Raw genomic sequence first — 144,179 nt, forward strand, 5'->3', positions numbered from 1 at the left:
ACTGAAGCTGAGGTCTTGCCTCCTGGCTCTGGAATTCAAAGGATTTGTCTCTCTGAATGTGGAGATTCCCCTTTGTCCGCATGGTTAGTGGCCATTGATAGACTTATCCCTCTTGAATCTATTTAATCCTCTTTTAAAGCTGTTTATTCCTGCCGCTATCACTATATCCTCTGGCACCAAATGCCACATTTTAATAATTCTCTGTGTAAAGTAATATTTCCTTTTGTCCATCCTGAACCTACTAACCACCAGTTTCATAGGATGCCCTCAAGCTCTATTATTTTGGGTGAGGGAGAAAGATGTCTATTTGTCAACTCTCCCCACCTCATGCATAATTTTATAAACTGCTATCATCCCCCACACACCATAGCAATCTGTTTTCCAAACTGAAAATCCCAGACTCTTCAGACTTTCCTCTTAGGGAGGGTACCCAACTTCAAATCATCTTGGTTGCTCTCCTTTGTACTTTTTTTTTTTGTGCTATGCTATATCCTTTTAGAGCCTCTTGTGGCGCACAGTGGTAAGCGGCTGAAAGGCTGTCTGAAGCTGTCTGCCCATGAGGATGGGAGTTCGATCCCATTGACTCAGCCTTCCATCCTTCCGAGGTCGGTAAAATGAGTACCCAGCTTGCTGCTGGGGAGTAAAATGGTAATGACTGGGGAAGGCACTGGCAAACCACCCCGTATTGAGTCTGCCATGAAAACACTAGAGGGCATCACCCCAAGGGTCAGACATGACCCGATGCTTGCACAGGGGATACCTTTACCTATACCTTGATATCCTTTTGGGGTTACAGTGACCAGAATTGTACACAATACTCCAAATGACAACACACCATAGGGTCATTTGTCTATGGACCAGACAAACTGGAGCACATCTGTTCCCCTTTCTTTCGACTAAAACTTCCCCATACCAGTTAGCCAAAGGCCAATAAATGTATTGTTTAAATTATGTCAAGAAGAATAGATCCTAGTGAAGGACTCCACCAGCAAATATTAAGTTGAAAAACTACCACTGATAACAACCACTGATGAAAATATCTTCGAAAATGGTTTGAATCTGGAGGCCATTATGGTTGTTCTATTAAAAGAAGAGATAAGACATTTCTATTTATATTTATTGTTAAATTGTTTAAATGTTTATTATAGCCTAGGGTAGGTTCTTTCTTCTGTTATTATACCTGCTGGTGATCTGACACTGGAACTTGAGTGTGGAAGCCCAGGGTATCTTCCTCTTTTACTGTCAGTGAAGAAGGGGTTACAAAACTTTGAAGGAAGTAGCAAAAGGACCTTCAATCACACTGTCTCTGGAACTGCTGGAGGAGTCCTCTCCGCTGTCTTCTTCTTCCTCCTCCTGGCCATCATGCCACTTCTCCATTTTCTCTTCACCAGGGCCATCCCATCAGGTTCTCGTGCCCCTTTCCCCATCTTCCTCTCCCTAACCAACTGTGTCTTCCTCCTTCTTTCCACACTCTTCCAATCACTGGCCACCCTTCATCTGGCTCTCTCCCTCTCTCTTACACGCCACCACCCCCTTTGTGTCTTTCCCTCTTTTATTCCTTTCCTGGTCTCAAACTCCTCTCCCCTCCTTTCCACCAGGCTTACTTCAACCTCACCCTCTTTACCTGCACCTTTCTTCCACTTGCTCACCTGCCTCAGCTTCCTGGCCTCCAGCCAGGGCAGCCACTCTTGCCTGTGAGCCATTGACATCTTCCACCCCAGCCTTGCTGCACCAGCCTCACTCTGCCCTGCTCCCACTGCTGCTTAGAGGTGTCAGGCCTTCCTGGGTAAATCTGTTGCAAGCCTCCAAGGACTGTTGCCACAGGGCCATGGGTTTTGCCTTGAGGCCACAGCCCTTTGCCTAACTGGCTGGCCACTTGCTCCAGTTCCCTTCTCCAATGCCCACTCTCACTGTGGCTGATGAGGGCCTCTGTGTCTCAGCATGACTGCCCCATAGCATGGCAGCCGACAAGTTCAATGGGCACCCAGTCTCTGTCCTATCCATAGGGCCTTCTTCAGGGACTGCCAGGAGCTGCCAAGAAATCTGATTTCCCAGCCTGGCTGTCCAGGAGTGGCTCCAGAGCCTTATGTGAGACTGGAATGGCCATTATGAGGGATGGCCCCCCAGGCCATTGACCCAAAGGGACTTTTCCTAGTGGCCTTAATGGCAAATTTACCCCTGACCACAAAGTCACAGATCTTCAAAGCAGGTGGTAGACAGATGAAGAGATCAAAATTTTGACTCACATGTGTTAATGGCAGTTAAACAGTACATTTGTCTATTGAACAAGTTAGTCATGAAGTGTACTACATCCCTGTTTAGGGACTCACCTGAAACCTGGCCAGCAGCAGTACAGTTCCAGGAGGCTAAAGCAGGCATGAGGCCATTTTTTGTTGCCTTCTCCTATACTACTGGCAGCTGAGAACGAGCAGACATTCTTGCCTCACTGTAGCTGCCTAAGTTACAGATCATTTGGAGATAATTGATTCTCTATAAGAAAAAACAAACAAATCTTGCCTAGTCTGATGAAGGGAAACATAACTAAAAACATTATAGCAGGAGACTGGCTTTCTAGGTTTCCTCCTTTCACAAGACCAAAAGTACATTACTTTACAGTTCTAGATAGTTGAAATAAAACTATCTGCAAGTCCTGAATCTTCTTTCAGGAGTCCAGAGTTATTGGTATTGGGTTTGTCCCTAAGATAGTATCTGACACTAGACTTGACCCTACAATGAGGGCTTAACTACAAATGGCCTGGCAATTCTTGATATATAACTACAATTTCAGTCTTTCAGTAACTGTCCATCTATCATCGCATTTTTCAGAATCTGAAGACAAAGAAAAATAATAACAGTCCAATAAATGAAACTCCAAAACAATGATCAAAAGCAACAGTACAGCACAATTTTGGCCTATGAAGTGAGAGGAAAAATGATAGAATTCTTAAAAGAACTTTATGGCTCTCCGGGAGTTTTGAATGAAGAGTAAAAGCAGAGCATCTTTGTTATTTTATAGGTTTTATCTTTTTAAAGAGAATCAAAGCTTCACATACTAAAATTGCAATCCATCAATCTGTACCATAAAAGCTAATGTCAAACACTGCTGCTGTTCCTACAACAAGTTCACAGCAGACTCAGTTCCTCTAAGATCCAGTTCTCTAGATTTTTATTCCTCCTTTGGCAGGGTGGGGAGACAAGCAGAGACTCACCTGTGTTTAGTTCATAATTTCTCCACATTTGATAGATGTAATTCCATTTGTGAGCTGTCTTCTTTGTAATGCTGGTATCAATTTCCTGTCTGAAATGTTTGTGCATTTCCACTGTTTCCAGTACAGGACGATGGATGAATTGTATCCTTTCTCCAACTTGACTTTTCTAATGTGGCATATGCAGATAAATGATGGGATTATAGCTGGCTACAAGGTCTTTGTCACCACTTCCTGGTCCTCCTTAATGAGAAATGCTACATTCAAACTTGGATTTGGTACTAATACAATGGTTTCTGTGAACACCATTTTATGTGGAATCCTTCATACTATTGTCTTTCTCGTCACTTTCTATCTCACAGTTCAGTGACATCTCTTTTGTGCTTGGACTGAGACTACTTTTTTCCATCTGGTCTTGTAGGATAAGCTGAGATGAGGCAGTAGCTCTCCAGAAGATGGCCTGCATGAGCATGCAGGACTCCTAATGGACTTGTGGGCTAGCTAGAATTTTGTACAATATGCACATCCTCTGCAATTTCCACATTTGCTATGATCTGTTCATATACATATAGCCACTTGCCTTGAGGAGAGGTCTTGAGTAATGGACCTAGCATTGGCATATCACTCCTGCACACATGAGTTTTGCTTGCACCACTCCCTATAGCCTCACCCCTTTTGTTGAGCTCACCTGAAGGCATTGGACAGGGACAGCTGGGTGAAACAGAGAGTGGATTGCTTCCATTTTGTCCATGTTGGATTTGGGGAAAGTTTACTGGGTTGAGCATGCTATCTTTTGCCTGTGTTTTCTTCTCTCCCTCACATTCTTTCTGGTCCCCCATCCAGGTGCAATTGCCCTGTCTCAGTTCTAGCTGAGCCACAAGCACTTCAGTACCATGTGTGCTCCTGGAAGCTATATAGTATGTGTCCTAGTATCTGTCATGTACCAGTAATACATGTATTTGTAGTGAACCAGCGGAGTATTTCTTTGCTACCGCAATTATACATATTGCTATAAATCTGCTTAACATCATGACCTCAATGAATCAGGAAGCCACTCATATAACTAGTATACCCCAAAGCATAGTAAGCATGGATGCAAGCCAAGCATTCTCTACACTTTGCAGACCCCTTAAAAATTCATGATTGCAGCATATGACAAAAGGCAAATCCTTTCTTCTATGTGCATTTTTCCAGCTGTCCAGAGGAGAGGTTTCAAACATCTTATTCATGGAAGCCTTTTTTTGTTTCTCCTATTATGAGCAAGACTCATGACAGATATTGCTATTGGCTGTTTTACAAACAGAGCACATCATAAATGAGGATGTAATCCAAGGGTTCACATAAAATCTCTGAGAGAAATGACAGTCACTGAAATCTGGAGCCACCTACTAGTCACAGTTTGACATGCCTATAAGTAACAAGGAAAAAGTGAAGGGATCATTTTTTACAAAATAAGATATTCTGACATTAATAAAATCAAATGGGGGGGGGAATCTGCATTCAAAAAAATGACAAAAGCACTGACTTGATGTTCCTATGAGATGTTGCTGAATATTTCTGTAAGAAAGGGAATTATCTGTTTAAAATATTAATTGAGGTTTTGGAAATATCAGAGATATTTCTAATATTCTTACTGAAATTAGTATGGATATTAATGAAAAAAGAAAATAATGACCTTCATAACCTCTAGAGAAAAATGAATGGAAAGGACACCTATTGCAAAGAAAGTTGATGAGGTCCATAAATGAAAAACAAATCAGAAATTAATAGCTTGACAATAATATCCTGCCAACTCTTACCTTACAGCAAACAATTTCCTTGGAATGACAGACTAATGGAAATTACAAAGAATGGTGTTACTGTAAACCACAGCAAGCAGATCACATAACTTGTTCATTGTGTAGAAAGCCTTTAAATATTAGGATGTTTCTAAAATAAATGTAATTTTTAATGATTATCATTAATACTACTTTTAATAATTGTGATTTGATTCTTTGTTGATTTCATACCCTTTCTCTTCCACCTAACAATCTAGATTTTAAACACTCATAGAATCATAGAATAATGGAGTTGGAAGGGACCTCCTGGGTCTTCTAGTCCAACCCCCTGCACTATGCAGGACACTCACATCGCAATTGCTCATCCACTATAACTTGCCACTCCCTTGAGCCTTCACAGAATCAGCCTCTCCATCAGATGGCTATCCAGCCTCTGTTTAAAAATCTCCAAAGATGGAGAACCCACCACCTCGCAAGGAAACCTGTTCCACTGAGAAACTGCTCTGACTGTCAGGAACGTCTTCCAGAGTTCTTTTGAATTAATTTCATCCCATTGGTTCTGGTCCGTCACTCCGGGGCAAGAGAGAACGACTCTGCTCCATCCTCGATATGGCAGCCTTTTAAATACCTGATTGTTATCAAATCCCCTCTCAGTCATCTCCTCTCCAGGCTAAACAGACCAAGCTCCCCCAACCTTTCTTCATATGTGTTGCTCTCCAAACCCCTCACCATCTTTGTTGCCCTCCTCTGGACATGCTCCAGTTTGTCTACATCCCTCTTCAACTGGGGTGCCCAAAACTGAACACAGTACTCCAAGTGAGGCCAAACCAGAGCACAGTAAAGCAGTACCATCACCTCCTGTGATCTGGACACGATAAGCCATTTGATACAGCCCAAAATCCCATTCGCAAAGTATAGTAAACATAGAGTCACAAGGTTGGAAGGCCCACTCAAAATGAATGAATTAATTTATTTTTATTTATAATTTAATTTATATCCTGTCTCTCTTGACTAAGTTGTCTTGAGGTACCTCAGGGCTCGGTGCTCGGATCTGTACTTTTTAACATATTTATTAATGATCTAGATGAGGGGGTGGAGGGACAACTCATCAAGTTTGCAGATGACACCAAATTGGGAGGACTGGCTAATACTCCAGAAGATAGAGACAGAGTTCAATGAGATATGAACACAATGGAAAAATGGGCAAATGAGAACAAGATGCAATTTAATAAAGATAAGTGTAAAGTTCTGCATCTGGGTCAGAAAAATAAAAAGCATGCCTACTGGATGGGGGATACACTGCTAGGTAACACTATGTGTGAACGAGACCTTGGGGTACTTGTGGATTGTAAACTAAACATGAGCAGGCAGCATGATGCAGCGGTAAAAAAGGCGAATGCCATTTTGGGCTGTATCAACAGGGGCATCACATCAAAATCACAAGATGTCATATTCCCATTGTATACGGCACTGGTCAGACCACACCTGGAGTACTGTGTGCAGTTCTGGAGGCCTCACTTCAAGAAGGACGTAGATAAAATTGAAAGGGTACAGAGGAGGGCGACGAAGATGATCTGGGGCCAAGGGACCAAGCTGTATGAAGATAGGTTGAGGGACTTGGGAATGTTCAGCCTGGAGAAAAGGAGGTTGAGAGGGGACATGATAACCCTCTTTAAGTATTTGAAAGGTTGCCACTTGGAGGAGGGCAGGATGCTGTTCCCGTTGGCTGCAGAGGAAAGGACACGCAGTAATGGGTTTAAACTGCAAGTACAACGATATAGGCTAGATCTCAGGAAAAAAAATTTCACAGTCAGAGTAGTTCAGCAGTGGAATAGGCTGCCTAAGGAGGTGGTGAGCTCCCCCTCACTGGCAGTCTTCAAGCAAAGGCTGGATACACACTTTTCTTGGATGCTTTAGGATGCTTAGAGCTGATCCTGCGTTGAGCAGGGGGTTGGACTAGATGGCCTGTATGGCCCCTTCCAACTCTATGATTCTATGATTCTACAACAGTAAAAAACACACCACATAAAATTCTATGAAAACATTGAACATACAATAAGGTTATCAAAACCATGAATTCACAGATGGCAGTAAAAACCTACAGTTACCTAATCCAATCAGCAGTTATAAACGTCCGATGCATCTACTTAAATTAAACTCCTTCAGGCTCAGATCTATCATGCCAGATGTACTGCATCCAACATTGGGCGTGACCCCAGTTCGTAACTCCGGGCACTCCCCTGGCCTCAACCAAATGCCTCGTGGAAGAGCCCCATCTTACAGGTCCTGCGGAACCTTGACAGCTCCGTCAGAGCCTTTAGCTCTTCTGGGAGCTCATTCCACCAGACTGAGGCCAGTCGAATATTCACCAGCAGTTTCATACCCACAGAGTGAAGAGCCCTGTGGGGGGCATAAGCAGATAAGAAGTCCATCAAATAGGCAGGACCCAGGCCTTAGTGATGAGTTGGCATAGGACAGTACTTGACCACATGTTTTATTTTCATTAAATCTCTCTCAGTCACCAACTTCTTATTGTGAAAGGATCTTAGGGTAGCATTTAGGTAGTACCTAGTTGTGATTTTGGAGAGCTCTTGTTAGAGTAAGATTCATAGGATTATATATTCATACTTCAAGGGAATATACGGTGCATAGATTGTCCTATCCAATGACTAATTTACTCGCCCTAACTTACTTGGATAATACCATTAAATTCATTAATCATGCCTGTGTAATTACAAAGTCTGGTGAGCCCTACATTTGTAGAATCAGTTGTAACTCTAGTTTCTCCCACCAACCTCAGCTGAGGGAAGAAATTATGGGAGCTGGGTTTATTAATGGAGGGACGAATGACAAAAAAAGTATCAGTGCCTCCAGCCCATTGGTCTCTACTTCCTAATAGAAAGGATAGACAGAAGGCAAAAATGGAGGAAAGGTAATTGATAGAGTCACAAGGTTGGAAGGCCCACCTATTTCAATCCTCTGTCAATGCAGGGAATTCAAAGAGAAGCCTTTCTGACAAATGGCTATTGTCTCTGAATGTCTTTGTTGATATAAAGCTTTGCCCCCTCAGTAACTTGTTACACTGTTGATGTTCAGCAGAAATCTACCATCTTGTAACTTAAACACATCACATCTCCTCCAGAGAAGTAGAATAATTCTTTACCATCTTCTATGTAATAGACATAAATGTATTCAGCTATGCGTGCATAGATACAAATCTAGACAAACAAGGCAAATGAAGTAGAACAACAACAACACACACAAAAAGCCATTGTGAGAGCCCAGTTTTTAAAACTGTAAACAGAAAACCAGCCATAAATCACTAATCAGGACACCATCATAAATTTGCAGGCTTGCTAGGATATTGGTACTTATGGATCTGATGATCAGTGGCAAAGGAGTTCCAGTTAGTTCAAAACAAAAGAAATCCCCCATATTTTGTTGAATAAAGAAAATAAGGTAGAATTAACATTTTACAATATAGGAGAATGGGACAGTAGCTTAATATGATGCACTAGTAAGTTACAAGGAAATGTATTTAAAAAAAAAACATGTATAGCAAGTAGAGAAAAATTGTTTCAGAAGTTCAAGTAATTTGCTGGTGCCAGTAGGTATAATGTCAAGGAACAAGAGATCCTTTTTATAAGTTGGTTGCCTGTCATCTCTGCTAAGTTCAAGTCAGTTATGGAAATAAAAATGTTTGGTTGGTGTTCTGCCGGAACAGAAACGGAAGACTATTGTGAAAAAATTAAGAATTAAAGTTCATTGTCTCTTCTTTCACTCCTGCTGAGCTAGCAATATTACAGGTTCTTTCTTAGCACATACAGGTGATATTGTGGGTTTTTTAGTAGAAATGGAAGGTTAAGGAAAGAAGATGCATCAGGTACAAACAATGAAGAGAAATAGGGTTGTGAAATGAATTTCAGTGCTAGTAAGAGTAAATGTTATATAGGAAGACATGGTTAGTTGGTTAAGTTGCATGTTCTGAGGGGAAGATTACCTTGGTTTTCTGTGTCATGGTCTGGGATAATATATATTCTGGTCTTGATAAGAGTGTTGGACTAAGACGTAGGAGGCAGAGGTTCAAACCACCACTCAACCAAGAAGCTCGGTGGGAGAAGTTGGGCAGTCACTGTCTCTACCTCAAAACTACCTCAAAAGTTTTTATGACAATAAACTTAGGAAAGGTGTCAACCATGCATGCTGCTCTGAATTACTTAGGGAAAGGGTCAGATAACTATGGGTGTCAGTAAACTAGAAAATGTGGTCCATTAGATAGGGGGTTGTTGCTGGATTTGGGTGTACCTGTGCAATATCTAGGCTATTTCTGAACAGTGGGGTAAAACACAAGTGGTTTCCTACTAGCAAACGCAGGGTGTTAAATCTCGCATTTGCAGCCCTCCTCATGGGGAGTCCCCCCCTGCATTTTCCCTTTGCCCCATTAAGGCTTTTTGCCGTCTTGCATACTGCAAGGGAAAACAAACCAAACTTTTCCCTCCCCTCCATCCACTCCCTCCGCTCCCACAATCACAGTAAGCAACCAATCACAGCACAGCAGTTCTCTGGTGGACTGCCCCCAAATTAATTTTTAAAAATTAATTTAAAAAAAGACACTTCTACGTTGCTATGTGGTAATGCCATAACATAATCTTTAGTAAAATCAACACTGCCCCATTGCTATGGAGATACGCCAGAACGATACAGCATTCCAGCCCGCTTTTTGGAATTTTAGTGTTTTTTGCAGTTTATTTTGTCTGGATGGATTTCTGAGATGCTGAACATTGTCCCTGGAGGACAAGAAGACATTTTGTGCTAATGGTTGGCTTTAAATCAAGCAGCTCAGACCCCTGTATGATTGGGAGGAGGCAGCTCTATTACTCACTCACCCTTCCCATCTCATTTCCCACCACCAGAAAAATGCAAATGGAGCTGTTTTTACCTCCCTCAGTACTTAGAAGGCTGGACAGGTAACTGAAGCCCAAAAAGACATTTAGTGCTAATGGTTGGCTTTAAATCAAGCTGCTCAGATCCCTGTATGATCAGGAGGAGGCATGCAGATCACCCATCCATCCCCTTTCCCAGCTCATTTCCCACCACCAGAAAACAGAAATGGGGCTGTGTTTTGCCTGATTGATCCCAAAAAGACCATGGACACTTTAAATAAGATTTTTATTTTGGATAATGTAGGTTTGCGGTCCTGCTGCAACATAGACTGCGCCATTAAAAAAATTATTCAAAGCAGGAAATAGAGGGGGGAGGGGGGAGGGGGAGTGGGACAATGCTGCAGAGACTATTGTTTGTTATCCCTTTGTCAAGCGTTGAGAGAACTCACAACTAGCTTCTTAATAATCAGAAAGCTTTATTGAGAAGTACTACACGCATCAAGACTGGCGAAGTCAAATCTGACCTGAGTACAGATTTGCTTCTTCTTATCAATACAATTCTCCCGCTCAAAACTTGAAAGTTCCCAAGGGAGGGGAGAAGGAGAGAAGAGGCACAGGCAATTAAAACAGTGATACATTCTCATGGCCTTGACTGGGTGATAACGAAACCGGGCCCAGCCGAGAGGCCTCAACAAGTGATAAGAGCTACAACAACATATATTTCACTTTTACTAGTTAGCACGATTATAGGACCTGAAGCAACCAGGCGCCAAGCAATATAACTGTCATGGAGGAACTCAGGCTAATTTATGACAGAGATTCTACAATCCTGACACCCTTCCATATAGTCTTATCCATGGTTGCTCACTGGTTGCTTACCAGTGGTTCACATGATTTATAGTTGCAAATCCAGTTTCCTGGATTCCTGAAATCGCAATTTTAAGATAGGCAAATTGCGACCTGGCTACTAGACAGCCTCAGGATGTTGGCAACATCATGTGGATGGGGCTTTATATGCCACCAACATACAAAGGCTGTCCAGGAACATTTTCTTCATGCGGAAATGGCCCTAAAGTGCAGAAAGTGGCACCTAAAACATCTTCCCTATGAAGAAAGTTTAAACAGATTGTGGCTCTTTAGCTTACCTAGGTTTAAAGAAATAAACATTCACATTCATTCAATATTGTCAGAACTGAATGCAAAGATATAAGTATGCATGTAAATAATGATGGAAATATAGTTTATTTTGCAGTTAAAACACATTTAAAATGCACATTTTGAACTGTATATTTGGCTTAGAGACCACACACATACTTTCTATTTACAGTTAAACGTTATCATTCAGAATTGTGACAGCATTCATAGATGAACATTTCAGTTAATGCCCCAAGACTAATATTATACATGAAACTAAGCAAGCAGCCAAGTACCCTGTCTGAAGATGAGTAGAGTTCTACCATGGGAAGCCCAGGACCAGTAATCAGCCCACAACCTCCTTTGCAGTACATGATTTTCAAGGCAGGGGCAGGGGAAGCATAAAGCATCCTTTGTAAGGAAAGAAAAGTTCTGAGCAAGGTGTGAAAGCCTATTCAAATTCAGTCTAGTTGCTGCAGCCTGGCGAATCCTGAAGGATACTAATTTAATGCATAACAGGCTCCAGTTTCACTGGAACAGAAAGTGCAATCAATTAGTGGTGAAATATGCAGTTTCATGGGGGACTATTCAAAGACCTAATGGAAATGGAGAGGAGGAGAAGGGACCAAACAAGACTTTCAGAAAAGTGAGTTAAGCCTTGCAGGGAAAAGATAAGGGAAACAAATTACAGAATGAGAAATTGCTGGCTGCAAGCACTAAAGGAGAAAGCCTTTAGCAATTATGTAAGGGGAGATGTGGGGGGGGGGGGTGACAAATCCTCTGCTCACGTACAGGTCTATGGAAAAGAACTCTATCAGTGTAAACGCAAACTGAATTTTGCCCTGCATCAATAGATTGTCCAACACTGAAGGAAAATTCTCCTTCAGGATCTCTTGTAGGAATTGGTGTTAATTCCTTTTGTTAATTAAAAACTTGATAGAGGAAAAACCCTGGAATATATGTGGCAAAAGGAATAGAAAAGATACAGGTTGTTAACCATTATTTTCAGATTGTCTGTGGTTCAAGATATTAAGAAGGCTGATTCCCACCCTGAGATATTGTTGTAGCTGAAGAAATGGAACATTTCAGATATTGGTATGACCCAATAAGAAACTCTTCTGAAATTCTTTTAAAAGATATTATGTGCAAAAAAAAATATCATTTTTCTTGAGTAAACTAGGCAATAAGCTGGGTCTATGACACATTCACACTATACATTTGTGTGTGTATCCAAGCAGAATAATCACTCTCGGTAGTCAGAAAAACCGTGCACTTTGCCAGATGTCATAATCTGAGTCTGCGTTTTCCCCTTTCAGGGCCTGCAGTGCATTGATGATGGAATTTTTCCACTGGGATAGCCTAACATACACACTTGTTACCTAAAATGAGAAGCAACCCAGCAATTTCAAAGAATGGGTGCTGTTCAAACACAAAATAAGAAAAAAAATGGTTGGGGAATCATACAGTTTGCTACTCCCCAAAGCACCAGTATCATATTGTTTATTGTTGTCGATAGCTACAGCAACACTCAACAAATGTTAAATGCAAGAGCTTTCTAAGAACAGGTATTTTACGCCTGGTTGTTCTGTACTTGCAGTACCATTCATGCTCAAGCAAGAAAACTAGCCAATGAATTTACGTCGTAATTGAATTAATCTATGAATTGACAAGGATTATATTGAAGGTAATAGTGTATATCAGTTACATTAGAGCTACATATAGAGTTACATTAGAGCTACCACTCTTATCTATATATGAAGCTTACTTGTTTTCATTTGTGACAAATGGCACAGATTTCTGCTTTCTTATGTTCACTGTTCAAAATGCAATGAAGTTAACATATTTACATCTCTATTAGTATGGCCACCAGAGTAGCATGTGATGCATATGGAACTAGAAGGCTGGATGTAATTGAGGAGGATAATGTCTTTGAACAAAGGCATTACCAGTTGGGAAAAGATTTCAAATGAAAAGAAAATTTGTCCGTGTTCCAGAAGAACAGTTCAATTTTTTTCTTAAAAAGGTGAGGTGCTGTCACATGAAGCTACCTTATATGGCATCAAACCGTTAGTCCATCAAAGTCAGTGTGGTCTACTGAGACTTGCAGCAGCTCTCCAAGGTTTCAGGCAGAAGTCTTTCATATCACCTACTGTTAGATCTTTTAACTAGAGATAGTGGAAATCTGAGACCTTTTGGAAGCCAAGCCGATAAACATCGGAGGACAAACATCTGGAGGACAATTTGGTGATCCAAGGAAGTCAGCATGGATTTGTCTCCAACAAGTCCTGCCAGACCAACCTGGTTTCCTTTTTTGACCAAGTAACAGGTTTGCTGGATCGGGGAAATTCGGTTGATGTCATTTACTTGGATTTTAGTAAAGCTTTTGACAAGGTTCCCCATGATGTTCTGATGGATAAGTTGACGGACTGCAATCTGGATTTTCAGATAGTAAAGTGGATAGGGAATTGGTTAGAGTAGCAATCCCCAACCTGTGGGCTGCAGACCACATGTGGTCCTTCAACTAATTGGAGGTGGGCCCCGAAGGACGCCTTCTCCTCCCCCCCCCGGCCCTTTACTTCATCCCCCCCAGCCCTTTACAACACACTTCATTGTTGTGGTGTGTCTGTATCTTATTTTGAAGGGATGTTTAAACATTACCATAGCGATCAGAGAGCGTTAGGGCAGTGGCTGAGAGTAGAGGAGTAAACTACCCCCCCACCGGGCCTCAGTAAAAGGCGTTGAGTGGTCCCCGGTGAGTGGTCCCTGGCGTTGAGTGGTCCCCGGTGATAAAAAGGTTGGGGACCACTGGGTTAGAGAACCGCACTCAAAGAGTTGTTGTCAATGGTGTTTCATCAGACTGGAGAGAGGTGAGTAGCGGGGTACCTCAGGGCTCGGTGCTTGGCCCTGTACTTTTTAACATATTTATTAATGATCTAGATGAGGGGGTGGAGGGACTACTCATCAAGTTTGCAGATGACACCAAATTGGGAGGACTGGCAAATACTCCGGAAGATAGAGACAGAGTTCAACGAGATCTGAACACAAGGGGAAAATGGGCAAATGAGAACAAGATGCAATTTAATAAAGATAAGTGTAAAGTTCTGCATCTGGGTCAGAAAAATGAAAAGCATGCCTACTGGATGGGGGATACGCTTCTAGGTAACACTGTATGTGAACGAGACCTTGGGGTACTTGTGGATTGTAAACTAAACATGAGCAGGCAGTGTGATGCAGCAGTAAAAAAGGCGAATGCCATTTTGGGCTGTATCAACAGGGGCATCACAAGAAAAAAATCACAAGATTTCATAGTCCCATTGTATACGGCACTGGTCAGACCACACCTGGAGTACTGTGTGCAGTTCTGGAGGCCTCACTTCAAGAAGGATGTAGATAAAATTTAAAGGTTACAGAGGAGAGTGACGAGGATGATTGGGGGCAAAGGGACCAAGCCCTATGAAGATAGGTTGAGGGACTTGGGAATGTTCAGCCTGGAGAAAAGGAGGTTGAGAGGGGACATGATAGCCCTCTTTAAGTATTTGAAAGGTTGTCACTTGGAGGAGGGCAGGATGCTGTTTCCGTTGGCTGCAGAGGAGAGGACACGCAGTAATGGGTTTAAACTTCAAGTACAACGATATAGGCTAGATATCAGGAAAAAAAAATTCAGTCAGAGTAGTTCAGCACTGGAATAGGCTGCCTAAGGAGGTGGTGAGCTCCCCCTCACTGGCAGTCGTCAAGCAAAGGTTGGATACACACTTTTCTTGGATGCTTTAGGATGCTTAGGGTTGATCCTGCCTTGAGCAGGGGGTTGGACTAGATGGCCTGTATGGCCCCTTCCAACTCTATGATTCTATGATTCTATGATACTCGACCTCCAAACCACAGCCTCTCCCCCAAAATGAGTAGAGCAGCTGTTGAAATCCTACAGCTTGAACACACCTGAAACTGCCTTCTCCTAAATTAGACATTTGGTTTATCAAAGGCAATATCACTTGCTCAGACTGACAGCGGTTCTCAGTCAAAGAAAGGTCTTCCAAATCAGCTCCTGCCCAGTCCTTCTAAGTTGGGATACCCAGCTTTTCCATGGCAAGCCAATGCTCTTCCAGTGATTTACACAGTCCCTAAGATTAGGAACACATGTAGTGGGTAACTGAGTGGCTATGAAAAGCCTGGGAACAAATCAGGTAAAGGGAGCCTGCTATGTATCCAGCTAATTTTGGTTCTAAACTTTAAGGCCATATGTGGCCTGGGTCCTGCCTATCTGTGGGACCACTTATCTATCTATGCCACCCATAGGGCACTTTGCTCTGCTCTGATGAATTTCCTGATGGTCCCAGACCCGCCCCCCCCCCCCAGATGTCTGCCTGGCCTTGACCAGGGCCAGGGCCTTTTCAGCCCTGGTCCCCACCCTGGTAGAATGAGCTCCCAAAACAGCTGAGGGCCCAGATGGAGCTATCAATGTTCCACAGGGCCTGCAAGATGGAGCTTTTCTGCTAGGCATTTGGTTGAGGCTGGGGGAGATACCAGGGCTCGATCTGTGGGTCCCACCCTACGTCAAGCTTAGATGCATGGCAAGTATATCTGATAGCCTGTATATAACATTATATGCCACTCTGTTGGCAGGATATGGGCACTGGGGGGGTTATTGGAAGATTTTGATCTGCCATATTGTTGCTGTTATACTGTTTTACTGTTAATATTAGGGGGAACATGTTGATTTTATTTTTTTTTTTTAGGGCTGTTGAGCCCATTTTATTCTGTAAGCCGCACCAAGCCAACATGTTGGGAGGGGTGGGATAATAAAATAAATAAATAATGAAAGTGAATGTAATACAGTGTGGTGTTAGAAAAAATAGTTTAGGATGAGGAAATTCAGGTTAAAATTATCAGATGGTCATGAAATTCATATGCCAATCATACTCTTTTAACATGACCATCATGATAGGATTGTTGCCAGACTAAAATGTAAAATAAAGAACCATGCATGATTTTGGAGAAAGGGTGGGATAAAAATGTAGCAAGTATTGGAATTTTGGCCGACACATGCAGCAAAATAGGGTGACAGAATCCTGATGTAATACAAAGGACTGTGCAGTTAAAAAGAGATACCTTTTTTAAAAACTCCCTGCAATTATTAAACCACTAGGATGAAAAATGTCCCCACTTAGGACACTCCCTGTTGTTTTACTAGCCCCTTTCATAAGTTAAACACACGTACAATCTGTGTGCAGTGTACATTTTTCTTCTTTATACAAGTGTTGAGTATTTCTTATGCTTATGCAAAATAAAATCTGTGATGAGGCAACCAGTCATGGGAGGAGGTATAGAAGCCTCAAAATAAGTAAGTAAGTAAGTAAGTAAGTAAGTAAGTAAGTAAGTAAGTAAGTAAGTAAGTAAGTAAGTAAGTAAACAAGTAAACAAGTAAACAAGTAAACAAGTAAACAAACAAACAAACAAACAAATAAATAAATAAATAAATAAAGTGACATTTGATGGATTGCACAACTAAACATGGGATTTAAACACCCACATTTATTCAGGGGCTAGTCCCTGTTTTCATTTGCAATGTGAATGCATATTGTTTCTCCCTTGCAAACAGATGTACACACATACAGGCAAGATATATGTGCATTCACTTTAACATGTGAAGAGGACTAGTTTTATTCTTTTAAGAAGAAGTATGTGAAAATTAATACTTAAAATATGATCCTTCACCTGTAATGTGAATCTCTGCCACTTGTGAGTTCTACAGCATTCCACTCCTGCCTTGGTTGAATAGTTCACCTGTGGGTTCAGCACACAAAAGTATTGAGAGGGAACACTATTTTTACTGTATCACCCCAGGTCATTGATATTTGGCTGTTAATGTTGAGACTTTGAATTTCGACTTGTTTGCTGAAGTAAAGTAACCTTTCAACTGAATGCCTTATGTCTCTTACCTTTGAATAAGCTCCAACTGAACAGTATTTACTCTGAATTTAAAGCAGAAAATTTGCTCCATTATTTCTTATTATCAGAATGGACTTATGCACTCGTAATTATAGCTAGAAGGTCATCCAACAGAATAAGTCATTACTCTTTTTTTTCCCAGTTACTCAGATAAATGCAAAATAAATTGAAAAGCACATTCCAAAGCGAGCTGGCCGTTCTTTTGACCCATAAAAAGTAATATTTTGTCTGCCATGGAACTTGGTCAGCAAAAAACATTCTCTATCCAGTGTATTTGAACAAAGGTATATGTAAGCTTTGATTTCATGTTTGGCAAATGTTCCATGGGGAAGATCTCGATGACCTCTTCCGCATGAGGAATTTGCTATGACTCGGCACTTGTCTGGTCATGGGGCTAATTCCTGCTTCCTGACAGAATCGGGCATATTGTTGTTGTTGTTGTTGTTGTTAGATTTATTTCCTGCCATTCCTCGTAGGCTCGTGGCGAGTAACAGTAGTCTTCATCCCCATTAAAATACCCATTAAAAGACTTTAAAACAATCCCATCATGGTGGAAAAAACTCTCATTATTCCCACCCCCCTGCTATCAGTGCAGCAGGGACGATGGGGAGGAGATATAACCTGCTAGACCCAAGGGGGGTGATGCTGGCTCTCATTCGCTGGCTCCAGCCTCAAGAGCTCTGTCTTGCAGGCCCTGTGGAAAGCTGGTAAATCCCACAGGGCCCGCAGCTCACCTGGGAGCTCATTCCACCAGGTAGGGGCCAGGACCGAAAAGGCCCTGGCCGAGGCCAGGCACACTTCCCTAGGGCCGGGAATGACCAGGAGGTTCTCCTGCACGGGGTGTAAAACCCTGCAGGGAGCACAGGGCGACAGGCGGTCCCTCAGGTATGTGGGTCCCAGCCCGCGTTAAGGCCTTAAAGGTCAAAAACAGAACCTTGAACCTGATCCGGGCAGCAATTGGCAACCAGTGCAGCTGCCTCAGCACAGGCTGGATGTGGGCCCTCCAAGGTGTGCCGGTGAGGACCCTCGCAGTTGCATTTTGCACTAGTTGAAGTTTCCAGATCAAGGGCAAGGGTAGGCCGGCATAGAGCGAGTTACAGAAATCCATTTTGGAGGTGACTGTTGCATGGATCACTGTGGCCAAGTGGTCAGGGGACAGGTAGGGTACTAGTAGTCGAGCCTCGTGAAGATGGAAAAATGCTTGGCCTGCTAATCTCTTGACCTGCGCCTCCATAGTCAGAGAGGCATCAATGGTTAGGTTCAGAAGAACCAACACGGCTGACCCCCTTCTATCCAACTGGCGACAGAGATCATCCAGAAGGGTGACCAGCACCGTCTCCACCCCATGTCCAGGACGGAAGCCCGACTGATATGGATCGAGTGCTGAAGTTTCCTCCAAGAATGCCAGGAGCTGGTCAACCACAGCCCTCTCCACCACCTTGCCCAGTAACGCCAAATACAACACTGGGTGGTAGTTAGCAGGTCCTGCTGGTCCAGCGTTGATAATTTTAGGAGAGGGTGACCCACTGCCTCTTTCAACCACTCAGGGAACTCCCCCAAACTCAGGGAGGAGTTGATGATGTCTCTGAGTTGGCCTCCTATCCCCTGGCCACATCCCTTGAGGACCCAAGAAAGACAGGGGTCGAGGGGGCAAGTGGTCGCCCTAACCGATCCCAACAACTTGTCTACTTCAGAAAGGGAGAGCAGCCTGAAGCCATCAAACCTCACTACCAAAGGTGGCAAACAAGTTCATTTACTGTATTAATTGTGGCGGGAAGGTCACAGCAGAGTGACAAGACTTTATCCACAAAATAGCTCGCTAATGCCTCACAGCAGAGTTTCAATTGGCTAGTATTTTGGTGCCCCTCAGGGGTGGTAAGAGATCTAACTACCCTGAATAATTGGGCCAGGCGAGAGCTTGCAGACGCGATTTCCGTGACAAAAAACTCTTGTTTAGCCATTCTCGTTTAGCCTCATAAGCGTGCGATAAGATGTTCTCGTAGCTTCGTCATGAGTCTTCTGCCACACTCGCTCCAGTCGTCTCACTTCCCTTTTCTTCTCCCGGAGTCCCCCCATGTACCAGGGGGCCCGTTTGAATCGAGGGCAGAGACGACGTGATTCTGGCCATCAGTTGCCCCACAGCAAGAGAATGCAGAAAAATCAGAGTTCCCTTTTTTGGCCCAGAGTATAATGAGCATATGTCTGGCCTGGGCCACCAGGAAGCAGAAAATCTGGGCCATCACCATTCAGGGCATTGCTCCTCCCCTCCTCCCCAAGCGTCACTTATTTCATCTATCCTCGGAATCTTAAAAAACAAAACAAAAAAGCCCAATTATATTACAATGCAATTCCAAAGTAACAAAATAGTAAACCCCCCACACATTTGGTTTTCTTGATTTTAATGAGAGCAGAGACAGTCTGTGGTGGGGGAGGGGGGAATTGCATGATAAAACAGCCCAAATTTAATCCCTTTGTGTGTGTTGTGACAGTTTTCTGCTACAATGCAATCCTAATAATTTTTAAATATATATATTTTGGACTTGGAAGGGGGCACTCAAATGGTGCTGGAAGTTGTTTGGGAAGTTCTCACCATATGACAGTGATTGATGATTTAAACGAACAGCAAAAATCCAAGGGAGGCAGAAAATGAACAGCAAAACTCAAGGGCAGACAGAAAATGAACAGCAAAAATCCAGGGCAGGCAGAAAGAAAGCAGACCAAAGGCTTCTGGCTCCCCATGCAATAATGGGAAGACTTGGGGCAGCTAGCCCTAGATCAAAAATCAGGCAGCAGTGTGGCATAACATCCTCTGTGTGGAAAAGGTCTATGTGGAACAAGTTATTTTTGATGCAGCATATCTATAATACAGCTGCAGTGTCTCGGCAGTGATGTGAGTGAGCACAGCTTTGCAGATAACAAATTGTTTCTGGGAATCAGCAGCTAGAACTGTAAATAACATGAGTCAGTTGTGCCATCATCCTAAGATGCTTGTTCCACTCTTTATGGAGCAATTTACAAATGTTTGAACATGTCCACAGCAATGGATAATTGCACTGAAAGCTCAAGAACTCTTTGGTGACATCCACACATCATTGGGCATTGTACTATACCTGCACAATAGCAATCAGTCAGAACTGGATTGGCTTGTCCTAAACAGAAAAGACTGTGATATGGTGGACATAGTGTTGAACATGCATCTGAGGGTCCTAGTTCAAATCCTAACTCCAGCATTGAAGTTCAGTGGATGATCTATGTCCAGAAATTGTCATATAGCCTAACCTAGCACGTTGGATTGCTGAGGAGGGAAGAATGTTGGAAGGTGCTTCAGATCCATGTTAAGAAGGAGAGTGCTGTATAAGTGACTAAATAAAGAAACAGAATGACCCACTTGTAGTACTGTTATAGTGCAATACGATAATGATGTGTGGATACAGCTTTCGATAAGAGATCAGATTTATGCATGTTGGCACCCACTAGGATTATCAGGCTCCAGGTTGGATTTGGAGATCTCCCAGTATTCCCACTGAACTTCAGACTACAGAGTTCATTTCTTCTGGAGAAAATTGTTTTCTTAGTGGGTGATGGCATTACCACCCACCAGGCCTAGGCTCCATGCTCAAATCTCCAAGAATTTTCTCATCCAGAATTGGCAATCATATCATCCGTCAATATAGTCCATCAGTCATGTATAGCACCACAAACACACAGGACACCAGCTTTACAATGGTCTTGATATTTGCAGTTCATTTAGGATTGTAAATAAAAGCTTTCAAGTACCTAGTAGCTCAGAATCAGTGGTTGGTGGTCTGCAGTTGACTTGGTGGCTCCTAAGTGTTTTAGGTGCAGCTTGATTCAGATAAAGGGATTGGCCTATTCAAACTGATGAATCACAAACATTCAAAGGTCAACAAACATTATTGCATTGCATTCTGTGCATCAACAAGGCAGGCATTCATTTTGGGGGCAATTTTCTGTTCAGGCAAAAAGTACAACTAGCCTTTTCCTTTTCCTTTATTGTAGATTTCAAGTCACTATTCTGACAAGGTAGTAAGTCTGAAGGGGGAAAGGCATTAAAAATATATCACTCCGTGAAACAAAATTATTTTATTTTCAGCTACATGCAATACTTTGAAGGTGAACTCTATTTCACTTTTTGATTATTTCTCACCTCCTCCCCCCATTTTTAAAAGATTTCTGCACAAAGGGACAAAGAAAAAAGAATTTATTTGCTTGAGATGTAGCAAGGGAAAGTAAAAAACACAGTATTTTTGACAGAATGGTTATTGTTCTATAACAAAAGAAATGTTCTGATCTCTAGAAAAATAACACAGCACACAGATCAGCCTAAAACACAATCTGAGATAATGATTTTAAACAGGTTTTGGGGAATGTGTGTGTGTGTGGGGGGGGAAGTAAGCTTAATGAGCTTACTTCCAATACATAGGGCCTTTTCGCACGGGGATCTTTGTTGCAAATTGTTTGCGGAATGAAAAATCGCCATTTAAAATAGTGGAATTCGTCGTTTTGCACACCTGGCTTTGTAGTGGAATCAGTTGCGTTTTTTAGCGTTTCCCACAGGCTTCCGGTCTCGGCAGAAATCGCTAGAAAGGAAGCGCTATTGCCAAGCTCGTCCCGCCCCTGGCCGTCAAGCAGCCAATGGGCAGCCGTTAGCATGCTCCCAAACAGCCCCTTTCCCTTTAAGAAAGGTTTAAAAAAAAAAAAACAGACCCATAGCAACGAATCTGTGTAGATTCTTTGCTACGGAGAGACCCATCCAGCTGCCTAATGTGAGCTGTCGTTTGATTGTATGATCGTTTGCACGCTGCCTCGAGTGATAAAAAAAAATTCCCCCCCCCCCCTTCTCACGGGCTCGATTTTCGGCTGAATTTATGTGTAAAAAATAAAGGGACTTTATTTCAGCAAACGGGCTTTTAAGTGGTTTGTGCTTAGTGACTAAAGGTGAAGGAATGAAGCCAGGGAAGCCTCTAAACAGAAAGAGGCTCGCCGGTGCGTTTATCCCCGCTCGCTCCGAGAAAAAAAAATGGCGATCGCTTCGCCGGAAGTTTGGAGAAGAGAGCCAGGGGGAGGGGCTTTGAAGAACCAGCAACAATGGTAACGCACAGGTCTTTAGCGCTAGTGTTGCAGATTGGTTGCAGGAGTGTATCGCTATCCGGAGGGTGAATCCACTTTTCTGGATTCCCCTGAAAGCGCTAAAACGAAGCGCTTATTGCTGATCGGTTTCAGGAGTGTTGCAGATTGTCTACGACGTCGTGGGTAATGCCAAATTAGTAGCGTTTTCAATTAGCAACCATTGTGCTATTTTTAAGCCGTGGGAAATGGCCCTTATTGCCATCAACAAACAACATGTCCAATTTGGGAGACGTTCCTAGTGGGCTGGTCTCATGTATTTACAATGAATATCTGCATTCCCTAGTCCAAGAGCCAAAATATACAAGACATCTGCAGATCTATCATTTGGAATACTTAAACATGCTTTCCATTTAAAATGAAAACTTGTGCATGGACCAGGAATATTGTCACTGTCTTAACACACCCATCATTCACTTACCCCATAGCATCTCTCTTCAACGCTTTTCTCACAGCTGGCCTGAATTAGGGTTTGCAACTGCTTTGAAAAAAATAATGTCAGGCCTCTTTAGTAAGAGGATTAATGCCCCCTTTATCATTTAAATCTTACTTCAACTCCCATTTTATATCTGGTTGGAGTATCAAACCAATATATCTATACTATGGTCAAAGCCAATTGTATCCAGTCTCACTGCCTTTCCTGTAGTTAGCTTTACTTTCCTGTAAAGCTAACTCCACTTGAAATTCTGGGCCACTTATGCCTTTGAGTTCATAGGACCTTTCTGACAAATACTATTCTATGTTTACCAGGCCAAGATTGAAAAAAGTCACTTCAGTTCCCCTGACTCTCCAGCCATTTGCATGTTCACTATTTACAGTTTCCAACTGTAAATATTCTTTATTTAGATCTTCCTGCACTGTCCAGACTCGCAGGACCCATGCTAGTCTGTCTGTCTGTGCATGCCCCAAAATACAAACAGTTGCTGGTAAGGGCTGGCTAAAGCCCATAGCCCAGGAAGGACACACGCACACCACTCCACCCCAAACACAATCAGCAAGCCTCTACCATTGTCTCTAGATAGCTATTCATCTCTAGATTATAATGATCAGCTCTGGAAGCAAAAATGGCTACCTTGGAGGCTGAGATCTGAGGCATTGTACGATTTTGAAGTCCCACCTCCAAACCTCCAGGAATATTTCCAACACAGGGGTAGCCATCCTCCAGGTGGGGCCTGGAGGGCCCCTGGAATTATAGCTCATCTGCAGACTGTAAAGATCAGCTTCCCAGGCAGAAAGGGCTGCTTTGGACTTTGGGCAGGGTTGTTGTGCTGAAGAAACATTTAAAGCCTACCACACAGGTTGTTGTAGAGTTGAAAAACTTGAGGCCTAGAAGAAGAAGAAGAAGAAGAAGAAGAAGAAGAAGAAGAGTTGGTTCTTATATGCTGCTTTTCCCTACCCAAAGAAGGCTCAAAGCGGCTTACAGTCGCCTTCCCATTCCTCTCCCCAGAACAGACGCCCTGTGGGGTGGGTGAGGCTGAGAGAGCGCTGATATCACTGCCCGGTCAGAACAGTTTTATCAGTGCCATGGCGAGCCCAAGGTCACCCACTGATCAGGTTTATTGTGTAGATGAAGCAGGAGACAAAAAAAACTCCACAACAGCATTTTTCTCTGCACAACAACCCTCTGCAGTAGACCTCAAATCTGCAGAGAGTCATGAAGAAGAAATACACATGGCTTGGCTATTTCTTCCTTCCAGCAGCGAGGCCAGCCAGAGCAGTATTTTAAGTGAGAAGGGGCTTTTCTGTGGCCTCCCTGTCAGCCAACTGCTTGCAGAAGGGGAAAGGTTTTCCCCCCCCAAAAGTAAAGCACAAGTACGTCCACAGATTCCTCTGCATTGCTCTCAGAAGAAACACCTCTCTCCCCTCAGTCAGGGGCTGCCAGAGGCTCCTTATCAGCAGGCCTGAAGCGAGGGGGGAGTGAGAGCACTCACCAGCCTCGTGCCAGCTCTGTCAATGGTTTAAGGCAAAGTGAAGGAAGTTGTTGGATGTGACATTTAGGACAGCCCTGGGGCGAAAAGGGCTAGCACAGCCTGTCCAGCCTCTGTTCTCCTCCCCAGCAACCCTACTGACCTCCTCTCCCAGCAGTGGTCAGGGGCAGATTGGCAGCAATTGCACCCCCCTCACCCAGGAGGCCCACATACTTCTGTTTCCATCAGCAGCCAGGGGCAAACTGGCTGCAATGTCGCCAAATTGCTCCTGGCTGGGCTGGGTGGGGGGAAGCTGTCCAGACTTTGGGCCAATCAGGATGTGCTGCATGTGTCCCAATTGGCCCAAAGTCCAGATAGGCCCTACACACCCAATGCCCACCTACCCCTTGCCCTTTTATTTATATAGCACAAGCTGTTACAGATATCTAGGCAAATGTGATCTGCAGCTATCTAAATATGCAGATCATGCCTGCTGTGATAGAAAGGAGATTTATCTTCAAGGTTGGGAAACCTCCCACGTTTGCAGGAAAATCTTAAAGCCAACAAAATTATATTGGATGCTTTAAATTCCCCCCACCCCCCAACAAACACAAAAAAACAAAGTTGTTTGCACTTGTGCAGATTATTTGTGTAAGCAGTTGATGTGGTAGCTCCCAGGAACCCTGTCAACTGGCAGGACCCTGCCACCAACACAAAAGCTGCTAAGGTCAAGGTAAGGAGGGGAGAAGAAGAGAAAAAGTAATGAAGGGAATATTGTAAAAGTAGAGAAGTGAGGAGAAAGAAGTGGGTAATTGATGGAAAGGGGGTTGGAGAAACAGGGAGAGGTAAGATTGTCTTGAAATGGGAGGGGACATTGATGGAGAAGGGATCGGGAAAGGTATGGAAGGAAGAAGACTGGCAGATCAGGGGAGGGGGAGGCAGATGAAGTGAAAGATTATTAGGGGAGAGGATAAGGAAGTAAATGCAGGGGTGGATGGGATGCACCCTCCTCTCAAATTTCTTGCAGTTCTCCACTTGTAAAGTTCTATTTCTGTCATGTTTACTTTGTGTTTGTGACAGCTAATTATTATTTATTATTTAGAACAGCTCAGGCATCTCCCACATGCACTCATAAAGCCTAGAATAGCAGTCCTCCACATAAAGAAGAGGGATCAGTAGGGAAGGGATTGGTAGTATGGGGCTATTGTGTATAAAATGATGCACACAGGAGGATGAAGGAATGATGGGGGGACAGATTTTCCTCTCCCAACTCTTTTGTGTCAAGCCTTATATCAGTATTTATCTCTCTTTCACACATACACATCATGAAATATTTTTTCTAAAGAGATGGATGCTAGAGGTGCCAATTAAAGGCAGAGATTTTTATCCTTGCTTGGTACAGCTGTGCATTGATGAAATCATACTGGGATAAAGAGCAAGGCAGAATCAGAAATGATTGCCCGGTTCAGTTACTAGTGCAATCCTTTTCAGCTATTTATTCAAAAATTCAGTGCAGAATAACTGCAAAAGAATTGATAGACAATTTGTTGATAGCTACTAGAACAAAGATCACAGAGACACTGGGTAAAATTCAGAATCTGCTTTCTGTGTAGTTCTGTGCATTATTGCATTATTGAAACATACATGTACAAGAAATTGATGGAATGAGCTGAAGGCGTAATCATTGTGATTTATTCAACACCAATTGTTTGTTGCTCTTTGCATACTTGTCCATGAATGTGAGGTCCAGGGAGCAGTTGTATATGAAACCATATGAAAACCCAACTCATAACAGTTAGGAACTTCAAAGGTTGAATATCTGTATAATCATTAAAATTATATTCCTTTAATTGTGGACAATTTATAAAAACAATGTTATGAATTAAAAACATACATCCAGCCCATAGCAAATCAGTATGCTATGCACTATGCGAACCAATAGACTGACATGTTTCAGCCCTTATAGGCCCTTCTTCAAAGGTTTGGTTTTACACACACCCATTCTTATGTTACGTGTGGCAGAATCCCGTTCTGTAGACTGGCATACTGTCTCCAATGACCAGTAGCACCCCTCAATTGTCTAGGCTTCTGCTTCTTCCATTGTTAAAATCTGCCAAGACCCAGAAGGGTCAAACTCCATTTTCTCCCCTGTTCCAAGCCACAGATTCAACATGACAGCTGTAGCCTGAGTCATGTCTTGCCTTCCTCTCCACCCCCCACCCCATTGCATTGTTGACTGAGTGGCCAGCAGAGTCATGTTTGCCTAGAAGCTTCTAGGAAGGTTCCTTTGCCTCACACTTCTGACTCACTCTAAGCCAATCTGCCAGGAGAAATCACTTCCCCCCTCGATAGCTAGACCCATTGACATGATAGCTCCTTTTGTGTAGACCTATTAACGCCCAACACTGGACCTGGCTAACCATGGAAAATTCCATCATGCTACTACCATGCCCCTATCTCACCACCATCACAAGCTCAGCAAAAACTTATAAAAACAATGGCTTTGCCAAGCCAAAGTGTGCTTCTGATTTGAGACCCATTTGGAACACCCTTCACACTGCTGGCTGGTCATGTCAGGACTGGTAACTATACCTACTGCAACCCTTTTTCCACTTTGAATTCCTATCCGATTGACTGTTAGTATGCCAGATATCTGTTTGTCTATTTATTTTATTATTTTCTTTCCGATAAAGATTGTTATTGTACTATAAATACTTGTTGTCTGCCTTGAGTTCTAAAGGGTGTAAGTAAAGGTAAAGGTAAAGGTATCCCCTGTGCAAGCACCGGGTCATGTCTGACCCTTGGGGTGACGCCCCCTAGCGTTTTCATGGCAGACTCAATACGGGGTGGTTTGCCAGTGCCTTCCCCAGTCATTACCGTTTACCCCCCAGCAAGCTGGGTACTCATTTTACCGACCTCGGAAGGATGGAAGGCTGAGTCGACCTTGAGCCGGCTGCTGGGATTGAACTCCCAACCTCATAGGCAAAGCTTTCAGGCGGCTGCCTTACCACTCTGCGCCACAAGAGGCTCTCTAAAGGGTGTAATCACCTCATAAACATTAGCAAACGATCCAAATGCTACATTACCAAACCTCTCACAAAGTAATTCCCCACTGCTAAATATACATGTGTCTTGGGCATGTGTGTGTTTCTGGTAACACTTAACACATATAAAATATGTATAGCAGTCAATAAAAGTTCCAAGGTAAGACTTGTAAAGTATCAGAGTCACTTAATGAAAGAAGATGTCTCATTAGCTCTCTTCCAAAGGCTGCCCAAAGGCTGCCCATTTTCAAAGGTGTGTTTCCTTATTAGTGCATGTATTGCAATGAATGAAGTTGCATATGGACTTTTAAAATACATTTCATTTATGAGTGGATTAATTTAAAAGCTATTTCAACTACCTCTGTTAAAAACATTAAGGAAAGAGGTACTGAACATTTTTAATTCAGTGCACATGTTCAACCTGTACTCTCATGCTAGGGTAACATCTCACAGACATAATCTATATTTCATCTTATCTTCACAAGGGCAAGAAATGGGAAAACAAGTGAGATTCAGTACTAGGTCTTCTCATATGGACAAAGGTGGCTGTTCAGAACAGGAAACAATCCTGCTATATTTAAGGGATGAAAATCTCCTTTTCAGACTTTTGATTATGATTATGATTATTAATAAGCTGCCTCTCTACCATATGGAAAGCAAGGCAACTTACCATGTGAACACAGCAAAATATTAAGAACCACAATCAAATCTAAAATCTCAACTTAAGACAGGCAAATTGCCTCCCAAAAATCAAAAGTGAGAAGATTGGGCACACCTCCCTGGGGCTGCTGTGGGATGGGCCTTCTCTTCTGTTCCCACCAAACAAACTTCTTTGGTTGGTGAGACAGTCAGAAGGACCTCCCCTGTGATTTTAATTCCTGGGCAGGAAAATGTTGAATAGAGAAGACATCACATCGGATACCCCAGTCCCAAGCCATGTATGAATTTCAAAGAAAAAATATTTTGAATTAGGCTCAGGAAAATACTGGTAGCCAATGTAATTTCTGTGGTATCTTAAGTTATATGATCCCAGTAGTCTTATCATCCAGCAGTCTAACCTCCAGTTTTGTGTTTAGCATCTTCTGACTGTAAAACTGAGACTAAATGTTCCAGCCTTAAAGGGGAACTTCCCAGAATACCACACTGTATTCTATTTCTTGGTATTAAAACTTTTCACTCCTGGATATATCTCCATTTGGGAAGAGGAAAATGATACTAGATGCTCAAGAAAGAGAAGAATACGATGAAGGAGACTATTGAGGATCTAATGGAACTTATGGATACATTTGAACTATCTTGCAGCTGTTAAATATGGGTTTTCCCTACTGATCATTCTGTTAAAAAACAACACTATTAATGCCCCCCCCGTGCAACTATTAATTTCAAATGGTGTATAAATTCACACATAAGTGCAACTGACTCATGGTGACCCCAACAAGCTGCTTTCAAGGCAAGTAGGAAGCAGGCATGGTTTTTCATTATGTTCCTCTGCAGAGCCTTTTTTAGTGTTTTCCATCCAAGTATTGATCCTGCTTAGCTCCCATGACAGGATCAGGCTATAGCAGACTGCCTTCCTTCCTCCATTCATAAGTAGTGGATTGTTGTTAATAAGTAGTGGATTGTTGTTAATGTTCTATATAACATCAGCCATTGAATAAGACTTTTAAGTGGAAATGATCCGTATAGCATTAATAGAATAATAAAATAAAAAATAAAACAATTCCAATCCTACTGTCTTTACACTTCAGACTGTTGTTTGCTTTGTGCATTGAGCACAATAGCCTTGGAGAATCTCAGTTCTTTCTCTAATCTAAGGAAGCTCACCATGATAACAGCCAAGAACCGAATTCTGTGGAAATGGAAATAGCCACTTCTTCAAAGTTCATTTACCATTAAAATCTATTTATAGTAAAACCAAAATTGCCCAGTGTGGTAACACATGTAGGTAGTCATTATGGTTTTTCCCTTCACTTCCCACTGTTGCATTTCATACCTGTTCTTCTTTATGGTTTCTGAAAGAAAATTAATGGGCTGTTTATTCAGTTTTGCAGAGCTTCAGGTAACAAAATGCATGACAGCTATTTAACCAATCCTTGGGTAGCCAGCCAGTAAGGGTGGCATTAATGATTTTGGAGAAAGTTAACTAAGTACATCTATCACTTTGTCATGTATGGTAAAAGAAAGCATCAATCAAAGGATAAGAAGGTTGCACTTTTTAGCTTCTCTTTGCAGGTAGTGGTGAAATCTGTTACAAAAATCAATAGAACCAGAGTGGTGAGTTGCCTTTTTGTTGATTAAATACAACAGAATGTAGTGAGAAGAGGGGCTCAGAATAAACCACCTGTAGTTTTGAAGGAGGTTTACTGGACAGAACAGGCATAATATGCAGGACTGTTATGAAGAGTTATGGTAGATGTCACAACATATCATGAAGAGGAAAGAATAATGATGGAAGAATTTAAGTATAAAAAATACCAGGAAGTTCTAAAATCTAAATCTAAATATGCTAATTACTGTTAAGCTTTATGTCAAATAATCTTAAACCACAAATGTATGTGTTATTTTTCTACGCCACAACTGCAGCGAGGATAGTAATTGCCAGGAGATGGAAGACCAAATAAATCCCTACGCTGGGAATGTGGCAAGAAAAGATGGTAGAAATGGCCAAAATGGCTAGGCTGACGACCTTAGTGAACGGATATGGAGAAGGAAAATTCTTTGAATAATGGAAGTGGTTCCTAGATTACTAAGCCAAGTAATAATGTACAAAGAATGACAATTAAGATATAAGACTTTGACAATCAGAGATACACATATTAAGCATGTTTGTGTAAGTCAATTTATAATATACTATGTAAAACTTAGTTACTTTGATCAGAGTCAGGGTTAGAAGGAAGAGTGGTTGTAAACAAGAACTTTTATTGTAGCTTATTTAGATTCAGGTGAAATAGTAAGCAATTTATATTGAAAATAGAGATGAGATAAGTAATTTTATGTTGAATGTAATACATGAGGAGGACCGTTGTGAATATTGGTTTGGACTTGTTTTCACAATTCATACAAATAAATACTTTACAAAGGAAAATAAATAAATAAATAAATAAATAATATGCTAATTACATATTTCCTCCAACCCCCCCCCCCCCATATGCTATTAGTGCACACTACAGATCTGGCATATTCCAATACCCCTTCTCAGGAGCTAGTATGCAAAGTCCTTCAGGTTCATCTTCTTCTGTAAAGTCTTCTACAATTCTTTTTAGAAAACCCATTTGCATCCTGCTGTTCTCTTGCCTGGAGGTGGGTCTGGGAATGTCAATGCTTGGTCCTCAATCAGAGCAGCACCTGGAAAGAAGGTAAGAGCATCTGGGCTTAACTAGGCTAAATTCAAGGCTGATCTACATTAATAAAGCTTCTTTTGAGGGGCGGTTACTTTCTAACAGACTGCCTAGCATTGCTACCAGTATTTTGTGGCAATTTCATCTGCATTTGTACATAAAACAGTATTAGGGGTGCTTAGCCTTCTCTTCCTCCCCAACATGCTTCTCAAGTGACTTAGCATTGATACTACTCAGCACCAGCGTTATCCCCTCCCCAACCATCCTGATCTCTAAAGTCCATGATGGTCTGATTCATAAACAACTCATCAATTTTAGTTCCTTTAAGATGCTTGTCCATTGCTCAGCTAAAACTGTAGCCATATTCCTGCCAAGTTAGTTATGGCCTATCAAGTTCCCAAACAAAAACTAATTATGCTCTATCTTAAAGGTAAAGGTAAAGGTATCCCCTGTGCAAGCACCGAGTCATGTCTGACCCTTGGGGTGACGCCCTCTAGCGTTTTCATGGCAGACTCAATACGGGGTGGTTTGCCAGTGCCTTCCCCAGTCATGACCGTTTACCCCCCAGCAAGCTGGGTACTCATTTTACCGACCTCGGAAGGATGGAAGGCTGAGTCAACCTTGAGCCGGCTGCTGGGATTGAACTCCCAACCTCATGGGCAGAGCTTCAGACTGCTGCCTTACCACTCTGCGCCACAAGAGGCTCTTTCATCTATCTTACAATAATGTAAAAAGGGTGAAAAAGACTCCTGTCATTGTGAATAGACAGAAAGCTCCAAATTCCTGTTCAGTCTCTTAACAATGAGCCAACTGCACATTATTGGGTGGTGAGGTTACAGAAACCCTCCATAGTGACACCAAAGAAAGTTAAATAGCTATCCAAGCCTTGCTGCACATCAACTTCCCCACACAAGGCAGGAAACAACACAATACTTCCTCCAGCAGGAGTCTCAACTCCATTCAGAAGGGGACTGTCATAAAACCACATCACACCTTCATACCTGTGAACTAGCTTGCTTTAGATGATGTTTATGCAGTTATGCATCCACAGTTTCTCCACGTGATTTTAAATTGTGATGCTTGGAACATCTAAATTCACAACAATTTTTATCCATAAAGCCCTAAGATGTCTCATTTATCATTTCCTAACTCAGCCTTCACAATCAATTAAATCCTTCCCAGCCTCCTTCCATTTCTCCCCTTCCTAGTAGACGTTCAGCTGATGGTGAGACACCTATGATATATCCAATTAGTGCTTTTGCACCAAGTTCTTCAAGAACTGCCAGTGAGACTTGAACTGATTCTAATTTACTGGAAACTAAATGGTCGAGAAAGGAAAAAGTCCAGCAATTTAGCACTGTGAAAGTTTATCTATGATTTTTAAAGCATTTTGGAAAAAGCAAAATGACTCTGAAACAGTGCTTTAAAAATCCCATTTGCTGTACATTTCAGATTAGTGCATAGAGAATTGCTTGTTATAAACCCACCATAGAGAGATTGTTTACATATATCCTGAATGCAGGCAACAGTCAATGCTTTATGAAGACCAAATCACCAAGAAGTAGCTTGATTGGTATATTGGAGCATATTGATATTTTTTTAAGCATAGGACAATGGAAAACTTCATCACAATCTGGTCACACTGAACACCTGCCCTTTGGCATTATTCTTAAAACCATTTACATTCTTCTTTTAATAAAATTGTACCATTTCAGGAATCTGTGAAAATCTCTATCAAGGGATGAGCAGGTACTATCTTGATCTTGTCATTGTACCATATGGTGGTGAAATGTTACTCATATATGATTTAATAGACTTCAGCATCTCAAATTGTCAAGAACAAAATGGTAGGAGAAAGCTAATCAATTGGGAGTGAAAGGAAACTCTAGAAAATGTACTGCTAGATCACCACATACATGCTAGACTTTCTGTCCAAGTGAACAAACATTTGTTTTATACACTGTTTATTTTTATTTGTTATTTTTCATAGGGACTCAAGACAGATTACACATAGTGAGCCAGTATAATCACAGTGACCAAAGTCTTAGGATATTAGAAATCTGGAACCACCAAAAATAACTGAAGCATAGCATCAATTTTCACATGAGAATAGAATACAGAATATATTAAGTGGTACAGAAATTACATAATAGGATCCTACTTACAGTAAGCTATACACAGTCTTTAATCATTTATCCAAACAAGCTTGTAAAACCATTGTGTACACTACAACCCTATTAGCAACATAGAAAAACCCTATTGAACAGTTCAGTTTTGCATAATTTGCAGAAAGCCAGGAGAATGGGAGAATTTCTGATCTCCTTGGGAAGGCCATTCCTCAAGGTGGGAGCTAGAACAGAGAAAACATGTGTCCAGGCACTTGTTGTTTTTGCCAATTTACAGATTGTCACATGCAGAAGCACCTGCTGATTTGAACAAAGTTGTTGTAGTGGGGCATAGGGACAGTGGTTGTCCATTAAGAGCTTTGTATGTGATAGCCAGTTCCTTAAGCTGAGCCTGGTAACAGATGGAGAGTCTACAAAATGGGAATAATAAGCATGCTCTACCTAGTTCTTGTTAATTGCCAAGCCATGGCATTCTGGACCAGTTGGAGTTTCTAAGTTTTTTGAAGGGAGATCAATGTACAGTGCATTAAGTACTCGCTTCTCTATTTATTTATATTTTTGATTAATAGGCCACCCCTCTCCAGATGCTCTTAGGGCAGCTTACAACAATGGATTAAAAAACAGTACAAATTAAAATTTAAATTGCATTAAAATCCTATCAATAATCGCCACTCCAAATTGTCCCTATTGTGACTGGAAATTGAAGTTGTTTACGAATTGTTAGCCAAGCATGGATCCAGTGGCCAGGTCAGCCATATCAAGGTAAGTGGCCATCTTACGAGTTAGGCTAAGTGGGTAGAAAACTTTTTTTTCTGCTGTATAAATTTGCTTCTGTAGTAATAAAATATAACCCCAAAGCTTTCATCTAAATCAGCAAGGATCAGTTGAACTCCATCAAAAGTGGGGAATACAAGACTTCCACCTTCCCAACCAGCATTACTCAGGCTTCCATTGCAATTCGTTCACTTTTAGCCAGTTATTCACCATGGCTAGGTAGCAATACAAGACCAGGATATTTGGATAAGAATATATACAGTTGAATATCATCAACATATTGATGACAACCAACCCCAAATATAAAAATGATTTGTCTTAAGAACTTTACATGGAGATTGAAAATCATGGGGGATAGAACTGTACCCCATGGAACCCCACAAATTAGGTCTCACACTGATGACAACTGGTTTCTAGTAGCTGCCCTTTGAGTATGATACATGAAGAATGATTTTAACAAATTCAGTCCACATCCTCTGATCTGTACTTCTGCCTCCAGGAGCCTCAAGAAGATGCATGATCTACTTCACTGATGGCTCCAGAAAAATCCAATTAGAGCAACAGAGAGGCTTGGCTTTTGTCTACTCCCAGACAGAGGTCATCAACTAAAGCTAGCAGAGCATCTCTGTCCCATAACCAGGCCTGAAGCCAGGCTGAAAAAGATCTATGACAGATGAGTTATCAAAGATTTGGAATTGGTTCACTACTACCCTCTCAAACATTTTGCCCAGAAAGTGTAAGTTAGAGACACAGCAACAATTTGCCACATCTTTTTCCATAGTTTTTTTTTTTAAGTCCTAGACAAATAAACACCTCTTTGATTGTCTGAGGAAAAGGGCCCTGGGTTAATAGATGCTAAGGATTCGTTGAAATGGCCCTTAGATTATTTGGTCTGCACTCCTAACCAGTTTGGTGTAGTGGTTAGGAGTGCGGACTTCTAATCTGGCGAGATGGTTTGATTTCAAGCTCTTCCACATGCAACCATCTGGGTGACCTTGGGCTTGCCACGGCACTGATAAAGCTGTTCTGACCAAGCAGCAATATCAGGGTTTTCTCAGCCTCACCCACCTCACAGGGTGTCTGGTGCAGGGAGAGGAAAGGAAAGGCAGCTGTAAGCCGCTTTGAGACTCCTTCAGGTAGAGAAAAATGGCATATAAGAACCAGCTCTTCTTCTCATCCTCCTCCTCAGCCAGGATGGGCAAGGATCCAGGTTACAAGTAACGGCTTTCACTGATTCCAGGATCTTGAAAAAGATATGTTGTGGTTTCTAAAGTACCATGGTCAGACCACCACGCCCTGCGGGCTCAGATCAAGACTCCACCCCCTCCCCAGTTGGGCGGTGGGTGTATTTTTGCCCACCCAAGAAGTGTCATGGCCCCGTCTCCAGAGGGTGCCTCTGCACCACTGCCTGAGCTCATTCTGCCCACTCCCTCGGAGGAAGAAGTGGAGGAGCTGGAGCAAAGCAGCAGGGTGCTGCTTAGAGAGGCAAGTCCCGATAGGTCCCAACCAGACAAGCACCATGCCCTCTGCACCAGCATTACCTCAGCCTGCAGCACCACCCCTGAACAGCCCAGACTCATCTCCAGAGCGCAGGAGGGAATGCAGGAGGACAACGTTGGCAACACACAGGCAAAGTGCTCGGCTTAGACTACAGCAACAGGCTAGGTTGGGCTCAGGTGGGGCTCATTCATCGGAGGAAGGCTGAGTGCCAGGTGCAGCCACTTGGTGTGACAGCTCAGCTTGTTCTTAAGCACAGCAGAAGTGCTTCCCAGTGTGGCTACAACCTTGTGCATATGTCCACCCGTTGCCTTGACTGGTTTCCTGCTCCCCAATGCTTCGGCAAAGCTCTGTTTGACTGATTCCCGGCTTGACCTTGGTAAAGATAAACGACAACTCTTTCGGTTACCCTTTGGACTTCATCAGCTAACAATTCCTGATATGACCCGGACTGGACTTTTGACTACTCTCTTACGTGCTTTGAACTTGCTTGACTCGGTAACCGTGCTTGCCCTTGCACTAACCCTCCGTGTGCCTGGCTAGGGCAGCACAAGCAGACTTATGGATCCAATTGGTTTCCAGAATGCTCTGCAGGACCCGAAACCTCCTGGCATCTCGTTACCGGCCATGGTGGAGGACTGGCAGTCCCGTCTGTCGGCTGCCATAGACGAGATTGCTCCTAGACGTCTTCTCTGCCCTCGACTCAAACGGGCACCCTGGTATACTGGGGAGCTCCGGGAGAAGAAGAGGGAATTGAGACGACTAGAGCGAGTGTGGCGGAAGGCCCGTGACGAGGCTACAAGAACATCTCATCGCACATTTATGAGGGCGTATGAGATGGCAGTGAAAGCGGCTAAACTGACTTCTTTGCCGCGGAAATTGCATATGCTAGCTCTTGCCCAGCTCGACTGTTTAGGGTTGTTTGATCTCTTATTGGAGGAAGGGCGCCAAAATAGTAGGAAATTAGCCATCAGCTTATCGCTCCGCCACTTTCTTCCTGCCACGGTTAATACAGTTAATGAACTGGAGGCCTGTTGGCCACCTATGGAGGTGACGTGTGATGGCTTCAGGCAGCTCTCTTTATCCGAAGTGGATCGGTTACTAGGGAGGATGAGGGAGACCACTTGCCCCCTCGATCCCTGTCCGTCTTGGCTCCTTAGTGGACAGATAGGTGATCAGCTCTGGGACGTCAACTGCTCTCTCCAACTGGGGGAGTTCCCTGAGGCATTGGGGGAAGTGGTGGTATGCCCTCTCCTCAAGAAACCATCTCTGGACCCGCATGACCCTGCAAGCTACTGCCCAGTAGCGCACTTAGCATTCCTGGGAAAGGTGGTGGAAAGGGCTGTGGTGGACCAGTTCCTAGCGTTCCTGGAAGATACTTCAGCCCTTGATCCATACCAGTCTGGCTTCCATCCTGGCCACAGGGTTGAGACAGTGTTTGTCTCCTTGTTGGATGACCTCCGTCGCCAGCTTGACCGAGGCGGCTCTGCTGTGCTAGTTCTTTTAGATCTGTCGGCTGCGTTTGATGTGGTCGATCATAAGCTGCTAGCAAGCTGTCTCGCCGGTACAAGGATAAGGGGTACAGCCTTGTGCTGGATACGCTCCTTCCTCCAAAACCAGACATAGAGGGCAGCAGTGGGAGATGAACTATCGGGCCCTTACCGGCTCCCTTGTGGGGTCCCACAGGGCTCGGTGCTCTCCCCCACATTATTTAACATCTTTATGTGCCCTCTGGCTCAACTGGTGCAGAGTTATGGGCTGGGTTCCCATCAGTATACCGATGACACCCAGCTCTTTCTCCTCATGGATGGCCACCCAGACTCTCCCCTGGAACCATTCGCCAGATGTTTGGAAGCCGTGGCTGGATGGCTCGAGCAGAGTCACCTGAAACTCAACCCCTCCAAGGCGGAGGTACTGTGGTTGGGACGTAGGGGAGCAGACCAGGAAGTGCACTTACCCTCTCTGGCTGGGACACAACTTAAGATCACATCTCAGGCCAGAAATTTGGGGGTGACCATTGATGCCTCAATAACACTTGAGGCACAGGTCAAGCAGTTAGCTGGCCAGGCATTTTTCCATCTTCACCAGGCTACTAGCGCCCTATCTGTCCTCCGAACACTTGGCCACAGTGATCCATGTGACGGTCACCTCCAGATTAGATTTCTGTAACTCGCTCTACACTGGCCTGCCTTTGGGCTTGACCCGGAAACTACAACTGGTCCAAAATGCGGCTGCTAGGGTCCTCACAGCTACACCTTGGAGGGCCCATATCCAGCCAGTGTTGAGGCAACTGTACTGGTTACTGGTTATATTCCAGATCAGGTTCAAGATTTTGGTTTTGACCTTCAAGGCCATCCATGGTCTGGGCCCAGCGTATATGAGGGACCGCCTATCACCCTATATTCCCCAGAGGGCCTTACACTCTTCAGGGGCTAACCTATTGGTTATTCCCAGCCCCAAGGAAGCTTGCCTGGCCTCAACCAGGGCCAGGGCCATTTTGGTCCTGGCCCTGATCTGATGGAATGAGCTGATCTGATGGAATGAGCTCCTGGAAGAGCTGTGGGCCCTGCAGGAACTTTCAACATTCTGCAGGGCCTGCAAGAGGGAGCTCTTCTTCCAGGCTTTTGGTTGAGGCCGGGCAGCAAGAGAGATCCGCCCCCCCCTCACAAATGTGGCGGTTGCATGTGCCATCAGCCCCCCACCTTTTTTTCTTCCTTTTAGTGGGGTTATGGAAATTGGGTTAGTTTGCATGAACCTTGCCGCCATTCTTGTCTTGCCTTGTTGTGAGTATTGTACTATGTTTTATTGTTCTTATTACTGCTTTTAGGGGATTAGTTTTATGTGACCCGCCTCAAGGTGGGATATAAATTAAAGGATGATGATGATGATGATGATGATGATGATGATGATGATGATGATGTGTGTTCTTGGGGAGTTCCTCAGAATCATTGAGAAGAGCAGCAGTAGCAAACAAGCTTCTATAAGGGTGAAAAACAGCTTGTCTATGAATGCATTCCCCACAAGTTAAAACCATAAGTAAATATTTGTATATTCTATTGTATAGTCTCTGTTCATGTATGGAGTTGCTGAGCTTGGCAATTACCCAGGATTATGGGCCAGAGTCCCAACTGGACTGTAAACAACAGAGATTTGTTTTCCTGGAGGAAATAGCACCTTAAGGGGGTAGGATCTCTGGCATCACATTCCCAGCAAGTGTCCTTCCCCCCACACCACACTCCCCAGGCACCATCCTGAAATCTTCAGGAACTTCCCAAGCCACAATTGGCAAACATACTAGTGCCCCTCTCATTTGAGAAAGGGTATGCATGTCTATGACCATTTACACACTGGGAGCTTCACTGTCCCAGCTCCTGTGCAGGAGCACAGATCAGGGGCAGATGAGGTGCACCAGGCCAAATGCTCTCTCGTGTGCGTGCAGGAAGAGGTGGGGCAACCTGCCACGACTAAAACTCCAGCCTGCAGCCCGGGATGAATCTTCCAGTGCGTAAACGATCTTTGTGTGTTTATCATTCACCAGCAATTTTTGCAACAAACTGAGATTCTGTGTCAGACAAACTGATGTAAAAAAATAAACCATTTCCTTAATATAGAAAGACTGTATGGTGTAAAAAGCAGAAGCTTCTCAAACATTTCTTCATTTATTTGTTTTGCTGACTCCATCTGTTCCCACATATAACTTTAAGTGGGTTGCTGAGAAAGCTGAGCTGTCCCCTTTCAAAGTGCTAAAGCCTAAAGTAGTTGAATGTGGGAGCAAAAATTCTTCATTAGATTCTGTGTACAATCAATAGAACAGGATTGCCAGTCTAACCCCCACCCCTCCATTCAGTAGCATCCTCTTGACTCGGCTGTTCCTGAAAGCTCTGCACTCATATTAGCCCAGTAGGGTTACTTTTGTCAGTAGGAATTGACATGAAAATAAAGACTTTTCTTGCACTAAGTAACCTGAGATTTGTTAAATGTACTGCAAGGTACTTTAAAGCATTGAACTGTAGCATAGCTTCACTAGGATTTAGATTTTTTTTAAATGCATTATTGTATAGGCAGGTATGACCTATTAGTCAGCAGATTAGTCAGTTGGCCATTTATTTGGAAGAGTTATGTATGCTAGCAAGAGGATTATCTATCAGGACAGTCCTTCATCCATCGCACTCTGAGCATCTTAAATCTCCTCTCTGGAACCCAGTGAGGGGCAGTGGTTGGACTAGGATTTGAGAGACCCAGGTTTGAATCTCCAGGATGCTATCAAAGCTCACTGGGTGACCTTGGGCCAGTCAGTCTTTCTTGTCTAGACTTATCTCACAGGGTGGTTGTTGTTATCTAGATTTCTATAATGCCCTCCTGCTGTGTGGATTCAATTTAGAAAAGGATAACTTTACAAGCTGCTTTGGGTCCCATGGTAGAGAATGCTGTGGTATAGATGAAGGTAATAGATTTAAAAAATTAAAGTCTTCAGCATCTAATATTTCACTGCAACAAAGATAAGAAAATTGCTGTGGATGCCTGTTGGAAGCTGTACTGCAGTGGTCCCCATCCCGCGGGCCGTGGCCCGGTGCCGGGCTACGAAGGCCTTGGGGCCGGGCAGCGGCTCCTTCTTCCCTCCCCCCCGAAGCAAGAAGCTCGCCAGACCGCAAACAAATCGGCCGCCAAAGCGGCCGATTAGCTCGCGGCCCGGCAAGCTTCTTGTTTCGGGAGGGGATGGAAAAGAAGCTTGCCAAGCCACAAGCTAATCGGCCACTTTAGCGGCCGATTTGCTGGCGGCCCAGAGGGGCCGGGAGGGGGAGCCGCGGCCGCTGGCACAGCGGCTGCATAAACGCGCATGTGCGGACTGCCACGCACGTGCGTTTGCGCCCCTGCCGGGTGCAAACGCACGTGTGCGGCATTCCGCGCACGCACGTTTGCACTGGGGCTGCCGCGCGTGCGCGGGCCCCCGGGCCGCCCTCTCCCCCCACTCTGCCGCAGTGGTCCGCCGCGGCCAAAAGCTAGCGGACCGCTGTTGTACTGGCATCTGCCCTTAGGTTAGTTGGTACCTTGATCTTTGTCTGGTTAGGGCTTTCAAGGATGCATCACTACTTGTTTCAGCTGCTTGAAAACTGGTGAGTTATTCCTATGCAAATTCAACTGCTGGATTCTTCAGCAAGTGAAGTTTCTTAACTTTCTTCAATAGAAGAAAATCCATGTAGAGGACATAATCCATGTAGAGGACATAATTTGTAGAGAAAATCAGAGCACGGACAAGTGAGGACAGAGCTTCTTTTCGAAGAAGAGACACAATTGTGTTACCCCAAATGCTCTAGAAAGTGTGGGAGAACTAGCAGAGTGAGAGGGGGCGACTAGTGAACACCATTTTGCCAATGTTTTACTAGGTGTTTATGCCCTTTAGGAACCCAAGGCAGACAACAAGTATAAAAAATAAAGAATATGGCTTTATTAAAGAATAACACACAAGACAAATGATATGCAGTTATACTGACACAAGTATACAGAGAGAAATAAGGTAGGGAATGATCATTTCAGAAAAAAGGGGCAGCGAGGATGTAGATATTTACCAAGCTGGACATTGGGTGTATAGATCAAAGGAGCAAGCAACACAAACGAGCCAGCATTTGAGTTGGGCTTTGGGCGTGGATCCATACCAGGAAGGCTGGTCACCGGAGAGGCAATTTGCAGAGCCCAGGTGAAGGGATTTTATATTATTATTATTATTATTATTATTATTATTATTATTATTATTATTATTATTATTGATAGGAATATCAGGAAGGAGGATGTTTTTTGTCTTGACTGAAGATTCATGAGTAAGGTCATGTGATCATAACATGGCCACTGTTGCTCTCTTTAGAGTGCATTGTGCTATGAGTCTGACTTTGCCTTTGCCTAAGCCAAGCACACATCCCTAGTGTTTTATTATTATTATTATTATTTAATTTTTAGACTGCCCTTCTCCAAATAGGTCTCAGGGCGGTTTACAACATAAATAGTTAAAACACAATAAAATCCCCATAAAAACCCCAATTAACAACAAGTCACATATAACATATAGCGGCAGTGGTCACAATTCTGATCTTAGTTAACTGAGTTCCCCCCAAGTTCAGCCTGGTGGAGAGAATAATATTCAGAAGAGAGTGGCACCAATACAATAGATCTAACAATGATCTCGATGTTAGGGATCTCAATATTGGAGGGGATCCTCTGATGGATTAGTGGGAGAGCTGCCCTGGCCTCAACCATATGCCTGGCGGAAGAGCTCCATCTTGCAGGCCCTGCGGAAAGCTGGTAGATCCCACAGGGCCCTTAGCTCTTCTGGGAGCTCGTTCCACCAGGTTGGGGCCAGGACTGAAAAGGCCCTGGCCCGGGTCGAGGCCAGGCGAACATCCCGTGGGCCCGGGACAACCAGTAAATTCATACCCGCAGAGCGGAGTGCCCTGCAGGGGGCATAAGCAACCAAGCGGTCCCGCAGGTAGATGGGACCCAGGCCACGTATAGCCTGAAAGGTCAATACCAATACCTTGAATCTGATTTGGAAACAGACTGGTAACCAGTGCAGATGACGAAGCACCGGCTGAATGTGTGCCCTCAAAGGTGTTCTAGTGAGGACCCTGGCAGCCGCATTTTGGACCAGCTGTAACTTCTGAGTCAAAGACAAGGGAAGGCCCACGTAGAGTGAGTTGCAGAAGTCTAATCTGGAAGTGACCGTTGCATGGATCACTGTGGCCAGGTGTTCCAAGGACAGATAGGGCGCTAGTAGCCAGGCTTGGCGAAAATGGAAAAATGCTGTCTGAGCTACATTGGTGACCTGAGCCTCCATAGAGAGGGAGGCATCAAATGTCACTCCCAAATTCCTGGCAACTGGTGCAGGTGTTAATTGCACCCCGTTCAGGCATGGGAGGCACGCTTCCTGGTCCTGCCCTCTTCTGCCCAGCCACAGGACCTCCGTCTTGGAGGGGTTGAGTTTCAGGTGACTGTGCCTGAGCCATCCAGCTACCGCTTCCAAACAGCTGGCAAATGTATCCGGGGTGGAGTCCGGCCGGCCGTCCATTAGGAAGTAGAGCTGGGTGTCATCTGCATATTGGTGACAACCCAGCCCATAGCCCCGGACCAGCTGGGCTAGAGGGTGCATATAAATGTTAAAAAGTGTGGAGGAGAGTATCACTCCCTGCGGAACCCCACAAGGGAGCTCACAAGGGCTCGACATACTCTCCCACATCGCAACCCTCTGCGTCTGGTTCTGGAGGAAGGAGACCAGCCATTGAAGCACAGTCCCCCTAATTCTAGCTCTGGCGAGGCGGTGTACCAATAACTCGTGGTCAACCACATCAAATGCGGTCGACAGGTCTAGAAGCACGAGAATGGCGGAGCCGCCCCGATCCAGCTGGTGCCAGATATCATCCATGAGGGTGACCAGCACAGTCTCCACCCTGTGGCCAGGGCGGAAGCCAGACTGTTATGGGTCGAGGGCCGAAGTTTCATCCAAGAAACCTAGGAGTTGGTCCGCCGCGGCCCGCTCTATCACCTTACCCAGAAACGCCAAGTGCGAAACTGGGCGGTAACTGGCGGGGTTCCGCGGGTCCAATGATGGCTTTTTCAGTAAGGGGCGTACCACTGCTTCCTTGAGCCCCTTGGGAAACTCTCCAGATGTTAAGGAGAGGTTGACAATCTCCCTCAAGGGGCCCCCTATCCGCTGGTTGCCCGATTTGAGCAACCAGGACGGACAGGGATCCAAGGGGCAAGTGGTTGCCCTCACTGAACCCAGTAACTTGACCACTTCGGTTACAGAGAGCCGCCTGAAGCCATCAAACACTAACCCCCTTGACGGCCACGGAGCTTCCAGTTCACTAACTGTATCAATCGTGGCAGGTAGGTCACGGCGGAGCAACAGGACTTTGTCTGCAAAATAGCTCGATAATGCCACACAGCTCAATTCCAATTCCCTTATCTTTTGTTGCCCTTCTTCGAGGGTGGTAAGTGATCTAATTACCTTAAATAATTGTGCTGGGCGAGAGGTTGCGGACGCGATTTCTGTGGCGTAGAAGTCTCATTTCGCCGCTTTCACCGCATTCTCATACGCCTTCATAAGCGTGCGATGAGATGTCCTTGTAGCTTTGTCACGAGTCTTCCTCCACACTCGCTCAAGCCATCTCACTTCCTTCTTCCTCTCCCGAAGCTCCTGGGAGTACCATGGAGCCTGTTTGAGGCGAAGGCGGAGAGGGCGCCTAGGAGCAATCTTGTCAATGGCGGCCGTAAGGCGGGACTGTCCTCCACCAAGGCTGTCAACGAGGTGCCGGAGGGCATTGGGTCCCGCAGGGCATTCAGGAATCTCTCAGATTCCATGAGTCTCCGCGGGTATCCTCAGTCGAGCCTTCAGGGCATGGTGGTCTGACCATGGAACGATGTTATTCGCCACCAGATCTACCGCTACACCTGCACCAAAGATCAAATTGAGGGTGTGACCAGCCTGATGGGTGGGACCAGCAACAATCTGTGAGAACCCTAGTGTCTCCATGGCTGACACTAGATCCAGGCCAAGTCCTGAAGACGGCGCATCCGCATGAACGTTGAATTCCCCCAAAACTAAAAGTTTTGGGTACTGCAACGTCCAGGCAGCCACCGCCTCCAGCAGGCCTGGCAGGGAATCTGGAGGGGGAGTGGGTGATGGATACACCAACCAGATCGCCACATTCTCGACCGATTCCCACCCAAGACCGACACACTCAATCCCCGGAATCGTTGGTGCAAGGAGAGCCCTGAAGGAGAAAGTCTCTCTGACCAGAATTGCCACCCCCCCTCCCCTCCCATGGAGCCGGGGTTGATGCAGGACGGAAAACCCAGGTGGTGCCAGATCTTTCAAGGCGACGGTCTCGCCTTCGCGCACCCAGCTTTCCATCATGCAAGCCAGGTCAGCCTCATGCCTTACGCAGTAATCCCGCAGGGTTGAGGACTTGTTGTTTATTGACCTGGCATTGCATAGGATCAACACCGGTTCCACCCTAGCCCTCTCCCCCATGAACCTGGGGATGGGACGAAGATTTGAATGGCAACATCCATATCGACCAGGCCACAATCTGTGGAAATTCCACGGTCGGGCCTTCTTGGACCTACGTACATCGTTGCCCCCCTATTATTGAATCTCCTCCCACCGCTATGTTTGCCTTGGCCCAGAAGAACTGGAATTATAGTCCTGAGCCTGATCCCCTTCTCAATAGCCACACTCTCTTCCCTAGGCCATCATGTAGGGCAGTCCTTCATCTAACAATCTAATAGCTGTCTAAAAACCTCCCATCCCAATCCCTCCTGTCCCAACCCTCCCTCAAAAACCCTCCCTCAAAACCCACCCTCAACTAACTACAGCTATACTGGTCCCACCCACTAGCTATCCAGGGTGTTATACCGAGGATCCAGCTGAGTACCCAGCTGCTCTCCTCTGGCCGTCCACCCCTACCTAACACTCTGTAAAAATAAAATCCTGTCCCCCAACTGAATAGAACTTAGTCAGAGCAGTTCTGTCAACATCCAGGAGGTGGTGCAGAGGGGTAGCTTGAGACAGTCTCCTCCTACTCTTCGGATGTTGCCGTTGCACTTTGTAGCAGCAGGGGCTCTGATCTTGATTGCTCCAGCGTGGAATGCATGGAATGCAGGGATCCGTTCTGCTCTCAACAGCTCTGCCACAGCTGAGTGAGACAGACATGGTCCCGCACTGAACCCAACCTTCCAGGCTGAATCCTCCCAAGCTCCGAGTTGGGGGAAGCTGTTTTCTGTGCCAACACCTGCTGGATGGATCAAAGGTGTGCAGTCCTTGCAGCAAGAGCTCCCACTCGTCTTTTGCAGGGGCGCCAGGGTGCCATTCTAGTCCAGCAATGAGGTCTTTTGCCATGAATAACAATCCAAGGTCTGTTGCCATGGGTAACAATTGGGGCATCCTTCTCCTCCTTGTTCATTTGTTTGTTTGATATTTATTACTGTTTCTCTTGGCATAGCTGTCTCAGGTCAGTTTACAACAATTCAACAACAGAAACATTAAAAATTATAAGATTAAAAACCATTAAAACTCTTAAATACTGTATCTGCCAGTCACTGCCATTCACGTTGACTCTGATTCCCTCTCGGTTCCAGGTGGGAGTTCTGCAGGGGAGGGCTCTTTTCTATGTGTTATTACTCATTGGTCCTTTTGGAATGCAATCAGCATGTAATTGTAGGGTTAGGTTTAAAGTTTCCTGTTTGTGTGTTCAACAGAGATACAAGTGGTTGCAGGAGAAAGAACTGCAGCCAGTTCCAAAGGCATGCCTAAGGTCTTTGTTACAGGGAGGCAATTCGATTTCTAAGCTGTTGCTCCTGGCTTACAGCATAAAAACACAGAATGACAATACAAATTCATGAATGACTCCACCCACATCCTCATGCCAATTATGCCCCTCACATCCCCAACTTCCATAAATCCAGGGGGATATTACTGTTGGACTTATCAGAGGAGGGGCTAAGAGCTCCCTTCCTTCCACCCGGCCTCAACCAAATGCCTGGAGGAAGAGTTCCATTTTGCAAGCTCTGCGGAACCGTGTTAGTTCCATTAGGGCCCTCAGTTCTTCCAAGAGCTTATTCTACCAGGCAAGGGCCAGGGCCTTTGCTGAGTAGAGAGCTCTGCCTGGGACACAGGGAGTTAGCCAGTTCTTCATGTACACTGGGTTAAGTGCCTTGAACTTGACTGAGGGCCGTTCCGCACAACTTTAATATAGCACTAGTCTTACATTTTGTTTTCGCCACTAAAATTACGTTCCACATGATGTTGTGAGCAATCTGCAACACTCCTGCAACACTAGCGAACAAAGTCCCTGCCCCTGGCTCTCTCCTCCGAACTTCCAGTGAAGCGATCGCCATTTTTTTCCCCTCGAAGCGGAGAAAGCAACAAACCAGCGAGGCTTCATTCACCCAGTGAGGCTTCTCCAGCTACAGTCCCTCCACAGAAGTGCTTTAAAGCTCCCCTAAGTCCCCAAGCACAACACAGCCCCCTGTTTGCAGGTTCCCTTTAATTTCGGCCAAAAATTGCGCCCGTGCGGGGGGGGGATTTTTTTTCCCACTCAGAGGAGCGTGGTAACGATGACTCGCCAGCTCACACGCCAACTCTACGTTGCAAAGAATCAAGGCATATTCGTTGAAACGTGTGTGTGTTTTTTTTTAACAGTTCTTAAAGGGAAAGGGGAATTTCGGGAGCATGATAACAACCGCCCATTGGCTGTTCCATTTGATTGACGGCCAGGGGTGGGAACAAGCACAGGAAAAAATCACTTCCTTTCTAGCGATTCCTGCGAGACCAGAAACCTGAGGGGAACAAATGAAACGCTACTGGATTCCACTACTCCCTGGACCATACAGGGCATTTAGCCTCACCACGCAGAGATAGTAAAATGCCAGGCAGGCCACTTAAGTGGGTGGCCACCTAAGGCCACTTAAGTAGAGAAGGAGGCATCCAGAGTCACAAGTTCCTGGCTGTGTGCAAGATCTCTAATTGCACACCATCCAGAGTGGGTAGACACACTTCCTGATCCTCCATCTTGTATGGACTGAACATACATTTGCCCTTGCCCAACCAATTTCTACCTTCAGGCACTTATTCAGAAAACCTACTTTCTCACCTTTTTGAAAAAGAAAAAATCAGAGTACTTATGACATTTCACTCCAACTTTTTGATTTGACATAACAACAACAACAATAATAATAATAATTTGTTTCAATGTTTATGACAAATGATTGCCCATGAGCAGTGTGCTGATCAAAAGTACAAAGTAGATCATGTAGGTAGGCTGCCAAAAGGCCCAATTCAGCAGGATAAGAAAAGACCCAGCTTCCCTACATTTAGTAACAGAGATGTTAGATATTGGTTTTGGAAGTCAAGAATGTATAAATTCATTTAAAAACCCTTTGCCTCCCCCTGCAACAATCCCAAATCAGGTTGTGGGGATTATACTTATCAAACATTCTTCTTTGCTGTTTTTAGCATAGTCAATGAAGCAGAAGTAGATGTTCTTCTGGAACTCCCTAGCTTTCTCCATGATTATTTTGGTATAACTCTTAGCAAACAGCAAAGTAACAATATATTCATTTACTTCTTAATTGTTTGATATTTTGATAAGTAAAGGAGACTTTCCCCCAATGTTAAGAGAAATATTTCTTTTCAGTTGTGTATTAATATGGAAGACTTAGGAAATCTGACATGGACATCTGTAACACTTTCAAGACACAATGCGAGAGAAAAAATATTTTATCCCATTGGTGCTCCACGGTGAAATACCACATCAGTAAAAAGAATCTGTGAATGGAGAGGCAAGATGGAATCAATATTGGAGTTTAATGTGAGTATACCTGATACAGAAATGGCTTGAGTTTCAGATTTCCATGCTTACTCTGCTTAGGTTGTAAGAAACTCAGAGAATACTTAACATTTTATTTGAGCTCTTTTCTTTGGGCTCTTTCACTTATCATCCTGGGCCTTTTTGGGCTTCATGAGGAAGGCTATATATATTTCCATCTGGAGCCAATTAAGCAGGCAGAGTTCTCTGTAGTCAGCAAGCTCTGGCTTTTCTCTCTTGTGATTTAAACACAGTTGGGCCCAGGACTTCAATTTACCAGCTGTTCAAGGTTGAATAAAGTCACCATCCTGAAAGACTGCTTTCCCCTGATACTGAAATAACCCAAAATCAGAACACAGAAGTCATTCTATCCTTACCTGAAGATAGAGTTGGGGGAGGGAGAAGCTGCAGAAACTCTGAACCTGTAGAGGAAATATTCAATTGTTAATTCTTCTACAACTTACTATTACAAGCAGTTAGATGGGCCCAATCCAGCTGTACCAGTTCTGGAAGCTTCTTCCTCATGAACTCTGGTAAACATACATCATAGCAACCTCAGACTACAGACAGTTCAGCACCCACAAGTGGCAATGACTATTCTAAATTGTGGAAGGCAAAGAACCACAGCAATAACCAGAACAAGAAAAAATAAAAGAAAACAAAACAAAATATGGGAGCTTTAGGGAAAAAATAATTTGTTCAACTTGACAGTCCTTATGCATTTTGCTTACGCGTCATCATGGGAAGCTGTAAAATAGTGTTGCTCGAGAACTTTCTGGGAAGGACAGAGTCTTAGGAGAAGAAATCCAGGCCCCATCTGGAAGTTGGCAACTCTATACCTTGGTAAAATTACATTTTGGATGGTACATGTGCACTTGAATTTTTTGAGTGACAGGCTGCTCCAAGCACTCTCATTGGCCAGGAAGAACTGTGAGAGAAGTGATTTTGTATAATTTCTGGCTTTTGATTGTGAAGTGGGTAGGGTTGCTATACTCTTGCTAGGGGTGGGATATGTCCCATCCCCAGCAGGTTTTTCCAACCAGCACTGGTGAAGTCAAGATTTTGTTTTAATAAATCAATACAACTTCTGCAGAAAACCTGGAAATGTGTTCTCTGTCCTCTCTAGGAATCATTAACAATGCCATGGCATTTCCCAAAAGCAACATCATGCCATGGTTGACAGTTGCCACCCATGTCCCTACCCCCTGGTCTACTGCTGGTTTCTGAGCTGGACCTGGCAACCCTACAGTGCCCCATTCATGTACCATATGTATTAACCACACATGGTAATACAAGTTATCTCCAGTTATACAAACATTTTTCACAGTCACTCCAAGGTATCTCTGAGCTACATTAGATTGCTATCCTGTGTTCTTTATCAAGCAGAAGTTCTAGAGTTGTGAAACTGGGGAGGGGGGGATACATGGCATCATCTTCCTGACAATATATTTAGCTCACTGAATTCTTGAGTCAAGTGTTCTTTGTTTCCAGTTTTATACTTTACTCTCATCAGATGTTGAACAGACAAGTGTTTTATCAAAGAATTGTTCAGAGAAGCCATGGGCAATTATCTAACTCTGACATTACTGGGTTGCTTTCTAAAATTAATTTATACATCTAGCCTCCTGGCTACTTGTCAATTTCTCTATTGGGTAATAGCAAGGAAGAGAATCAGTTTTTAATTCATAATATGAAAGGTGCTGGGAAGAAACTAAGTAGTGGACAGGATTTGAAAAATTCATCATATTATTCAAGAACACAGTTAAAATGACAGATGGGCCTGCAACAATCCCCCTGGCTGGGGACCTTATAAGTGCCATGTACCTTCTCTAGTCCAGTGGCCTACCACATTACACTTAGTAATTCCCTCCAGGTCTAGAGAACAAAAGTCATCCAGGTGGACAAATGATCCAAGACCACATGAAAAGCTTCTAATGTGATTTTGATGTATTGTTGACCATATGCTGTACACCACCCTGAGTCTGCTCAAGCAAAGAGGGCAGTCTATAAATTTAAAGAAATAAAAGAAAAATAAGTAATATGGCTTTTTAAAGCAAGCCATTATAAATGGTTCTGAAGTTTGAAGTGTATTTATTTATTATTTATTTATTTTATTTATTTAGATTTCTATATTTACATTTTTAATGGGTCCATTTGGATCAAAGACATGTTTGGACAATGACTTAAACTCACAGTTCTCTATGGGATCATGTCTTGACATAAATAAGCAACAGAATGGCTGCTGCAATGTATCACATGAAAATCTACCAAAATTCAACTCAACCAGTCTTTATGTGACCTCAACAGCAAACAAACAGAAATAGTGTGTTTCTGCTTAGTTTGCCAACTCTTTTTTTACGAATGGCTACTGTGTTTCAGACTCTCCATGATTATTCTTCAGTACCATTATTCCCTTGTCCAATTTACTGATTCTACACACTGAGTAACTATTGTTGTTTGCTATCAAATGTATGCTCGGGTTGCATGCCAAAGACACAAATCCCTTTGCTTCCCACAAAGGATAACTGTTTGTTCTCTATTGATACCACTGCTCTAGTTATTGTGAAGTGTAAAACAGAAAACTGCAATGAATGCTTTTAGCATAACACACCTTTTGTCAATTTATCTTTGAATGCATCTCTATGAACAAGCCTTTGGACTCAATAGAATGTCAGGCCCACATGGAACTCTATTGACCTTCTCACACAGAAATCTTAAATGGCACCCCTGGGCTCCTTTGTGAAAGAGGCTGTGCATAAAGCACTTTGAACACTTGAAATGAGCTGTACACATGGTACAGAATATTACTGTTTAACAGCTGCTTTGTAGAAGGAAATCCAGCTCAGTATATTTGAGTTGCTCAGTTTCTGCTTGTTGTACAAATGTGTTAAAGGCAGAGGAACTACCAGGGTCACAACTAGGATGGGGACAAAGGATTTGCGGCCCCATTTTACAGCATTGATCCCCCCGCCCAGGATTGCGGGATAGTTTTTATAGCACTTCCATATAAAAACCAATTGTTTCGATTAGCATGAGAACACAGCTAAAAATGTGACATCTGGTTCTCCCCACCCAAATCCACTCACATGATCCAGCTCTGTCCACTTGAGACATTGGTGCATTATTGGAGAGACATAGAAGTTACCAGGCTTAAGCAAGCCCCCCCCCCCAAGTGGATATGGTGAGTGGGTTACAGATTTCATAAGGAAATCAATTATTCATTAAGGTATTTGAAGCCCCACCTCTCAAGAAAGTTCTGCATCTCTCCTGAGAGTCATGCTAGAAAAACTGTTAGCCCTAGAGAGGAGGTGAAAGTAGAAGAAGAAGAAGAATTGGTTCTTATATGCCATTTTTCTCTACCCGAAGGCGGCTCAAAGTGGCTTACAGTCACCTTCCGATTCCTCTCCCCACAACAGACACACTGTGAGGTGGGTGAGGAGAGAGAGCCCAGATATCACTGCTCGGTCAGAACAGCTTTATCAGTGCCCTGGTGAGCCCAAGGTCACCCAGATAGTTGCATGTGGGGGAGTGCAGAATCAAATCTGGCATGCCAGATTAGAAGTTCGCACTCCTAACCACTACACCAAACTGGCTCCTTGGATTCCTTTGTTGTCGTGGAAGCTTGATCTTTTAAAAAGGGTTGTATCAGAGGGCAGTCATGTTGGCTGTTGTGTGCGTAGATCTGCTGAAGACCGAGCTTGAGGTCCAAGGCAAGATCATAATTCCACAACTGATTGGCTGGTGCACAGCCAGATCCCAACTGCAGGATCTAATCAGTTTAAAATGGAAGTGACCTATAAGAATAGGGGTGGGAACATTCTTTGTTCTGGTTTGTATATATTTGGGTGTTTTGGAAGGGTTTCTCAGTTCAGTTTGAGTTGACTGGTACCTTTGAACTGGGGTCAATTAGGAGCTGGAATGAATTCACAGTGTCTGTGTCTCTTAACCCATGGATTTAACATTGCCCTTCAGATGAACAAGATTTGATTCCTTACAAGTTTTCAAAAGGCAAAGCTCCCTTCTTCAGGCACAGTAGAATAAAGTGAAGATCTGAGTCCTTTTATCCTAACCCAGAAGGTGGGAGGGGTATAGTAAAGAATCTTTGTAAATGATGCAAAGGTGTGATAAGTATATTCTTTGCTTGATTTGAACAGAGGGGAAATGCTTGAGGGCAAAAAAAATAGTATCTATAATGAGATTAACAACCCGATGTCCCTATTCAGGACATCCTTTGTTCTTAACTTGTGAATTAACGTGAGTTCAGCAATCTCACACTGTAATTTTCCTTTGAAATGTCTTTGCCTGACAGGGGGATATTGTACATACCTAAGTAAAGACCCGGACACCACTTCATCTTTTGGCATGAAAATTGGGCATAGCCTTTTATTAATTTAATGAGTGTGGCATAGCATGGAATGGTTCTTGCCCTCCTGAGGTCAGCTGAATACAAGGCAGCCCTTGTCAGCAGACCTCCATCAATGGGTTCCACTGGCTAGCCCCTGGAACAGACGGTCTGCTGACTCCTGGGAGGTGAGAGCAGAAGAAAGAACCTACCTTAGGCTATAATAAACAATTTAACAATTTAACAATGAATAAAAATAGAAATGTCTTATATCTTCTTTTAATTGTAATAAAACAACCAAAACAGCCTCCAGATTTGAACCGTTTTCAAAGTGGCATTTTCATCAGTGGTTGTTTTTCCAACTTAGTTAACAGTTTTGACCACTGCTTATACCTGTAGCCAATCAATAATAGCATGCCTCAATCCATGTAGCCGTGTGTCCAATTCCCATTCAGAAAAATGCACCCCATCCTCTCTAAACAGCGCCCACTGTTGGTGACTAATGTCTGGGTACCTCATGAGTCTCCTTCTCTAAGGTATGCTGTGACCGTGACCTTGGTGGAGTCCTCCTTGAAAGCTGGCGTGGGCTGAATTATGCCAGCCACCTCCCATGAGACTAGCAAGGACCAGTATTGTCCCTCCCTAAGACTGGAGCAACCTTGTTCAACAAAGGATAACTGGGAAGAGTGATGTTCTGCCTCCACCAAGCCCTCAACTTCCCCCTCACCCTTGATGCCAGGCCCCCAATCGATTTCAACTATTGGATGCAATGGAGAAGATGCACGATGAACTATGGTAGGAAATTCAATCAACTGTTGTTAAAACAGCAGTTAAACACATACTGCACAAGAAGCCAGAAAAAAGATCAAAATGGCTCTCAGATGAAACTATAAGAATAGCTGAATGTAGGAAAGCAGCAAAAGCTGCAGGCAAAAGGGATGAAACAAGGAAATTAAATGAAGATTTTCAAAGGGCAGCAAGAATAGACAGTGAAGCTACTAGAAACAGAAATGCAAGCAGTTAGAAGAAGTTTATAAAAAGGGACACACCAGAAATACTTTCGCACAAGTAAAGAGGTTCCAAATGCTATTTTCTGCTTGCAAAACATTATCAAAGATAAATAAGGGAAGGAACTGACTGACCAACAGAGCATCAAGAACAGGTGATGGGATTGCACAGATGAACTGTCCACATGCAAACAGAAGTTCGCTCTCGTCAAAATGAAAAAGAAATAGAAGTAGTACTTGAGCCAGTCATTCTTGAGAAGGAAGTTGAACTAGCCTTGAGTCAACTGCCAAGCAACAAGGCTCCAGGCATTGACGTCATACCCATGGAACTGCTGAGATGTGTACCAGTTGAAACCATTTACATCTTTGTGCCAGAAAGTCTGGGAAACTAATAATTGTCCAGAGGAGTAGAAACATTCTGTGTTCATCCGACTACACAAAAAGGGTGACTCAAAAAATTACTGTATTTCATGATAGAGACTATAAAAATTGATTGCCGATTCCTTTGCTGTTTTTAAAATGAAAATATTTATCCAACCGAGTAAAGCTATAGGTTCCATATAGTGATCTAACTGCTGCAACTGAAATTAAAAATAAAAAATCAACAGAAATGGCTGATGCGATTTTCACATTAAAAATGCCAACCTCCCAGATTCCTGTTTTTCGTAGAGCAGATAAAAGTTGAAAAGAGATAAAGGGAAATGGTTAAAGAAGCCCTTCTTCAGTTTAAGTTTTCAGATTTTAAATTTTAGTGGTTGCATAGTATAAGATAGGAAAATGTTCACTTAAAAGATCATGGAACTACACATAATGTGCAGTTCTGGCCTTAGTATATTTCTTTTTAAACCTGATGAGCTGGCACAAAACATAAATTAGTGTCTCTCATATGTGAAAATTAAGCCTCTGGGGCAAAGGAAGAAAATGACAACAATAACTTGTGGGCGGTGACAGTCTGTTTGCAGTTATCTTGATTTCCCCCCCTCATTTGACAAGAAGGAAGGCAGACCATATCTAAATAAAACAGATAGGTTGAAGTAATCATTGAGAACTATTTTTCTGCTTATGAGTTTTAGAAGAGTATTCTGTTATACATTTTACAAGCTCTGGGTTGATCTGATGTAGGCTTGAAGATCCATTTAAGAGACAAAACATCTCACTTACAATTACGGCAGATATCCAACTGATTTAATACCTTCTGAAATGTTGTAGCTGCAGTTAAAGTGGGGATGAAAGTGGCAATTGCCAACATTCACATAAATTAAGATATGTCATCTCTTGTGTTTCTGCTGCATCCTACTTAGGTGGAGAAAATTTCACTTGCAATCAACAATGAACCTAAAAGTCTGATGATTTAGGAAGGGGGGAAGTGAAATGGAGGGATTAAATGTTTGGCAGCCATTTAAACTTAACTGCTGATGGTTGGATCCATCAAGCTGGTAAGTGTAAAAGGCTGGGAGCCATTTCAGGGCTAAATTTTGTGGGTGTGGAAAGTGCCCTCAGGGAGAAAACTGCTATTTCCCTCTCAGCTTGGTGTAGTGGAGTGGTGGCTTCTAATCTGGCGAGCCGGGTTTGATTCCCTGCTCCTCCCCCACATGCAGCCAGCTGGGTGATCCTGGGCTCTCCATAGCATTGAGAAAGCTTTTTTGACTGAGCAGCAATATCAGGGCTTTCTCAGCCTCACCTCACAGGGTGTCTGTTGTAGGGAGAGGAAAGGGAGGGTTTCAAAGTAAGCCACTTTGAAACTCCTGGTAGAGAAAGTATATAAGAACCAGCTCTTCCTCATATATTTTGTCACTGAAAACTGGAAGCCAGAACCCAACTATCACGCATTGCATAGGAAACGGTAGCCAGCCTAGGTTCTCTGTTGGCCATATAGATCCAGGCTAGAAAGAAAGAAAGATAGTTGGTCAGGGTTTGACGTCTGACCTGGAGAGCTGACAACAGGGAATTGTAAATTTCCTTCTGGAGTATGTTTTAGCCTATCAGGGAACTGTGAGGTACTGAGATTGTCATTTTCCATGATTCTACATTCATGCCAGCAAGCAAAAGTTTACTGGCAATCTCAGAACTCTAGAAGTCCTCAGGTCCATTTTCTGTGGGCATTTAGTTTTGCCATCTGCTTCTGACCTACTCTGAATTAGCTTAACTTGTTCAAAATTGATGTGGCAATTATTGGTATATGATAACACTGAAAACAAAATTATGCTGAGGAAGATACCAGTAGAGAAATCCACTGCTGGTGCAACAAATGATCAAGAGGAGAACTGGAAAGCAAACTGTAGAAGTGTGTCAAGAAGCCCAGGCGCCTCAATACTTGCACTGGAAATATGCCAAAACAGAAGGAGAGGGGGTATTTTGTAAATGTGTCTTCGTGATCAGCTCAGTATTAAAAAAGAGTGTTGTGCAATTGTTGATTTTAGGCCAAAGAGCAGGATATTGAGGGAAAGTGCTTATAAATCACCTTTACTTGACAGTTTTCTTTTTGGAAGAATATAAACTATTAAACTTGAGTCAATAAAAATAATGTTTTTTTGTGAAAATACAACTGCTTCTTCAGTTACAAAGGTCTGTGAAATTTTTACAAAGAAGGGGAAAGGCCTCTTTCAATCCAGGCAGTTGAGTTTAAAAGCCGTTTCACCAGTTTATTTGAGTAGTTACTGAGAATGCTTCTAACAGCGTTGTCCAAAATGCAAAGATTACTGACAATTGCGAGGGATTGGGATCCGTCACACATATGCTTAGTTTGCAAAACTGTGTAACAATTGATTTGTTTTCTTATTAATTTAGAAATACAAGTGTACATGTTTCACTGGTAAGTATTAATAGTACCATAAAGTGACTGTCCACACTGACTGATATCGCTTTATATTTAACCTTATCATCAAATGAATGAGGTCAATTCTGATTATTTTAGCATTAATCCAACTACATTGTACATATTTTGCCTCAATATCCATTGATATGGACTAGGGATGATAGACCTCTCTGCTGCGTGGCCCCACCACTCATACGAAAGAACAAATTCCACTGTGTAAAGCTTTATCCAATGCTTTGAAAGCACAAACAATTCATAGAAATACTACACAAATATTAATTGTGCCAATACTTTTTATTTTTATGTATAAATAGAATAAAAGAAAAAAGAATTAGACACGTTTGCATGATTGAGTACAAGTTTTCCCCTGTATCCCTATTCCTACCAGCCTGAAGTCCTTCTCTTGAAATCTTATTTCTATACTAGCCAGAAAGCCCATTGCAAGCAGGAATGCAATTGACGCTAGGCCCCAGGGGATACTGGGAGATGCAGATCTCTCTCTGTCTCTCTCCCCCTCTCCCTGCGTATCTTGGTGTGCAGAGCAGGGAATTAGGGTTGGTTTATAGGAGGGAAGAAGGGCTGGTATGCAGTTTGGGGCAGCTCTCTGTGTATCTCTCTCTGCCTCCCTCACAGCAGGAGCAATAGGAGGGAATGAGGGCTCGTGTTCAGTCTGGCAGGGCTCTGTATGTCTCTCTGTGTCTCTGGTGTGTCTGAGAGGACCATGGCTAGAGTCCAGGGATGGAGGGCGGGAGCTGTAGGGGAAGGGCCAATCAGGATGCAGCCAGCAACGCTGCCTGCACTCTGATTGGCCCTATTCCAACTTGGACAGCCGGACACATCCGATCCCCCAATCTGTTTCACAAATATATAGAGGAACCATGGATAAGGATGGCCAGGTAATCCATAAAAACATGCCATTGTTCTTGTTATTCTTCTTGCGGTTTCCTGTTTACTATGCTAGTAAGCCTGGAAAGGAAACGACTAAGAGGGGATCAGATAGCCATCTTCAAGTATTTAAAAGGCTGCCATGTAGAGGATGGAGAAGAGTTGTTCTCTCTTGCCCCAGAGGGGCGGACCAGAACGAATGGGATCAAATTAATTCAAAAGAAATTCCATCTAAACATCCGGGAAAAGTTCCTGACAGAGCAGTTTCTCAATGGAACAGGCTTCCATGGGAGGTGGTGGATTCTCCATCTTTGGAAATTTTTAAACAGAGGCTAGATAGCCATCTGACAGAGAGGCTGAATCTGTGAAGATTCAAGGGGATGGCAGGTTAGATTGGATGAGTGATAGGGTTGTGAGTTCCTGCATAGTGCAGGGGATTGGACTAGATGTCACATGATGTCCCTTCCAACTCTATGATTTTATGATTCTATAATATATCATGAACTTTTATCCAAAATTTTCTTATTTTCTCACATCTCCACAACATATGAAGAAAGCAGCCTACTTTAACATTCCATTTCCAACAAGCATCATTATAACCCTTAGTAGCTCTACTGATGGCTTTTTTTTCTCTTAGAATTTGACTATTAATTTAGGAATTTTTGCACAGATACGTTCCCTATCCTCTACTGAAATATTATACTCTGTTTTGCATTCATTTAATAAATTAGGAACACCTTCCTAATCCACCTCTTTTCTATTCATCCTGTAAGATTGTAAAGGTAATTCTTGCTCTCTTGTATTTCAGATTGCCATTTATGAATTGCCATATCTGTGGTGTGGGAAATTCTGTGGTGTGGGAAATTCCTGGAGACCTGGGGGTGGAGACTGCTGAGGGTGGGCTTTGGGGAGGAAAGGGATCCTGCAAAAATGGTGTGTGTGTGTGTGTAAGTTCCAGTCACATCTTCTGGAGATCAGTTATAATTTTGGGTGATCTGCAGGTACCACCTGGAGGTTGACAATCCTATTGGAGCTTACTGATAGATGGGGCCAAACAGTTTCTCTTCGGTATAACAGCTGCATCTGGCAAGTAGAAGCTCTAGGTATATGCACCTTTACAAATCACCTGGGATATATGTTTAACACAACACAGATAGTGCATATGAGTTTTTTCTATACACATTTCTCCGGGGGCCCTAGAGTTTCAATACTTAGAATGTCTCTCTGCTCAAACTGCCCAGGTTAAATTTTATCCCCAGAATAAAACAAATCTGTTCTTAGAATGAGAGCAGCACAGAATGCTGATGATGTTAGTAGGCTGGGTCCTTTGAGGAATACACTGATTAAAAGCAAATGGAATCATATCATATGTAGAAGCATAAAACAGGATGTTCTGACTATATTACAGATCTGTAAGCTTTCTTCCTTTCTTTCTTTTGTTTGTTTGTTTGTTCCTTTGTTATTCCCATTTGAGTCTCTCATTTAACAATGTGCCCATTTTATCCTCTTGAGAATCTATGATAACTATTTTTTCAAATTCACCATGCCAAATTTACCAAACCTGTTTTTCGCATTCACCATGCCAAACCCTAATTAGTTTTTATGGCTTGGCGTACTGACTTAGCATAACTTGGCATATGACAACAGACAAATGAATAAATGACATCCTCTGAGAAGGCCAAAATCAGGGCATTTTCAGCCTCCTCATGCACAATCTAATTTTGTAGACTTCAACACAAAAGCCAGTGTTCTGCACCTACAAAGATATAGGAATGAAGAGGATAGCATCACTCCCATATCCCTAACTGCATGAGAAATCCAACAAATCACTACTGTCACACAGAATTCTCAATAAAGTTTCTATAGCAGGAAAAAAATTAGATATATAGCGTTCTTTAAGCACATCCCTTCCAAATGTATGATTCTGTGATTCCTCAATAATGCACCGTGGAGCAAAATATTTCTGTTTTTAACTACGCAGCCACTGATTCACCTCCATTATCTTCCTCTCCCGACGCATTCCTCTTCCCTTGACAGGCAAGATTGAAGAGAATACCACTTGTGCCCCCATTTGCTTGAGTTTCCTCCCTAGATCTTGACAGTCTGTTTTAATAGGAGCGATGGTATTCACGGACATGTCATTCGTTCCCACATGGACCGAAGACCACATGGACTCAGGTAATTCAAATATGTTCATAAGAAGACAAGAAAACCAGGCTGCATCCAACAAACAGTTTTTCTAGTCCTGCACCTTTCCCCACCAAATGACCTGAAAACCTACATGCCCCTTTCCTAGTGTCTGTTTGCATCGGAACATGGGCTTCATATGTGCCTATATCGAGGTGGTAGTAGGCCTACCCTTCAACAATTTCTTTTAATGCCTCTTTTTATGACTTATGACTTGAAATTAATATGCCGTCTTGGTTGGAGATGGATGGGACTCGTAACAAGTCTCTTTTAATTACTTCTTTCCACAACTGGGAAAGTGTCTGCCATTAATCACTAGCCTTAACATTTTTATTCCTGCTGTGAACAACAATTGACTGATTTCGTTATTCTAGCAAGGAGCTATCCAGTCTTCATTATCATTCTGCATATTTGTTGTGATGCTGTTTACTAATTTACTACTATTTTACTCTCTCCTTATACTGTACTCTTATGATTCTTGTTCCATTGTGTGAGGAGGTGTGTATATATACTAAAGCTCACACCTTGAATAAAACTTTTTTAATCTTAAAGATGCCTTTGGACTCACATTTTGTTATGCCATCTTGTGTAAATGTCCTCCAAATTTTAGGTGAAGAAATAGCTATTTCTGTAAAAGCACTTTGAGACCATTTATGCACTGGAGGTTTCATGCCAGGCTGCAGGCTCAAGTTCTAGTCGTGGCAGGTTGTCCCACCTCTTCCTGCACCCACATGGGGGAGCATTTGGCCTGGTGCACCTCATCCACCCCCGATTTGTGCTCCTGCATGGAAGCTGGGGCAGTGAAGTTCCCAGTGCATAAACAGTCTGAGGGGGCAATTTTGAGTAGAAAAATGGTAACAGCTGAAAGGTTATATGACTATCTTCCCCTTTCCATAGTTAAATTCAGTCCCATCCAGTGCTGTTTTTTTGGTTTTAAAAAAGTTGGGTACATGGAGTTTTGTGTTTGGTTGTGAGCCAATGGATATCAAATATCTATTCATCTTTTGGTAGACAATTCTATACACGAATTATGTGTAAGAAACAGCCTTCTTTTTCCTTACTTGTAGAAGCCTCATCTCATACATTACTTTCCATGTTTTTTTCCTGATTTATGAAGTAAGGTTGATGCATAAGGGATCCTCTGCTCTTCTGAATCCATGCATAAGAGACAACAAGGATCTGAAAGACTCAGGTTTGAATCTCTACTCTGCCATGGAAGCTTGCTGGGTGCTATTGAGCCTAACCTACCCTCACAGGGTTGTTGTAAGGATAAACTGAAGAAGGGAAAATGTTCTAAGCCACTTGGGGTACCCAGTGGACCCCCTTTGGGAGAAAAGTGGGGTATAAGAGACAAACAATAAATTAAAAATTACATAAATATGCATAACACTGTACATACTTGAGCTCTCTCAGTAACTTTGTATCAGTGTTTCCACATACAACTTGCATGTGTGCATTCATAAAAGTTTGCCCTCCAGCAATCCAGATAAATTTGTATATCGAGATATATCAAAACTGATTTATGTGGTTTTTACTAAGGCTCAGATATGCATTGCCCAAATGAATCTTGATGCAAGTATACATATTAATACTTCAAGATTGCTGTGTGTGTTTTGCAGTACTGTTTCAAGGCAGACATGTGCATCAGTAATGTGATGAGGGAGACAGAAACGAGTCAAACTAAAAGCTTTTGGAAAATGCCTTCACACCAATTTAAAAATCTCTTTAAACTTTTGGTTAAACTGGAATGCAAGAATAATATGCAAGGTCAATAGAACGACAGAGTTTTAAAAAATCTACTCATCATCCCTATTTAGCTTTCATGACTTGGAATAGCAATTTAGCATAATTTGCCATATGACAGCAGATGAATGAATAAAGGGCATCTTCTCAGAAGGCAAAAATTAAGAAATGTTCAGCCTCCTGATGCAAAATCTAATTTTGTTGACCTCAACAGGAAAGCAAATGTTATACAACTACAAAGGTACAGAAATGAAGAAGAGAGTGTTGCTCCCATGTCCCTAATTGCATGAGAAATCTAATGAGTCACGGCTTCTGATACATAGATGACATTCTAGAAGCAATGCTGGGCATTGCCGATTCTCAGTAACCTCAGACTATGCAAATCCAGATCAGTTAATATAGTGCATGAATTGTTATGCTTCCTTTGGGAGCCAGGTGCTTTAGAATCATAGAGTTGGAAGGGACCTCATGGGTCATCTTGTCCAACCCCCTGTACTATGCAGGACACTCATGACCCTATCGCTCACCCACTGTAACTTGCCACACCCTTGAATCTTCACAGAATCAGCCTCTCAAGCAGATGGCTCTCCAGCCTCTGTTTAAAAATGTTCAAAGATGGAGAACCCACCACCTCCCTGTTCAACTGAGCCTGTTCCACTGAGAAACTGCTTTGACTATCAGGAATTTCTTGCGGATGTAGTCTGTCCCTCCAGGGCAAGAGAGAACAACTCTGCTCCATTCTCTATATGGCAGCCTTTTAAATACTTGAAGATGGCTATCAGATCCCCTCTCAGTCGTCTCCTCTCCAGGCTAAACAGACCAAGCTCCCCCAACCTTTCCTCATACATCTTGGTCTCCAAACCCCTCATCATCTTTGTTGCCCTTCTCTGGACACACTTCAGTTTTTCTACATCTCTCTTAAACTGGGGTGCCCAAAACTGAACACAGTATTCCAAGAGAGGCCGAACCAAAGCAGAGTAAAGCGGTACTATCACTTCCTGTTATCTGGACATGATATTCCATTTGATACAGTTCAAATCCCATTTGACTTTTTAGCCATCGAGTCACACTGCTGACTCATGTTCAATGTATAATCTACTAGGACTCCTAGATTCTTTTTGCACATGCTACTGCCAAGACAAGTCTCCTGCATCCTATATTGGTGTCTATGGTTTTTCCTACCTAAATGCAGAACTTTACATTTGTCCCTATTAAATTTCATTTTGTTCAGTTTAGAGCAGTTCTCAAGCCTATCAAGATCATTCTGTATTCTGATTCTGTCTTCTGTTGTGTTTGCTACCTGTCCCCGTTTAGTAGCATCTGCAAATTTAATAAGTATCCCCTCTAATCCCTAATCCAAATCCTTAACACTCATAATATTTGTGAAACCGCCTCCTGGGAGGAGACTGTCCTGGCTATCAAAAACCTATCAAAAAGAGACTGCAGAAAAGATGCAGGCTCCTGATTGGCCGCCCAGACTAAGGCCCATCCTACAGAGGCCTGCGGAGCCTGCTGTACGCCATTTGGCCACTAGACTTCACTGAGCACAGGTAGGCCTCAGGGGCCTCGGTGCTCTGCCTGCCTATAGGCCTCAGGAGTGATTGGGCCCTCACCTGGACAGGCCATGGCAACCTAGGAGTTCTAGCCAGTCTACTCCTGACCACCGCAGGGAGAAAAGGTCAGTAGGGCTGCCAAGGGGGATGTGAACAGAGGCTTGGACAGGCTGCACCAGCCCTTTTCACCCCAAGGCTGTCCTGACTGCCATGTCCAACTGTAAATTGCCTCAGAACCCTGACAGAGCTGGCAGGAGGCTGCAGAGTGCTCCCCCCTCCCTTCAGGCATGCTGCAAAGGAGCCTCTAACAGCCCATGACTGAGGAGAGGGAGGTATTTCTGAGAGCAACGCAGGGGAGTCTGAGGGCATGGGTGAGAGCATTCCTTTTGAGGGCAGGGAACTTTCCCCTTTTGCCAAACAGCTGCCTGACAGGGAGACCACAGAAAAGCCCCATCTCATTTAAAATCCTACTCTGGCCGAGGGTTACACACAGCCAAGCCATGTGTATTTCTTATTCACAACTCTCTGCAAATTTGAGGCCTACTGCACAGCGTTATTCTGCAGACAAAACTGGATGCTGTTGCAGAGGTTCTTTTGTTCAGACAGCTGCCTTACCACCCTGTGCCACAAAAGGCTCTTATCCTCCCTGCTATATCACATCAAATCAACCATATGTCTGGAAAGCCCACTGCACCTATGAAAGTGATAGCCACTTTGAGTTTGAGGGCCTAAGGTGGGGTATAGGCACATTTTGAGTCATCTGAGATAAATCACTAATGGACAGTTTGGTTTACAGTGTGTTGTTGTCAGGGTGGGTATGACCTTTTCAAGCATATGGCATATAAATGGCAATGAAAAATCCTATGGGATAGTAGGGGGTATTGTAGGCTCTTTGGGTGCTTAGAAAACATCTGTTCTTGCTTTGTGGACAGAGTCCAAGGTGGTTCATAAGAGCTCTTGAGGGTGGAATCAACAATTTCTTCTCTTTACGCAACATTTAGCCATACTTTGCAGCTGGAAGTCTGAAGTGACTTTTGTTTTGTTTTTGCAGACACTATAGATGTACTCTCAGTTTTCATCTACCATTTTCAATATACCCTGATTGTCTAAGCTCCTAGTAAGAATTTAAAGGTCCATAGCATTATACCACATAAAATCATGGCTGTACGTCCAGCAACATGCCAGCCCTCTGATTGTTCCAAAGGGGGGAGGGCCCTCTCCACTGAAGGCCAAAGGGTCAATTAATCATCAGGAAGCATGGTGCAGGCTCTGATTGGTCCTCAGTAGGAGGACTCTCCCTACTGAGGCCCAATCAGAGGGCTGCCATACTCTCCCCCAGGCATCAGAGGAAGGGCCCTCCCCCATAGGGAGCCAATCAGGTACTGTGCAGCCTCCTTGTCACCAGAGAGCACTGCAGGAGACTCTGGGCCCTCCCCCCTACTCTCCCAGGCATCCTCGCCACTGGCTATAGATGAAGGTCCCTGCCCGCTGCTAGAAGGAGCCGTTGCACTCCATGATTCACTTGCAACTTCCCTGACTTTCTTGCCACCATCCTTACCACCAAGGCTCAGTGAAGATGGCAGCCAACCTCCTCAGCAAGCATGCCACTGCTTTTCCTGCTCACCGGCAAACTGCAGGAAGATGCCTCTGCCCATGACCTACCACAGTCCGCAGCTCTTGCCAACCTTCTGCCCATCAAGATAGCTGCTAGTTTTGCCATAAAATTTAACATAGGTTTTCTTATTCAGACTCAATCTGAATTGCAAAAAAAGTAATTCTGCTTGGAAATTGCACTGTAATTGTCTCTTTTGGAAGGGCAGGAAAGGAAATAGCCAATATACTTATTAAGTACATTTGTATGACTACTTGTAACCTATGTTTTTTCCTTTTAATATCACTTTTGTTTGTAACTGCCAGCTTCTCAACTGGATGAATGAAAGCAATTTGAGATTACTACAGGATATTTGGAAACATGTCATTTGCTCAAACCATAATGCAGACAAGGCCGGATCAGCATGCTGTCATTTTTCTGTCACTTTATTATCTTTGGTTGATATCACTATGGCTGTCTATTGTCATAGAGATAACTATCAACTTTGCATGTATGTCATGATAAAGGTATCAGCTACTGTCCACTGCCAAGAAATACAGTTATTAGTTTCTTCTGCATATGTACCATGTGTCTATCAAGATTTAAATAAAGTATCTGTTAGGCCACACACAAAATGTTCTCTAGCACTGTTCATATTATGATACTAACAATGACACAGATTGTTAAAAAAGAAATCTGAAGGTCAGTTTAGGAAAATATACTTTCTCCAAAGTCCAAATCCCCGAGTCCACTCCAAAAGAGGGCAATTTATAAATTGAAAGAAATAAAAATAAAACTATTCAAATAAAAATGTTCCAAATGGTGCTGAAGTGTGACCCACCAGGGGGCCACAGAAAGCTGCAGAGCATAAAGCTCCACAGCGACACACTGGTGGCACCCCAGAGTGGTGCCACTGGTGCAGAATCAGCCTTAGTATGCATTTCTCTAGATCACCTGAAGTCCATCCACTCCATCACCACCTTTGACCAGAGCACTATTTTGTTCATGAGCTTGTTCTGCCCATCCTGAATGTGTTATGGAGAAGAGGCAATTCACTTTACTGACAACAATGCATGGCAAGGAACATTGACCAAAAGATTGATTTGTTGCCTTGGTGCCCAAACTAATTGGCAGGTGACACCAAGATCTATGGGTGAGGCATATGCCTCATATGGCCATGTGAGGCTAATTTCTGTGTCTACCTTCTGATTTGTTTGAAGTTGGATGTCAACAGTGCTGCCAGTGCTAGCCATGGGGCAATGGATCATGTGCTGGAGGAGTTGTGTGTAACAAGTTCAAGTTGGGATGCCCACCATGATCTTGGAGACCACCTCCATTTCAATTGGCCAGAGGTTGTGGCAAGAATTGGCTCATATTCCAGGGCACCTTTACAAGGGAGGCTTCCTATGGCGGTGCCCCATCAGTAATCGAAGACACATTTATGCAGTCACTCGTTTCGTGCCCTGAGGGTCCCATGGTAGAGCCTCCTGGGACAAAGATTGCTGTTCATGCAGTGGGTCTCTATAAATGGGGAACTAGTTGCCTCCAGGAAAAAGTTTTCCTTGTGCTGCCAGTGCAGGTCATGCTGCAAGACAGACAGGGGGAGTTCATCCAGGTTTCAGGAATTACATTTACGTTGCTTGGTCGGGACATTACGGCAAGTGGTGGTCAGGCTCCAGGCACTGATGAACAGGATGCTTAACTGGGCAGGCATCCTCAAACTTATCATAGTGACTGGGCGAGAATGGCTTGCTGGCTTATAAATTGAATATCGAAGACTTGTGGGTTTGGTGGCAAAGTAGTCCTGTAACTAAGAGAGTAATGGGGTCTCATTATTATATTGCATGGTGCCAGCAGGTACATGTTATGCAGACTGCTTGTCCTGGGGCAATATCAGCTATTGCTGAATCAGGGTGCGACCTGTGGTTACACAGGAATTTTGGCAGCCCAGCTGGAAGGTTCTAGGAGGGTTGGCAGGAACAGGGGCCGGTCTGGCCTCATTCTGTGGTGGGCTTTGCATGGGATGGAGCCTGTTGGCAGGGAGTCTGGCATGCAATTGGACTCCCTCAGGTTCATGGCTTCCATAAGAGGTGGCATGTAAATGAGCATGGCTGACCTGGCTGGGAGGCCAGAGGCTTGTTGCCAGGTGTTATAGGGGCAGCCAAATGAGCTTTGTGCTCAATTGGCTCCCCCACATAGGTCGCTTCCCTTAGTGACAGACTTCAGCAGGAAAGGGGATGTGCTCTCTCCACTGGGAATGGTGCGGATCCCCAGGGGGCCTCTGGACTCTGTGGGGTGTTGGTGCAGTCTGCTGACTGCTACGTCAGGCTCCCTCTCCCATGCTGCGCCAACCCTAACATGGGGAGGTAATAAAGCTATGGCCTGGTTTATACCCAACAATGATGTGTCACATTTTATTCCTGCCCAAAATGCCCTCCTGCAGTTCAACTGAGGTGAATGAATTTTACTTTACATATTACGTACATTTTAATAAATATAAAGAACATGGTGCTATTTTTGATACTGAAAAATCTATACATTTTCCAATTTATATCTAGAACTGACTGTACAGCTGATGCTTACAGCTGATGCCTGGCAAGACTGATCTTATCACAAGTTTTTAAGTATTTTACCATCTAATATCCCAACCCACAAGCAGATGGTGAAAGGTCTGTCTGTATTGGATTTCTGGTTGATTACCCCTTGGAAGTAATGGCAAAGAATGCTAGTGTAACAACAATCCAAGAGAATCTTATGCCAGATCTTACTTGAACCCTTTTTCTCAGCTGTGGTAGTTTCCCATTATAACAAATTAGGGAAAACACAGAACACAGGTGTCTCTGTGTGTTGCTTCTAAAATCTTATTTTTTTAAATCAAATAAGCAAATATACATTATACATTATAAAATAATTTTTTATCATCAAGCTGTTTGCTTGGCAATCACCCTAAGCATTGCAAAATATTTTCCAGAGCACATTTGACAAACACAAAGTGGAGTGAACTAACCAGAGGCATGAATTCATAGGCAAATCCAAGTGGGAATAACAAAAAAGATTACAATTGTTCTTCTTTCCCTTTCTTGTGACATACTTATTTATACATTTATTCCTGTGTGTAAATATGGAATCCTAATACTTTTTACAGATGACTGAAGAAGAATTTGTAGGACTTCTTAATTGAAATTGTATCTACATATTGCTACAATTTGCTGGGTCAATATTCCCATTGTCTACTGCTAATTTCAAGCTTCCATGAAAAATAATTATGAAACTGTGATTGCATTTTGAAGCATTTTACAACAGCAAGGAATTCAGCATTGTTCAGAAGGGTTATAATCAGTAGTGATAGCTATTGTGAACATTATTCTCTGTTTCAGGGATTATGATCAAATAATCTATAAGTGATATATATGTCCTGAACGAATGGTAGAAAGATAATTTTAACCAGATTGTCAAAATTTTCCAGCTCTATACTCATGTCCTCTATATATGTTCAGTATAAATGTTAATAATTATTTATAGAACCATTTCCCATGTAGACATACTTTTTATATTATATGCAAACATGAAAATCACTTTTGTGCAAGCTGCAGATATTTGATGACACACCAGATGTCATCAACCACCAAATGTAATTATCCATACATGCTTTCATGTATAAGCATGTGAGGATTCTTCAGGAGCACCACTAGCTCCGATCAGTGCCATTTCATAGGCTTGTGAAAGCAAAATTTCAGGTACATGTGCACAATGGGAAGAAGAAGAGATCACTGGGGCAGGGAGTAGAGTTAAGAGAAGATTAGGTCAGCACCATAAAGGGAGCAGTTTTCGATGGGCCCAAGACCAAAACAAAGTGGTTTGGATCAGTAGATCTGGTGGCTATGCCCAGCAACAGTGTTGAGTTATGTTAGTCAACATTTATTGGCTACTTAAAACAATGTCATTTTAACAAACATAGGTATTTTTCAACATTTTCAATTTTTGAGAACTAGCATTATTCCTCGCTTCTCTGGAAATCTGTCCAAAAAGTGTATCTTGGGGGGGGGGGGGGAGTGGCCAAACAAGCAGCTAGGCCATTTTTCTTTTCTAATCAGTTGCCAAGTCCACCTCAGATTGAATGACTGTCATGGACAGGTAAGTGACCTATATAACCCTTTTACAAGGGTGATTGACTGAGAAGTATAATACTAATTTAAAAAGTTATATAAAAATAACCACAAGTGCTTTCAGAACACCATGCTTTCTTGCATTTTTGAAAAACTTACATGTGTTCTGCCACATATATGTGTGTAAAAGCTTATTAAAGAAACTAAAACACAGATATGAATCCAAAGTGATAGGTTTTTAATTAACATATTTTAAGTTTATTTATTATTATTCTGTACTGTTTTTATCCAGTATATTTTATGTTATTAACAGCCTTGTTTCCTGTTCAAGGAAGAGGGAGAAGGATATAAATTTGATAAAAATGCAAAGGTATTCTGCTACTCATATAAAGTTCTCCCATGAACTGGAGGCTTCTCCGTGATTAGAAAAATATTTCTGAATTTGGCTTCTAGTTTCAAATGATCATTGCCATTGTTTCAGTAATAAAAAATAATAAATGATGATCACTATTATTTAGTTTTCCTGTAATTGCACGTAACCTTCATATTTAAACTCCTGTTATCAAATCCTTTAATGCCAGCTAAACTATTATCATAGAATCATAGAATCATAGAGTTGGAAGGGGCCATACAGGCCATCTAGTCTAACCCCCTGCTCAACACAGGATCAGCTCTAAGCAGGGTAAATCCATACAGGGTAAATCCATATTACTTCTTTCCACAATAGCCTCTGGGTAATATAATACTACAGCTCTAAGGTCATATGGAATTTTATTACTAGATGACATATTATGCACAGCAGTGGCTTAGGAGGGGCAGGGGGTTATTTTACAGGAAGAGGGCAGTGGGGGTTTATTTTACAACCCCCCATTTGACCCCATGGCACTGTGACATGCCGTGGACCTGAGTGGGGCATTTTGCCCCCCCCCAGCCATCATAGCACAGCAAGGAGCTGGGTCTTCCTGTGGGTATGGGCCTGGCCTGGCAAAAAAGAAAATGCTTTAAAAAGTGTTCCCTTGCTGCAGGCTGAGGCTCTAAAGGGGGTCAGGGCTGGGAGGGGGGCAGGCTGCTGGCAAAGTTGTATGTAAGTGAGGATTAGCCATTCTGCCATGCTGCCACCAGCCCAGCCTTTCCTCCCTGTGCATAATCAGTCAATGTGACTTGGCATAAATTAGATTCAAACTCCTATAAGCAGATGAGTCTTCCCTCTTTTCCAGCTTCCTGCCACTTCCTCAGAAAGCTACTCTTAAAAAAATGGAGGGTGAGTTCAGTTCAAAAATTGTTTGGAATACCGAGTAGGGAACTGTAGTGCTAAATAAAACTTATGAGTATCACTTTACCCCACTTACAAATTCTTGCTCCATTTGCAGAAAGACATATGCTAGAAAAGAGAAAGTTGTGACATTCCTACGTTTAACTACGATTCTCCCATTTCCTCCCTGATGATTTCTAGACCCAGGAATTTGTTGCAGAGTGTGTTGTCAGTTATAATGGTAAATGCCTCCATAGTGACTCTGTTGTACTCATCAATCCTGAAGTACTCATGCAATCATAAAGTATTTGTACTTTCCCCCAGTATATATGAACAACTATACAAATTCATCATACTTACAGGAAAATCTCCATGATTTTTGGTCCAGGCCCTCACCTGGTGGAATTAGCTCCCAGGAGAACTTAGGGCCCCGATAGAACTGGCAAAGTTTCACAGGGCCTGTAAAATGGAGCTCTTCCACCAGCTCTCTGGTTGAGGCCAGGTCGGTAAGAGCAATCCCCCCCCCCCCCGCAGGCTATGCTTTAACTTCAAGTGCACCCCTTGTTAGATGACTACGGAAGGTAGGAAAGACTTTGCCATCTTGGTATTTTTGGAAATTTAAAGTTGTTTTAGGGGTAGGTTTTATTGGAGATATGATTTTATGTATACTGTCTTGAGTCTTAGGAGGAAGGCAGGTTATAAATTTAATAAATAATAATAATCAATGTTTAAAAGCTAAAATAAGCCATTATTTCTCTTATATATTCTGTAGCCTTTATATGGCATTCTTTTGAATGAATATTCATAAAATTAGTTAAAGCCATTGGCGAATGCAAACTTTCCCCCATATTTGACAGTGACTGCTATTTTTGCAATTTAATCTCAAATATATCTCGGCCTGCAATCCTGGCTGACAGTCTCCCCCCACCCACTGTGATCTGAAATGACACCCCTACCTCTATTTATTCCAGTGGAGTTGCTTGGGAACTCAGCATCAACTCCACTGAAATGAAGGCTTGGTGATTTGCCTCCATGGTAAATGAGCAGCCAACAAAAGACAAAAGTGCTGTTCAGAATAAGTGCCCATGACTGAACAATGGCTAAAAGAAAAGGCCATTTCTACAGTGACTGGAGTAATTTATATGATATCAATTTGGATAATGTACCCACTGCAGTCAACTTTCATTTTGTTCTTTATTGTTTGTTAATATTCTGTATTCATTCTTCTCAACTTCAACTTTTGTTGTTGTCTATAGCTATGCCTTTTTTCCTCCTTTCATTATTTAATCTCCTTCTCTTTTTATCTTCATGGGCCATTACATGTGATTTATTGTTTATCAAATAACGGTCTGGTTCAATTCTATTTGACAAATGTTAATACTGGGGCACTTTTCTATAGACTCTTTAGATTCATAGTATCACAGCATGACAATGTGAAAACAGTCTCTGTGGTTTCATGGGCAGGAACAATGGACGAAATTCTGGCTTCTGTGAAGTCAATGGTAAATGGTTAGTTTAATGAAGCCAGATTTTCCCTTCTTTGTCCTTCATCTGAATTTCTGCAACACAGAGCCAGAACACAAAGAGCTTGGTGGTTTGCCTCCACTGCTTTCTACTCCTACCAAGCACATAATATGAAAGCTGATGGATTTTGGATAGTAATGTTAATCTCTGTTTATCTGTCAGGCCATAATGTGCAGCCTAAAGAGAAATCACTCCCAACTCATGTCATGTTGTTCACATGGAAGTAGAAAAGTGGCCCAAGTGGTCATACATTCAAATCTGTCATCTGTGCCCCACCTATTTCAATGAATATATTTTAAATCACTATCAACACTTTTTTGGTCCTTGTGAAGCTGAATTTGGAGTATCCATTGCATGGTAAGTGTTGAAATGACAAAAGAAAATAAGTGAGGGAAGCAGCAGGGGGAACTAAAGTTACTAAACAGGACATTTTGAGATAGAAAAAGGCTGAGTCAAAGGATGGCTCATTTTTCATGAATACTTATGTCAATTGCTAAATTTATCTGCTTGGAGTTCTTTTTCAGGGACACTGAGGGAGAGCCTTAAGGGTTAGGAATTAGAACTGTTTCATTCAGTCGTAACATTAGACTTCTTATAGCATAGTACTATGTCATAATTCAGGAAAAGTTATTTAAAAGAGGCCCATGTTTGCTTCTATATTAGGGAGAAAGTTTCTGGCCTCATCTTATTGATATCTAAGCATTCACATTATGTGCACAACAGTTCTAAAAGAAATTACCTTTTTATATGTGCAGAAGTTTCAAAGACACATGGCAGGGTATACCACATGTGGTTTTGATATAATTAAAATAACTACTAAGAAGGAGGAAGAATTCTGGAAATATGGCTGTCAGCTGAAAAAGATCTGATTAATTTCTTAGCTAAAGCTATTTAAGTCTGGGCAAGGCCAAAATCTCTTCCAGCAATGGTAGGGAATTCTGGAAACATGTCTGCCAGCTGAATAACATCTAGGATGAACTATTTTCTTTCTTCCTGTCATGTGTGATATCAAGGATGGGAGTTAAAGAACACCTGGTCTCTGGTCCTGACTGTGAGACAACCAAATGGATTCAGAACCAGCCCAGGAGATGAAGTTATAAAGGGTTTTGTTGTTTGTGTCAATTATAGTTTTGGTTTTCTTTCTGAGACACTTTGAGTTCCCAGTGAAGGGAAAAGTGGGATAGACATACACCCCTCCCCCCCCAAAAAAAATTAGGAGAGTAACAGGTTGACTTTGGGCAGCTGAATTTCATTGCAAACCTAGTTAAATTACGTGCTAATTGTCTCTGTTGTGTCTTTTCTCTTAGTATCAATAAAAGAGCACACTATTGATAGGTTGCCACTTTTAAATTTTGGCAAGCAATATTTATTACCATGGAGGAGGGCTGAATGTAAATTAATACTTTTCCTCAGAAAGGACAAATGATGCAGGCAACAACTGAACAAACAACTGTAGTGTGTGTTGTACATCATTTAGCAGCAGGATTAAAAAAATGTCGTAAAGCCATAAAGATTATTTGCAGCAGCAAAAGCCAAGAGCAGAATTCTTATTTGAACAAAGAAATGCAGTCCATAAATATTTGATGCGATTTTGATATTTTTTCCACCCCATTATGATTACGAATTTGACTATTGTTGGAATTAGAGCTGTAATTTTTCACCAGTAGTTAATCTGTATTTCAAAGTAAATAAAAGAAGTGAAAGAAACATGAATGTTCATTTACGTATGTTCTCAGCAAATGCTGAGGGGCTTTTTGCACGCCTTCAAAATCGCACAATGGTTGCCAATTGGAAACGCTATTGATTTGCCATAACGCACGACGTCGTAGACAATCTGCCACACACCTGAAACCAATCTGCAAAAAGCGCTTCCTTGTAGCGCTTTCAGGGGAATCCCAAAAAGTGGATTCACCCTCCGGAAAGCGCTACACTCTTGCAACCAATCTGCAACACTAGCGAAAAAGACCTGTGCGTTAACATTGTTGCGGTTTCTACAAAGTCCCTCCCCCTGGCTCTCTTCTCTGATCTTCCGGCGAAGCAATCGCCATTTTTTTTTCTCCGAGCGAGCGGGGATAAACGCACCAGCGAGCCTCTTTCTGTTTAGAGGCTTCCCTGGCTTCAGTCCTTCACCTTTAGTCACTAAGCACAAACCACATAAAAGCCCGTTTGCTGAAATAAAGTCCCTTTATTTTTTACACATTAATTCAGCCAAAAATCGGGCCCGTGAGAGGGGGGGGGATTTTTTTTTTATCATTCGAGGCAGCGTGGCAACGATCATACGATCAAACGACAGCTCACATTAGGCAGCTGGATGGGTCTCTCCGTTGCAACGAATACACAGATTCGTTACAATGGGTATGTTTTTTTTTTTTTAAACCTTTCTTAAAGGGAAAGGGGCTGTTTGGGAGCATGCTAACGGCTGCCCATTGGCTGCTTGACGGCCAGGGGCGGGACGAGCTTGGCAATAGCGCTTCCTTTTCTGCCGAGACCGGAAGCTGTGGGAAACGCTACAAAACGCAACTGGATTCCACTACAAAGGCAGGTATGCATAACGACGAATTCCACTATTTTAAATGGCGATTTTTCATTCAGTGACCAATTTGCAACAAAGATCCCGGTGCGTAAAGGCCCTGAGTGTGTGACCACTGCCTTCCAGGTGGCGGTGAAGGAGTTCCTTGCTGCAAAGTATTAACTTTGGAACCTGTTGCTTCTAAAGCTTGATATTATGAAAAACTGATATATCATGAAATGAATTAAGGATACTGAGTGATTAAATTTAAAAAGTACTTTCAAATAATTGGAGGCCATTTTAGAAGTACTCCCATTTTCTTTCAGAACTTTCTAACTTGAGACCTCCATACCACCCCAGCTTGGATGAGAAGATGGGGAAAAAGAGCAATAATGACAGCTTCTCAGATATGTGCGATTTGGCTGCTGAAGCGGCTGTTCCCGCCCGTAGCAGCCAGCACCATGCTCTGGGGAGGGGAGGAGTAGGCACGCCGCACCGGTTGACACACACAACTCTGCGCCTGCGTGTGTGCGTTGACTGGCACGCCAGCAACCACGTCCTCCCCCCCCCTGCAAGCGGCCAAATCGCACAACTTTTCAGAGTCACCTATTTGCCTCTTTTTACTATTTTCCAGCAGCTGTATGTACAATTCTTCATGATTCCCTGTGGATAACCTCATATAAAATCAACGGGACTTACTTCCAAGTAGCCTAAGATTCTCATGGTTAATTTCCACCAAAGACTAGAAAAAATATAATAAAACAAGATTGGAATCCAATAGCACCTTAGAGACAAACAGGATTATCAGGGGTTCAGCTTTTGAGAGTCAAAGATACAAATTTGTATCTTTGCTAGATACAAATCTTGTCTAAGAGGCTACTGGATTCAAATGTAGCTCTTCTACTGCAAAGAAACACAGTTATCTTCTAAAACAATAATAAAACAAAGGCTCAGTGGCACCCAAAAGACTAACAGCATTTGAGCTTTCATTAGTCAGAGCCAGACAGGTAAATGAAAGGGAAATAGTCCTGGAAAGACAGACTATGATGTAGAAAGGTTAGATGCAAATCCCAATCTATATCAACAGCATTGTAGTAATTAAGTATGAGGCCTAGGATTACAATAAAATTTAGTATGGACAGACTCCAATGAATGCCTTCTTCATTGTCCACAACAAAAAAGAGGGAATATCCTGACCCAAGTCAAGACCCCCACCCCCAGGTCAAAATAAGAAAAATGTGCTCAAGCCTTTATAGGGTAGAACATGATGTAAAATTGAATACTAAAGTATAAAAAGGTAAAGGTATCCCCTGTGCAAGCACCGAGTCATGTCTGACCCTTGGGGTGACGCCCTCTAGCGTTTTCATGGCAGACTCAATACGGGGTGGTTTGCCAGTGCCTTCCCCAGTCATTACCGTTTACCCCCCAGCAAGCTGGGTACTCATTTTACCGACCTCGGAAGGATGGAAGGCTGAGTCAACCTTGAGCCGGCTGCTGGGATTGAACTCCCAGCCTTATGGGCAAAGCTTTCAGACGGCTGCCTTACCACTCTGCGCCACAAGAGGCTCTACTAAAGTATAGCCTCATTAAAATCCATGTGTACATTCATACTAATGCCTCTACTAGTGCACATATAACTCTTGCAGGCATTAGTATGAATGTAAAACATGGATTTTAATGAGGCTATACGTTAAGCCTTGGGTTTTTAATTTCAATAAATATTAATATTCAATTTTGCATCATGTTCTACCCTATAGAGCAGGGGTAGTCAAACTGCAGCCCTCCAGATGTCCATGGACTACAATTCCCAGGAGCCCCCTGCCAGTGAATGCTGGCAGGGGGCTCCTGGGAATTGTAGTCCATGGACATCTGGAGGGCCGCAGTTTGACTACCTCTGCTATAGAGGCTTGAGCACATTTGCCCTTTTCATTGACCAACAGTACCTCAGTCTCGTCTCAGTTTATTGGCCCTCATCCATCCAGTTACAGCGTGTCATATGCGTATTGGTGCCACCTCACTTCAAACGTCCAGACAATCTTTCTCAACATTTTCATATAGAGGCAGAATGAGAGGCAAGATAGATCCCTGTGGGACTCTGTAGGATAAATGCCATGGGGCTGAACAATATTGTTCTAAGCACCAGCTTCTGTTTGTTCCTTTGTTTGGTAAGACAGAAAAAGCACATCCACCATTTTTACTCTAGGCATGTTACAGTTAAATATCTTTGCTTGAGATCTTGCTGCAATACTGGGATCATAAGCAAGCATTTTAGATTTTGTTCACGTTGAAGTGCTCTTGTTGCAACCTTCTGCAGGGTGTCTTCTCTATCTGTCAATAATGCCAGATTTGTTTTCTAACAAACCATATGTTAAACCCTCAGGATAGTTAAAGGCTGCAACTGAGCTGCCTGTGGAATTCAATGATATTCTAAATTGCACAGCTGGATCATGCTAATTAAAAGAGAGGGTAAGACGGAAGGGAGTAACAACCGGTTTTGAGCAAATATTCGAAAATACTTTTAAACATTTAGGACACAATCCACTCATGCTGCTGCTGTATCGCTTGTGAGCAGAAGATACCAGTAAGCCTATTTTCTCCTCTTCCTCAAGCTACCTGAGAGCATGGTTATGTGTGCATGCAACATAACAGAAAAGATACTCTTGAAAGATACTAAGGTGTCAAGTGTGAGTGAATTGCATAGGGCAGAGAATGTCAATATGGTAAGTGTGCCCAGACTTCCCATTCCCCCAGACATCTTACTGAAATACCTACATAAATGAATACAACTTTATTTATATAGCCCGCCATTTCTGTATAGCCCGCCCTTTATTTGTATAGCCCGCTCAGGGTGGGTAACAACATGAATAAGCAGTCAATAAAAATATAAAATTGTATATAAATTCAATAAAACATTTCAGTAGTCCCCAACTAATTTAGGTTAGGGGGGGATCAGATCTTTAGAGGGCTAATCTTCCCTCAGTTTGTAGTAGTGAAGCCAGATCTTTTAGATAGTCCATCAGAGTCTCAACCATAGACCTGGTAGAACAGCTCTGTCTTGCAGGCCCTGTGGAACTGGTTAGGGTCCCACAGGGCCCTGATCTCTCTTGGCAGAGTGTTCAACCAGGCCGGAACAGGGGAGAACCTACTGAACCTCTGCATGGATTCTTTCCAGGTTTCTCATCCAATGAAATATTTGTACTGCAGAGTATAGTAAATATTAATACACTGCTGGGCTGTTCAGGGCAGTAGGGCTGTTCAGGCCAGGAGGCCTTCCTAGGCCCCCGCTTGAACCCAGGCAGCCACCACTGAGGCACTGGACAATGGGGCTGACCTGCAGCTCAGCACCTATCTCCCTCCCTCCCATCTAGCCACTTCGCAAGGCTGGCTCACCTGACCGCCAGCTCTTCCTGTGGGTGGTAGGAGGAGGTGAATGCAGTCAGGGGCTGGATGTCCCCTACTGGATTGGTCTTCCAGGGGCCAAGTGATGTCCCTGAGGGCCAATCAGGTAGCAAGCATGTTGTGAACATACATACTAAGAATTATTATGTGGAATGATGATAACAAGCTATCTGAAAGCAAAGAAGTCATGATGCATATGTGGTGCCAGAACCTTCCCCTAGGGTTGCCGATTCTAACTTGGAGAAATCCTGGAAATTTGTAGGGTAATACCTGAGCTCAGCAGAGTTGTGATGCCATAAAGCTGGGGATGCCAACCTCCAGGTGAGACCTGTGGATCCCCTAGAATTATAGCTCCTCTCCAGGCAACAGAGATCAGTTACTCTAAAGTAAGTGGCTACTTAGAAGGTAGGCTATATGGCACTATACCCCATTAATGTCCCTCCCCTCCCCAAACCCAGCCCAATGTGGGCTCCACTCTCAAAGGTTTCCAGGTTCTTTTCCAATCTAGAGCTGGCAACCCTGCATGAATTCCACCATCCAAAGCTTCTATTTCTTCCAAGGGAACTGACCTACATAAACTGAAATTCAGTGGTGATTTTGGAAGAACCCAAGGCCCCACCTGGAGGTAAGCACACTTACCTTGCCCTGCTGCTACCTCCTAGAATTGGTATTCAGAAGTATATAGTGGTTCCCTTTTGTCACCATAGAAGAGCCTATCTATAAACCTATCTATCTAATTCCCACATAAAGCCATCTATGCCTCCACTAGCTGAAACATCAGCTTATACAAATAAGGCATTATGAATCCAAAGCTTCTGGAAAGGCAAAAAAAAAAAAACCAAAGACAGACACACAAAAGAAGAAGGTTACAAACTACTTCAGAGAATCAGAGGGTGGCTGTGTTGTCTACAAACAAGACTTTCGGGGTATGAGCCTTTTGTTGCCATATGCAAGATCTGTAGTGTGCATGATTCAACAGCATGAAGAAAATCCCCTGGGGGGCATTGTTGAGTACTTAGCATATTTATATCAAGAATATCTTTGTATTTTTCAAATAATCTCCTCCTGTGTCTTAATGGACTTACCTGGAGGCTTCCTGCTCCTTTGAGCACACTTTTTCCCTGATTGCATCCAGATTAAGAGAATACTTAATCAGTTAGACTTCTAAGACTCTCTCTCTCTCTCTCTCTTTTGTTTTTAGAAAGTTGTTTCAATTCTCAATAAAGCTATTATGAGATCGCCTCTTCCAATATATCTGTTAGACTTTTACACTCCAAACAGCTAACCTCCTAGTGGTCCCTGGACCAAAAACAGTGCACCTTTTGTTAACCAGAGCCAGGGCCTTTTTAGCCCTCGCCCCAACCTGGTGGAACGCTCTGCGAGCTGGGATCCAGGTCCTGTAGGAGTTACTACAGTTCCACAGGGCCCTTCAAGCTGAATTGCTCTGCTGGGCTTATGGTTCACAGTAGAGGACTTCCATTGTTGGCCTCAAGCAATTTATCAACACAACTGCTGGGATCATCTTTTTACATTTTAGATTGTAATAGTTGTTGATAATGTTATTAATATTTATTCTTGTTTAATGTTGTTGGCTGCTCTGAGCCCAGTGTGGGATGGGTGGTCTATATATCGAATTTGTAAATAAATAAATAAGCAGCCAGAGCTTGGCTCCTTTGCATATATAAACTCTGCTAACACTTTTAAGAGCCAAAGCTCCCTTCATCAGATACCAGTCTAGCTGGAGGTAACACTCTTAAGATCGTTAGAACAAGTCCAAGGCCATCTACTGAATACTTTTTTATTGTCAGTCAGGGATTTGTTCAATGTATGCACATCCATATCTTTTCCCTCTTAATAAAACAGTAAGGGGTGTTGGGGTGGGCTCAGTCCGTAATCGGGGGGGGGGGGGCAACAATTGGCCCTTTGGCCCCGGACTGACAAGTGGAGGGGCCAATCAGAAGGCACGAAGCGTCTTCCAATTGGCCCCTCACCAGGACAGACCAAAATTCCATTCACCCAGCCCAGTCTGGCTGCCAGTCTGCTCCTGACCACTGTAGGGAGCGGAGGTCAGTAGGGCTGCCAAGGGCGATGAGAACACAGGCTGTGCCAGCCCTTTTCGCCTTAAGGCAATCCTAACTGTCATGTCCAACTGTAAACTGCCTCAGAACCCTGACAGAGCTGGCAGGAGGCTGGTGAGTGGGCCCTCTCCCTCCCCCTCCCTTCAGGCCTGCTGCGAAGGAGCCTCTGACAGGCCCTGACTGAGGGAAAGGAGGCATTTTCCTTCAGAGAGCAATGCAGGGAAGCCTGAGGGGCTTTCCCCTTCTGCCAAACAGTTGCCTGACAGGGAGGCCACAGAAAATCCCCTTCTCACTTAAAATACTGCTCTGGCCGGGGTTTAGACACAGCCAAGCCATGTGTATTTCTTCTTTGCAACACTCTGTAGATTTGAGGTCACTGCACAGCATTATTCTGCAGAAGAAACTGGCTCTTTTGTCTCCTGTTTCATCTGCACAACAACCCTGTCCAGTAGGCCTTAAGTCTTTCAATTCAACAACAACCTGTGTGGGAGGCCTTAAATGTTTCTTCTCTACCACAACCCTGTCCAAAGTAGCCCTTTCTGCCTGGGGAGCTGATCTTTATACTCTGCAGATGAGCTGTAATTCCAGGAGCTCTCCAGGCCCCACCTGGAGGTTGACTACCCCTGAGTTGGAAATATTCCTGGAGGTTTGGAGGTGGGCCTTCAAAATCATACAATGCCTCAGAGTCCAGCCTTCATAGGAGCCATTTTTGCCTGCAGTTGGTAAGGAGTGGTGCAGGGGTGTCCCTCCTGGCCAGCCCTTATCAGCAACTGTTTGTATTCTGGGGCGCAGACAGGCAGACCAGCATCAGTCCTGTGAGTCTGGAAAGTGCAGGAAGATCTAAATAAATATTTACAGCCTGAAACTGTAAATAGAGAACAAGTAAATGGCTGGAGACACATGGTAACCCGAGATGACTTTTTGGCCTGGCAAATAACCTTGGCCTGGCAAATAAAAAACCAGTATAAAAAACCTTACTAAGGTCAAGACTGCTATGCACAGAGCGCTACCCCACCTCCCTCATGAGGAGTCTGCTATGGGGAGAGAAAGGGAAGACAATTGAAAAATGCTTTGAGACACCTGAGGCCTGCTGGGTCACTGTGGCCCATTCCCAGTTCTCTCAGACCTCTCACAACCCCACATACCTCACAGGTTGACTATTGTGGAGAGACAAATGGAAAAGGTGTTTGTAAACCGCTTTGAGACTCCTTTGGGTAGTAAGCAATAGGGTACAAAAATCCGTTCTTCTAAGGAGCAACCATGAAAGAAGCATGTGGGCGCATAACATTTTATCAACAGTGAAAAAATGGAAAAGAAGGAACAGGGTGGACACCTGTGTACTGTGACTACTCCATGTGTATTAGGGCAGAGGGGCATTTCGGTGAATGTGGCCTAATTCACACAAGAAGGGAAATGATGCAGAACTCGGAGGAATTGGTTGCCATGTAATCTTCCCCTAGGAAGAGTCTCCAATCTGATTTTCCCTTCACATATCTGAGGACATGGCTCTGGAAAGCTCATCTGTAACCACTATGCCAAAATTCCCAAAGGTCAGTCCTCTCCCATACTCAACGAACATTCCACACCACAGGTTCTTGACACCCATATCTCCACACCCATGCCCTCATTTGCCACCATGCCACCACAACCTCCCACATAACACACACATTCAACTCCATGCCCTTACAGACTGGACAACTCCTCCCCTTCCTCTTCCCACTGCCAAGCTCTAGTGCCCGTTGTATTCTTCGATACAACGGGCTTTGCCCCTAGTCATTCTTATAAAAGGTGAAATGCGGGATTCAGTATGAGGATATAAATGGACATACTGTGGAGAGCTGGGTTCATGTCTCCATATTTATTTATATATTTTTAGATTTATACCCCACCATTCCCCAGGGGGCACAGGGCAGCTAACAACAATGTTTAAAATGCATAAGAATTAAATATTAATCTCAGTTTTAAAATTCTAAAATTCAATTTAAAATGTTTTATACAGATCCAATAGTGCAGAAACTGATGGCCATTTCTTAATTGTACAAAGCACTGAAATAATTACTGAACTGGGAGACCATATGGAGTTATTCAGGGGGTTTTGATGGACTTTTGAGCAGGGAGGCCACCATCAATGATGTTATTTCTAGGCCTCAACCATAGACCTAGTAGAACTGATTAACAAGCCAAAGGGCCCTGATCTCATTAGGGGAAGCATTCCACCAGGCTGAGGCCAGGGGTGAATAGGCCTCTGGCCAGTTTCACTCATTCGGGGCCAGGGACCCTGAATAGATTTTGGCTGCTAGATATTATCACTCTTTGGGCCTGAGCTGCTGGACCAATTGGAATTTTTAGAGCAGCTTCAAGGGCAGCCCAGCATAGACTGAGTTACAGTTGAGGTAGTAGAATGCCTCATGAGTAATATTTGTGATCTAGGCCTCCATAGATAAGGAGGCATCCAGAATCACATCCAGGTTTTTGACAATGGTTAAAGATGTCAATTTATCCCCATCAAGAGCCTGTAGTTGCATTACCTCCCTCATGGCATGCCAACCCAGCGAAAGGTCCTCTCTCTTCGCTGGATTCAACTCCACTTGAGTCAATCCACGGCAGCCTCAAGGCATCTGGCCAAGGAGTGTGGGGGTATGGACAAATGGACATCTATCAACAGGATTATCATACTGGTGACAATGCAGCCTGAAACTCCAGATCAGCTGGGTGAGGAGATGCATATAGATGTTAAATAACATTGGGTAGAGAATAGTCATGGGCTGCCCAACTACTATGGGGGGGATATTCTGCCCCTGGTGAAAATGTAGGATGAAAATGTAATGAGTCACTATTTCCCTCCCCTGAAAAAGACATAGTGCTTACGTTGAATTGAGGCCTATGTGTATACACATGTAGGCAAGTACCCTTCTCATATGACCTGTGCAGCAAAGGAGAAAAAATGCTGAAACATAGTGTAGACCAGTCCTTCATCACCCATAGAAAACCACATGAAAACATTACTGACAAAAATCAGCATGTGCTTTCTTGCTTTTCCTTGTTTTGAAATGCTAACTAGTAAAAAAACAAGGAAATTTCAGCTCACTCCTTGCAAGTCACCAAATCAGAATAAGCTCTGGGAAGAAAATCTATTCCATTCTGACTCTGGCACCAGATGTTTAATTATAGAAACATATGTGTAACAAGAGGAAGAGCAGCAAAAAAAATTTTGTTATAATCATAATACAAAACTCACTTTAATTATTATTTTCTATTTCACAAAAGTCTCATTTTCCAGTTTTGCTAAACCCAGCACTCAGTTTATTTATATGATGATTACAGACCAGAGTATAGAATTTAGACATAATAAAACTACATTTGAGGGGCATTAAACCCAGTACTAAGGGGTCAAATTCATTGCCTGGTTTGCACAATATGCCAGCTCTATGCAGATCTTCCTGTCCAGCTAGTCTGTCAGCTCCATCTCTAATATTAGCTGACGGTCATGTATTAAATCAAATATTTAAGTGTCAATACTAGCAACCCAGTGCAAACTTAAATGGACTCCGGAGAATGGTAGAGGACAGGAAGGCCCGGATGATCATTGTCCATGGGGTCACGATGGGTCAGACACGACTTCGCACCTAACAACAACAACAACTAGCAACCCAGACAATACAGCAATGAATGGTTACCTGCTGGTGTCAGAGGTAGGATCAACATGGATCAACATGGCAGGATGACAGAGAAGTAAATTACATTCCTCTCTCCTCCCATTCTGTTTGACTAATCTAAACTGGTCTATTGGGCCATCATTATATAATACACTGTATGACATAAACCATTGCTTCTTTTGCCTGTCCCTTCTGATTTGCTCTCCCCCCCACCATGCTTTGTCGACTGAAATTCCTCTATAATGAAGAACACAGAAGTGATCTCATGAAACAGACAGATTGAAGATCTCCAAAATTATGCTGATGCAAAATGTTATGGATGAAGTGGCTAACTGGCCACTCTGAGGAACTGCAAGGTGCAAAATTAAAAATACAAACTAAAGCATCTTCAGCATCCTCTCCAAAGTAGCAGACTTTGTAGAGGAACAAAAGACATATCTCACAGTCATTTTAATGGTGAACTTCAGATCTTTTTTTGATGTGGTACACATCTTCTGGTGCAGCCCCTGGGACGGAAATGGTAGAAGAGGCTGGGGCAGCTGTGGGGCACCTCAGCAGGCAGGCAGCTGGGGCAGCATGGGCTGTTGTGGGAGGAGGCTGGGCCAGTGCCACCCCTCCTGACTGGGGGACATCTGAGGCAGTGCTGAGGCTGGGCTAGCACCACTGCGAAGGTGAGAAGGGGGGGGAGGGAACAAGGTGGTGGTCTGGGTGGTGGGAAGGTGACTGGGGTGCAGGATGGAGGCCGCATGGCTCCCAGTGGTGAGGCGGCTTCCCTCCTGGCATCCTGGGGCTAGCATGCAGGACACGATGCCAGTACAGGCCCAGGCGCTGCCCTCCAGATTGGAAGAGGCCAGGGCCCTCCTGGGAAAAGAGATAAGGAGGGAAGGGGGATGGATCAAGGAGTAGATCGGGGAGGGGGGGAAGTGAAGAAGAGAGAGAGAGGGGGAGAGGAAGTGGGGAGGGAAAGTATGTGTATGTGAGGGAAGGAGCAAGGGAGAGGGAGGATGTATTAAAGAGCTCCAGAGCAGGCACATGTCCCACATATCTGTGAGAGTCTAGGTGTCACTACTTAAAAAAAGAACAGTATTACCAAACTATCATTCTAAGAAGGAGAAATATATCTTGAAGATACCATAAATAAATACCTTTTTTTGGTCATGAAATGTTCTCCTTGTTTGTATTGTCTTGTATTGGAACACTGCAAATCATGAGATCACAATACTGCAAGTGAGAACGTGAAACATTAAACACAACCCAATACTCAGAGCAGATGAGGGAAATCTATGATCTAGTTTTTCTATCAGGATATCTAGCTTTATGGGCTCCATGAAAGGCCTATCTTAAATATTCCATTGTTCAATTATTCAGAGGCATACTCTTCTTCATTATTACTTCCTAGATTCTAGAAGATGTGAGCAAACATGCTTTGGTTATTGTATGAAAACAGCCTTTGCATGTTTTTGGGGGGGCTTAACTGAAAACATTTGGAGATAGAGCTCATTCCACAATTCTCTTTTATTGTGTGGAGAGCTGCTACATAGAAGCCTAAACCAGCAATGCCCATTACTCAGTCAATTAGTGAGCAGCTTTAGCTATTAAAAATGTACACCAGCCCCAAGGCCAAATGTTTAATGAGGTTCCATGTATTACATATGGTGAGCCTTAAACGAACAGAGAACCTGCAAATGTTCTCCTCCCCTACTATTCCCTCTTTCCCTTCTCTGGCTGCCCCGGTAGAGTTTGCTAGTTTCCTGCATCCTTCTCTCTTTCTCACCCAACATCCATCCTACCTTTATCTACTTCCATCTTCAGGTATCTGTTTTCCCATATGTAATCGTGAGGTCCTGCATTTTGCAGGGGGTTGCACTAGATGACCCTGGAGGTCCCTTCCAGCTCTATGATTCTATGATTCCATATCCCCAGGAAAACTCTGGCCAAGCTGCATAGTTACCAGCTGAACTGAGCCCAGTTTTGCAGTAGGGAACTTGCTAGGATTTGGCAGGGAAGACCTCACTTTCTACTGTATTTCCTCCTTATACTATTTCTCTCCTCCTGGAACCTCCCCCCCCCCTATCCTCACCTTTCCCTGCTTCCTCTCTCCTTCCCACCCACAAACCAATGTCATTGTTATCAGTTCTTCATCTTCAGCTACATTTATTATTTATATATTTCATTTATGTCCCCCCTTTTCCCCCAATGGGTACCAATATGAAGGAAATCAAGAGAAAAAAGACAGCTAAGGAAACTGAAAATTGGGTATAATGATTAGTGGGGGGAATCTGCGTTTTCCCAGTCCCTGTTATTTTCTCTCTCACTTTCCCAAAAGCTCCCATAGTATCTCCCCTTCTCCTATCAACCTGCCCTTATCTCCCCTCAATCCTTGTTCCTGATTCCTTCTTCATTCCTTCAGCAACCTCTACTCACCATGGCACTATGTATGGACTAGCTGCACAAGCTGGCCCCTGGGACAGGTACACCATTGAATTTTTAAAGCCCCCACATGCCCCCCCCCCAATTTCATGCTTTTCTTCAAAGCTGGAGCTTTTAGGTTTGCAGAAAGATGTCTCATGTGTTCATGGCTCTGGTTTCTGGATTTAAGTATCCACAGATTTGTCCATGATTTATCTTTTAGAGTCTGTTTTAAACGCCTTTGAAATCAGTGGGGAAAACCTCATTGAAAAGTATGGGCTTTCGTTCACAGACACTTTGAGTTTTTCGTTTGTAGCTATGAAGAAATTATTGCTAGCTTAAATTAAACAAGCATATATTCCTCAAAGAGCTGAGGTGTTGGCAGTTCTTTAAGCAGCTGTGATTACTCACCTCTTAGATTATAGTAAATGCATTTTCATGTGCCATTAGTTACTGCTAGTATAAAAGCAAGGCATTAGGCTCTGTTTTGAATGAAAATCACATTCCAATCATGAATTAGACTAAATCAATTTAAAGAAAAAGATGAAGCACAGGAAGTATGCATTTTGAATGGAATCTGGACCACTTTTTAGTAGCGAAGAGGTACGTGTTAATGTGTGTGTGTGTGTCAGACAAACTCTGTTCTTCATCTTTTCAAAATGAGGAAACTGCAGACTATTTCACTCACAAATTACGTTCTCTTCCTCTGTGATGACGTCAGTAATAGCACTGTTCAGAACCTCTCTCACAAACTGTTGTTTTTTTTATTTTTGAATATATAAATTGCCAACTCTTCATGGACAGTTGTTTGGAGTTTCCAGTGAGCTGTTGGATGTTATTCAGCCCTGAAGTAAGGTACTACATTGAAGTTATAGATATTACTTGGCAGTCTGAGAGAATCCTGCCATCTTAGCATCTTAATGTTTATGGGCCAGGTATGAGGCATTGGATAGCGTGAGTCTATAATTTTTCCTCATTACTATATTTCTTACTATGGTGGAGCTGCACAAACTCTGAGTCGCCTCCTCCAACAAAACCTGTCAAACAATTATTCATTGAGGGAGGATCTGAGAGATCTTGTTGTAGTCCCTTTAAGAAACATCTATACTCCACTTGAAACAGAAGAATCTCTTCCATCTCCAGATAGCTCTGTTCCACTGGGAAGAACTTCAAATATTTGATCAGGAGTCCATACAGGACAATTGGGGGAAAATGTTAAATCACAATGGCAATGAAACACAGCCATCTGCTGTTATGGAATTTGTGGTTAAGCAATGCCTGTTGACAACCACAACAGAAATTGGCAATGATGAACAACTCACCTGTCCAACAAAGTTGAATGTTTGTGAGATTCTTTTGAATCTTTTACTGGAAAACATCTGGAGAGACCTTTTACAACTAACAGCTTAGACTCTAATACCAAAGTGCCACATTTTGAAGAAGACACCAGTTTAGTTAACTGGCAAAATCATTCAACTGTGCCCTTAAAACACTGTCAAACTGCTGCTGAGGCTGATGACGATCTGGCCCCCCCTTACAGAAGCAGTAGCATTGTCCATCTGGCACCATCTGTCCTCCCTGCTCTATAGTGGGTTACTAAAGGGTAGTCCAGATTTGAGCTGACTTTTTACCGCATCTTGTTATTATGTAGTTTATATATTTTATTGTATGGTTTTAATGGGGTCTTTATGTTTGTGACTCGCCTCGGGCCTACGGGGAGAGGTGAGGAATAAATCTTAATAATAATAATAATAGTGATAATGATGATGATGATGATGCTCAAATTTGCAAGCAGGCATTACAGTTAAATCATGGTGCACTTTGTATTGGCTTGAATGCTGAACACTGGAATCAATGCAGAAATGTTATCAGCTCCTTGAGTAAACTTCTATGAATAGATCCTCAAGTAGTTGATTTAATTGCCATTTATTGACTGCCAACAAGAGGAGTTAAGAGTGTGCTTGTGACTTTTAAACAAGCTATTATCCCCTTAATGTTAAAAATGAAAACCTTTCTCCTGATGCACCAAATTACTTCTCCTGATGCACCCCACTTCTCCCCCATTGAGATTTTGACCTGTAATGATTCAGATGGAATTCTTCACAAGATGGATGAATTTGAGAATATGTTAACTTGCCTATGTATATCTGTCAGATCACTTATATTACACCTACTTTTAATAACAAACAATCCTCAGAAAGGATAAAAGGAAGAAAATTAACAGAGACCCCATCTATTCCCATCGAGATCTGCAAACCCATGACAGTCTTCTAAATTGTGACACCAAACTGGCCTGCTTACTCCATGATGATACTATAAAGCTTTCAATAGCAGTTGTTAATGCACAGGAAGGGCCTGAACAATTGAATATACAACCCCATCAAGCAACAGATCACGCTTCATTGCTGTTCAATACAGGAAAAGTGATCTCATGGGTGACATATCTACACCAGACACCCTAAATTCTATTAATAGACTATTAAAAGACTCTGAAACTATCTGAGTTTTTTCCTGGGATATAGCTGGGTGGCATTTTAAATCTGTGGACAACAGCTTTCAACAATATTTAAGGAAATGTTATGTCATATTCTTGCAGGAAACTTGGTGTCTGGACACTATGTCATCTTCTTTACAGGGCTTTTGCTCCTTTGTTTTACCAGCTATTAAATCAGGCCCATTTGGCTAGTAAACAACTGGGACATAGCCTTTGCATTAATGTTACTTACCTTCATGTAAGAATGCTGTCTAACCGAACCAAGTCTACAATGGAAAAAGCATTCCACATGTGGGCCAGAATATTAACAGCTTTATCAGAAAGGTAAAAAAATCAACCTGGAGTATTTTTGGTATCTTTCATTGTCTTCCTTGGAAAGGAACAAGATAGAGTTCACTTTCTAAACTGTTTTTTAGATTTGGTTTGTGTTTGGTTTGCTGAATATGATCATTTGAATGGCTCTTAACCCTTTTAAAGTTTCAACAGCACTATTGCCATTGATGGTTTCCTAGTCTCTTTTACCAAGTATTCAGCATTTTGGCATTTACAGTAGACCACAGAGAGAGAGAGAAGGGTTTTTTTTTCTACACTCATTAAATCTTTACCCATACTACACTATAATAATGCAGGTCCTAATTTAAACAAATGATGTCTTAAATGGACAGTTAGTCTGGGCAGCAAGATTAAGCTCTTCTCAGCTCTTGCCAATTAATAGAATAGAGAAACCACATGAGCTCATGCAATTCAGATATTTTTTACATTGTTGCCAGTATTATTTCCTTGTTGAATTCTTCTCTAACCACGGTTAGGCTAACCATCCAGAGCCATATAAGAAAGACTTGGGGGCTTTTCGCACGCCTTCAAAATCGCACAATGGTTGCCAATTGAAAACGCTACTGATTTGCCATTATGCACAACGTCGTTGACAATCTGCCACACACCTGAAACCGATCCGCAAAAAGGGCTTCCTTGTAGCGCTTTCAGGGAAATCCCCAAAAGTGGATTCACCCTCCGGAAAGCGCTACACTCCTGCAACCAATCTGCAACAATAGTGGGAAAGTTCTGTGCGTTACCATTGTTGTGGTTCCTACAAAGTCCCTCCCACTGGCTCTCTCCTCTGATCTTCCGGCGAAGCGATCGCCATTTTTTTTCTCCGAGCGAGCGGACTTCAACCCACCAGTGAGCCTCTGTTTAGAGACTTCCCCGGCTTCAGTCCCTCCCCAGAGCTGTTTAGTCACTAAGCACAAACAACAGAGAAGCCTGTTTGCTGATGTATTTTCCCTTTATTTTTTACACTGTTTTCGGCCGAAAATCGGGCCCGTGAGGGGGGGGGTTCACTTGGGGGGAGCATGGCAACGATGAAACGACAGCTCAAACACACCTGCCAGCTGGATGGGTCTCTCTGTTGCAACGAATCAACACATATTCGTTGCAATGGGTGTTTTTTTTTTTTAAAAAAAAACCTTTCTTAAAGGGAAAGGGGCTGTTTGGGAGCATGCTAACGGCTGCCCATTGGCTGCTTGACGGCCAGGGGTGGGACGAGCTCGGCAATAGCGCTTCCTTTCTAGCGATTTTTGCTGAGACCGGAAGCTTGTGGGAAATGATGGAAACGCAACTGGATTCCACTACAAACTCAGGTATGCATAATGATGAATTCCACTATTTTAAATGGCGATTTTTCGTTCAGCAAACAATTTGCTACAAGGATTCCGGTGCGGAAAGCCCCTTGGTTTGACCAGAAATGTAGACTCATGAGGCAAACCTAAAGTACACTCCAAAATAGAGTAAGAATAGTCAGATGGGGTCATTCAGTTCAACTATTGTCTTAGTTCTGTTTCAAATAAGCAGCTCCTGAAGAGGAAAAAAACTTCTCCTATTGTAAATCACAGGGGGGAAGAGTTATGTCTCTCCATCTACAAAAAAAGAGTGGTTTGGGGAATTGATAGCTTCAGGCACCATATTTTAACACCAGCACTCTCATTCCAGCAAAAATGCGAATTTATCACATTTTTAAAATTGTATTATTGTAACACTCAAACTGAGTCATTTTCTGAATATCCAGTAAAAGACTTTGACCATCTTCCAACCTGGGCTTCAATTTCAAACTCTGAATGTAGTCCGCTGATTAACACCTTCTCCTGGGGAAGATTTGGTACGACTTGTGGTATTTAAGCTAAATGCACATTGATGGAGCCCAATTTTAGTTAGACTTTTCTCAAAAATTGATTATATTTGTACTATTCCCTCCAATTGGAAAGAATTATAATTCCTATTCATAAAAAAATGCAACAGGCAAGATTCTGCCAATTACTGTTTTATAAGATTTTGGGATATTTCTTCTAAATTATATACACACCATCTTTTATTAAAGTTGGAAGACTGGGCAAACCTTTTCAATTCTGAATAAGCAGGCTTCTGTAAAGGTTATACTACAATTGATCATTGTTTGACATTGAAGTACCTAATTCTAAAATATACCAGAAATTATAGAAGATGCCTCTATGTTGCTTTTGTTGACCTCACTTCAGCTTGTGATTCCACTGAACAATCAAGACTATGGGGCAAACTTTGTTAAAACAAATATTGAGAGAGATTCACAGAATCATAGAATCATAGAATTGGAAGGGGCCATACAGGCCATCTAGTCCAACCCCCTGCTGAACACAGGATCAGCCCAGATTCCAACCTCACAGTCAGGGAAAGAGTGGGTTTACCCAATCCCATTAAGAAGGGTATTAAGTGAGGCTGTTTTTGGCCTCCTTAATTTTTTATTCAATGATTTTATCCAGACTATGACACCCCAGAATTTCCTCCTTCGTTAGCTGGTCAGCTGTATGCAGATGATATGGCTATCATGTCTTTTACCAAACTTTGGCTCAGAAGGTTGCTAGATAAGTTGATGATTAGTGTAATAGAGAAGAAATAAGAATTATTTATACTAAAACAAAAACCATATGGTTTGGTAATAAAAGATTCAAGCACAGATGGACTATTAATTGACAATAATTGGACTATTTGGGTCAGAAAAATGAAAAGCATGCCTACTGGATGGGGGATACGCTACTAGGTAACACTGTGTGTGAACAAGACCTTGGGGTACTTAATGGATTGTAAACTAAACATGAGCAGGCAGTGTGATGCAGCGGTAAAAAAGGCAAATGCCATTTTGGGCTGTATCAACAGGGGCATCACATCAAAACCACAAGATGTCATAGTCCCATTGTATACGGCACTGGTCAGACCACACTTGGAGTACTGTGTGCATTTCTGGAGGCCTCACTTCAAGAAGGACGTAGATAAAATTGAAAGGGTACAGAGGAGAGCGACGAAGATGATCTGGGGCCAAGGGACCAAGCCCTATGATGATAGGTTGAGGGACTTGGGAATGTTCAGCCTGGAGAAAAGGAGGTTGAGAGGGGACATGATAGCCCTCTTTAAGTATTTGAAAGGTTGTCATTTGGAGGAGGGCAGGATGCTGTTTCCGTTGGCTGCAGAGGAGAGGACATGCAGTAATGGGTTTAAACTACAAGTACAACTTTATAGGCTAGATACCAGGAAAATAATTTTCACAGTCAAAGTAGTTCAGCAGTGGAATAGGCTGCCTAAGGAGGTGGTGAACTCCCCCTCACTGGCAGTCTTCAAGCAAAGGTTGGATATACACTTTTCTTGGATGCTTTAGGATGCTTAGGGCTGATCCTGCGTTGAACAGGGGGTTGGACTAGATGGCCTGTATGGCCCCTTCCAACTCTATGATTCTATGATTCTAATGCTCATGAAAAAAAATAATGTTCCTTCTTTAAATATCTAGGCATAGTATTCCATGGGTCTTGGAAAGAACATTGTAAGGCCATTTTATCAACTGGAAGCTATTTAAAAAATTCTTCTTCTCAAAGGGTGGCCAGCTTATAGCCCAAATCCTTAAATTATTCCATCTTTTGTATGGGGCTGAAATATGGGAGTGGGAAAAAATGTTCAACCATCTTGAAATCATTCAGAATAACTTCTTACAGTGTAAGCACTCTTCCTCAGACTATGAACTGACCATCATAACAGTAGGAATATATAAGGAAAAGTTAATCCTGTTACATTAGTAAACTGTGTCACACATCCAAATACAGCCAATGATAATTCTTTGCCAAAACAGCCAATCAATTCCCTTGAAATTCAGTTGTTATTCACACAAACATCTTTAAACAGCCCCATGGCGCAGTGCACCACAGACTGAATAAAAGAGTAAGGACTGTCTGGGAGGAGTTAGGTCGGGCCCTGTTCGGGATAAAAACTCAGAGGAGCCAATCAGGAGCGGCAAAGCGGCTCCTGATTGGCCCCTCCGAGTGTCCATCCCGGTCCAAGCAGCCAATGGGGAGCTGCGCAAAGCGTGGCTCCCCATTGGCTGCTTCGCCCGGCCAGGGAATCACCGCATAGACTGGACTGCCAGCCGATGCGGTGAGTCCTCTGGGGCACTGCGCTGCCTTCTCCCGGCCGCTGGAGCGTGGGGGGGCATTGGGGAGCGGGGGGGCGGGGGGTGGGACCCCCGGCGAGGCCGCTCCCGGGGCAGAGAGAACGCTGTTTTTGTCTTCGGGGAGGGTGGGGGACCGGGAGCCAGCCTTCTCTCGGCCCCGGGAACAGCCTCGCTGTGGTGAGGCCGCTGCCAGGGCCGAGATAAGACCGGCTCCTAGCGCCCATTTTATTAAAAAATAAAATGGGCTTTATTTCTAGTGGGATAAATAAAACTGTCTGTGAAAGTGATCATATGTTGCTTGTGATAAAGCTGTGGCCTTGTTTATCCCAACATTGGTGTTCCGTCTTATTCCAGCACATAATGCCCTCCTGCAAGTCAAATATTGTTTTTGGTACTACAAGGAAGGGAATCAGTGGTCCAATTTGCTGTCCCCAATTCTGCAGTTATACTCCATGCCCTCTTTAGACTTTGAACATCAGACTTTGAACATGCATGGGAGGGGTGCACCAGGCCAGTATTCAAACATCAGAGGGACAAATTCCTGCAGATGCACGACATCACTGGCAGCCCAGCCCCCACCTGGTCCTGGTCTGCATTAGGGCCTCAGAGGCCCCACGTTAAGGGAATGCTGATTTTTTAGCATTCCCTTTCCTAACATGGACACCCAGCTCTTCCCCTGCATACAGTGTCTCAGCAGGGACACAAAATGGCCTATTTGGCTTTGCAGTGTCACAGAGCCAAATGGGGCATTCATCCACCCCCACAATGGTGGGATAGTATTGCTATACTATCCCACCCTTGTGCAGGGACACCCCATTGCCCCCTGCCCCCTCATACTGCTGCAGCCATGCATTGCAGCTGAACCTGTCTGCCCTGGAGCTGTGCATGTGCATGCACAAATCTGGGGTGGACTGTGTGTGCCAGGGGATTTCACACCCCCCATGCTTACATAGGATGCAGCTCGTATATGCGCTGCATGGAACCATTTCCCAGCACAGCCATTTCCATGTATTCTTTAAGACTCAAGCAAAATTTGTTTTTGGCTTTTTGAAAAAGATGCCCTTCATAATATTGGCAAGGCCCAACAATCTAAATTTTCTCTGTGGTATCCTCAGATTTAGGAAACAGAAATCTTCTCTTATTAATTAGCTGAGTGTTCTAATGTAATATTAAGAAAAGCATTTACTAGTGCATGTTTGCAAACTATTCTGAGTATTTACACGGTAGATTTCAAAAACACCTGTGGAACAATGCCTCTGCCCTTATGGTTTCAATCAGAAGATACTGTACACAGCATTCTACATTGTTCCTTCTATAGGTCCATTCAAAACAAATTGCTGAATCAACTTCTTGTAAATTTTTTCCATCTCAGATGAGGAATATATTGATTTTTTTAATTGACCGATTTGATCCCTTTTGTTACCCTTAAAGTGACTACTTTGTTATCAATAAATATAAGGAAGAAATTAGCATCTGCTAATTCTGTAAGAATTCTAGGTAAATTATAACTCCATGTTATTTTATGGATTTTTGTTGTTGTCACATTGATTTCTTACTATATTAGCTATAAACCTTTAAAGCTTTATCCAGTTATGTAAAAATGCTTTAGCTCTTTTGTTGTGGCACACTATTATATGTTGGTGTCTATACTGGGAGGTTATGGCCCACAGCTACAACAACATAAGAACAATCAATCATGACATGTGAATTATCTGCTACAGCTGTTGACTTGCTCTTATCTTTTAGTATGGCAGACTGAGAAATAGTCTGTCCTTTACAGCTGGTGAAGCTCTTCCTTTTGTAATCTTATCTTTGTACTCCATGTCTGTGTGCTCTCTGTGACCTGATCTGCCATGCTCACAACACTAGCCTGATTATAGCTATATATTAAAAAGTCAGTTGTTACTCAGCAGAGTTGGAATTCCAGTGCTATGCTGGGTAGGAAGAAGTTCTTACATCACAACTTACAGCAGCCCACATTGTGGCACTGGTACAAGACTTCACCCAAAATACAACAGTTGCCAGGTATGGCAGTCTCTCTCTCTCTCTCTCTCTCTCTTCCTTTCCACAGCCGACCAATCACAACACAGTGCTTGTTTGGAATATTCCAGCTGCTTCCTTTCTCCCTTTCACCCATACTCAGATTTTAATGGACTTGTCACAGTTAATTTTCTCTGCTCCATGATCATACAATCAATCGTCACCTTCACCAGATTACCTGTATAGCTAAGCTATTCACTAGCAGCTGTCATATTACTTCACAGAAGACTCTTCATGCTTATGAATCAAAGGTATCAGCCCATGACAAAAATAGAGGAGTACAATGTGAGTTGCAAAAAGAATTTTCATAAACTTCTGATGTACAAAACAAAACAATTTTATTTATTTATCTTGAATATATTACAGGCTTTAAATGTTGTTACGAATCTTGGGGGACGGGGAGGAATACTGTCTACAGACCTGTTAGGAAAGGATTGTTGCCCAAAAGAGAAAAGAGAGAGAAAAGCTGGGCAAATATATTATAGACTAGTAATCAAGCCCGCTGCAGCTAAATGCAGCGGGCGCTAGGCACTTACTGTGGCGTCGGTGGTTCGGCGGTGGCTGGCTTGCTCGTCAGCGGCTTGGTCGGCGGCGGCGGCGGCGTTCTCTCGGCGTGTGCGGCGCTCTCTGGCCTCTGGCGAAGCACCCAGGCCAGCCAGCGCAGGTCCGGCTCCTCGGCCAGCAGCGGCAGGAGCTGGCAGAAAGCGGAGTCGCGGCTGCAGCGTTCTCTCGTTGTCGGCGGGCTGGCGCGGTGAGAGGCGCTTCGTGCCTCTCGCCGCGCCAGGCCGCGAGGCAGGGAGCCCCCGGCAGCCGCGCTTCGCGCGACTGCCGGGGGCTCCCTCGGGCAGCGGCCTGACGCGGCGAGAGGCGCTTCGTGCCTCTCGCCGCTTCAGGCCACCAGGCAGGGAACCCCCGGCAGCCGCGCTTCGCCGGGGGCTCCCTGGGGCGGCGGCCTGATGCGGCGAGAGGCGCTTTGCGCCTCTCGTCGCATCAGGCCGGGAGCAACTGCGAGCCGCGCTGTGCGCGGCTCGCAGTTGCTGAGGCTGGGAATCGGAGGGACCAATCGGCAGGCGCAAAGCGCCTGCCGATTGGTCCCTCCGATTGTCTGTCGTGAGGAAAGATGGTTTAAAGATGGCGCCCGTGGCGCCACGGGCGGTTTTAAGATATTTTATCATTGTTAGAAAACGTAACTTTCATTGGGAGGCTACTTCAGGGCAAGCTGCCACTATTTCAGTTTCTCAGTTACTGGACTATAATTTGTCACTAAGAAAATATAACATAAACACACAAGACACTAATTTGTGACCAAAAATGCTGGAGATATTCTTACTACCATCGAGTGATTTGGTTATATATAATATACTAGAGAGAGACTGCTGATAGTGAATGGAATCAATGCAGCCTCCAAGTTCTTCTAGTGCATGAAATGAACAGATCCAAGACAGATCATTTTGAAGTTAACTTAAACTTTTACACAGTTAGCAGAAAATGAATCAGACTTGGTCAGATATTTTCAGAGGGTGCCTTGAAGGACTGCCCCACTCAGCACTCAGCATCAGTTAAAAAGAACTGAGGGAAAAGGGGAGCAGAAATGTCTGTTATTCCACCACAAGCACACAGGCAGATGAACACAGCTTGCATCTCCCCATCTCACCCTTACTTGCTGGTCATTTGCTGACTTAAGTTATATACTCATAGTGCAATGTTGCTGATCTTAGTGAGATTGGAACCAAGCAGATAGCTTGATGGTCACAAGGGGCATTGACAATTTGCTCATGCCTATTCTCTCTTCCCGCGCAATGAGCTGACTTGCGAATGGATGATTGGCACAAAACTTCTGGGAAGAGAGGTATGAGGGAATATCCTTGGGCTACAGGCTAGGATTAATATGGGAATGTCAATACACATTGAACAGTGACTATGTAAGCCCATACACTTCTGAGAAGGGGGAGTGTGGGTGCCTAAATGGAATTTTTGCCCAGGCCTGGGGCTGAGTCCTCTGAGGCACTCTTAGGATGCAGAGATACTGTTCACCATTCATCTGAAAGGGTAAATCCATTGCCCAGGCCTGGGGCTGAGTCCTCTGAGGCACTCTTAGGATGCAGAGATACTGTTCACCATTCATCTGAAAGGGTAAATCCATTTTACCATGTGAAATGTATGTCTCATTGCCACCTTTTTATGACTTTCCTCAGAAGCACAACAGCATACCAGAACTTCTGTGTAAGATAATTTTCACATTAGGAGACATATCTGATTTTAGCCTCTCTTTGGAGTTCCTTTGGATGCTGTGAGTTGACTCTAGGCTTTCCACATTTGGCCTTTCTCACTCTTTCACAGGAAGCTAGCTGGGTGACCTTGGACTGGTCAAAGATCTCAGAGCTCTGTAAGCCCCACCTACCTCACAAGGTGTCTGCTCTGGGGAGAGGAAAATAAGGCAACTTTGAGACTCCTTTGGGAAGTGAAAAACAGAGTATAAAAATGAACTATTATTATTATTATTATTATTATTATTATTATTTATCATTTTAATTTTGTTGTGGCATATAACTATAGTTGTTCTCTTCTGAGGCATACAGACAAAACCGTTCCAAAATATAAAACAAGTTTTTCATCACACAAAGGATTTGTTGTGAATCTTTTTAAAATGCCATAACATTAAAATGTAAAAGATTGTTTTAAAGAATTTTTAAAAAATTACTTATTTTTATTTTAAAATTCATCTTTGTAAAAATCCCAGCATTTGACATTTACTGTTCTGGTCCAATAAATATTTCTAGATGAGCAAATTCAGCAAATGATTTCATAAGCATCTCTTGACTCAGACCTCGGATCTAAACACATAATATTCTGTCCTGATAGAAAACTGGCAGCATAGAAGTGAGCCAGCTAGGCTAGAGTGTCTCTTTGAGCCACTAGAGTTTATTGCAGGAAGTTTTTAAACTGGGGAAGCATCAATAAGTGTCATTTCCCCACCTGCATTATAAACTTGTACTAATGCTTTACTATACCTTAGTACTGTTTTCTACTTCCTGATTTTGTTGCAGGGATGCACCAAGCCTCAGTCCAAGTCAAAATGCTGAGTTGTGGTTAACTTCAGGTTCCTTTGCACTCAGGAGAATGCAATATTGTAGATTTTACTTTTACAAGTTCATGTTATTAAATTTAAGGGGGAAAAAACATACCAAAAGAGCAGAAAACAAAAATATATACACAACATTTATTACATGAAATTTAACACCAATGTGAATAGCAAGACTTATCCAACAATCAAATAATTCTCCATATTTTTCACTCAAATAGTGTTGTAGGTTTTTAAAAGGGGGTGAATAATAACCCCTAAAATTAATTTCCATCCCTGAAGAAATCCCTGTGGATAAAATATGCATTAAGCTCTCATCATTCTGCTTTCAAATAACTCCTCTGTACTGGCAAATTGAACTTCTCTGGAAATGGAAATTGATGTGAAACTACTGCATTTAAAACAACTTCATCTACCTTACCTCTTGGGCTGTTATCTCCCTTTCATGATAAAAAATAGATTATAGCTCACAAATTGGCAAGTTCATAATGATGTCATTGTATGCCCACTAGCAGTGGCACAATATAACACAGAATAACCATGATGGAATAACATATCCCAACTGTTTTACCTGACCCAGCTTGTAGGGCTACCTGGTCTCCCACTATGGCAAAAGATGTCCCATCCATGGATGCACCAGTCACGAGAGTAGTGTGGCAGGCTTTCTACAACCTACACCAAGCCATTTTCTCTAGGGGAATTGATCTCTATTGTCAGGAGATGAGTCATAAAACCAGGAGATTCCCAGGTCCCACCTGGGAACTTGCATCATAAGGAGAGATTATTTTTCCTCATGGAGAGAAATCAGGGATTCTCTAACACTCACATTTTGCTTGCTGGTTGTGGGTTGGTACCAGATAAATAATTTTTCATTGAGCAATTCGGCTGGTTAATGAGCAACTAAAGCCTATTCAGCAGATCTTTCAAATTAGCATTTGGTGTTAATGTTGAAATTATTTAATCCATGTGTATTTTCACACATATTTATGAGAGTTTAGATTTCACCATTACATGTTATAATGTCTGATTAATAATCCATGATTCTGGAGGAGAACTGATTTCACCTACCGTGAACCTCCACAAGTCAGAATAAAATGAAAGTCCCTTACCACAGTAAGTACAAAACTGATCAACAAGCCGCTTGGATGGCGCCAAAGTAAGATTATCCCATGTTTGGCTCATGTGTGATTACAGGTGTTGAGAGCAGAACATCTGCCTACCAAGTATGTTCACCAAAAGGATTTTTTTGTACCTTTGAACTACATTCTGACTCACAATCTCCTGCCTGGTGGCAGTTTTAGCACTTTCTCCAGTGTTTGTCTGAACCAAGACTGATCACAGATTTCTCTTCTCCGTATTTCTCCACTGCACCTGCAAACATCACACCTGCAGGCAGAAAAAAAGGACTATACGTAATGAGATTAATATTTCAGCGAAAATCAGATTGTTGAAGTAATTGGCCTACATCTCACAACAGATTTTTCTTCCTGGAGTTGGTCATTTGTTTTGTATCTTAGTTTGACCATTCATGTGTGCTTGCAAGATGCTATTAGCATTTTCAGGAAAAGGAATCAATATCCAGTGCACCAAATTTACTAAGTACGTGGCTGACATTTTTTATATCTAGACAGAGTTTCTGTTTCAGCATGTTAGGAAAAAAAAGGATATTCCTTTTAAATCCCAAACATGTTTAATTAAAATACGGTAATTATTGTAGAGCTATATTTGAACAGACAATACAGTTGCAGCAATTATCTGTAATTATGCAGTTCCAATCAAAGAATAATAGAGGTTTCAATGTCACTAAAGCACAATAAGGATAATTACCCTTTCCATTATGCTGATGGGCATGTAATTAACAGCTCCCCCCTCCCCCCAAATATTCACAGGATATAATAGCCACACTTTAATTAAAGGATGATTATGAATGAACAAGGTAGGGAGGATAAAAGAAAATAGCATAATCAGGAGTTCCAGAGTCACTCCCAAATTGTAGCAAGACCATATGGCCAAAGGCATGCACATCAAGGTTTGACTGGCTGATTCATTCATCTAAGTGAGATTTTGACAAAGGTAGGGATTTAGTGGCTTCTCCGTGAGAAAGTAAAGCAATGCAACAGCATCAGCATATAACTACTGCAGATTATGTTGACAAAGAGCAAGATTTCTTTTTGATTTCTGATTTCTTTCTATCTGAGTTTCTCAGCTTAGCTTCTTTCTCCAGTGTACCTCAACCTATGTGTACACCATCACATTATCAGTCCATTTGATGCATCTATTCACATATTTATTGTAAAGCCTTGTAACTGCCAGGGACCAAAGTACCTTAAGGACTGACTTCTCCCACAGGACTATTATTTCACTGCTCACTCTGGTCATCTTCAGAGGCCCTGCTTCAGTTGCCCACTGCCATCTGCAGTTAGACAGGTAGTAACCCAAAGAAGGGCTTCCTTGGTTGTAGCACCAACCATTTCAAATGCCCTCCCCCTCTCTCTCTGTTGGTGTCTTCCATCAGTGGGTAAATACTTCTTTGCTTTTTCTGGCATACCCCAATAACAATTACTGGCCTGCCTTCCTCATTCTGGTGTTGTTTACTGGTGTGTTTTATTGGATTATTCTATAATTTTGAAATTAATCATTCAAATATTTTATTTTACTTAATGTTTGCTGCCTCAGGGTCCCTGAATGGGTGGAAAGGTGGCACAAAAATGTTTTAGATTTAATTAATAAATATGCTGCTTTTTTCTTCCTAATGAAAACCAGAGGTTTGCAAAAAAAAAATCAGGGATTTTTCAGGTTTGGGGAGATTCTGCCCAAAAATATTGGTACATGCCAGTAAACTCGAATACCAATATTGGTATTGGGATTTAGATTAGGCAAGATTTGGGAAAGCAGAATTTTTCAGCTCTGAGACATTTGAAAGGACATAGATCCATTTAAATGCCTCAGCCTCACAGAGCCTGCCAAACGACTGATCCCACTGAAAGAACTCTCTCCACAGGATGGCTGGGGGGGGGGGGGTCTGCTGGGGTCCTTGGTTTGAACTGCCCTGTTCCACTACAGTCTGACAAACACTGGATACATGGAGAGAAGCCTCGTTGTGGATTGCTTGGGCTATGTGAACCGCTTCTCCAGCACAATCTGGCTGGTCTGAGGAGATATCTCTCCCTAGGATCAATTTGTGCCGAGCAAGGAGGGTGGTTCGAATTTGGAAAATAGCAATATTTATGTGATTTCTCCCCTTGTGATTTGATGGAATCATTTGGATGACAGTCAATAATTTTATGATACAATTTATAAAGCAGGATCCCAGCCATACACTTGGGGGTAGAAGCAAGGATGTTCTGGGACTATTGGCCCTGGATTGGCTGCCAGACAGTCAGCACTCAAGCAACCTCCTGCAGCTCAACCCAGAGGTAGGGCCATCATGGAATGGGTGGGGAAAGCAGACCTAGAATCATAGAATTGGAAGGGACCTCCAGCATCATCTAGTCCAATTCCCTGCACAATGCAGGCACTCACAACTACCTGCCTACCCACAGTGACCCCAATTTCATGCCCAAGTGATCCCACATACACATCAAAAATCTCAAGAATCTGGCCTGGCCTGGAGGAAATGCACCTTCCATCTCACAGCAGCGATCAGCAATTCCCTGGGTATGCAAGGAAGGGCCACAAGAGACAAACACTGGCACATCCCTTCCTGCCCACCACTCGCAATCTGCCTAAGTTCATAAAATCAGCATTTCTGTCAGATGACTATCTAGCCTCTGCTTATAAACCTCCCAGGAAGGAGAGCCCACTAGTGAGGAACTGCTCTGCCAGGAACTTTTTCCAGATGTTTAGCCAAAAATTCTTTTGAATTAATTTCAACCCATTGGTTCTGGTCCACCCCTCTGGGGCAACAGAAAACAACTCTGCTCCATCTTCTCTATGACAGCCTTTCAAACCTCTTGGTTTCTTTCTGACACACAGTTCAGGTTTAAAGGAGCAGGTTGAAGAAGTACTTGGCATCCAGCCACTATCTGTCAGCAAAAAAATCTACCATCCCACCCATGTTTACAGGGTTAGTTTTTGGCATGAATAATCATCCTCTGAAATTACTTCTGTCAGTCACTGGTTAATATGGCCAGGAAGGAGTTTTACTCAGAACTAATTGACTAATAGTTTTTTTCCCATAGTAAAGATCATGTTTAATGCTTAAGGTAGTTTGTACGGTTAAAAAGAGATAACCACCACAACTAGCTGCTGGCATTTAGACATTGGCTGGGAAACATTGTACAGGTTGTGCAGGAGGGACCAAAAGGGGAATCCCCTTAAGGAGTTGTGTGGGGTAGAGAGCAAGACAGCCAACCTTAGGACTGGCTATACCCTCAGGAGAATTGTGAGGTCTTTACATGGTTCAAGAAGACTGCCTGAGCAGTCTTCAGAGACAGGTGTGTGTGTGTGTGTTATCCCCTGGAGATCCCAGGATGTGAACCACAATGTCTTGGAATAGTGCTTCATACTAGGTAGCTATGCCTGGAGCCTCAACAGCCTAATCATTAACTACAACACAAAATTGATGCAAGGGTGTCTGAAATGTATCATATGGAGCAATTTTCAGATGGGGAAAATGGTTTTGACTTCTGCTTCTCTAGTTCAGAGCACAAAAATAAAAAAAATAGCCTCCCCTGGTGAATTATCTCCATTCTGGCCATAGTGGATCATGCTTATTGATACTCACCACATCAGCTTGTCATCAGCTTGTAAGCCTTTGTAATACGTATAGGAGCCAGTTTGGCATAGTGGTTAGGAGTGTGGAATCCTAATCTGGCATGCCAGGTTCGATTCTGCACTCCTCCCACATGCAACTAGCTGGGTGACCTTGGGCTCCCTATCCTGCATTCCCCCACATACAGCCAGCTGGGTGACCTTGGCCTTGTCACAGCACTGATAAAGCTGTTCTGACCGAGCAGTGATATCAGGGCTCTCTCAGCCTCACCCACCTCACAGGGTGTCTGTTGTGGGGAGAGGAAAGGGAAGGCGACTGTAAGCTGCTTTGAGACTCCTTCAGGTAGAGAAAAGCGGCATAAGAACCAACTCTTCTTTTTCATATAATGCAGCATGGCCTATCTTATTTGGTATTTTTCTCCAACAAAAAGCCGAGGGGCAGGTAAAATGTTAACTCTACTTTTCTGGTTTATTTCTCACTCATTCATGCTTTCTAATATCTTTCCTGGTTCTAACATTAGATTTTTCTGTTTTATTGCACTGGTTACTGCTTATGCACTTTCCTCCTTGAACAGATCATCATTTTCTCCCCTTCTACAGAGCTTTCTTAATGGTATTACCGAGTGGTTGTGAATTACTACTCTGATTCTGTGGACGGTTTTCACTGCTGCATTACCATTTGTCTTCTATGTTTGTATTGCAAGAGACAGTGCTATCAGGTAGCACAGCCTTTTTTATTTCTTCAACTTCACTTAATTCTGGACATTGAACACTTCTCTGTTATGAGGCAAATCCCATTACGATAACTCTGCAGAATCTGTCATGCTTGCAAATTCTTCTGTATTTACAACAGTTAGCACCGATACCTATTCTAGTGAATTGCATCGTTGCCTTTCTATATTAATACTTCTTGATATCTGTCTATTCCATTGGGCTTATAACACACAGTTCATTTTTGTTCATTTATGGAACAAAACTTACACTGTATGGCCCAGTTCCACAAGGCATACAAAACAACAAAAGTGATCCCAATGAAAAATGCAACAACAGAGAGCCCTAGAGGCCCTTGCCTCGCACTGCACTCAAACGATTAAATAACACATGCAAATACATGCTGTAGGCTTTCCCTGTACATACACAATGCTGGTTGTTGTAATATTCATTTATTTTTCTGCTTGAGCTATTCAAAAAGCATTACTTGATCCCATTATTGTATTTTCTGTGAATCAGATGGTTTCCTTAAGGCAGCAATATTAATGGTACATGAATACATGAGGCAAACTGTTGCAGAACAACCAGGAGAGAATAGTAACTCTCAGATTGTATGCCAAGGACACTAATGTGCCATGAGAGAATTACTCAGGCACCACGGGAAATAAATGGATTATATAATTTGTTCCTGAGAAGTATACCTCCACCAAGGAGGTTGCCCATTGTAATTTTGAATAGCATACTGTTCTGGCCTTCTCTCTTCAGAGGAACAGTAATTCTCCCATATGACTGTATCTAGTGTGATTCAGACACTCCTAATATAAAGTTGTAGTAGAATCACCCATATTCAGAATAACCTGTACATAGCATCTCTACAAGAGTCACTGCTTTGCCTTTTTTCCTTCCAGTCAGGATCATTAGATGCAGTAAGCAGCCATGGGGTGTGGAGAGGTTAAGGAGGTGATATTCCAAGTCTCTTCCAAGATCCGCCATTTTACATTTTTAAAAGTAAGGTATAAGGGAAAGCAGGGAGGTATAAAAATTGCTCACAAAGTTATAAACCTATTTCTACATTAGTGTTCTAGTTGATGACTACACTGGGATTATTGACAAGCATTGGACCAAACTGCACAAATTAAGTTTATTATGCAATCTCGGGAGCAGTTGCATTTCTAAAGCACATTCATTTCTCAATATTCTATCATAATGCCTTAGGGTTACACAAAATAAAAATAAAGTTTTCCTATCTGCTTGAAATTTTGCAGACAAATCTAATTGGAAGAGGGAGGCAATATGATTTTCTTTTTAAAAAAAACTGGCATAGAATTAATCATACAGAAATGTCTAAAACAGCCTTGATAGGAAAATTTAGTTTTGCATACTTAAATCATGTATGGATTATCTCCTCTCACTATTTTTTATTTTCTGAAACATCTTATATACATGTGTGTGTATATATATGTTTGTGTGTGTGTATGTATATGTATTCATTACAGAAACCTTGACCTAACTGAGTTGATGAAAATCCATAATATATTCATGTTATGAAGTACTAGCAGTAAAGCCAGTTCCGCAAAAAAAATTCAATAGGCTCTAGGCAGCCTGCACTCCCTTTCAATAATCCCCCTTAGCCTGCGAAGGTAGGAAGGAGTATTGAAAGGGGGCGCTGGCTGCACCTAGTCCCTTTAAACACTCCCTCTCAACCTACAAAGAGACAAAAGTGGCTGACATGATCATCTGTAATATGCATGCAGGGGCCAGTCTCCTTAAACAGTCCCTTCCCAGCCTGCCAAGGCAGGGAGGGAGTGTTTATATGGAGCAGAGGTCCCACACACATTACTGCTGATCATGACAGCTATAACTTGCGTGCAGAGGCTGGTCCCTTTAAATGCTTCCTCCCATGCTTTGATGGTGTGCTGAATGTTCCAAAGTCTCCTAGTGTCTTTGGAACATTCAACACATCATCCTAAATATGCATACTCTATTATATTGTATAGTTTACAGTGCATGGAAAGGGAAATACATGTTTACATTATGTGAACAGCTTATTTTCCAATTTGACCAGAATATACAGTAAAACAATCTGCCTTAAGGAAAAAAACCTCCTTCCTTCTGAGCGGTGACCAACACAAAGACTATAGCTATTCATTTCTTGATGTTCTGAGATGTTCTGATATTTTTTTCAGGTAGCCATCTCTATGCTTTCAAAAAGTTTCATATAATATTCCCTAATTTTCAAGACCGTAGAGAAAGATAGAAGAAAGATATCTTGGCCCAATTCCGCATGGGCGGAAAAGGCCAAGAGGGCACTCATATGGAAGTGGAGCTAATCCCCATTTCACATGTCAGACCAACCTGGTTTCCTTTTTTGACCAAGTAACAGGTTTGCTGGATCGTGGAAATTCGGTTGATGTCGTTTACTTGGATTTTAGTAAAGCTTTTGATAAGGTTCCCCATGATGTTCTGATCGATAAATTGAAGGACTGCAATCAGGATTTTCAGATAGTTAGGTGGATAGGGAATTGGTTAGAGAACCACACTCAAAGAGTTGTTGTCAATGGTGTTTCATCAGACTGGAGGGAGATGAGTAGCGGGGTACCTCAGGGCTCGGGGCTCGGCCCGGTACTTTTTAACATATTTATTAATGATCTAGATGAAGGAGTGGAGGGACTAATCATCAAGTTTGCAGATGACACCAAATTGGGAGGACTGGCAAATACTCAGAAGATAGAGACAGAGTTCAACGAGATCTGAACACAATGGAAAAATGGGCAAATGAGAATTTAATAAAGATAAGTGTAAAGTTCTGTATCTGGGTCAGAAAAATGAAAAGCATGCCTACTGGATGGGGGATACGCTTCTAGGTAACACTGTGTGTGAACGAGACCTTGGGGTACTTGTGGATTGTAAGCTAAACATGAGCAGGCAGTGTGATGCAGCGGTAAAAAAGCCAAATGTCATTTTGGGCTGTATCAACAGAGGCATCACATCAAAATCACAAGATGTCATAGTCCCATTGTATACGGCACTGGTCAGACCACACCTGGAGTACTGTGTGCAGTTCTGGAGGCCTCACTTCAAAAAGGACGTAGATAAAATTGAAAGGGTACAGAGGAGAGTGACAAGGATGATCTGGGGGCAAGGGACCAAGCCCTATGAAGATAGGCTGAGGGACTTGGGAATGTTCAGCCTGGAGAAAAGGAGGTTGAGAGGGGACATGATAGCCCTCTAAGTATTTGAAAGGTTGTCAATCAGGAAGAGGAAATGGGTGTGCCACAGACAGCAAGTGGAGCAGCAGCAGCAGGGACAACAGGGAGAAGAAGTGGTGACTCCGCTAGGAGAATGAAGTAAGCAGAGGCCACAGGGATGATGGCATTTCCCCTCCCCCATAAGTTCCTCATGGATTCCGGCTTGTTCCAAAATATTTTTTTCCAACATCTGAACTAATTATAAATTTTGTTACACACAACAAATGTTAAGAAAAATATATCAGGTAAAATCTCTAGGGTAGGTTTTTAAATTTCATATTTTATGATGTACTTTCATATTGAAGTTCTTAACAGTCATAATAGAGGTAAATGGGAATACATCTAGTGTTTTCTTGGGGAAATAACATCACCCGATGATCAGCTATAGACTGCTCTGCTGTCAGGTTTTACAAAGGACACAATATGAGGAAGGTTACAATAGAAAGAAAACTAGAAACAGCTGTGATACCTGACAAGCTGGTAAGAAAAGTACTTGCTTTCTTACTTCACAGAAATTACAAACAATTCCCTGTGGTTTGGTAAAAGACTCAAACAAAACCAATAGTCTCTGGTTATTTTTCTGTACTGTTTCTTTCCATTGATACAAATAATGTCCAAGGTGTTCTCTTTCTTATCTCTCTCATTTCCCCTTTTAAGAGGAATAGTTTGCTTTTAGTTATAAAAGGAATGAACAGCAATGCAATTATCCCTTGAATTGTCAAAGGCTTTCATGGGCAGAGTCAACTGGCTGTTGTGGGTTTTCTTGGCTATCAGACCACAGCCGCACAACAGCCAATTATTCTCTTTTATTTACTTATTGTATCCAGTAGTATTCAACTGAGTTCATAAATCAAATTAATAAATCTTCTAATTGGAAACTATTGTGACCCCGTTTATTGTTAGGCTGAAACATGTTAGGAGCATATATTAAGACAGAAACAAAAAGGAACAAGCTCTTTGGAATGGAAATCAAAATCCTGTGTAGACACTGACAGAAGGCTTCTCATTCTGCCCACATGTTCCCACTGCATGCTTATGTATACATCTCACCTACAGGAAGAAGCTAGTATAATAATTAAGGGCAGGGCTAGAAGCTCAGTCGCCGTTATAGTTTGCAGCTCAGTCAGCAATATCGTTTCCATACACATTGCCTAAAGTTTAATGTCTAGCTTTTCCTAATGAGAAACCATAGCTTGTGCAGAAATTTTGATCAGATTATAGCTGTATGATGAAAGTCATAGGGCTCAGGATATTAACTAATTCATTAATTTCGTGAAATTGTATGCTGCCTCTCCAGACCTGCTCAAGGTGGCTCACAAACAGAACAATAAAGCAAAGGCCAACACAATAAAAACCTAATCTGGAGATGGGGGCTGACAGATTTCTTTATGTTCAGAGGCAACAGGGGTCATATATCTACTTAGAGATGAGCAATTTGGCTCAGATAAGCCTGGAAATATTTGAACCCAGAAACAGGTGACTTAATCCTTTAACTGAGCAGACTTAATGTCTGAAGATAACCTGCTGGTTAAATGTGCAGATTTGACTGCTAACACTGTAATAAACATTTTTGAAATGATAGCTGAGTTAAAAAAGAATTAAGTGCATTCTCCCTGAGGGTTGATCTATTAATTAAGGAGAAGCAGTGGGTGCATGCTGAGGATGGGATGCCAGGTGCATTCAAGCATACAAGTCAGCCGGTTGAAAATACAGATGGAGTACTTTATGGACTTATACAAGCCAAATCAAACATTCCATCAGTTTAAACCAGCCGAATCACAAAGCTCAAAGCGATTCGACTAGTTCAATATTCAGGTATTGAGAATTTAAATGCCCCCAGACCCTTCCCAGGCTGTGGAGAGCACACTCTCAGCAGCATGGAAAGGGGGAAGAAGAGCCACCAAATAGCTCTTTAAATGCCTCTTTTTACCCTTCCAGATCCTTGCCAGGCAGTGAAGCTCTCTGCAGCTTAGGAAGGGTTTTGGAGAAGAAAGAGCCATTTGTCAGCTTTTAAAATGCCTCTTCCTCCCTCAGAAGAAGAAGAGTTGGTTTTTATACCCCTACTTTTCAATACACAAAGCAGTCTCAAAGCAGCATACCTTTCTTATGCTTCCTTTCCTCTCCTCACAGCAGGCACCCTGTAAGATAGATGAAGCTGAGAGAGCTCTCACAGAACTTGCTCAAACAGGACTGTGACTAGCCCAAGGTCACCCAGTTGGCTTCATGTGGAGGAGTGGAAAATCAAACCTAGCTGTCCACATTAGAGGCTGCCTCTCTGTCACTACACCAAGCTGGCTATCCACTGCCTGGGGAAGGTCTAGGCTAGGGGCAGTCAACATACAGCTGAATCTAAGGCAACTCTTTAAATGCCTCTTCTCCACCAGACCCTTCCCAGGCAGCAAAGAGCAGTCTTAGTATTGTTGTTATGTGCAAAGTCGTGTCCAACCCATCGCGACCCCATGGACAATGATCCTCCAGGCCTTCCTGTCCTCTACCATTCCCCGGAGTCCATTTAAGTTTGCACCTACTGCTTCAGTGACTCCATCCATCCACCTCATTCTCTGTCACCCCCTTCTTCTTTTGCCCTTGATCGCTCCCAGCATTAGGCTCTTCTCCAGGGAGTCCTTCCTTCTCATGAGGTGGCCAAAGTATTTGAGTTTCATCTTCAGGATCTGGCCTTCTAAAGAGCAGTCAGGGCTGATCTCCTCTAGGACTGACCGGTTTGTTCGCCTTGCAGTCCAAGGGACTCGCAAGTCTTCTCCAGCACCAGAGTTCAAAAGCCTCAATTCTTTGATGCTCTGCCTTCCTTATGGTCCAACTTTTGCAGCCATACATTGCAACTGGGAAGACCATAGCCTTGACTAAACGCACTTGTTGGCAGGGTGATGTCTCTGCTTTTTAGGATGCTGTCTAGATTTGCCATAGCTTTCCTCCCCGGGAGCAAGCGTCTTTTAATTTCTTTGCTGCAGTCCCCATCTGCATTGATCTTGGAGCCCAGGAAAATAAAATCTGTCACTATCTCCATTTCTTCTCCATCTATTTGCCAGGAATTGAGAGGGCTGGATGCCATGATATTTGTTTTCTTGATGTTGAGTTTCAAGCCAACTTTTGCACTCTCCTCCTTCACCCGCATCAACAGGCTCTTTAGTTCCTCTTCTCTGCCATTAGAGTGGTATCATCAGTCTTAGTATAGTGACTGCTATACTTAAGAGCAGCAGCCTATTCATCCCCCAACCCTTCACAGGCATCAGAGAAAGCGGGGCTGGGAGGAAAGAGCTGCCAAACATTGGGGGTCTTTAAATATCTCCCCACAGACTCCTCTCAGACTCTCCACAGCCTTATAGACCCTGCCAAACACATGATCCCCAGAGATCAGCTGTCTAGCTATTGTTTTAGCCAAATCAGTTGGAGATTCCTGAACTGGTCAAACCTCAAATCCGAAAAGTAACAATTCCCCCCCCCCTACATGTACTTCCCTAACTGCAATCCATATCACCCCAATTTTTACTATGATTACAGCCCATGCCTATTGGGATTTATGTCATTACTGGTTCTAGCCTCAGATTAGGTCTGCCCAATCTTGAAAGGCACAAATCTGGTAAATGGTAGGGCTTGATCTGTGACTCACCCACCCAAGGATGGGGACTGCCCATTTACTTGTGATTAAACCAAGGAGGAAAGGGGGAAAGCCAAGCTAAGAGGAAGGGAAGGGGCAGGAGAGGCCACTTGTTTCTCTTGTCATTCAAATGACTCAAATATCTTCAAGGGAGATGAGGAAGGACTTTCTCATTTCACCCAAGAGACCCAAGGTGTTCCTGTCTTGAAGGAAATGAGAAAGGGGAGGCAAGTGAGTTTTGGAAAGCCTTTGTCCCTGCTATGAATGTAGACTTTTGTGCTCCCCTTTCCACCTAATGGGACCTGTGGTATGGGTCTACAATATCCAGAAAAGTTCGCAGAGTGCTTAATTAAGCTTTTCTGTGCAGCACAGCATTGCTATCTACTGTGTTTAGGCCAATTAAAAAAAAAACAGACACTGGTTATGCTATATACAACTATTTATTAGAAGATTCCATTTTAGGCAGGAAAGGTAAGAAGATAGTCACTAATGTAATAACTAGGTGAATGGGGAGAGATGCAGGAGGGATCTCTCCACCTACCATACTACAGGCAGGCAAGAGGGGAAGGAGAGAGAGATTTCTGAAGAAGCAGCAGAAAGCAGAAAACAGGAAGTTATCCCTAAGAGACTCAGTCTAAACTTAAGGGACAGCATCAGAGAGATCAGAAAGGTCAGTGCTCTTTTCTGTCTCTGACTCTATGCTAAGGAAAATCCTCCTGCTATTAGTTGATACCAGAGACATCGCAGAGGACACACATTTTCACACCACCATTATCAGCTTGGTTGAGGATAGCTCACTTTAAAAATGATTATTCCAAGGCAAAAGAGCTTCCTATTTGTCTTTGCACTTATTCAGCATCTCATTTCATATGTTTTGCCACACAGACAAGGCAGCCACACATATTATTATTATTATTATTATTATTACTACTACTACTACTACTACTACAATTACTATTACAATTACTACTACTACTACTACTACTACTACTACTACTACAAAATCAGAATCCAGTAGCACCTTTAAGACCAAAAAAGATTTAGTCAGGGCATGAGCTTTTGAGTGCAAGCAACGGAAGAGTGCTTGCACTCGAAAGCTCACGCCCTGAATAAATCTTTGTTGTTCTTAAAAGTGCTACCGGACTCTGATTTTATTGCTACTTCAGATCAACACGGCTACCCATTTGAATCTACTACTGCTACTATTATTATTGGATTTATTACCCACCACTTCCAGCAAGCTGGCTCACAGTGGGTTACAACATTAAAAACCTCACAATAAAATATAACCACCCCCAACTAAAACCATTCTAAGTCCGATTACCAATTAACCCTTTCCCCACCCCTCTGTTCAACAGAGTAGTTTGGAGATGAGCTGTAATCAGGAGGGATCCCCAGGTTCCACCTGGAAGTTGGAATCCCCTAGGGGAGGCTGTTTCGATACTTGGAAAAATGGAAAGCAACATTGCTTGGAGTTCAAACAGCTAAATTTTTCTCTAAAATAACCAAAGTACAAGTGACAGCAGCCATGGCTCCATCCTGCTACCATCACACCATTTTAGAAGCATTTGTAATTCTATAAAAAATTGGCACAAAGCCTCAGTCTGCATTAGGCTCCACGAACTCCCATCCCCCATGGCTTTTCAAATGCTGAAACAGACATGGGGGGCCATTTCTACATTTGAACTGGTGCAAGGGAAAACAAGAGCTCAGTTCAGGGGTCACTCTGAATCCCAATCTGAACCACTTTTGGGAGGTTCATCTCCATCCCTGTTAAGAATACAAGATCCTTAGTGAAACAAAATTACTTTCCCCAAAGAAATCCCTGTTGTTTTTTGCATTCATTCCTTGATTCTACTAATCTCTTGAACATTTCCCCCTTCCAACTGGATCCTTGCAAGAGAAAAGCAGTCAGCACATTTAGCCAATCACACTGAAATACATGGGGGGGGGGGTGCGACAAAAACATTGCAACAAAAATACAGAATGGATTTAGAGAGACTTGCCCAGGGCCTTGAATAACAGCTCTCAGAGTAAAAACCAGTAATGTCCTGCCCAGAAACAAGTAACCATGGTATACATTTTCCTAAAAGTCTGTATATGAAGTTATAATGGAATTTTTCTTGGGGCACACTCCCATTCTGCATGCAAGCCATGACTGCTCCCCAACAATAAGAAACAATGACTGACTGGATTGAACCATTTGTTTCTTCTCTTTGCTCCATCACAGGAGGAAAACACCTTCAATTAGCAACCTGTAATTTTGGTGCAAAATTGGTCAGTAGGTAAGCCTTTATCAAATTCAGGGGGTTCATTGGTGGTGTCAGTACATCCAGTCTTCCCCTTCTTTTGTTTCAACTGTACACTAATTAAACAACAGAACGAGGATCATTTATGGTATTCTATGGAAGAAGTAGAACTGAGAGGCCAGTGCTGAAGACTAATAAATTGGGTCAGATGGATCATTGTTTTGATTCAGTTAAAAAAATAAAGACAGCACTCTCTATTCCCAGGAAACCTCATTACTCTGAGACCTTTGGAAGTGTGCTGATAATCGATAAGGAGGTCTAGAAAGCTGTACCTCTCTGCAACCTGTAAACTCTATTAATTAAGACTTTATCTTTGCCTCACCACCAAGACAATTCAAACCTTTTTAGTATTAATGAAATGTTTGTCTTTAAATGTAACTCTGATGTTGAAACAAATCATCACATTCTCGATGTGGTATCAGACAACACAGGAAAAACGTGAAATACAACCGATGACTTACAGTGCAGTCCTAAACAGACATACTCACCTAAGTCCATCAGTACGTGCTTTGATTTTGATTTTACTGCCTGGACAGTGATTATAAATGTCAGCCTTTCTCAACCAGCAAGTTCTTTACTAATTTGGCATCCAGTAATAAAGCAGGAGGTGAATGGTTTAATGCACCAGAGTCCTTGCCAGCAGATCTATTAATGACCTTTCCCTAGTTGTTGATATGGAACACATCTACTGGCATGGTCCCTGTAACAGAAATGATAATGAACGTGACATCCATTGTCCCACCTCAGGGAGCGCACCAGTAGATGGCCCCCAGTGGCGGTAGTGGCACCAAAGCAGTGTTGCAACCCTTCTCCACACTGCCTTAGCCTCACCATGCCAGGTAGGCTTCAGACTACATTTTGGGGTACTTAAGCAAGGCACAAACCCACCATGAGTTTGTGTTTGTCTTGGTCCCAGATAGATCATAGAGATACTAGTTGGTCTTGTGTCTGTCTCACGGCTCAAGGATCCATTTCTCTTCAGGACACATTATATTTTGTCCTGAATTTTGCCCCAATTAATCCCTCTATTTTGGATGTTATAATCTTTATTTCTCTCCAAATGTCATTGTATGTGTGCTGTTTTTAAGATCAATAATTTAAATTGTCTAGGGTTTCTCCTGAATAAAAATGTATTCATTATTATCTCATAATGCCTGAGTTCCTATGGTTGGGCCGGGTATACAGAGATTGCATATTCTGATGTAACTGGCCTCTTGTTTCTATCAGTTTAAACATTAGATTCCCCATCCTAATTTGTGACAGAACATTTCTGGTAACACTTGGGCCAGTCACTCTCTGTCAGTGGAATCTACCTCATAGGGTTGATGTGAGGATAAAATGCAGGAGATGAGAATGATGTAAGTTCCTTTGGTTTAAGAAGAAAGGAGCCATATAAATAATAAATAAAATATATAAATAAAGCTGAAGACTGAAGGTGCAAACAGAAGGTAGCCTGGTGGGTGGGTGGGACAGGGGAAGAGGATATGGGAGTATCAAAAGAAAAAAGGAAATAGTATGTGGAGGAAGATACAGGGGATGTTCTGATCTCTTAATGAGAAAAGTGTGACAGAAATTAATGACAGTTATACCTATAAAAATAAATGCTGGAATACTATGCCATAATAGTAGTCAATTAATTTAATGCTTTCCAATATATTCAAACATATGCATACACTTGAAAATTTACCGTATCACCCTCCTACTAACAATAAACAGTTTCAAATGTATAACAGGAAAGACTTTAATTATTAAACATCTCAGCTATAGTTACATCACAGATGAGGAGTGGACAAATTGGGGGCTGGTGAGAAAAGGCAGGGAGGACATGATAACTTGATATATTCTATCCTCTTTTCCTCTAACAGATGCTCATCTGTTTTCAACATTCTTTCCCCTTCTGTCTCCATTTTCAAATTTAATTAGGCAGGACATTTAAGGATGGAGGGGTTTTTTTTATTTGCATTAATTTACAAGATCATATTATTCTACATATCTGGGGAGTCCCCAAAGCATATAGAGACCATGTATGGTCTGTGGGTGGCCATTCATCAGGTGTCCAAGAAGTAGCCACTATCACTAGTTGACATAGTGATAACAATTTGATGCACATTACCTCAGAGGTTTCTATTTGGCCAAGAACTCAGTATAAGTAGCTAGCAGTATCACCAAAGTATCACTATTAAAGTGAATACAATTATAGGTAATTGCCACAGTAATATATTGGGAATGATTGTATTTCGAGTCCCCTTTCATTATAAACCCATTTGGCTTTTATTCTAATTTCCAAACTATGCTTAGAATTTATTTGATGTTCCTGCAGATGTCATACGTGCTTGGTATTTATATGCTACTTGTACTGTAATCTAACATTAATTTAATTTCCCATTAAAGTACTGTAAAATGCTGACACCCAGAAGGCTTGTATTTTGCAAATGAGAAAATAAAGATCTTTTCAATTTTACCTTCATTATGATTCCAACCCCTCAATTTTATCCTCTTTTTGGTTGCTTTTTATTGATGTCCTGGAAGAATCATTGTTCTGACAGAGGATTTAAATAATTAGCTCCAAGAATACCTTCCAGTTTCTAGCTTTTCTGTGGTCCATATCCTGGCTTTACCATTGTCATGGACCTGATCAAGATTAACTAGGCAGAAACAAGAATATAGGAATGTTAGGTGTTTATTAGAGATGTAGCAAAAGCCACTTCTCCAGATGGCTAGTGTATGGTTCTGAATTTTACTCTGCTAAAGCCAGCAGCAAAAGGTCAGTTCATACATACACTAACACATCTGACTTCCTAAATATGTCCTTGAGTTTTGTGGCTAGGAACCCAAAGGTTGAGCTTTTTACATTTTTTAATAAATATGTATTAAAGTGCACTAATTCAACATATTAAAAACATAGTCATAATTTAAAAACAGCACATTTCTAACAGCACATGAAATAGACCAGCCAAATGGACCAAACATGTTTTGACCCCGAGGGGTCTTCATCAGTGGCCAAATTATTGTGAGGAATGCACTTATGTATAAAATCAAAAGGCTTGCTGGGTGGCAAAGAAATATCTGTTAGGTGCTACTCCAAATGGTCTTTCTAAGGTATCTGATTTGGAGCCCACCTTTTTTTTTTTACTTTCTGAGGCCACCACTCTCAGCTTTTGCCCAGGTCTAAATCAAGAGGGCATTCCCACATGCATCAGAAAAAGCTTTCAATTAGTGGACTTTATTTAATAAATATTTGTAAAAAAAACATTTAAAATCATTTTTGCAGCTCAACCTTTGGGTTCCTAACTTTTCTGGCTAGATTGGGTTTTGGTTTTCATTTTTGGTTTAGTTTTGTGACCACAATTACATAGAAGGTGTGGACCAAGTACATAGGTATACATCTACATCTTGAGTTTCTGAGAGAGATTCAGGAGAGGGCTTTCTTGGTTGTGGCACCAAAAGTTCTAGAACTCTTTCCCCGAAGAGCCTTATCTGTTCCCTTCTGTTGCCATTTTCCACCAGTAGATGAAGACTTTTTGTTTCACTTCTTCTTCCCTCAGAGAGCACTCCTTTTTTTTTGTTGTATTTTTTAACTGTTATTTTTAAGAATGTGGATTTTATTCTACTGTATGTGCATTTTAGCTTGGTTTGTTGCTTTATAATAACATGCTTTGTTTGGTTTAAGGCAAGGTATAAAAGGCATTCTATCAGCTCAGAAAATTGACTAATTATGTTGGCAGAGTTTAAATATGCAAAGAGGCTGTGTAAAATAATAAAATAGTTTTGTTGTGAAGAGAAACAACATTGTACTCTGCTCTGGTTTGACCTCACTTGGAGTACTGTGTTCAGTTTTGGTCACCCCAGTTGAAGAGGGATGTAGACAAACTGGAGTGTGTCCAGAGGAGGGCAACAAAGATGGTGAGGGGTTTGGAGACCAAGACACATGAAGAAAGGTTGGGGGAGCTTGGTCTGTTTAGCCTGGAGAGGAGACGACTGAGAGGGGATTTGATAACCATCTTCAAATATTTAAAAGGCTGCCATATCGAGGATGGAGCAGAGTTGTTCTCTCTTGCCCTGGAGGGATGAACCAAAACCAATGGGATGAAATTAATGCAAAAGAAATTCTGTCTCAACATCTGGAAGAAGTTCCTGACAGAGCGGTTTCTCAGTGGAACAGGCTTCCTCGGGAGGTGGTGGATTCTCCATCTTTGGAAATTTTTAAACAGAGGTTGGATAGCCATCTGACAGAGAAGCTGATTCTGTGAAGGCTTAATGGGGTGCCAGGTTACAGTGGATGAGTGATAGGGTTGTGAGTGTCCTGCATAGTGCAGGGGATTGGTCTAGATGACCCATGTGGTACCTTCCAACTCTATGATTCTATGATTCTATGAACAGTGTTTCCCAACTGCTAGAGTAACGCTAGAGCCCCGGAGGAGTTATATTGGAGGGGCTACAAAATTTTAAAATTTATCCAAAGTGACTGTCTCCTAATTTGGGCAGGTCAACCTCCCCCTCCAAAAATGGCCAATGATGGGCCTGGAAGGAGTAGGATGGGAAGGGGCCCTGGCCATATAAACCTTAGAACCATAGTATCATAGATTTGGAAGGGACCTCAAGGGTCATTTAGTCCAACTCCCTGCACAGTGCAAGAACTCACAACTACCTTACCACCTATGGTGACCCCAGTTTCATGCCCAAATGATCCCTCCATCAAAATCTCCAGAATCCAGCCAACCCACAGTGGCAATTAGCAATTCCCTTGGTATGCAAGGAAGGGCCACAAGAGATAAACACAGCCATCCATTCTAGCTGCTCATGGACAGATTGTTTGATGATGTGTTCTAAAATTTTGACAGGAGAATTTAAGGATATTCAAGCAAAAAAAAGAGGGAGTGGAAATACAATGGTTAGAATATAATCAATTGTTTTCTAGGTTTCAATCTGAATTCACTAAGAAAGTGGATTTGGGAGCGCCATCCCCAGAATTTGAGAATATTTTACATCAAGCTAAACCACATTTACAAGGCCAAATTTACAAATTGTTGTTGAGATATGAAACGGAAACAGAACAAGTTAAGATATGTTTGGGTTAAGGTCCCTAAATTAACAAATAGTCAAATCTTGAGAAACTGGGGCACTTTATGAAATCCCCATCTACATCTTGAGTTTCTGAGAGAGATTGGCTTTTTGCCAATGTGATACTATGATTACTATTATAACACTATATTGGAAGAGCAACCACTGACAAAGATAGAACAGAAAGCGGGTTACTTAACCTAGGATCCCGTTTTGGTTGACTCTTTATGTTTGACCATTTAGACTTTATGTTATAACCTTTTCACTTATAAATATAGAGAAGACTACTACATCATTGTGCCTTGTGATTTCCTTTTTTCTTCTGAGTCTACATTGAGGAATCCACGGTTCTATACTTGATTGGTGACTTATTCCACCCTGGACGATGTGCAGCTCTCACCAACGTACTCCGCCAGGAACCTGGGCGTGATCCTGGATACTTTCCTTACAATGGAAGCCCAGGTCACAAAGGTAGCTCGGCTGGCATTCTACCACCCCCACCAAGCCAAGCTACTAGCACCCTACCTGGACCCAGAGCACCTAGCCACAGTGATCCATGCGATGGTCACCTCTAGGCTGGACTTCTGCAACTCACTCTATGCAGGCCTACCCTCATCTGGAAACTACAACTGGTGCAGAATGCCACGGCCAGGATTCTCACTAAAACATCGTGGAGATCCCACATCCGGCTGGCACTCCTACAACTTGGCTGGCTCCAAGTTGAATTCCGGATTAAGCTTAATGTTCTGGTAATCACCTTTAAGGCCATACACGGTTTGGGCCTTTGAGAGACCGCCTCCCTGCCTATACCCCCAAAAGAGTCTTACGCTCCACCACCTCCAACTTGCTGCAGATCCCTGGCCCCAGAGAAGCACTTCGGACCTCAATAAGGGCCAGAGCCTTCTCGGTCCTGGCCCCCACCTGGTGGAATGAGCTCCCTGAGGAGATCAGAGCCCTACCCGAACTTCCACAGTTCCGCAGGGCCTGCAAGAGGGAGCTCTTCCACCAGGCATTCGCTTGAGGCCGACCAACTCAGAACACCTGCTGGTCCCCCCAGATGCTCGCCCATGACTCTCCCAATGTTACTGTTAATTGTTATTTGTATTATCTTTAACCCTCCCCCCGCTCTGGAGGAGCGGGAGGAATAAAGGAGTAAGGGCAAGTGGGGAGGAGTTAGGGCGGGCCCTGTCCGGGATAAAAACTCGGAGGGCCCAATCAGGAGCCGCTTTGCGGCTCCTGATTGGGCCCTCCGAGTGTCACTCGAGGGCCAAGCAGCCCATGGGGAGCTGCGCAAAGTAGGCCTCAAAGCCTGCCGCCGCCTTCCCGAGCCTTCTGCCGGGCCCTGGAGCAGCCGAGCCTGCCCCTGGGCCCAGTAGAAGGTCCCATGGCCACCTACCTTCCTCTGTTCCTCCCTTTCTCCCAGCATTCCCTTTGCCCTTTCCTTCCTTCCAGCATTCCCTTTGCCCTTTCCTTCCCTTCCTCCCAGGATTCACTTTGTTTTTCCCTTTCTCCCTTGCTCCCTCTCTTCCATCTGCCTCTTTCTGGCTACCTGTTTCTTTCCCTCTTCTTCTGTCTCTATCTTCCTCCCTTTCTTTCTGTCTTTCTGTCTCTCTCCTTTTCCTCCTTCCTTCGCCCCGTCCCTCCACCCACCCATCATGCTAGGGCCCGCTGTATTTTGCCCACAGCGGGCTTAATATCTAGTATATTATAAATCAGAGTCCAGTAGCACCTTTAAGACCAACAAAGATTTAATCAAGGCGTGAGCTTTTGAGTGCAAGCACCTTTCGTCAGACTATGATCTTCTTACATGACAGGGAATATATAGCAAAAATCAGTTCTGTTACATCTGTGTCACAATCAGATACAGCCAATGATAATCCTTTGATAATCCTAAAAAGATCATAGTCTGACGAAGGGTGCTTGCACTCAAAAGCTCACGCCTTGATTAAATCTTTGTTGGTCTTAAAGGTGCTACTGGACTCTGATTTTATTGTGCTACTTCAGACCAACACGTCTACTCATTTGAATATATATTATAAATGTGGTTTTGTAATCTTTTGATGCTTTATTGAAAGTTGTTTTGATGCTATAGTTTTGATGTTATAGTCTGTATAATGTTCTATGTAAGTTATATAATGTTCAGTGTAAACCGCCCAGAGCTGCAAAGAAATGGCCGGTATAGAAATCTAAATAAATAAATAATGCAAAATGCACATCTCCTCTGATGTCCCTGTAGGATATTCTTCATATTCGTTTGAATAATTCAAACTACAGATCTTGCATATTCCAACACCACTTCTCAAGATCTAGTGTGCAAAATTCTTTAGGTCCATCTTCTTCTAGAAAGTCTTCTGAGATTCTTCTTAGAAAACCCCACTGCAACTTTTTGTTCTCTTGTCTGGAGGCTGGTCTGTTAATTTATCATCTGGTCCTCAACCAGAACTCCAATTTCTTCTTCTTCAGTCTTCTTCCACTCTTTTGCTTGGCTGTTGGGCATCTTCTCTATGTCTTCCCATGTGCAAGATGCTGCCACAACCTCTGATTTAGTTAATATGAGAGTCTTCTTGGAGGTATTATCTTATTTATTCTAGTTGATCTTTTGACCTCAGCTTCTGCATCCCCTTCTGGTTCTTGGGGTCCTGCTGGTGCTTCATCTGAGTCCATGGTACTCAGTTGCACTGTTCTAGGGTTGTAGTCTGTTTTCTTTCAACAGTGGGAATTCTTTGATGATCGCTCTTTCTGTACTCGTAAGTAGCTGTTTCATTGCTGCTTGAAGATTGCCAATGAGGGGGAGCTCACCACCTCCTTAGGCAGTCAATTCTACTGCTGAACTACTCTGACTGTGATTTCCCCCCTGATGTCTAGCTTATATCATTCTACACATAGTTTAAACCCATTACTGCAGGTCCTATTCTTTGCTGCCAACAGGAACCTTTACCTGCCCTCCTCTGACAACCTTTCAAATACTTGAAGACAGCAATCATGTACCCTCTCAACCTCCCTTTCTCCAGGTTGAACATTCCCAAGTCCCTCAGCCTTTCATTATAAGGCTTGGTCCCCAGGCCCTGTATCATTTTTATTACTCCCCTCTGAACCCTCTCAATTTTGCTCATGTCTTTTTTGAAGAGAGGCCTCCAGAACTGCAGAAATTCCAGGTGGGTTCTGACCAATGCGGTATACAGTGGGACTATGACATCTTGTGATTTTGATGTGATGCCTCTGTTGATACAGCCAAGTAATACATTTACCTTCTTTACCACTATTAAGAGCCTCTTGTGGCGCAAAGAGCCTCTTGTGGCGCAGAGTGGTAAGGCAGCCGCCTGAAAGCTTTGCTCATGAGGTTGGGAGTTCGATCCCAGCAGCCGGCTCAAGGTTGACTCAGCCTTCCATCCTTCCGAGGTCGGTAAAATGAGTACCCAGCTTGCTGCTGGGGGGTAAACGGTCATGACTGGGGAAGGCACTGGCAAACCACCCCGTATTGAGTCTGCCATGAAAACGCTAGAGGGCGTCACCCCAAGGGTCAGACATGACTCAGTGCTTGCACAGGGGATACCTTTACCTTTACCTTTTACCACTATATCATACTGTCTGTTCATATTTAGCTTACAGTCCACAAGTACTCCAAGATCTCGTTCACACACACTGCTACCCAGAAGTGTTTCCCCCATACAGTATGCATGCTTCTCATTTTTGTGACCCAGATGTAGAACTCTGCACTTCTCCTTATTGAATTGCATCTTGTTCTCATTTGTCCAGCATGTTCAGCTCTTGTTGAACTCTATCTCCATCTTCTGGGGTGTTCACTACTTCTCCCAATTTGGTGTCATCTGCAAATTTAATGAGAAGTTCCCTTACCCCTTCATCCAGATCATTGATTAAAAACTTGATAAAAAGTTGAAAAATACCAGACTGAGTACTGAACCACTGCTCAGGTTGTTTGCAAGTTGTGGCACATTTAAGTAATCTTTAATGATAACCTCTCCAATTTGACCATTTGGAAGTTTGCATTTTGCAAATCCCGAGTCTACCTCTTCTACAACCACAGATCTTCCACCTTCCACAGAGCCTCTTGTATTTCTTCATTTGGGTGTTAGAATCTGCCTATTGTTAGATTCAGGCCATGGTCTCTGGCAATCCTCATTGTACTGTCATGAATGGGCCCATTTGTTTCAAGTATGCATTCCTTTGATCTGTTAAACGTTGGAATTGTTGTATAGTCTAATTATTCCCTGAGGGGAAGATGAATTGAAGTATTGTCATGAAGGCTGGCCTACACTGTGGAATTTGCACCTAGTTAGCATGCTTAGCCTAAGAACCAGGGAATCCCATCTCCTCTCACTGGGCTGGTTCTGTGATTAGTTGAGAGTGGGACTATCGAGGTATATTGATATGTGTATTGCCAATTAATTTAGTTTCATCTAGAATAATTATTAGTTTCATATTGCTACCTCAATAAACCTTTTTGCTGCTATGCCAAGTGTGTTCATTGGGAACATCAATTGGAATTTGACATTTTGCTGAAAATGAATCAATTTTAAATGACTATTCCTGAAATCTTTTCAAGTGTTGGTTTCAAGTCCTTTGCTTTAGTTAGTGTCAGTTTCAGTTTCTCCCAAGCAGTCTCAATCTTTATTTTAAAAAAGAATTATCATTTGGTTGTCTTTGGATGCTGTGACAAAGTTAACTAATGTAACAGGATTAACTTTTGTTTATATATTCCCACTGTCATGATGGTCAGTTCATACTCTGAGGAAGAGTGCTTGCACTCAAAAGCTCACACCTTGAATACATTTTGTTGGTCTTAAAGGTGCCACTGGATTTGTTGTGCTGCTACAGACCAACACAGACCAACACCCACTTGAATCCAACTTACAGATGTGTTCAACCTGTGTTCCATTGTAGCTTGTTGAAGAAATCGGCAGATGAGTGGTACCCCCAATAGACAATCCTGTCTTTATTCTGGCTGATGAAAATGTTCATTGCGAGGTGATCCAAATATTGGACTTGAGACTTCACAGGGGTTGCCTGCAGTACTTAGTAGCATAGAAAGATTTTCCTGATGATGAAAATGGTGGGGTAAACACTGAATATGGGTTTGCTTCCACCTGCTCGTGGACAAAGGAGGATCTGCTTGTTGTTAGATTCCTGCCATGGTCTCTGGCAATTCTCATTGTACTGTCATCCATTAACAAAGGGGTCCATTTGTCAGGCGAGGATGTTTCATGTATGTATTCCTTTGATCTGTTAAGTGTTTGAACTATTGTATAGTCTAATTGTTCGGGGGGGGGGGTGAGCTAAACTATTATCACAAAGGCTGGCCTTGTGTGTTTCACAGAGAACTGAGAATTTTGCACCTAGGGACGGCTGTTTCACTTGAATTGAGGATTGGGAAAGCCTGCCACCTCTCACCAGGGCAGTTCTGTGGTTAGTTGGGGATAGGACTCTCAGAGTATATTTATCTCTGTGTTGCCTATCAATACAGTTTCAGAAGAATAATCATGAGCTTCATATTGCTACCTCAATAAACCTCTTTTGATCCCTGGGCAAATACATGTGTTTTGGACATGCCCTGTTGAAATCCCTTGTCTTGTGTTTGGCTGTACATTGAATAAATACAAAGCACATTTTAAAGGGTGGCTGTTCCTTTATGCCTGCTTTGGAAAGGCACTCCTCTGGTCAGAAGCATTGCAGTCCTTTTTAAAGTGTCCCTTTTCCAACATGAGGGGTAAATCACCCTGCTTTTGTAATTTATATTTAAGAAGAGCTGGTTTTCTGTACCCCACTTTTTACTTCCTAGAGGAGTCCCAAAGCAACTTAGAATTGCCTATACCCTGTGAAGGAGATGAGGCTAAGAGATCTCAGAGAACTGTGACTGGTCCAAGGTCACCCCATCAGGCTGCATGTGGAGAAGCGGGAAATCAAACTTAGTTCTCCAGATTAGAGTCTGCCACTCTTCATCATTCTACTATGCTGGATCTCAAGCTACTTGTTCACTATTAGCTTCAATTTTATTATTGCAGTCCTCAAAAATTTTATGCTCATGTGGCCCTCCAAGTTGATTGATTACTTCAGTTTTGCCCTAAATTGAGGCACAGTATTTTCATAAGTCTTTGGCAAACTATCTAAAATTAGCACAACTAGATCCTGTTCTGAGATTTCTTTCCCTGCACTTCTGAACTGTTCAATTAAACTAAGCATTTCATCTAAGTGGTCATCCACCAATTGGTCATTCCCTTTCTCTCACATTTTAATGCTAAGGAGTCTATGTAGTTAATGTAGTAAATGGAGCTGGCTTTCAGAGAGGAATTAGCATAAAGCCTCTCTGATCATACTGTTTTTGACCTAAAAAGGAACTATGCTCCACCAATGCCAACAGGCTGGTGATCCCTGGCCCCAAAGAAGTGTGTCTGACATTGATCAGGGTCAAGGCCTTTTCAGCCCTGGCTCCAGCTTGGTGGAATGAGCTCCTGAGTAAGATCAAGGCCCTGTCGGATCTTCAACAGTTCCGCAGGGCCTGTAAAATAGAGCTCTTCCACCAAGTCTTTGGCTGAGACCAGTGTGGGTATAATCAGGGAATCATGGGCCTCACCCTACATATATACTTCCTGTTTCCACTTTTCTACCAGGAACAGGAACAACAGGAACAACAAGCAGTGGGCAGCCATCTGGTGGTCAGAGGTATTAATCCTAGTTTTATTTATAGTCAGGTTTTATATTAACTTATTTTTACTGTTTAAATGTAATTCAAATTGTATTTTTAACTTTGTTGTTAGCCGCCCTGAGACCCCAAGTGAGAGGTGGATATAAATTAAATAAATAATAATAATAATCAAAACATCTCTATCAGTCAAACCTTTTATAGGGGCTCATCTGAGCTCCTCTTGCCTTCTCATTATCAGAATCCCAAGTCCTTTGTCTTGCCTCCTGGCCATTTGCCAGTTGGCAGTTTCTAACAGTTACCACAGTTCCATCTCAAACTCATTTATGTACCCTGAATGGATAGAGCAATCAAGTAGGATATTGAGTTAATATATAAAAATATGTTTACTAACAGGGTAGGTACAAACAGGTACAAACATTAGACTCTTTCCTGTGATTAAGCCCAACTGAATAAACTTGAGTTGAATTCTGAGCACAAGTACTTATGATTGTTCTCTGAAACCTTATCTGTGCGGACATTAACTCAAAAAGCTTAGAAGGGTATAACTCTGCTTAGGATATAGAAGGTATAATTCTTAGAAGGCTATAACTGTGCTTATAACATCTACTTAGTATCCCTAGCACCAAGGACATGAAATTGGCCTTGACCTGGCCCCAGCCTGGTGGAATGTTTTGCCAAAAGAGATCAGGGTCCTATGGGACCTTAACCAGTTCCACAGGGTATGTAAGATAGAGCTGGTTCACCAGGCCTATGGTCAGAGCCTGGAGAGACCATCCAAAAATGTTGGCCTGACTACTAGAAATTGAGGGAAGATTCGCTCCAAAAACTTTGAACCCCATCTGTTTGTTCAATTAGTTAGGGGCAAACTAGAGGGTGATTGTTATGTTTTTAACTGAGCATTTTAACCATGTTGTCACCCATCCTGAACTATACAGGAAGGATGAGTTATAAAAATATTTATTTATAGGACAGCACTGTTAATTTTTTAGAAAAATAACAATCAAGTGATGTGACATGAACATGTTTTATTTTATACAGCATGGGCACTTCTTTAAGTTTTTCTTTAAAAAATCAAATGCCACATTCCTAAAATTACGTTCTAAACTTGGAAGGGTTTTTTTTTTGGGGGGGGGGGGAGCCCTGTAGAGAGTTGCAGTGAGGAATTGCTGAAAGGGAGAATGAGAGAAAGTGTCTGGATCAGGTGCTCCCATACCTCTAAATCACAGCTATTAACTTGTACATGATATGACAGAGATAAAAGACCTCTCCTTCTGCACCTTGACACTACATTTATTAGTTGTTTTGTATCATATCAAACCAACAGTGTTGACCTTTGACATTGGTATTTTGAGGTTAAAGGCCTGAAAATGTCATTGTTTGTTCCACGTTACAGTTATTTAACAGCGTTTTAAAAGCCACCAACCCCAGAGATGTGCACAAGTCTTGACATTTGGAATTGGGGAAGTGACATTTGGAATTACTCATATTCAGAAACCCCAGGCACTAAATAACAGTGCAAAAGAGAAGTCTTTGTGAATGCCAGCCCCTCTTCTTTATTCTCAGAGTCAGCTCGGCTTTCCTTAGGAAAGTTCACATTTTTTTTCATGAACCACAATATCCCTTGGTATTCTGTTACAGATCACCAATGAGAAACAATAAACAATCCACACAGAAGTCACACTAGATTATGAATATTGAGAATCTATATGCTGGAAACAGAAATAGCACAACAATCATTTGGTCACTCATACATTTCAAATGGCTGCCTGTTATTAGACTATAATCAACTATTCCATGAAGCCAGTTTTCAGTCATATAAGTAGCAGTCTACCTTTATTTTTCATTATGAAGAAGAATTGGTTTCTATACCCTGCTTTTCACTACCTGAAGAAGTCTCAAAGCAGCTTACAAATACCTTTCCCTTCCTCTCCCCATAACAGACACCCTGTGAGGTATGTGATGCTGAGAGAGCTCTGAAGGAACGGGGAAATCAAACATGGTGCAACAGAGTAGGCTGCTGCTCTTAACCACTGGACCAAGCTGGCTCTTATCTGTACACCGCCCGTGGCGCCGCGGGCGCCACGGACTATATAAAAGAGTAAGGGGTTGTGGGGAGGAGTTAGGGCGGGACCAGTCCGGGATAAAAACTCAGAGGGGTCCAATCAGGAGCCGCAAAGCCCTGGACTCGCCGCCCACATCCACCATTTCCCCACTTGCCGCCGAGCTGGACGCATCTCCGGCAGGAGCTGCGCCTCCTCCTCTCGCCAGCGGGCCGCCTTGCCGGCCGCCGCTTTCAGTTGCCACGCTGGCCCAGTGCCAGCTGCGCCGCCGCCAGAGCCGCGAAGCGCCACCCGACGCCTCAGCCCGCCGCAGAATCCGCCGCCGCCGCCCAAGGCTCGGGAGCCTTGTTCAATGAATCATTTATGGAGCTATAATAATTCATAACCTTTTAAAAAGTTAATTTCACCATTTTGCAATAGCTGGTAATAACCTTTTCTAACTAGTGTAGGTATCAAACCAGTTGACTACTAAAGTTAACTATTAAAGCTAATCTGAAAATTAACTTTCAAAATACAGAGTATGATGATATCTCACTGTGTACTGAGAGGTCAACTAGCCAAATCCTTTTTGACTGGATGAATGGCCCACCCAATCAGGCTGCAGCTGGGATTATGTGTGGCTATATCTAAAATATGAAACTCAAATGCTTTGGCCACCTCAAGAGAAGGAAGGACTCCCTGGAGAAGAGCCTAATGCTGAGAGTGATTGAGGGCAAAAGAAGAAGGGGACGACAGAGAATGAGGTGGATGGATGGAGTCACTGAAGCAGTCGGTGCAAACTTAAATGGACTCTAGGGAATGGTAGAGGACAGGAAGGATCATTGTCCATGGGGTCACAATGGGTCGGACACAACTTTGCACCTAACAACAATAACAAAATATCTAAAATGGGAACAGAAAATTATGGTCCCTGCCATGAGCTCTTTGGAGGAAGAGTATGATAGAAGTGGATAGTCACCAAGGATTGAATGCAGACATGAGGGAAGAATACTCAACTGCTTCCTCATCCCTCTGTAGCCTTACTGGTGCAGTTGATCATCCTGAGTCAACAGTTTTCTGATTACTATTATGGATGTCAATCTGTAAAATCCATTCCGCAGTATAAATTAAAGGCTAAGAGGTGTGGGGGTGGGCTCAGTCTGTAATGGCGGGCAACAATTGGCCTCTTGGCCCCTCCGCTTGTCAGTCTGGGCCCAAGGGGCCTTCCTGGAGGCTTATGCAGCCAGGGGCCAAGGGCCAATCCGATTGGGCCCTCATCAGGACAGACAAGAGTTCCGTCCAATCAGGAGGCGCAAAGAACCTCCTGACCTGCTCACCCAGCCCAGCCAGGGGCAATCTGGAGACATGGCTGGCAGTCTGCTCATGATCACCGCAGGGAGAGGAGGTCAGTAGGGCTGCCAAGAGGGATGAGAACGGAGGCTTGGACAGGCTGTGCCAGCCCTTTTTGCCCCAAGGCTGCCCTAACTGTCATGTCCAACTGTAACTTTCCTCAGAACCCTGACAGAGCTGGCAGGAGGCTGGTGACTGCGCTCTCTCCCTCCCCCTCCCTTCAGGCCTGCTGGGAAGGAGCCTCTGACAGGCCCTGACTGAGGGGAGGGAGGCCTTTCCAAGAGCAACGCAGGGTAGCCTGAGGGCCTTCCTTTTGAGGGTGGGGAACTTTCCCCTTCTGCCAAACAGGTGGCTGACAGGAAGGCCACAGAAAAGCCCCTTCTCTAAAGTGACTGTTTTCAAGCTTTCAACTCAAAAACAAAAGTGTCCCAGAATTTCAAGTGTATTTAACTTTACAGGAAAGTAGACAGTGGGACTTTGGGGGAAACTAGGTGATCCACCTTTATTAGGCAACGACTTGGCCTTGAAGACTACAGCAGGGACTGCAATTGCCAGCAGTAGGTCTCAGGCTTCAGAAGGGCAAAATCACCAGCCAAGCAACCAAGTGGATTCTGGGGCCATGTGTATTCCTTTTGAAGGGGTGCATGAGAGGGGGGAGATCTTTCCCTTCAGCCTAACTGTCTAGAGATGAGCTGTACTTCCAGGGGATTCTCAGACCCCACCTGGAGGCTGTCTTCCCTAAACCTCAGGGGGATACAATGCTACACAGTCACCCCTCCAAAGTAGCCATTTTTGCCTGCAGAGCTGGTCTCTATAGTCTGGAGATGAGCAGCAATTCCAGGCCCCACCTGGAGGTTGGCTGTCCTTGGTCTGAACATATTCCTTGAAGTCTGAAAGTGAGGCCTCAAAGTGTGTAATGCCCCCACAGCTACCTAGCACCCCGCTGACATATTTTAGGTCAAGAAAACATTGCAGAGTGGAGGTAAGGTTGCCAGATTGGTGTAGATTCATCTTCTGGAATTCCATACTACCTAGGTGTGCATAAACCTGACTAAGGTCAAGACTGCGGTGCAGAGAGGGACCTCCTCTTAGGGTTGCCATCTTCCAAGTGAGGCTCTCTACCCCACCACCCTCACGGAGAGTCTGTTATTGGGAAAGGAAGGGAAGGCGATTGGAAACTGATTGGAGACACCTGAAGTCTGCTGGGTCACTGCAGCCCATTCCCAGTTCTCTCAGACCTCTCACAGCCCCACATCCCTCACAGGTTATCTATTGTGGGGAGACAAAGGGGAAAGGTGTTTGTAAACCACTTTGAGACTCCTTTGGGTATAAACAGCAGGGTACAAAAATCCATCTCTTCTTCTTCTAAGGAGCAGCTGTGAAAGAAGCATTTGGCCGCATGACATTTTATCAACAGTAAAAAAAATGGAGACAGAAGAAGCTGGGTACCTGTGTACTGTGATTACCCCATGTGTATTAGGCAGGGGCACAAGAAGGGAAATAATGTTGAATGCAGAACTGGGAGGAAATGGTTGCCATGTAATTTCCCCCTAAGAAGAGTCTCCAATCTGATTTTCCCTTCACATATCTGAGGACATGGCTCTGGAAAGCTCATCTGTAACCACTATGCCACAATTTCCAAAGGTCAGTCCTCTCCCACACTCAACGAACATTTCAGAATACAGGTTCTTGACACCCATATCTCCACACCTATGCCCTCATTTGTCTCCACGCCACCAGAACCTCCCACACAACACACACATTCAACCCCATGCCCTTACAGACTGGACAACTCCTCCCCTTCCTCTTCCCACTGCCAAGCTCTAGCGGCCGTTGTATTCCTGGATATAATGGGCTTTGCCTCTAGTCTGTAAACCACTCTGCGGTATTAAATAAAAGAGTAAGGGGTAAGTGGGAGGAGAGTGGGCGGGCGCTGTCCAGGATAAAAACTCGGAGGAGCAAATCAGGAGCCGCAAAGCGGCTCCTGAATCGCTCCTCCAAGTGCCACTCCAGGGCCAGGTGGCCAATGGGGAGGTGTGCAAAGCACGCCTCCCCATTGGCCACTTGGCCCGCGCCGCCAACTCTCCACTCTTCCGAGGCCACCATCGTCACCTTGGCGCCCGCAGCACACTGAGTCAGCCACGAGCACTGCAATGGCCGCCGCAGAGGAGCCTCCCCACACGCCACTGGGCTGAGGGAAACCTCCTTTCCCTCCGCCCGGCGACACCCCTTCCCTGCCCTGCGAACTCAGCCCTACCCCCCCTGTGCCTCCCCAAACAGCTCTCCATCCCCTGCCGATAAGCCCTTCCCACCCCGGACCGCACGTCACTTCCCGGACCCCCACGCCCTTCTCCCAGCCCCAACTTGCCATTTGCCCCTTTGGCTGCTTCCCCGCCGCTTTCCTTGTCTGCCTGCTGTCGCAACGCCACCAGGGCCGCCTGCCCAGGCAGTGCTGCTCTTCCCTCCGCGGCCTCACTGCCGCCGCCCCCAGCCCCTGGCCGCGCCGGTGGCGGTGCCCCGGCTGAGCGTTGTTGGCGGCCACGGCCCCGGCCTGTAGCTACGCTTCCATGCATGGCCGCCTCCACCACGCCGCCATGCAGTCGCCCCCTCCGATGACTACAGACCCCCTCCGATGACTACAGGTCCTGGGCCCTCCGATGACTACAGCCCGGCCCCAGCCCCGCGCCCACAAAAGCCACAGACCCAGAATGCTGCCGTCGTCACGCCTCGCTGACGGCTCCTTCTTCCTGCAGCCATCGCCCCGCTGCACGCCCCGATCCTTTGGCCTGCGCCCGTACCCCCAGCCTACAGGTACTAGCGCCCGCTGTATTCTAAGGACATCAGGCTTTATTTCTAATATCTATATAATATTGTTATTCTGGATGTTCATTGTTCTTAGCCACTATTGGGTTATCTGTGCAGCCAAAATGTAGTATAAGAAATGTATACCAGCATAACATCCATTTCAGAAATGCTCATACTGGGAATCCATCTTTTTCCCCACGCTGCAAAGCACTTGTTTCTTTCAGTAATAAAAGCATAATTTTTCTTCAAAGGAAAAAAATTAAAGCAAAGCACACAACAAAATTCAAGATAATTCAGTGCTACAGAAAAAGAGGGCAGGAGGGAAACACTATGTGTATGCAATTTAAAAAAAAGAATTCTGCTATTGCCTGTTATTTGTCGCTGTGTCCAGCTCTGTGTAATAAAGAACACTTGGTCAGGGGGGGAAATGACCATTATTGGCAACCTCTGTTGAAGTGAAAACAACATCATTAAACAAAGTCTGTCTGCAATCAGTAGCCTGAATTCAGGCAATTTTGAAAAGATAAAAGCTGCTGACACCTGTTTAGATGAGGCATAACTAAATTAATACATCGAGTGTGTAATTTTGGGGAGAAAATTAACAAAGCCACCACTGTGCTTCTAGAAAGAAGAGAAAAACAGATCTCACATGCCTTGGTACACTAGCATATATAATACATAGATGTGAAAATCTGGGTTCAAAACAGATCTGAAACAATGATACCAAAATTATTTTTAAACCTCTGTATTTTACAAGTCAACACTAATAAATAGGTAGATTCTTTAGCAGCTGAAAGAGAATGTTGTGCTTGTAAACGGTTCGTCATCTTCTTGGAGAAGAGTGACAAATGGAGCGCCTCAGGGATCTGTTGATGTGTTGTGATTGTGATGTATGCCCACAATGTTTTATGTAAACCACCCTGAGCCTTATGGGGGGATGGTATAAAAATCTAAGAAAATAAATAAATGAATAAACAAACAAATATTGATCTTGAAGGTATCCACAGCTTATCCTGTCTTTCTAGTCTGGCCCTTGCATAGCTGTAGGGCCTGTCTTGGCCACGGCATGCTCTTCTTCCTCCACTGCTGCTTGCTCTCCACCCATAGTAGCTTCTCCTCTTTCATCTGTCCTGCTTTTCCAGCCTCCTGTTATTCCTTCTGGCAATCTGTCCTCCCACCACCCTGCTGTTGATGGCAGATCACCATTTCTGGTCCATTTGTGCTCATTTCCAATCATGTTATTGGAGGCTTCCAGCCACTACTTTGCCTGATCTGCCAGCTACATTGAGATTAGAAAATTTTCATAGAGGGCAGATGCATTAATGTATATTTGCCACAAGGGCTAAATGGAACCTCATTTTTGAAAATCTATCTAAATTTCCTCTTTCAATCCTTCTGGATGCCAGGCTGGGAACCAGTAGCAAAAGGGGAGGTTGGCCTTCTGCCTTTTGGGGCATCTGATTGGGCATTGTGGGTTGGAAACAGGCAGCTGGACTAGGTGGATTCTAGGTCAGATCCCTCAGGACTTTTCTTCTACTTTTTAGATGTAACTGTGATAGCCACAATAGGTTCAGTACTGGAGGGCTAATAGTTGTTACACTTGTGTATCAATTTCAGTTTTTCATCCAAAACAAATGTCTGACAATTTTTATGTTGACTCATATCTGAGATCTCTTTCCTTGACTAAATGTGTAGTTGCTTTAAGTAAAAAAAAAAAAATCTGCCATAACGAATTTTGCTCATACTGTTTTTAATAATTACACCTTGCTATCACCACTTTAGTTGCTATGACAACAAAAGATTTGTTTCATGTCTATTTTCCCAGTTGCATTAAGAAGAAATCAAGCCCTTTTGCTTTTTACTAAAAAGAGCAGAAAGAGCAAAAAAACAGGAGCAACAGCCAACAAAGAATTGAGTTTTTTGATGCTCTACTCTTCCCATACATATATCTTCTCCTTTAAAAAGAAATTGAATATAAACATGTAATCTTTACATGTGTCTACACAAATTACAGAAGCTTTGTCCCCAGAGCCCATCTCAAATATGGCATAAGAAAATCAAGATGAATATATTAAATGGCTGGTTAATGTCATATTTTCCTAATTTTAAGGGCAAGCTGTGCTTGGAAGCCTGTCCTGACTTACTTTATTTGGGTCAATACCATCCTGGTGCAAAAAGCTTCCAAGAGTTCATTGCCAGCTTTGGTTGTCCTCTCCATCGTCATTCCTACTTGTGCTAAGAGGTGCCTAGCTTCATCAGCCTCCCACAACATACTGGGAAAACAACGAAGGGTTTGGCTGAGGTTATCGAGCAGCCAAATATATTTTGTCCCAGTCATCCCTGTCCTAGGATGAAGATGGGGTTTTTAGGAACAACCATTATCATCTTGTGATATCTCAGGATACCTGCCAAATTCTCCCTATCTGTAATTGGAAACCCACTGTATTTCAGCCAAATAAGAGAGGTTAGCTCAAGCATCACTCCTTCCTCACCTGTTGACAATAGCATTGTTCAGGCCCAGACCAGGACAGCATCCCAGTACAACTCCCTCCCTTCATTCATATTCTAGAAGGCCCATGATGCTTGGTTTAGATCAGATTGTCCTCACCCAAGGAATAACAATAACCATGAGTCATATGCCATCCCCTATGGTGCCAAGTAAAGAGATGTAAAAAGACAGGCACAGGGGTGTAAGGATAGTTTGTGTTTCATCGAGCCATTTAACTATATAGCTTCTGCTTGCTAGGCAAAGACACTGACAGGCAGGCCGAAGGAGCTGCTCTAGAATTTCCAACTGATCCAGAATGCAGCAGCTCCCACTCAGTGGGAACACATATTACATCTGTGCTCTCCCAACTGCATGGACTCCATATTGGAGACCGGATCAGGTTCAAGATTTTGATCCTTACGTTCAAAGCCTCAGCGAACGTTAAGATTTGGTAGCCAGCCCCAAAGTTGAGGTGATCAGATTTTAACATTGGTAAAGCAGGACACCATTGACCGGGGGGGTTCTTGATTAAAAATTTGGTCTATATGGGGCAACAAAAAGTTTCATAGAACACATAGAACACAAAAATAGTAATGTAATATATAATTTTTAATTTCGCCATAAGTACAATTTGCCAGGTACCTCCAGATGTCCCTCCAAAAGCGGGACAATCTAGTCACCTTACCAAAGTAAAACTGGCCTCAGCCAGGGGCAGGGTTTCTTTGGCTTTGATCCTGGCCTGCTGACACACTCTGTCCAATGAGATCAGGGTCCTCCAGGTCTTTAAACAGTTTGGGAAGGCCTACAAGACAGAGCTGTTCCACCAGGCCTACAGTTGAGGCCAGGAAATAAGATCAATCAGATGCTGGCTTCCGTACTTCTCTGGAAACTCCATCTGGAAATCCATTTACCCAAACAGCGAAAACCCTTCAGCATGGTGATATCCTCAAGATTTAAATTTTAATTGTAGATAAGTGACTTAAAAAAATAATACAAATATAAAGTAGCTAATATATTGATTTTTTTTACCTTGTTTATGTTACTTTAAATATTTAATACTTGTTACCTACCCTGGGCCACATAGAGAAGAATGGGCTACAAAAATAAAGTCAAATTGAGATAGAAATTAAAACAGAGGCACAGGTTTCACCTCCTCAGAAACAGAAAGCTCCTCTGTCCTGAATAAAAGCACATAAGCAAAAGCTTTGCTTGTACCAGCTGGCATGCAGACAGCACAATGCACATGGGGGGGGGGGGGGGGCTTCAAGGTCCATGCTTGGCCCAACCACACAATAAGCAGACAGAGGAAAGAGAGACAAAGGTCCTGCAGGGAATGACAAAGGAAAATGTTCTGTTTGCAGTATCTGGCAGACAGGAAGAGCTGTACAGTCTGAAGAGTCTGAAGACAGACTCCAGATCAAATCTTTCAGAAACCATACATGAAGGAAGATAAAATTCAGTTCTCTCTGTATAATTATAGCTGCTGTGTCTCATGTTGTTTTCAAATAGGCCAGCATTCTGTTTTCCTTAGTGTAATTGGGAAGTTTCCTGCCATTTCTCTTACCAAGGTTAATAATTGTTGGGTGCATTACTGTGATTTGCATAGGAGAAAAGGTGCTAATGGTTATGTGTGAAACCTCAGGTCCTGGATCAGCTTTTCTCTAGTGCAGTGGTCCCCAACCTTTTTATTACCGGGGACCGGTCAACACTTGACAATTTTACTGAGGCCCGGGGGAGGGGTAGTCTTTTGCCAAGGGACGTTGCCGCCGCTGCCTGTACCCCTGCTCCACTTGCTTTCCTGCCAGTGCCCCTGACTTCCCGCCGCCCACTGGGGAGTGCTGCCAGCAGCAGCTGCACAGGGCCACACCGAGGGGGAGCCCCAGCCATGGGGCCACTGGAGAGCACCAAAGGTGAGCTGGCGGCAGAGTGGCAAGGCAGCCCCCGAGGCAGCAGCCGGGGAGGAAGACAAGGAGGAGCCCCGGACCGGGGGTTGGGGACCACTGCTCTAGTGAAGTCACACAAGTCTTGATATAGAAAGTGAATTTGTGGTGGGGGCCAAAATATCAACAGGCACAGTATCATTGTTTCTTCTTAATATTTCATTTCATCGAAAGACAAGAACTGAAGTAACTGGCAATTATTTCTGACATACCTGGAACCAAGCAAGCAAGCAAACATAGACAAGGCAAGAAATTAGGATCTCAAAAGTGAATAGTGATGGAGAAACATAGTGATGGTTCTATATGACAAATGACCAGCAGGCTGCCCATGCTCAGCTTTTGCATAAGCTTATGGGGGCTCTTGCATGGAAAAGAAGAAACGGAAATACCTTTGAACCTATAGAACTCCAGAATTCCAGCTATTGTCAATAACAGTTCAGAACCACTGGACTAGTAAAGAGATGGTTGAAATATTGATATCAGGATGGAGGAGGCTAGCAAAAGATAAACTGTTAGTAGGATGGGTGTCCTCTTCATTGAAGGGGTTGCAAAACGGTGGGAAATTGCTAGTCAGGAGAGCAACATAAGGAAAGTTTTGAGTAGGCAAAAAGTCTTCCTCTACAAATGTCCTGCATGAGCAGGACAAGATGAAGTACAAGTGCAGCTGCCCCAGAATGATCATCGCATACCATCCTCTTACTATTGGACCACTGAGGAGCATAACCACGGTAGTTATTTAACGCATATTGTTAAGCAACTGTTATTAATTGATTTTAGTGTAGCTTTTATTAGCAATAAATTGAAGGATTTGTGCATTTACTTCAATCTATAATCTGAACACCTGTGTTTATACTGAAGTAGTTGTTACACTTAGAGGCCTTGAGGAAATGTGCCAATTGTCTGCAATATAGTCCAGCAGGTACCAAGTGTGATGTCGAGATTGCCTTGCCAGTAGATGTTCTCTTCAATCAAACCATTTTTTTTGTTTCTTACTTACTGTTAACTGTACCTTAAAGGTAATCTTGGGCGTGGGGATGAGGGAGACATTGGATGAGGATACCACTGCCAAACGCTGTGTATAGCTGACATAATTTTAAGTTTACATGATAGAAACTGCAAAGGATAATTACCTATTGTCAGGATAAAAAAATAAGGTAGGTAGAAGGAAATCTGCCTTAAAAATACAATGGAACAGATTAACAGCATCCAATTAGGAGACAACTAGGCAAGAAACTAAATTAGCAGGTATTTGTTTGGTAGAGTAAAATGAGAATGGGAAAAGGACTTAACTTGCTTTTCATACAAAAAGAAATCTCAGTTGCTTTCGACTCTGATGCTAATTATCACCCACGATTCTTGTGTTAACAATCTATGCCAATTTATTTATTCTTGATTGATTCTTAACGCCACTGACAGTTACTATTTTGCCAAGCAGTTGACCAAATCTGTTCATCTTTTCAAACAGGAAGTTATATTAAAGGGAAAATCTGGCAAATTTATGTTTATTCAACACCATCAGTCTCCTGTATGTATTTAGTGGGAGTGATCTGGTTTCTTTGGGACCGCGTGAGATGTCTTCCATAGTTTTATTTTGTGAACAAGGCATGTATTTTAAGGCTTTCATTTTTACAATATACAAACATTCCCTGGGGAAACATTTCATTGGGTCTCAGCTGTCTTATTGCACAGCTGTTTCAGACAGGACCTGGTGCTCTGTGTGCAAGCATCGTTTCTCTTGCAAATCAACAATGTTCCCAAATGCTCAGGCTTTATATGGTTGCATTTTCTTATTTATCTTCCCCCCCTTTCCCCCCCTATTTTATTATTTCAATTGCAAAATGGATTTTAAGTCATGGCAGCGATTACTACTCAGTGCATTTCCCAGTTCAACACATTAATTCACAATGTCCTCTTTATTCACAGAAAAATATTATACCTTATTGGTATGCTAAAAAATGTCTACAAATTGCTCTATTTTGCCATTTATGTTTTCTACTGTTGTGCTGATTCTTTTGATCACTGAAGGGAAGAAAAATCAGCTGTTTGGTTTTGGCAGATCTTAGGTGTTCTTTTCACATCCTCTGAAAAAAGAAACAGCAATATGAGCCACAACTGTGCCTTTCTCTCTGTAGCTATGTTTGTTGTTGGTGTTAACCTACCGAAACCCCACAGATCAGCAATAGCAGAACTCAGGCTGTTCAGTCCTGAGTGCAGGAACATTGCTGACTGCAGCACAGCTAGTCAATATCCTGTGGTTACTCAACAGACTGGAAATACATGCAAAAAAGGCCCCAGTTCTAAGGTGCAGGAACCCGTGCACTTACATCTGAGACCCTAGCGATCCCATGGTAACTCAGTAGCCTCAGAACGACATGCCAGAGGCATGATCTGATCTTACCCCTCAGGTACCACACAGACAAAAAGAGGGAACAGCTGTGTCCTATATCGTGGGATGCAACTCAATCAGGTGCTAGGGTCACCGGCCTTCAGGTAAGGCCTGGAAATCTCCCAGAATTATAGCTGATCTACTGACAAACTATCCTCTTTGTTTGACCACTTCTATCATACTCTTCCTCCAAAGAACTCAGGGCAGGGACCATAATTTTCTGTTCCCATTTTAGATATTTTGTTATTGTTGTTAGGTGTGAAGTTGTGTCCGACCCATCATGACCACATGGACAATGATCCTTCCTGTCCTCTACCATTCCCAGAGTCCATTTAAGTTTGCACCGACTGCTTCAGTGACTCCATCCATCCACCTCATTCTCTGTCGTCCCCTTCTTTTGCCCTCAATCACTCCCACCATTAGGCTCCTCTCCAGGGAGTCCTTCCTTCTCATGAGGTGGCCAAAGTATTTACTCACTCACTACCTGATCCTTTTTAATTAGAGATACCAGAAACTGGAATCTATCCTCTGAAATATAGGTATTCTGATCTGGGTTTATACAGTCCATGGGAGAACTGTGATTGGTTGCAGTCTTCGTCAGCATCTTAAGATATGCTCTGAATTGGAGACATAGTTGAGGGATGCAGTTGTATTGTCACTCCTCTTGAGCTTCATGGGAATTTTTCCAATTATGCCAGGCTGTAATATTAATCAGGGGGTGAGGAACAGGCTTGAGAGGTTTAGAATCCCAGCTCAGTCCCATTCCTCCTCTGGCACACCTCTGATAATGCCCAGTTCAATGTCAGTATCCTTTGCATATCTCCAGATATACCAGCATTTATTTCCACAACAGGATTTTGGATTGTTCCCTTGATGAAGGATGCATCTACCTTCTTCATCTCAATGTCAGCATGAGGCTATTGATAGAATGGGGAGGGGGGAAATGTGGTTTGATCCCCTTCTAAATAACCTTTCATTTGCCTCTGAGGAAGAGTTCTGGAGAAAAGCAGCAGCCATCATATCTCGCCAGTGTAGCTGAGTGATAACAAAATGAGTCTGATGTGTTCCTATATGTGATGTTTTGGGGGAAAATCTTCAATGGCAGTTAATATGAACTTCTATGGGGAACCCAAATTCATGTCTTTGCTTGCCAGAGAAAGGGCAGGGGAAGCATAAGAAAAAATGATTTTATGGGCCTTTACGCACGGGGATCTTTGTTGCAAATTGTTTGCGGAATGAAAAATCACCATTTAAAATAGTGGAATTCGTCGTTATGCAGACCTGCCTTTGTAGTGGAATCAGTTGCGTTTTTTAGCGTTTCCCACAGGCTTCCGGTCTCGGCAGAAATCGCTAGAAAGGAAGCGCTATTGCCAAGCTCGTCCCGCCCCTGACTGTCAAGCAGCCAATGGGCAGCCGTTAGCATGCTCCCAAACAGCCCCTTTCCCTTTAAGAAAGGTTTTTAAAAAAAAAACAGACCCATAGCAACGAATCTAGGTAGATTCGTTGCAACGGAGAGACCCATCCAGCTGCCTAATGTGAGCTGTCATTTGATTGTATGATCGTTGGCACGCTGCCTCGAGTGATAAACCCCCCCCCCTCTCACGGGCCCGATTTTCGGCTGAATTAATGTGTAAAAAATAAAGGGACTTTATTTCAGCAAACGGGCTTTTATGTGGTTTGTGCTTAGTGACTAAAGGTGAAGGACTGAAGCCAGGGAAGCCTCTAAACAGAAAGAGGCTCGCTGGTGCGTTTATCCCCGCTCGCTCGGAGAAAAAAAAATGGCGATCGCTTCGCCGGAAGTTTGGAGGACAGGCTCAGGAGGAGGGACTTTGAAGAGCCCGCAACAATGGTAACGCACAGGTCTTTAGCGCTAGTGTTGCAGATTGGTTGCAGGAGTATATCGCTATCCGGAGGGTGAATCCACTTTTCTGGATTCCCCTAAAAGCGCTACAACGAAGCGCTTTTTGCTGATTGGTTTCAGGAGTGTTGCAGATTGTCTGCGACGTCGTGCGTTAAGGCAAATTAGTAGCGTTTTCAATTAGCAACCATTGTGCTATTTTGAAGCCGTGCGAAATGGCCCTATGTTTTGATGTGCATTATAACTGGAAACTAATACTTTATGTATTTATTGTTCAGGGATTGTTTGAAGAGAAAATGCTACTATATAACCTCTTCTGGTGTTATTTTAGCTCCAGAATGGCTCCCAGAGGACAACATAGATTATAAGGAAAAGGAAGACAGCAGGTGCTCTGGCATACTAGAGGTCTCTTCAAGAGTCTAGCCTTATATTTGAATGGTTCCAACACAGGGAGACCCACTAAAATGGATTGGTTTAAAATAAAACGAGAATTATTTCTTCATATAATGCTTAATTAACCAGGGTAAGGTCGTTGCCATAGACTGCTGTGATAGCCACTAGCAAGAAGAGACCATTCTTAATAATTGAAAATGGTTTTACTGTCTTGGAGAGACTTTAATGGGTTAAACATTGGGTACTTATCACAATGGCCAAGAGATGTGCCAAGCTCCTTATTTTTTTCTTTTTATATTCATTTATATTTTTAACAGTTTCAGTTTTCTGTCTTTTGCCATTGGCTTTGTGGATCAGTTTGCATAGTACAATCTTGTACAATTGTTATAGGCATTGTTCACACATACCATTATATATCCCAAACAAGTCTATTCAAAACCATCCTCAAAATCATATTCAGTGGGGCTTACTATTTAAACTTCGGGCTCCTAAATCCTGGTCAAACACCCTGTTCACTACACCATACTAGCTATGGCTCTGATGCACTGGTGTTTTCCTTCACTTTCATTGTGCATTTCTGTCATGTTTTCTTTTTTGTTCTGCATTTCACCCCACTTGCATTGCACACATGCTTTGGGTTTTCTTTTTCATTCTGCATGGATTTTCTTCCATTCAGTACTCAGTTCAGTTTCCATTTGCTGTTTCTTGTTTTTGTTGTGATTTTCTCCCTTGCTTTGCTTCCAAAACGTAATTCAAAAGGATAATGATTCCATCAAATTCCCTCCCCCATGCCTTTTTTTGTCCCTTGGAGGCCATACCTCTACAACTAACATTGTGCAGTATGGTAGGTCTCTCTTTATTGGCCAGTTTTATGCTGGTCATGTTTTTTGAAATCATACTCTTCAAGTTGCATTAACTGTTGTATAGCCATCATTGCTGAACATTTACTAGTTCTTCCTTCAGTACTGATAGGCATTTAAAGTCTTCTCTCTTTAAGCTCAGGTTAAGTCTATCGACCAATCATTTCATCATTTTAAAAAAATGTGCAGGAGGGAGCCAAGAAGGCGGATGCAACTGAGCCCTCAAATCATCATCAAAACACAGGGAAACTCATTATTAAAATGTTTCGTTGTATGTCTTCCTCTCTCACATTTCCTCCTCCATCATTCTGCCTTTTTAAAAGGGTTTTGTTTGAATGGTGGTAATTAGTGTCTGCTGGCTCTAATTTCTCAGGCAGGCATCACAGCCCCCCAAATTAAGGACCAAAGGAGAGCTGCAAATACTGCGGGGCTTTCCGCACTCCTTCAAAATCGCACAATGGTTGCCAATTGAAAACGCTACAGTTTTGCCATTATGCACAACGTCGTTGACAATCTGCCACACACCTGAAACCGATCCGCAAAAAGCGCTTCGTTGTAGCGCTTTCAGGGAAATCCCCAAAAGTGGATTCACCTTCCGGAAAGCGCTACACTCCTGCAACCAATCTGCAACACTAGCGGGAAAGTTCTGTGCATTACCATTGTTGTGGTTTCTACAAAGTCCCTCCCCCTGGCTCTCTCCTCTGATCTTCCGGCGAAGCGATCGCCATTTTTTTTTCTCCGAGCGAGCAGAGATCAACGCACCGGCGAGCCTCCATTTAGCCAGTGAGGCTTCCCCGGCTGCAGTCCCTCCCCAGAGCTGTTTAAAGTCACTAAGCACAAACAATAGAGAAGCCCGTTTGCTGATGTATTTTCCCTTTATTTTTCACACTGTTTTCGGCCGAAAATCGCGCCCGTGAGGGGGGGGGATTTTTTTTTTCACTCGGGGGGAGCGTGGCAACGATGAAACGGCAGCTCAAACACACCTGCCAGCTGGATGGGTCTCTCCGTTGCAATGAAGCAACGCATATTCGTTGCAACGGGTGTGTTTTTTTTTAAACCTTTCTTAAAGGGAAAGGGGCTGTTTGGGAGCATGCTAATGGCCGCCCATTGGCTGCTTGACGGCCAGGGGCGGGACGAGCTCGGCAATAGCACTTCCTTTCTAGCGATTTTTGCCGAGACCGGAAGCCTGTGGGAAACGATAGAAACGCAACTGGATTCCACTACAAAGGCAGGTATGCATAACGACGAATTCCACTATTTAAAATGGCGATTTTTCGTTCAGCAAACAATTTGCTACAAGGATCCCGGTGCGGAAAGCCCCTGTGATTAAAACAACAACCCTTCTAGCCCCTTTCAAAAAGCCTCTTTCACCACAGAGCCCCCCTCACAAGCCTATCCCCCATAGCTGCAGCACAGACTGCCTGCCAAACCCATCTGCCTTGCTGTTACACCATGGACGAAGGATAGGAAAAAAGAGGAATTCCTGCCTCACTACAAATAGACAAGAGCCAGCATCTGTTTTGCTTTGGGGTTAACAGTGTAACCAGGCCTGAGTCTAGTGGTTCTTGTCCTTGCTGCCATTCCTTCCTGTCACAGTAAGGGCTCTTCATGGTGGACTAAGCCATCATAATTAATTTGTAGGACTTCATGTTACAATCACTCCTTGTCTGGTTTGCCCTTTTCCAATAAACTGATTCATCTCTTTGATAGTGGTGCTAATTACACCATTGACAAAACAGCAATTAAATTAACATGATCACAAATTACCATTGACCAATATCATTCAATTTATTTCAGATGGCTGCCAATTAGTTAGCTTTCCCCCAAGCACCCTCACAATAATAGACATAACTGCAGACTTCAACAGTATCACTAACAAGTAGAAATAATATCATGATCACTTATTCGAATGTGCTCAGAATAAGCACTTGGTTTAGTTCCAGTGGAGCAAGATAATAAAAAGGTTTCCCAGTACTAAAATTCACTTTGAATTAGACCACGAATTAAATGCCACAAACCAATACATCTTTTGCATATATTTAAAACTAATATGGAACTCTCCCTTCATGGCAATTATCAATTACTGCTGAGTCCACCTCTTGTCTTGGTGGCTCTTGTTAGTGCAGAAAGATGGGCTATACCTTTGTATATTACTAAATTATCCTCTGATGTATCTTTCACAATAGCACATTGGAAGGAAGGAGGTGGCAATAAAGCATGCCATAGGTTTTTATGGCAAAGGGCCATGCAGCCTTAGGGAACCCAAGAACGAAGACAGAACCTTGTATTAGATAGTTTTATGTTATACCCCCTCCCTTCTGTGGTATAAATGGGGCTCTAGACATCATTCCCCTCTAACATGTCTTGTTGTAAGATAAGGACCAATTTTGTACCTCTTCTTTCTGGGTCTGCTTTCACAACTTCCTGCCATGCATTCAGTGAAGTGTGGGGCTTTGTTACTCTGACCTAAGATTAGATGCAAGGTGGTTCAATCCATAGGTGGGGCTGAAGACCAGCATCATCACTCTGCCTACTAACAAGGATACATATCCAGGATATAACGCACCTTCTTATACTCTTCTAGGTGGGCAGATAGTTGTGAGTTCCTGCACTGTGCAGGGGGCTGGACTAGATGAACCTGGAGGTACCTTCTAACTCTATGATTCTGGCTCATCCGTGTTATTTCCTGTATTTTATGCCTTTGAACAGTTGTATAGACTAATTGGTAGTGTTATGTTAACAGGATGGCTCCAGAAGACAGAGAAACTGTCAGGTTATCTGCAGCTCAGGCTTGCATACTGGGCTGTGGTTCTCTTGGGAAAGTAGCAACCCTACCTTTTATAAATCTAGGCATGTTAGAGGGTTGCAGAGGGGTGGGATGATTGTGAAATATATTGTTCCGTATGTAGCTAGGAAATCAGTTTCAACAGTTTTTATTCTGCTATGCTTTTTCAATAAACCATCTTTTGTTGCTATGCCAAGTCTGGTTCGTTAAGAGATATCCTAGCATGCCTCAGCCATTGATGGAACCTAGAAAAGTGCATTCCCCTACCTCAGGTTGGATGGAAACTAGGGACCCAACTTCAAAAAGTGTAAATACCTTTCCTCAATGATAGCCTGGAGAGTTCAGAAGACATGAGATAGCACTTTGTTCTTTTCTCATCCTCCCTCATTCACCCTTTCATTATGAGTTTCCCTACATGGGGCCACACTTTACTGTCATTGTCTGCTTGGAAGGGGTGGGGCTGAAGGAAGGGAAGGGCAGATTGTCACGTACATTTGGCTTTTTGACAGGAATGACTGGAGGTCGTTTCCAGAGCACCAGTACTAGTTTTAAGCCTTCACCCCATGAGGAAGCCCTTTCTCAGTTTGATCTAAGTTGAATGTTGAAATTATTCCAAATATGCGTTCTTTTAAAGGCCAAGAGGGTTTTCAGCCAGCAGGAAAGGGCATCAGTGTATGCAGTAACAATAGTGATGCATGACATTGCTTAATGAAATATATATTTTCAATTAAAATTGAATCTCCTGGAGGCTTATTTAAATTACCCCAAATCATTTTCTCTCAGCTGTATGGCTGGGTGGTATGTCAGAGAATGTGTATTGTGCTATTTAAAAGCACTCAAGTGCATAGCAGAAAATCACTGGAGTTCATTTCCCTTGTACTGGAAGCTCTAGAATTATTCTATGTGCACACCCAAAAAGTCCCCAAAGACCTGTATCCAACTCATTTTTATTGACATCTGAAATGGAGAAATGTACACTTTAATGGAATAACTACCAAATAGTACTGTATTGTATAATGTGGCATCTATTTTTATTTAAATGATTTATTTGTTGCTGGAGAGCCAGAGATTTGTATTTAAAAAGCAATCCTATTCAAGCTTTCCAAACTGGAAGGAATATTATCAGTCGTTTCACTTACGCGGCTCTTTCAATGCTGGGTTTATGGAAGAGTGCTTGACAGATTTCTTCTGTTCAGAACAACTAATTGAAAACAGCAAATAAATATAACAATAAATAAATAAAATAAAGCCTCTTCATCTTGGAGAAGCCCTATTATCAGTGCATTGTAGGATGTCCCATTATAATCCCATGTCCAGTAGCTTCAGCCATTGCCACAGCATGAAAGGAAGATGGATTCACAGGAGGAGGGATTTCTGTTTGCTAGACCATAATAGAATGTGATGCAACAGATTAACCCAAATTGTTATGATGATGCAATTGGCTTTGAGCTTTTGTACATATATAACCACCTGTATATCACCACTGATTAGCATCCTGCCACAGTGCTTGCAGACATGTGTATTGCTAATTTGTTATGCTTGCTTTAAAAATGCAATGGAAAAACAAGATAGAATCTGGCTATATGAACACAAGATAATGGTAAGAGATGGCACTTCCTAGGAAAAAGTGGCTTTAGCCTCTCTGAAGGATGCAAAGAAAAAGCAAGGTGGTTCAGCCCATGGAGGGGGGGGGGCTGATGGCCAGCACTATCATTCAACCTACTAACAAGGGTACATATCCAGGATATAACACACCTTCTTCTACTCTTCTAGGTGTTCTGAACCCATATTTACCCCACATAGATGAGCACAGAAGCCATGATGACAATTAAATGCCGGTGGAGAGGGCAAGGAGAATGACAGATTGAAGAGTTAAATTCCCTGTTCTCTCCCATCCCTTCTCTGATGTAAACTGCTCCCTCCTAAGGTCATTGGATTTCTTTACATGAGGCTGCATATAAAGTATAGTTTACCCCTTGGATTTATTTAGATTATATTTGTTTCTGTTTAGTTACTTTGTCTATTAATCTGAAGCATTCCCACAGCTTTGGGGTTTTATGGGGGTTTTATTGTCTTTTACTGTTTTATTCTGTGAACCACCGCGGGTTCCTAGGAAGTGTGGCGGCATACAAATCGAAATACTAAATAAATAAAATAAAAATAATGTGAAAATATAATTTAAAAAAATCAGATACTTGTGCGAAAGGGGGAAGGTGACCAAGGGCATGGAATGGTGGAATTAGGTTCAAGCAGGCACCATTTTGCTAAACAAACATTTTTGGAAAAGGGTAAGGGAGAAAATAATTGGAAGGCTGCTTCCAATTCATTTGCAGAAAGCATATATGACAAATTTGGGGAAATGAGGGGAGCAAAGCCCAGATGCAGAAAGCCTAGAGCTGACTCGCAGCATCCAAAGCACTTGTCCTCTCCTCTCATCCCTGCAGCCTGTTCTCTCTCATCCCTAGATCCAAGTGGCTGTCAGGAGGAGAGCAAGCTATAAGCAGAGATGAAAGAGGGTAAAACCACTATCAGACAGCAACCTGACCACAGTGGGGTGGTGGTGATTTTCCTTCCCTTAGCAGTAGCTATCTCTCCTCTGAGTACCCAGGCAATGTCAGGGCCATTCTGCACAAGGACCAATGTTGCCAATTGTTCACAGAATGCAGAAATACTATATTAAATAGT

General features: G+C 43.0%; 1 long non-coding RNA gene across 1 annotated transcript; it reads right to left on the reverse strand.

The window, feature by feature from the left end:
• Positions 1–30,287: 30,287 nt before the first annotated feature.
• On the reverse strand, positions 30,288–97,628 carry LOC143839073 (uncharacterized). Its single transcript, XR_013231618.1, has 3 exons — positions 97,547–97,628; positions 47,515–47,559; positions 30,288–30,391 (listed from the first exon to the last, which is right to left on the reverse strand). It is a non-coding gene; the product is annotated as an uncharacterized LOC143839073 (long non-coding RNA).
• Positions 97,629–144,179: the final 46,551 nt, after the last annotated feature.

Source organism: Paroedura picta, chromosome 1, assembly GCF_049243985.1.
Source record: "Paroedura picta isolate Pp20150507F chromosome 1, Ppicta_v3.0, whole genome shotgun sequence".
Lineage (NCBI taxonomy): Eukaryota > Metazoa > Chordata > Lepidosauria > Squamata > Gekkonidae > Paroedura > Paroedura picta.